The sequence below is a fragment of the Podarcis gaigeae genome, assembly GCF_964106915.1.
Source record: "Podarcis gaigeae genome assembly, chromosome: 1".
Lineage (NCBI taxonomy): Eukaryota > Metazoa > Chordata > Lepidosauria > Squamata > Lacertidae > Podarcis > Podarcis gaigeae.
Window position 1 is genome coordinate 67147669 of NC_139678.1, and position 144179 is coordinate 67291847.

At 42.0% G+C, this 144179-nt stretch overlaps 3 protein-coding genes and 2 long non-coding RNA genes across 18 annotated transcripts; 4 read left to right on the top strand and 1 right to left on the bottom strand.

Annotated features, from left to right (window-relative positions):
• The first annotated feature begins 637 nt into the window (after window positions 1–637).
• On the top strand, window positions 638–2246 carry PTH (parathyroid hormone). The gene is made up of 2 exons (XM_083726180.1): window positions 638–724; window positions 1882–2246. Exons 1-2 carry the CDS (start codon window positions 639–641, stop codon window positions 2147–2149), a joined length of 354 nt encoding a protein of 117 aa, XP_083582306.1. The 5' UTR covers window position 638; the 3' UTR covers window positions 2150–2246.
• Window positions 2247–8486: 6240 nt separating this feature from the next.
• BTBD10 (BTB domain containing 10) lies at window positions 8487–42599 on the top strand. Of its 11 annotated transcripts, XM_083725273.1 has the most exons (11): window positions 8637–8710; window positions 10863–10918; window positions 23086–23244; window positions 25945–26088; window positions 33132–33322; window positions 35151–35433; window positions 37015–37117; window positions 38881–39001; window positions 39452–39649; window positions 40773–40883; window positions 41445–42599. In XM_083725273.1, the coding sequence occupies exons 3-11, from the start codon at window positions 23144–23146 to the stop codon at window positions 41753–41755; spliced, it is 1563 nt and encodes a 520-aa protein (XP_083581399.1). In that variant the 5' UTR covers window positions 8637–8710; window positions 10863–10918; window positions 23086–23143; the 3' UTR covers window positions 41756–42599. The 11 variants fall into 11 exon arrangements, with proteins under 11 accessions (XP_083581406.1, XP_083581396.1, XP_083581405.1 ...); XM_083725270.1 differs by lacking the exon at window positions 10863–10918 and having other exon boundaries at window positions 8592–8710; XM_083725279.1 differs by lacking the exons at window positions 10863–10918; window positions 25945–26088 and adding an exon at window positions 25505–25650 and having other exon boundaries at window positions 8593–8710.
• A 900-nt stretch (window positions 42600–43499) lies between these two features.
• BMAL1 (basic helix-loop-helix ARNT like 1) lies at window positions 43500–95652 on the bottom strand. 4 transcript variants are annotated; one of them, XM_083725182.1, is made up of 19 exons: window positions 91142–91304; window positions 70363–70496; window positions 68981–69128; window positions 68104–68124; window positions 66705–66743; window positions 66253–66294; window positions 63426–63583; window positions 62795–62874; window positions 60717–60809; window positions 60324–60441; window positions 59748–59897; window positions 57231–57477; window positions 54218–54324; window positions 53198–53348; window positions 51740–51828; window positions 50308–50416; window positions 49359–49452; window positions 45085–45187; window positions 43500–44181 (listed from the first exon to the last, which is right to left on the bottom strand). In XM_083725182.1, exons 3-19 carry the CDS (start codon window positions 69118–69120, stop codon window positions 44021–44023), a joined length of 1902 nt encoding a protein of 633 aa, XP_083581308.1. In that variant the 5' UTR covers window positions 69121–69128; window positions 70363–70496; window positions 91142–91304; the 3' UTR covers window positions 43500–44020. The 4 variants fall into 4 exon arrangements, with proteins under 4 accessions (XP_083581308.1, XP_083581309.1, XP_083581310.1 ...); XM_083725183.1 differs by lacking the exon at window positions 68104–68124 and having other exon boundaries at window positions 68962–69128; window positions 91142–95652; XM_083725184.1 differs by lacking the exon at window positions 68104–68124 and having other exon boundaries at window positions 68962–69128; window positions 90958–91147.
• LOC310838760 lies at window positions 91476–100680 on the top strand. Its single transcript, XR_014561152.1, has 3 exons — window positions 91476–96402; window positions 98883–100361; window positions 100537–100680. It is a non-coding gene; the product is annotated as an uncharacterized lncRNA (long non-coding RNA).
• Window positions 100681–117660: 16980 nt separating this feature from the next.
• On the top strand, window positions 117661–121206 carry LOC310838754. Its single transcript, XR_014561150.1, has 2 exons — window positions 117661–117744; window positions 118118–121206. It is a non-coding gene; the product is annotated as an uncharacterized lncRNA (long non-coding RNA).
• The last annotated feature ends 22973 nt before the right edge of the window (window positions 121207–144179 follow it).

Genomic DNA, 144179 nt, shown 5'->3' on the forward strand with positions numbered 1-144179 from the left:
TTCCTGTGTAAAAATATCACTGTAACAAAATATTATTTGAGTTGGGGTACAATTCCACTGCATTCAGTCCCTGCTTGTGGGCTTCCTATTGGCTCCTGGTTGGCCACTGTGAGAATGCTGGACTAGATGGGCCATTGGTCTGATCCAGCAGGCTCTTGTTATGTTTGTATGTTCATTGCCCATGCAGTATTTTTCATTTTATAGAGGGTGGCTAATGAAGCAAAGGGCACTCCCCTTATATGGCTGACATATGAATATGATGGAGAATTATTTTCACTGGACAAATCTCGTAATGGCTGGTTGCAATACCTCAAGTGGCTGTATGGAATAGACAAATCACATTTATTTTAATAAACACCAATGTTATGTACTGTTCTCTTCAGTCTAATCTGGGGAAACTATAAGGGAGAGAAACTAATAGGCTTAGCCAAGGTGTTACAAAGTGTGGGGAAGTGAAGTTGTTCCCCAGTTTGCTTCTTTGTTCAAATAAGAAAAATACACTACCATTACACAGTCTTTTGCCTGAACATCGCCTTCTTGAATGCTTTGATATTTATGTATAGTATTCTATTTAATATCTCATATTGTCTAACTCAATCCAACCATGTGATAACTTTCTTTCATCTCTTATAGTTATCATGACTTCAATCAGAGACATGGCTAAAAGTGCAATCATTTTATGGGCAGTCTGTTTCTTTGCCAACTCCGATGGGAAAGCTGTGGTGTAAGTACAGTATATTGCTGAATTTGTTTAGAAAGTGAAAGGAGTTAATGAGCAACATATTCTAGACATGATGGGGTGGCAGCTGACTGCTGCTGCTTCTTGCTCTGATCACCTCGGTAAATTGCATGAATATTTTTTTGTGAGTAAAAATCCATCATGGGGACCACTAGATGGACTGGAATCCTGATGAGGCCCCATTTGGTTCCAAGGAAGAGTTCCTCTTGATACAAATATAAAGGTGTAGAGGGGCCTATCAGAATTGGGGACACAGTAGGGAGAAAAGAGTTGAAGTCCTGAAACATCCTACCAGAGTGATAATCAGGAACCACCTCCCACCTGGATGCCTTTTAACTCCAAAAAAATAAAAATAAAAGTCAAGGAATTGCTAATTATGTGAACTCATGTCTACTTTGGCCCATAGGTGCAGTTAAAGGTGTTAGCAAACTTTGCAGCCTGGGTGAATTAGATTCAACTTAAAGTTTCTAGAGTTCAAAAACTTTATCCATGCAGGAACTATTCACAGGATGAGTAGAGATGAGAGGGGGGGAACCAGACATCCTGTCCCAACAAAGCTGGGGAAGCAGGGGCGTCTTACCCATAGAGGCTAGTGGTGCGGGGCACCTACTACGCCAAGTTCAGGAGGGCACCAGGGAAGAGGTGGAGGCTGGATGTGGCACCTCCTGGCATCAGCTCGCCACCCTAGCCCACCTCCGCCTCGCCCAGAGCCTCCGTCTGCCGTGGCCACCGCGGCACAAAGTGGCCACCTGAGCCAGGAGGTGCCACGTCCAGGCCTCCGCCTCTTCCCTGCCAGAGGACCTGACCTCCAGCCGCTGCCTGCCTCCTCCAGCCCCACCGGCAGCGCTGTCCTCCCGGAGGGAGCTTTGCACCACTGCGCCAAATATGCTTAAGATGTCCCTGTGGGGAAGGACAAACAAAATGGCTAGGCTTTTAGGGATGGAATTCACTTAGACAAAGAGGCTTACAAGCAAGTACTGGTTAGATTGCTACACAAACAGTGGCATTGTGTGGTTTGAGGTAACAGATGCATTAATTACAAACTGAAGTGAAGGAAATTTATTTGCTTTTCTCCATCCAAAGGTTGGGCTGTTAATGCTATGTGCTTGTTTTAAATCCCACCTTATTTATCTGTATTACAGGAAGAGGTCAGTGAGTGAAATGCAAATGATGCATAATTTGGGGGAACACCTGCATTCGGCAAACAGGCAAAACTGGCTCCTTGAGAAACTGCAGACCGTGCACCATGACCCCCAGGCTGATGAAGCTGCAGGAGCAGTGGATGTTAAGGCCCGTGAGGTCCGAAGCTGGAGGTTGCTCCCTGATGACCTGCAGGCAAAGCTTCAAAAGAAAGCAGTGGATTCTAACAAAAATTATAGAGATGCCACCTTCAAAACAAGACTCCAGTGAGAGGGTCCATAGTGTTGTCTTTCCAGCTAAGTGCATAGAGTAGTGAGCAATTAGGGCATTTTGTTATTTATTGTTTATAAAATGATGTTTAAGGGCATGTCTGCATGATGCTACTTCTTGGGGATTAGGTGTGCTTCTGCTGTACATCTCATTTCTCCTAGTGTACATGTCAGTGGGGGTTCACACACTACTTCTTCAGCTCTTCATATGGCTTACCAGGGGAATTGCAAGGCAGGTGCAAACTGAGCAGTCTGCATTATTATCTTCCATTATTGGGGTAGGTGGCATGAGAGGGACCCTTACCTCCCCAAGGATATCTCCTACACTTCTTGAGTGCTCTACTACTGAGCCTGACACATTGGTCTGCTGCTGTAAGGACATGTCCAAATGAATGAAGAGCATGTATTGCCCAGGTCACTCATTTGGATCTCCAGATGGAGGCAACACAGACAAGCCAGTTGGATCCATTAATCCTCTGGCAGGGTAAGCTGGTGCCGGCACCCACCCGTTACCATCTTCTATCCAGCTTGTTGAAATAATGCAGTTTGTTGCCTTCTCCTGGCAGTTAGGAAAGGGAGTGGCATGGAGAAGTCCAGGCATCAATTTGGGATGTTACAGTCCCTGTCTTAGTTTCTGGGAGATGGTAGCCTCCTGTATCCAGGCAGGCAGTACAGTAGCTGTGGAGATCTGGTTTCACTCCCATCTCTCATGGAGACAATAATGTGAATCAGCAGTGTGTGTGTGTGTGTGTGTGTGTGTGTGTGTGTGTGTGTGTGTGTGTGGAAGATGGCACAAAAACATTGATTTGGAATTGTCCCCATTCTTAATACACGGTCACTGGTAAAATTTGAATAGCTAAATAAATTGACAATGGTTTTTATCCAGAAACGAGTAGCCGTCCTGCAAAGGTACCATAGATTTCAGTAAGTCTCCAAATGTGCTAAACTAAGGTCTCGTCCCACCACTTTCCCATGGGACAAACAGCTGTTGAATCAGAAGAAACGTCCCTTGGTTTTTCTGTGGATTGACGTTTGTTCTGATTCAGTGGTAAACAATGGGTTTTCCCAGAGAAAGGAACGGAGACCTGAGTGGCTTTTGGATTGGCACCAATGCAAACTGACGAAGGGCTTTTGGGGAGACATGGGAGATTCAGCGAACTCGGATTGTTAGATAAATGTGCACAGCAGAACCAAATCGGAAGGGACGTGTGTTCTGATACCTGTAGAGTACGCTAGCTTGTAAAATATTTAAGCTCATAGGCTCAAGTTATCAGCACTTTATTTCATAAAGCCATATGGAACGAAGGAGCACGCTCATGAAGCAGACTAAATCTAGTTTAACTGTCATTGCCTCTCCCCAGGGAACTCTGAGAACAGTAGTTCTGGCGGAGAGTCTAGAGCTCTCTTGTAGAGACTTCTCTCGGTGCCACACCAAACTACACTTCCCAGGATTCTTTAGGTCAAACCATGGCAGTTAGGCTGGCATAAAACACACATTAGTGTAGATAGAACTTGAGACTTGGACAGTATGAGGATGTGCTGCCACATTCATTGCAAGCCCCGAGCACATTTCCTACCACACGTACAAAGGCTTCTCCAACACCAGGGCGGATGTTTGTAGCCCTTGCCTACCCAGAGCCCAAAATGCGCCTCTGAGCACCTTACCTGCAAGTAAGTGTGCTTTGAATCAGAGCCCGGCAACCAGATCTGAAATGTATTTCCCTGGGAGCCCCATTCAAGTCAAAGGAAGTACATCTACATAAATTTGTGAGGCTACAATCCTATGAATTCTTGCTTAGTGGAGACTTGCTCTGAGTAAAAATGCACACAATCCTACGCTATAAGGGGAAAACATCAGGGACACATCATGGGGCACATAGAGTCAACTGCCCAAATTGATCCAGGACTGGAGATGCAGATGGTGCAAGATTTGAGACGGAGGCCATAATCTTGCATTCTCAGCAGCCACAAACTTCCAGTTGAAGATGTTTCTTTTTCATGTGAGACCTAAGGAAGATCAGACGCTGCTACTCTGCACTGGCCTAATCCGGTATGGTTGCTTTTATGTCTGTCTCACCTGTTTGTACGTGTGGCACCTCATGCATTTTGCAAGAGTTGGTGAATAAATAATAAATGTGAAAACACATCTGCCATTTTTAGACTAGAAGTGTATTTGCAAATAGCGAGCTGACATTCATTATATCTAGACAGCAAGGAAAATTCTGGCTCCCTTTAAATCAGTGGCAAAGCTTCGATTCAGGGTCAGAATATTATCTTGGACCCCTACTAAAGACATGTTTCTGCAACAGCCAATACATTACCACAGACGCTTGAACCTGCAGAGAACTGCATTCAAATGGCATTCCATGTGGGAGCAAGGTTCTGACATGAGATAGGGTATGTTTGTGGGACTAAGACCTTAATATGCACTTTCTATTTATTATTTTGCTGTATGTTCATGTCTAACTTACACAAATGTATCTTTATTCCTTTATATCTGTATCTTGCTAATGAATTGTCAAATAAAATGGACCAAAAGCTCTTGGACAGTAGTAGTTGAAAAGCATAAACCTTTGGTCTTTTTGTCATTATTTATACATGCGCTTTCTCATAATTTCGGAAAATAAAACTATTCAGCTTAGTTGAACCAAGTTGTCATTGAGATCAGTATACTATCATGGCAGGGGGAGAGATCAGTATGAAAAATTAGTTTTGACTAAGTTCCTATTCAACTCAGTGGGGATAGGTTCAAGTAACTTACGGATGACTTCATCATTGTGCTAATGTCTTAATTGGAGCAGGGCAAGCATTTTGGCTTGCCAGATGAAACCATCTTCCCTCTCCACCCCCTGTAAGCCGTTCTGAAGATTCTCCTGCCCCCCTCCCCAAGTCAATTTGGGTGGACATGGAAGGAGAGGAAAGGGGTGAAGCCTCATTGTGCAAGTGGAAGTCCACTGATGGGAGTCACTAGTTGAATCCCACCTTTTATTCTGGATCCATCCTACTGTATTTAGTCAGTAAAGCATGAGACTCTTAATCTCAAGGTCTCTGGTTCAAGCCCCACGTTGAGCAAGATGCCTGCATTGCAGGGGGTTGCACTAAATGATCCTTGTGGTCCCTTCCAATTCTACGATTCTGTGATTCTAACAAAGTATTTATGTTAACCTGGAAACACGAGAAAAAACATGGCGGGGGGAGCAGGGATAACTCTGGGAGGACAAGCTCCCCCTGTAACATGTTCAAATGCTGGGAAGAAAACACCAAGTGCATGGTTTTCCATTTGACAGTTGCAGCTCAAGCTGTGGCCCCCTACCAGGGGTGAAAATTGTGCTCTGCAAGTCACAATGACAAATATGCATCTGTTTGTGACCAGTCCAGTCTCAGCTGTTTAAGTTTATTGCAATGACACCATGAGAAGAACTAAGAGACAACAATGGAAATTTTTTACTGAGCACCACAATGTCTGTAATTACTTGCAATACATAACAGCATGCTCTAGCATTATATTTTGATGAGTTAACTGTGGGGTTTTGCGTAGGCAGAGAGAGGCAGTCTATCTGCAGTGTCTATCCTACTCCCTCCTTATTGACCTAGCCATATTTCGATTTGGTATCAAGATAAGAGTTTGGCCCAAACCATGCCACTTTTTTGGCCCAAACAAAACAAGATATAATGGATAAGAATAAGAAACATCTCAACAGTCCTGCCATTAGAGGTCATTATTGGAGCTGAAAAAAATAAACGTAATCATTCAAGGACTTTGCTCCCATAGTGATATTATCTTCAGGCAGAACAGACAGATGATTAAGCTTTTCAAACAAAGCAGGAGCCCTAAAGACAAAGTCACAAGACCCATTTTTAGCTGGCTTAGTCTGCTAGCGTGTGGACCAGCAGTGCTAGCATGTGGAGAAAACTTTTAAGAGTTTCACAGATGAAACTCTTTCGGATGAGAGCTCATTGTAGGATCAGTGTTACTTATGCACACAAGTTATTCACAGCATCCATACAAGATAAATAAAAATGCCAGCTAGTATTCCCCCCACCCCAATTTAGTTTCCTCTTGCCATGGAAAATTGGATAACTAAAAATAACCTCTTTTACATCTGCAGTCACTGCTGATGTGGCTTCTTAGCATATTATTTTTGTTGAGCAGTTTGCTACCAGTGTGGTGACGTTTCAGTGGGAGGCCTCCATTGCTGCGCTCCAAATTCCATTTGCTTCTCAGCTGAGCACAACCTACCCATTTTGTTTCTGGTGACACAAGCAGGCTACCTAAAGTTGCTGGTGGTTGAACCTTTGACCTTTTGCATACAAAGCATGCATTGTACCACTAAGGTAAGTTCCCTACCAGATATATGCTCTGCCCTTCCAGGTAACCATGCATTGAAGGTAAAGGTAAAGGTACCCCTGCCCGTACGGGCCAGTCTTGACAGACTCTGGGGTTGTGTGCCCATCTCACTTAAGAGGCCAGGGGCCAGCGCTGTCCGGAGACACTTCCGGGTCACGTGGCCAGCATGACAAAGCTGCATCTGGCGAGCCAGAGCCGCACACGGAAACGCCGTTTACCTTCCCGCTGGTAAGCGGTCCCTATTTATCTACTTGCACCCGGAGGTGCTTTTGAACTGCTAGGTTGGCAGGCGCTGGGACCGAGCAGCGGGAGCGCACCCCGCTGCAGGGATTCGAACCGCCGACCTTTCGATCGGCAAGTCCTAGGCGCTGAGGCTTTAACCCACAGCGCCACCTGCGTCCCAGTAACCATGCATTGAACTGGACTACAAATCAGAAATCAATTATGGCAGGAGTAGGAGTGGCGGTTATGTGGAACTAAGCTTTGACCTAAGGGTCCCCAGATGTTGCTGGACTACAAGTTCCATCAGCACTGATCCTTGGCAGTGCTGGCTGAGGTTGATGGGAAATGGAGTCCAACACCTGTAGGTTCACAACTTGCAAAACCCCTGACATAAGGCGTTAAGGACTTGCCCAAGAAGAGCAACTTGCTGAGCTCACACCCAGGGCTGATATTATTAAGGCCAACTAGATAGCCACCTAGGGCACAGACCTCAGAAGGAGCACAGTACTAACCTTTGATGGGCACAGTTTTTGTTAGATCTTATAAATTTCTGATTTTTTTAATTTTTAATTTTGAAGAATTTTATCATTTATGAAGTACCAGTAATTAGTAGATTAGAATTAACTTGTGGGCTGCAGAAGTGATGAGGGTTTTCAACAAGTTTTGATAGATGCTACTGAGATTGCAAAGGAACTAGAAATACTACCAAACTTTTGAGTAAGAACAAGTTAGAAAAAGGAGAAAGAAACAGCAGTTTAAATTTGTGGCCCAAGAAAAGGCACTGCAAGATCCGAAGCAGATATCCAAAGTTAGGTTTCTGCTATGCTGTCTCACAACACGACCATAACAGCCTGTTGAAAACAGATTCCAACAGCCACCACACTTTAATTCCCTATTTGGCTTTCTCTGTGATATATACAGTATCAACAACAAAAAAACCAAGATGTACTGAAGGCCTGCAAGAATTTGGAGAAATCACTGATGCTCAATGGAAACAAAGTTATAGATCCCGAAGATCTGTGCTGTGGACCTATACAGCAATAGCTCGAAAACTTTCAGAGTCTATGCTTCTTTTCTTCATACTACAACAAAAACTCCTGGATAATGTGCTCAACGTTTCTAAACAGTTTTGGATTTGAGAAAGATAATCAAAGTTTGCTGTTTCACCGATTCTTGCAATTTAAAATAAACTTAGCAGCTTCAACGGTTGTGCTTCTCATTTCTTTTTCCTGCAAGACATCTGTTTCTGAAAACTGAAGTTAGCAAATATGTTTTTTGGGTTGTGGAGGAGATGTGCCAGTATTTAGCCTTGCCGAGGGCGCCAAATAGCCAGGCCCCGGTCATGCTTACGGTCCCAGCGTGCTTTTAAAAAAAAAAATTATTATTATTATTATTATTATTATTATTATTATTATTATTATTACCCCGCCCATCTGGTTGGGTTTCCCCAGCCACTCTGGGCGGCTTCCAGCAAAATATTAAAATACAATAAAGTGAAATAAATGAAAGAAGCGCCGTCACAATCCTCCACTGATGCCCAATTCTCGGGGGACGACCGTCCACTTGAGCAGATTCGGGAAAAGCACGGGAGGAAGGAGCAGACGTCGCTGCTACCAGAGGAGCGGGGCTAGAGAAGAGAGCGCCGAGGGGCGACGATGCCGCCGCTGCAGCCACCGCTTCCTTCGAACGCGGCAGGCGCCTGCAGGAAGAGCCGTTGGCCGCGGAGCAGCCAACCCGCGCCCACCTTCCCCCGCCTCGGAGGCAAGCCGCCCGCAGCAGCCCTCGCGCGGTAAGCGAGCTTCGCGCTCTCCACCCGCTTCTCCTCCCTCCCTGCTGCCAGGCGACGCCTCGCGAGCTTTCCGCGCCTACCTCTCGCGAGAGCAGGGGCAGACGGCCGGCCGGGGCCTAGTAGCAGCAACAGTTGCCGGCGAGAGGCGGCGGTGAGGGGGAAGCTCGGCGAGGCTGGAGCCCCGGCATCGTGGGGCGCAGCAGGTGAGGAAAGTGGGAGGGCGGCGGGAGGCCCTTTAAGCTTCCCCCCCGGGGGTTGGTTAGGGCAGAATGGGAGGGTCGGGGAGACGGTGGTCGGCAGGCAGAGGCAGGGCGGCGGCGGCGGCCACCGGTTGTTTTCTTCCACGGAAGCGAGTCTGAGCCGGAGATCCGAAGCGTCGCGGTGGCGGCCAGGTTGGGGCAGGTGGGCGCTGCTCGTCTGTGCTGGCGACGGGTGGGTGGCCGTTACCAGGGAGGTCTATAAAATGAGTTGGGTCAGCGGTTGTTGGGAAGCCGGGTACGTGTGGTGGCGAGTGCCGCGTGGTATTAAGGTACGTTTGTGTGTGTACACGCGCATACCTGACTGTGTGAGTGTATGCGTGACGCGCGTCAGATGCGCGTGTATCTGCGTCTACCTGACAAGTGCGGCAAGACAGGTTTCTCTAGGAGGGGGGTATCTGTTTTAAAACCCATGTGGACCACAAAGAGTTGCGAGGAAGGAAGGGCGGGATGGTGGTGGTGGTGGTTGTTATTATTATAAATTTATTTATAGGCTGTTTACGGCGTCGTTCATGGTGATTCCCGGTTCCCTCCTCCCTCTCCTGGTGCTCTTAGCGTTTTCACCGACGGGCTTGTTGGGCGTATGGCTGCTCCCACAGAAGTGCCTTGTCACGGGTAGCTCACCTTTGCCCCCTTCTTTGCCACATCCTGCCCTGCCCTGCCCTTCTGGAAAGGTGTTGGGGGGCATATTGGGGAAAGCCCGCGATGAGGAGGTGGAGAGGTTGTGTGTGTGTGTGGGGGGGAGAGTTTTAAGAATACAATACTGTACTCAAAAAAGTTGGACTGTTTTGAATTTTTTAACGGAAAGCATAGATTTATGGGAAAAGTTGCCTTGTAATTTTCCCAATATATGTGCTGCTCTTTCTGTAGTTTATTCTGACTTTGGTGTTCTAAAGAGAGCAGGCTTAAAATATTTCTAATGTTTACTTGCGAAGATAAGGGATGTTGTTTGTGCCACAAATCATTTACAGTGTCGTTTGTAGTTTTTTTTATTACTATTATTAGAGTTGGCTACCAGTACAGGAGAATGCAGTTGGGTCCAGTAATTCCAGTATCCCCATATCTGTCACATCACTCGTTCCAGACTTATCATTTATTCTTTTATCCTTGTGTCATTCATGTAACTCAGTTGGTGCCACTGTTTTTGTTTAGTATTGTATTTCATTATTTCAAAAAATATTTTCTAACAATACTTTTGATGTCATGCCACATACCTTCTTTATAAATTGTTGTTGTTGGCATCCGTCATCTGACAAAAATTAAATTCCAACAGATGATACTTAGCCAGTTTCTTTTGGAAAGGAGTTATTGGTTCACATAACATGGTAAACCAAACCTTGGCTTAGCTGACACACTGCACTGACTTTAGGACTAGGAAGGAACAAAGTGGTTACAGTACAATTTCCTCTCCTCTCCAGTAGCCTACACATTTCTGCTAAGCTGCGGTTTGGATTGTGTGTGAATGTGGCCATTTTGTCAGTCATTTTATTCTTGCAGTGTTAAAAGTTTTAAACCATAGATACTTAAGACATGTAAAATGTTTGAGTACTTTTCTTATATTTCAAAACAATTTGGGTGTATTAATGGGCTTGTTCAAATATATACATACTTAACTTAGATTTGTGTTTAGGCTATACACTTCATGGAAAATAATAGAAAGCGTCTCAGACTAATCTACTGGATTGTAACATGACAGTAGATTATGGATGACATCCAACCCTACTCATATTTTGATTTCAGTGGGTCTGCTCTGAGTACAACTAATATTAGATATCGCCATTATTATTTTTAAAAATGTTATTCTTGCCTAAATAGAGATTTTAAGCCTCATTAAATCTGTGTGGTGCTTCAGTGAGACACCATGTATCTTTTGGAGTATAAACATCCCGTTTTATTGTAAAACAGTTAGCACTTATGATCCTGGAATTTTACACAACAGGCCTTTATGTTTTCTTCATCTGCTCTGCTTCTTCAAAACCTACAACTTCATTATTTTACTTTCACAGAATATTTGCAACTACTAAACTAGTATGCTTTTTTTTCTTTTGCCTTACTTTGGGAGATGCTCCATCACAATTTTTCATTAATTTCTCTCCAGCCTCCTCCAACAATGCCCCCTTTATCATAGTAATGTAGAACAGTATTCTGGCTTTGGTAAGTAAAAGGAGAGACTTAAATCCGGACAGAAACAGGAATATATTTATGAGAGCATTTTAATTATGTAAATATCAGTAGGAAGAATGTGATTCCTAGAGGCATTGGGCATAAAGGCAAAATGTCCATAATTCTTAAAAATAACTACATGCTGCTGTGAATTATTATTATTATTTATTAAATTTGTTAGTCACTTTATGTTGCCTAGAGCAACCCAAAGCAACTTACAGACAAACAAGCAAGACAATAAACCCCACAGAGATACAATAAAACCAAGAGGAAAATTAAATGCTGTACATTAAAAAATCCCACCCACTCCTAAAAGGCCACAAATAGTTAAAGTCCTGGTTACAGAGGAAAGTTTTTGCTTGGTGCCAAAAGATATGTAGTGAAGGTGCCAGGTGAGCCTCACTGGGGAGAACATTCCATAAACAAGGGAGCCGCCGCAAAAAAAGCCCACAGAACAGTTGCCCCCCTCCAGACGTCTTGTAGAGGGGGCACATGAAGAAGGGCCTTAGATTATGATTGCAGGGTCTGGGACAGTTCATATGAGGAGAGGCAGTCCTTGAGGTATTGCCAGCAGTTTGAATTTGGCTCAATCGCTAACTGACAACCAGTGTCACTATATGCTAAACCGTCTTGCCCTGGTGAGCATCCTGGCTGCTGAAGTTTCTGAACCATCTTCAGAGGCAGCCCCATGTATAATGTATTGCAGTAATCTAACCTAGAGGTTACCAGAGCATAGCTGAAAGGTGCAGCTATGGCCACCAGCCACAACTGATGGAAGGCGCTTTGTTGCCACCAAGGCCACCTGAGCCTCAAGTGACAGCTATGGATCCAGAAGTACCCCCAATAATCTCAGCAGGTGCCACAATATTGGTAATGCAACACATTTTGGCTGCTCAGATCTTTAAAGAATGCCTGTAATTAATTATGTATTTATAACCTGCTTTTCAATAACCATCATAAAGTGACTTACAAAATGCAACCAACACAATATAGTTTAAAACATTTAAAACGTCTTCATCATAACATAAAAAGATATTTGAAAATTAGCTGTCCCAGGAACACAACAGTTAAAGATGTGATATTATAGTTTTAACAATGGTTGTTCAGTTCTTTATTATTGTGGAATGTTTTAAATGGCATTTTAATTAAGTTGTAAGCTGCTCTGTGCTTCTGTTTGTGAGGAAGGTTGGGATAGATAAAAAAGTAAATAAACATTACTAAAAGCCAGCACATAACCTCAACAAATACCGAAATACACAAAACCAAACCACAGTATCATGTCATGCTGTTAAACATGACGAAAACTTTCATTAAAATAGAAAACCAGCTATTAAAATTTTTACTTTGTGAAGGTCCAAATGGATATTTGGTAGAACTTTAGACAATGACTTAAACTGGAAAAGAAAATAAGGTGCTGTTTCCTAAAACTTCAACATTACACTAATGTACCTTAACTGGTGTAAGCTCCTCATTATTCTGAAGCAGCAGAATGCTTACCACCCCTCCTTCTCATTCCATCAGTTGTCTTAAGAGGCTGGTTCCCTATATATCACAGTGGAACAAATAAACTGCTAATTGATAAAAGTTCTCCAGAGGAAGTTTCTTGACATAATGTAATTTCATGTGCAAAACTATGTCATAAAGTGTCAGTTATCTTGTATGAAAGCCATGACTTGAACCTAGAGAAGTTTACTCCATCAGACAAGCCTATCTGGCCCCAATCATCTATTTAGTACCGTGGGACAGGGAGGGTGATGACATGTAAGAAGAAACAAGGAAGAGAGAATGTGAGGGTAAATGGGGAAGAGATGTTTGAAGATGAGGACAGATGAAAAGGAAAGGGGAAGAAGAGTCGGGTAACTAACCCAAGATTTGCTGGGATACGAGAGTTTGGATTTGGCAGATCTTAGTCTTTCCCAGTTGAGTCAGGTAGATTTTTAATTTTTATTTATTAAATGGTTATATCTTCTTCCAAAGATCTCAGGGCACTTCACAGCATAAAATACAAGATAAAAACACAAAATATATAATAAGGACAAGAAAAACAAACAAACCAATAACCCACAAACACATTTGAAAGGATAATCAGCCAAAGGCTTTGTTGAAGAGGAAATTTCACCTGGTGCCTAAAGGTGTATAATGAAGGTGCCAGCCAAGCCTCCTTCGGGGAGCCACAGCAAAAAAGGCCCGTTCTTGTGTTGTGGTAGAGGCACACAAAGATGGGCTCCCAATGGTGATTGCAGGGTCCATGTCAGTTCATATGGGGAGGGGTGGTCCTTGAGGTATTTTGGTCCTGAGGCATTTAAGGCTTTATAGGTCAAAACTGGCACTTTGAATTTGGCCTGGAAACTAGTTGACAGCCTGTGCAATTGGGCCAGGATCAGTGTAATGTGTTCATACCATCTTGCCCTGGCAAGTAGCCTGGCCATCAAATTCTTCACCTGCTGAAGTTTCTGAACCATTTTCAGAGGCAGCCCTATGTAAAATGAATTGCAGTAATCTAACATAGAGGTTACCAGCAAATAGACAACAGTAGTAAGGCTGATCTCACCCTGGCTTAGTCTGTGGCTCGGGCAGTGCAATTTATGCTGATGTAAGACCCCAAAAGGGGCATTCCAGAGTGTGGTAGAATGAGGCAAGGAGAAACTTATACCTATTCTAAACTTTTAGCTTGGTCATATTGTGGGACTTTGGGCTAAGTGCTCAGAACTGACCCACACACTTTCCTGCCAGTTCAGGTGACAGTAGCCCCCCCCCAGCCTCCTGAATGGAATTTGGAATAGCAGCAAGTTCTGACATCACTGATTATGCTAGTTCAGATTACACCACCTTTCTACAATTAGGAGGAGGAGGATTATATTTATATCCTGCCTTTTCATACTGGGACTCAAGGCTGCTTACAAATTAGAACAAGACAGATAAAATTCAAAAAGCTAAGAACATATAAAAATAAGCATTAAAAATAATTAAACTCAAGTAGAATGAAAGAAAAAAAAGCTATGGTTTTCCCAGTAGTGATGTATGGAAGTGAGAGCTGGACCATAAAGAAGGCTGATCGCCGAAGAATTGATGCTTTTGAATTATGGTGCTGGAGGAGACTCTTGAGAGTCCCATGGACTGCAAGAAGATCAAACCTCTCCATACTGAAGGAAATCAACCCTGAGTGCTCACTGGAAGGACAGATTGTGAAGCTGAGGCTCCAGTACTTTGGCCACCTCATGAGAAGAGAAGACTCCCTGGAGAAGACCCTGATGTTGGGAAAGATGGAGGGCACAAGGAGAAGGGGACGGCAGAGGACGAGATGGTTGGATAGTGTTTTCGAGGTTACCAGCATGAGTTTGAGCAAACTGCGGGAGGCAGTGGAGGACAGAGGTGCCTGGCATTCTCTGGTCCATGGGGTCACGAAGAGTCGGACACGACTAAACGACTAAACAACAACAACAACAAAGAATGAAAACAATATAAAAACCAAATCTGTTAAATTACAAGTGATAAAACCAATAAAAACAGCACAGCGCTATTAAAGCCCTTTCCTTAAAAAAGATACAGTAAAATGGAATAAAGCATTGTTGCTTTGTTAATGCCCCATATCTTTCAGGTATTGTCCCTTCACTTGTTACATAGAAAGAGCCCAGAGTTTAGTGGTTAGCACACCATCTAATTCAAAATTCATTTATTTATCTACACAGTGGTGCTATCCATGCCTGTGATGGTGCACTTTACAGAGTTTTATAATGAAAATACAAGCCACTACCTGTTTCTTGGGGGAAATATAAATGTAGCCCTTGGGAAGATAAAGACAAGAGTGTGTGTGTTGATAATAAGAATCCAGGCAGGGAGGGAGAAGACTGAGGAGGAGCTTCCTCCATTGGAAAAGTTGTACAAAGATCTACCTGTTGTGTATTGAGTCAAAGGATTTTATATCTGTATTATTATTGTCTGTATTGCATTAGGGTAAAGTAGCTGCCTTTTGGTTCCAGAGGGTACAGCTACTATTGGTTCATTTAAGCTGCTGTATTTGGATCCTCTGTCTTATTGGTTTCCTCCAAAAGGCAGGACTGATTGCCTGATATTGTTCCCTCCAAAATGTATCCTTTCTAGCTTGTTCCCTGTCCCTATAAATGTAGCTCTCCCCTCCTCAAGTCTCAGTCTTGTTTGCTTTAATAAAGAAGTGTTACTAGAGAACTGTCTCCAGCATATTATGTCAAGAGAGCTGAAATCACAAACCCCACGTCACAACAACTGGCGACGAAGGTGTGATCCGGAATGCTGAGGAGCGGTTAACGCAGCCCTGCTTCAGAGTCCGGATTGAAGCTAAAACAAGACTCACTGGCCAGCTGAGAAGACGACCCTGCCCACAGGACAATGGAGAGTCCAAGGGTATTGGAGCCCTTCCAGCCATCAGAGCCCCACACGTGGCAAGACTACGTCGAACGCTTCGAGTTCTTCACGGTGGCTCAAGGGATCACCGATGCCAGCAAAAGAAGGGCCACATTCCTGGGCTACTGTGGGCCTGAGATCTTCACGCTGGCCAAGGCATTGCTTGCTCCAGCGAAGCTAAGTGAGACATCTCTCAAAGATATTCTTGCCGGCCTAACAAGCCATTTGGCGCCTACTGAGACCAAGATGGCCCGGCGGATGGAGTTTCATAAGAGGCAGCAGCGTGCTGGGGAGTCTGTATCTGCATTTCTAGCTGAACTGCGGAAGCTCGCTCAGCACTGCGACTTCCAAGATCTGGAAGAGACTCTCCTGGATCGTTTTATCGGTGGTCTGAGCAGCAAGAAAGCCATCGTGGCTAAAGAAGAGGTTACCTAGGTTCAGCCTTGAAGGAGGCCACCACCACGGAGAATTATGAAAGAGAGGAGCTTGATGCCAGTCGCAGGGCCCCTAAGCCACAGATAGAAGTTGTGCATGCCATAGACGAGCTAGAGGCTACTTCGAGCCAGAGCCCAGTCCGTGGGGTCGAGTCAGTGCGTCAGGCCTGCACAGTGCACAAAGATCACCGAGGCAGGTGCCCTGGTTGTGGCGGAAACCATGAGCGGAAGAGTTGTCGTTTCCGGGATGCTATGTGCCGGACGTGCGGGAAGACAGGTCACATCGCCAGGGTCTGTAGATCGGCGGCGTTGGGAGCGACAGGAGCACCTAGACTGGAGCATCGCAGACCGCCCACAGCAACCCACGTTCTACAGGACTGCCACTATGTAACGGAGATCAACGGGAGGGTCGTGCAGTTTCCAGCGCAAGGCAAGGCACACGTCAAGGTGAAGATTGAGGGTCAGCTGTGCGACATGGAGGTGGACTCCGGATCTGGATTCACTATCGTGTTGGACCAGACCGCGAGGACATTCTTCCCCAGGGGTAAGTTGCCCCCTCTGGAGCCCTTCCCGGCAACTTTGCAGTCATACTCAGCGGGTCGCATCCATGTCATGGGAATGTGTGCCGTGAGAGTACAGTTCCGGGACAAACAGGCGGTACTCAAACTGGTGATTGCGAAGGGCAGTCGCCCCAGTCTCCTGGGCACTGACTGGTTTCCCGCCCTGGGACTGAGTATATCAGGGCTTAATTCAATCCAAACCTGCCCTGAGATGAGCGAGGCATTATGCAAAGAATTTGCTGGTCTCTTTAATGGAAAACTGGGTTGTTATAAAGGGCCCCCAGTTGACTTCGAATTGGACCCTGGGGTGGCCCCAATCCGACTCAAACCAAGGCGAGTGCCATTTGCACTGCAACCCAAGATCGAAGCAGAGCTGGATAAATTGGTCGAGCAGGGAGTTCTCTCACCCGTGGACTCCGCTAAGTGGGAGACTTCAATCGTCACGCCCCTTAAAGCAAATGGGGAAGTCAGGATCTGTGCTGATTACAAATGTACTATCAATAAGGCACTCAGGGGAAACTCATACCCCATTCCAGTCGTATCACATCTGTTGGCTAAACTGGCTGGGGGCAAGGTGTTCGCCAAAATTGACCTGGCACAAGCTTACCAACAGCTGCCAGTAACCCCACAATCAGTGGAAGCACAGACTATTGTCACACATAAAGGGGCGTTCAGAGTTAACAGATTACAATTTGGAGTTTGTGTGGCCCCAGGGATTTTTCAAGGGCTCATGGAACGCCTGTTAAGAGGTCTGCCGGGGGTCTTGCCATTTTTTGATGACGTTTTGATTGCTGGAAAAGACCCACAGGAACTGGTTGCGCGTGTCCGTGCAGTGTTGCTCAAGTTCAAGGAGGTGGGATTGCAACTAAAAAAGGAAAAATGCAGTTTTGGAGTGCCAACTGTGGATTTCTTGGGGTTTAAAATTGATGCATCAGGCATCCACCCCACAGATGCTAAGGTTAAGGCCATCATCGAGGCACCACGACCACAGAACAAGACAGAGTTGCAGTCATTCCTGGGACTTATTAACTTTTATCATTCGTTCTTACTCCAGAAAGCTTCGGTAGCTGAACCATTACATAGACTGTTGCAGAAAAAGAATGTGTGGCGATGGGGGCAGGAGCAGCAGAAGGCTTTTGACTCCTTGCGAGGAATGCTGAGTAGCAGGAGCGTTCTTGCTCATTATGATGAGTCGAAGCCACTGGTCCTGGCATGTGATGCCTCTCAATACGGTCTGGGGGCAGTGCTGAGTCATAGGGAACCGGATGGGTAGGAAAAGCCCATCTCTTTCTATTCCCGTACGTTGTCGGCCACGGAGCGCAACTATGCTCAAATTGACAAAGAGGCACTTGCAATTGTGGCAGGAATCAGAAAGTTCCATGATTATGTGTACGGTCGCCATTTCTCCATTGAAACGGACCACAAACCACTGTTAGGGTTGTTCAACCCGAACAAACAAACGCCACAAATTCTCTCCCCCAGAATGTTGCGTTGGTCTATATTCCTGAACGGGTTCCAGTACACCTTGACCCATGTGCCGGGGAAGCAGTTGTGCCACACTGATGCGCTGAGTCGATTGCCCCTTCCTGGTGGGAGCAATGAGGATCCTGCTCCAGCGGAGCACATAATGATGCTGGAAACACTTCCGGGGGCTCCTGTAACGGCTACTGATATAGCTGAGAAAACGAGGAAAGATGCTGTTCTCTCCCGTGTGCTCACTTGGGTGGGGAGGGGGTGGCCAGGTGGTCCGCATGAAGACAAATTCAGGCCTTATGCGACAAGGCAGCACGAGTTGTCCATGCATAAGGGTTGTCTCCTGTGGGGAGATAGGGTGATCATCCCAGCACCACTGAGAAACAGGGTTCTTGAGACGCTTCACATGGGACACCCGGGAATGGTCAGGATGAAGTCGCTAGCTCGATGTTATGTGTGGTGGCCTGGAATGGACCAGAACATAGAACAATGGGTACGAACATGCAAGGCATGCCAAGAGGTGCGGCCAGAAGTGGCCAGAGCACCAGTTCACTGGTGGGAGCAGTCCAGATCTCCCTGGAGCCGGCTGCACTTAGATTTTGCTGGGCCATTCCAGGGGAAGGTCTTTTTGGTTATCGTCGATGCATATTCCAAATGGTTAGAAGTGGCGATGGTCCCTAGCATGGCATCAGCTGCAGTAATCAAGGTGTTGAGGCAGCTGTTTGCAACCCACGGGTTACCTGAGACCATTGTATTAGATAATGGGGCAGCTTTTGTATCCCAAGAATTCAGGGCATTCTTGGCTGATAACTTCATAAGAGGGGTCACATCCGCGCCCTTTCACCCATCCTCCAATGGGCAGGCGGAGCGCATGGTAAGAACAGCCAAAGAATCCATTGCGCGCTTAATGGAGGGTAACTGGTCAGCTTGCATCGCGCAAATGTTATTTTTGCAGCATGCGACGCCGTGTACTGCAACGGGCAAGTCGCCAGCTGAGCTGCTCTTGGGTAGAAGACTGGTAACGGTGCTGGATTATGTCCACCCGGATAAAATGCCAAACCGTAATGCAAGAGCAACCCCCCAGGCTGAGACTGACACAACAAGGTATCTCGCCCCTGAAGATCTGGTCTGGGTGAGGAACTATTCACGAGGTTCGCGGTGGGTGGGTGGTGTGGTCACCCGGGCTAGTGGACCTGTGTCCTATTATGTGACCTTGGAAAATGGGCAAGTTTGGAAGAGACATATAGATCAGCTGAGGCGCCGGGCGCTCAGCAGAGAGGAGTCTGATAATTCATCCCTGGCTAACGACGCAGAGCTACAAGGCCAGGGTGAAAATGGCCCAGAGGTGCAGTCACCAGGGGCCTCAGCAAATGAACCAGGATCTGCTGGTCCTCAGGATGACGAGGTACAGGTAGGGGACCCTGAGATGTCTGGGACTCCATCTGTTCCTGACGAAACCCCTATAGCAGCCCCCCTACCACAGGTGACACCCAATCCAGAACCGGCAACACCTGTTGTCAGGAGATCAAGTAGAAGTTGTAGGACCCCACAGTACCTGAGAGATTACGTCTGCTGTGCTCACTAGGGGGGGAGGGGTGTTGTGTATTGAGTCAAAGGATTTTATATCTGTATTATTATTGTCTGTATTGCATTAGGGTAAAGTAGCTGCCTTTTGGTTCCAGAGGGTACAGCTACTATTGGTTCATTTAAGCTGCTGTATTTGGATCCTCTGTCTTATTGGTTTCCTCCAAAAGGCAGGACTGTGATTGCCTGATATTGTTCCCTCCAAAATGTATCCTTTCTAGCTTGTTCCCTGTCCCTATAAATGTAGCTCTCCCCTCCTCAAGTCTCAGTCTTGTTTGCTTTAATAAAGAAGTATTACTAGAGAACTGTCTCCAGCATATTATGTCAAGAGAGCTGAAATCACAAACCCCACGTCACAACACTACCTATAAGAGCATTGACTTAGAAAAGTGTTGCAGAAACCTAAGGCATAGAAGGAGTCCAGGGGGAGGATTGTCCCAGTTCTCAATGTCGCTGATGCTGTCCTTGATAAAGCAGACAGGCACCTTTATCCCATGACATGAGAATTGCAAAACCAATTTCAGGAAAACTCAAATTGTATAGGGAAGTTGTAAGTTTAAAGCAGTTTCAGTTCCTTGCATATTGTTTATTTGTAAGGTTCAACACAGTCAGCAAAATGGACCAACTAAAGTGGAGTGACCAGGAATAAACAGTCAGCTTCAATAGCCTGGAAGCAAGGGAAATGAAAGCCTTGCTTGAAATGGCCCTGAAAACAGATATTAGATAATGTCAGAGATGGTTACAGTTTCTGAAAGCTGTGGCATTTGCTAGTATTTGGATTTACATCTGAGCTAATTAGAAATCTGATAAGGTGAAGCTATGAAATGAGATCATGTCAGTAGCCTAATCAGTAGTACCCATATTTAAATACAGTGCTCTTTGAGCCAGAAGCATAAGACCTTCTGCCTAAAAGTTACACCTCTGCTCCTTCACATGATCACACTTCTGATCCAGTTGATTGTCTCATTATTGGATTGATTTGATCTTAAATGTAACACATTGGTTCTTAGTCTAATACTGGTTCATTTAATATGATGGGTATGTAATATGACAAATATAACTTTTATGTACTTTTTAGATTATTCAAAGCACTTCACAGATTATTCAAATATACTTTACAATAACACTATAAAGTCAGTGAGTGTTATTGCCATATTGTAGAGATGGAACTGAAACTGTGAGAAGAGGAACTTGCCTTAGGCCACCTTGGGAATTCAGGCAAGTGAGGGTTGAACAATGGTCTTTCCAGTTCAGAGCTTCCATGTCTAATGATGATATTTGCTGAGTCTCTTCTTGTGGTTAGCATTTATTGAGATTAATTGTATAAATTACAAATTGAAATGAAAAGAATTAAGATTTTAATGAAGCCTTTATCATGACATTTCTCTCTAACCACTCTCATCTATTTAGAGTATAATAGCAGAGACCCAGTATGTGTATATTAACAAACTACATTCTTTTTTCAAGTCAAAGGGAAATCAGGGCTATATATTTGTGATTCAAATACAGTCTGACAGTTAGGCAGAAACAACAGTTATACTCCTGTATAAATCTGCCTTCTTACGGTAGCTTCAGCAGAGAGACCTTGCCAAAAATGGCTTTCAGTATTATTACATGTACTATGAATTTGAGTCCTGGTTTGAGGGCTAATGGGTTCACAATTCTAAAAGGACGGGACTGGCCTTCCCTCCCTCTTCAGATTTCTTTTCTCATAGGTAAATTCCTTCTCCCAGAGCAGCCTTTGAATGCCTTCATACCTTGAAGGCAAAGTATGGAAGTGGCATTTGACTGGTCAAAACAACAAAAAGTCGACCCTTGGTCACTTGAAGGGTCACATACTTAAGTACTTAAAATGGTAATTTATCAGTAACAAACTGAAGTCACTATGCTAATTATATAGTTTTGTTCTTCTTAGAAGCATAATGCATTTAGATTGGCAGATGCCTCTAAACTAGTACGTTATTGATTTCACATATTACCACAACGTAGTAAGCAGCTGACCGTCCAGATAACAATATTTTAGTGGTCAGTTGACAGCCTCTCCAAATCATGCAGGCTACCAGTTTTATTTCTTTCAAAGCCACACAGGACCTACTTGCTCTGTTTTTCTTACCTACCTTCATGTTCAGTCACAGCACTAAGATGTTTTCTTCCCTTGATCTTCTCCTGCCCTCTATAGTCTTGATTCTTTTAAGTCTTGGATAATTTTGCGTTGCTCGGAGCTTCATTGTATATATTCTCTTGTAGACCAAAGAAGCAGATTGTTGGTGAATTCAGTAACTACTTGTTACATCTGGTTTGGCTTTGAAATACTTCATATGGGTTTTTTTAAATAGCTCTGATGATTACACTGTCTAAAGAAACTTCATTCCCCTCCCCACCTCTGTTCACCTGTGCAAACAGATGATGATTTTTATGGGGATCGAAACTAGGACTATGCTGAGATTCAAAGTGTTTATGAGAATATACAGTGGTGCCCCGCAAGACGAACGCCTCGCAAGACGAAAAACCCGCTAGACGAAAGGGTTTTCCGTTTTTGGAGGCGCTTCGCTAAACGAATTTCTCTATGGGGTTGCTTCACAAGACGAAAAAATCTTGTGAGTTCCCGCGTTTTTTTCTCGCTTTTTTCTGCCCTTTCCCTAAGCGCTAAGCCGCTTATCAGCTGGTCCGCTGATAAGCCGCTTCTCAGCTGATCGCTAAAAGCTGCTAGACCGCTAATAGCGCTAATCCGCTAAGCTGTCAATGGGCTTGCTTCGCAAGACAAAAAAACCGCTAGACGAAGAGAATCACGGAACGGATTAATTTCGTCTTGCGAGGCACCACTGTATACTATTAGTGGGGAGTGCCCAGCACTGCCCAGATACAAACAAACAAACAAACAAATAAACAAGCACCTGCTTTTTAAATAGTGTAATTTGCAAGTTTTGGGGCTGTGTTTACACACATGTACACACGCACTGACCTGGCTGTGGAGCACCTGATCTAGTACCTAATTGTTTTTTTTGGGGGGGGGAGACGGGCAAGCATGATGTTGAGCCAGCAAGTCAATAAACCAGTTTAATCTAAGCAAGCCTGAACCAGGATATTATCTCCATGCATATGGACATCTAGGCTGTTGAAGAGAAATGCTGTGAATATTCAAAAGCTCTGTATACATGCTAATTATTGGCCAGTATTCAAAGAACTTGACCCTTATCAGATAAACTGAAGGGTGCTTTTGCCTTCTTTCAGACAATGAACTGAACAGGTTTCATGACAAAGCATAAATTCAAAACATACCTTGGATTAGGTGAGAGGAGGTACCAGCCATTCAGAGGAAATGGTGAAAACCTCCAGTGTTATAGCATAAATGTGAGGCTATGAGACCACATTTTGCTATCTGTCAAAGACAGATATTCCTATGACTCATGCATTAAAGAACCTAGAGTTTCTTGCTTAAACTGTTGGTGCATGTGCAGTTAAGCATTTCTGTATGTACTATTAAAAGGTAATTAAAGAGGCTGCTATCAATGTTCCATGTCGGCAAACATTCATGCATATAATTAAAACTGACTTCCCATAGTGGAAATGTCTCTGTACCATTGCCAAGTTCAGGTTTGTTTGTTTCTAAAAGTCTTGTTATGTTGACTGTGTGGGTGCATGTGAATAAATAGCAAAATGCTTCTAATTTTGCTTTTTTATTATTATAAATGGCATTTTAAAGGTCAATGCTGCTCTTTTAATGTAGGTTATGAGTGCTGGCTGTATGCTTTTCAGAGCAGTAGTGTGAGGAAGCTTGGAGTGGAATGGCAGGACGGCCTCATCCTTATGACAGTAACTCCAGTGATCCAGAGAATTGTGATCGAAAATTGCATAGTAGACCCCGTAAACTTTGTAAGCATTCAAGGTAGGTAGCACATATGCTGTATAGCATCTCAAAACTTTAATCCAAATTGATTCTGAAAAACTATTGAAAAGTTTGATACTCTCAGTAACAGATGATAAACATCATTCTGAGTTAATGTATCATTTTTTGTATCTTTATTGAGCTTGTTAATCACTTCTCACTTCTGCCAGCTGTAGCCATCTGAAAATGTGTAAATTACAGAATTCAGTTGACCAATTATTGATTATGTCCTCTAAAACTTAACAAAAACACCGACCTGGGTAGAAAGATGTTAAATGAAACAAGTACGCCACTAGGTATAAATTATACACATCTAAGGCAATATATATGGTCAAATGAATAATCTGAATAACCATTGTCCTGTCAACAACACTATTTGACATACTTGTCTAACTACATAATTTTTTTTCTTCTATAACTTGACTCTTACTGTGCTGAACCAATAGGTGAAGGCATTTGATAGCAGAAATAATTGCTTTGCAGCTTGCATTGCCATAATAAAAAATGTTAAGCAAATTAACACCTGGCATCTTTGCATGTAATAACTTTAAATTTAGAAGTTCATATACATTCATTGTACCTCAAAATGATCCTCTCTGCCTCGCTGGGTATTGAAGTATTCATTGCAGAGATGGAAAAAGAAGTCTAGAATATTACTGGTAGAAGGTATCATTGCTACTTTAGCACTAAAAACATGCTATTGGTTTAAGATTGTTAATAAGACACCTTAGAAGCCACTGTGCTTATATGCTGCCTTGATTAAGGTTACCAGACGTCCCCATTCCCCAGGACAGTCCCCGGATTACAAATCAGTCCCCATACAAAATCCATCAAAGTTGAAAAATATCCCTGGATTCATTGAAAAAAATCTGGTAACCTTAGCCTAGATGGCCTTAGTCAGCTGGTGTATATCGACAGAGCTGTCTGTGAATCATCTAAGAAAAGAATGGTGAGCAGGCATATTCTAGGAAGCCGCTTTCCAATTTGAAATTTGCTGTTTCTGGAAAAATCTACTTGGTCCTCAGCTCTGGGTGATTTCCAGAAGTGATAAAAAGCCCGATTTCAGCAGGCTTTCACTAGATGGGGATATGTTGGGTCAGCTGGAATAGCTTGTTTGCTTAATATGCATTGGCACTGCAAAAAAATGTTGTTACTTACCCTGAGCCTAGGACATCAGGCTTGGTTCAAAAAGCTGAACTGCAAGCAGCAAATTCTGTTGTAACAAATCATGCAAGTAATACAAATGAAAATAAAATTGTATTATATGAATAAAAGTAATTGGCAACAGGGATGCAGGTGGTGCTGTGGGTTAAACCACAGAGCCTAGGACTTGCTGATCAGAAGGTTGGCGGTTCGAATCCCTGCGACGGGGTGAGCTCCCATTGCTCGGTCCCTGCTCCTGCCAACCTAGCAGTTCGAAAGCATGTCAAAGTGCAAGTAGATAAATAGGTACTGCTCTGGCGGGAAGGTAAACGGTGTCTCCGTGTGCTGCTCTGGTTCGCCAGAAGTGGCTTAGTCATGCTGGCCACAGGACCCGGAAGCTGTACGCCGGCTCCCTCAGCCAATAAAGCGAGATGAGCCCCGCAACCCCAGAGTCAGTCACAACTGGACCTAATGGTCAGGGGTCCCTTTACCTTTACCTTTTAATTGGCAACTAGCTTTGTTTTCTGATTTCTATACCACCTTTTATCGAAGGATCACAGGGTGGTTTACAGTATAAAACACAAAAATGCATGACTTTAGTTTTAAAAGTGTACATTTGGAGATAACGTTTAGAACAGAGAACATGGGTCATTATGCTGTGTTTATTTTTTGGAATATTATGGAAAATCTCACAACAAAATTGTTTTCAAGCATTTTAAGATCTCAAAAAACAAACAAACAAACAAACAAACATTTGTTACCAAAGTTGGGTACAGGGCCATCAATAGCAAGTACTCTACTGCAAAACTATGGCATGCTCCCTTTCTAGACTCAGGGTGTGAGAACAATTGTTTGATTACACCAAAAGTCTTGAAAAAGGCACACAGATAAGCAGAGTGCAAAAACTGACTATGCCATGGCAGAAGAACATTTGTGGAAGCTGTTTGCTAGAGAATTAAATACTGGATCAATCTTGTATTATTTTTGCAACTCCCAAACAAAATAATAATCTAGCATTTGGGGTCATGTGACACTTTACAGATGAGCATAATTTATTATGAGGGGCTTCCGTCCTTTCTGGAGTTAGAAAGAGCTAAATATTTGTTTGCTTCAATAGTTTCTTGCATTTTTGAGTTAAGAAGAGCTCTGCTGAATCAGACCAAAGGCCCATCCACTTGAGCATTCTGTTCACAGTGGCCAACCAGATGTCTGTGGAAGCCCACAAGCAAGTCTTGTCCCCTCACATCAGCAGCCTAGATCTTGGTTTGTAATTGTATAACTGAGAAACATTGAAGTTGTGGAAGAAAGTCTGGTTAGAGCAGTTACAGTGGCTCCTGCTTATTCTGCACAGGCAGTTTCTTAACCTGAGTTATCTTGACTGTTGCCTTTCTCTCCTATTTCTCTAAACAGGGTGGCTTTTATTAAATATCCTTAAATATCCAAGCAAACCATATGATCCCAAATGAAGCTCTTTGATCGTTTGTGTTGCTTTGAATGACTACAAAATCAGGCATGAAAGATGTGTGATAGAATAAACCTTTTCCCTTGTTTTGTTAGTTTATTGAAATCTGACAAGCTGGCAGGACTAGAAATAGCTTCACAGATGGCATTTGGCAATATACCAAGCATCTCTTCTCTTATGCGTTCCTTACACTGTCCATCAACTCTGTTAGCCAATGGCTGCTCAGAGATGAGGAAATGGTAAGCATGAATTCAGCTTACAGGAGGCTGTGAGGTCAGACGTCAGTACTGCACTGTGCACGGCTGAGTCAGTGGCTGCGAGAAAATGAATTGAATTAATATGTAGGGGGCTTGCGTCTCTGAGCACTTAATGGACTGAATAGCTGTAACAGGATTGTTACCCTTGAGGGTGAGAGGAAAAGAGGATGCTAGAAAGTAAGGCAGGCTAATGGTGCAGAGGAGTACTGAGAGGAGGATGGAAATAGCAAATATGCTGAACTTAGCAAGTAATGCCAGAGGATGCTGAGCTGGCTTCCAAATCTACTGCCTGGAAGGGAGCGGATTTCCTTTGTACTTTGGTCTCGATATTTTCCCCATGTTTTTGTGTTTCTTCCTTGTTCTACGCCAAAAGCAGGTGCGTAACCATTAATAATCTGAACAGCATTTAGCAGGAGCTGGAATGCAAAGGAGACTAACTGTCCTTTGTGTAGTCTGATCTCTTTAAATGTCTGATATGACAAAGAGCAGATGTGTGTGTGCATGATCTTTTGTCTCAAGGAAAGACTGTAATATAAACAGAAATGTTATTGTTGGGTGTCAAGATGCATTTATTTAGCTTAATTTAAGAGGAGTTGGAAGTTTGTAGATCCACTCAAATGCAGTTTCTTAGAAGGGGCTATTTTTAAGTTTGGTTGACTAGCTTTTTTGGTGCAAGACAGAATATTCTTTTATTGTTGTTTGAAAGATTCATAGACAAAAGTTTTTGTAGGTGTAATATTTATTTGAAATGTACTCTATCACTTAATCAGGAAGATAAAAAGATGTGGTTAGTAAGTCTCTGAAAGTGTTGGCATTTTTTTTTTAAAGGTACTCTAAAATCTGAGTTTTCTCATTGTTAGTCCCTACACACTTCTTTAAACTATGAATATTGAACATGCTTCTTAAATCTGTAGTTTTAACATGTTGCTTTACCGCTCCTAGAGTTGTACTTTATATACTATAGATGCTTATGGCTGATAAAATAGTTGCTTTCATTTTAGTTGACTTGAATATTTTTTTGTATCTGCATCATTTATTGCATAATTTTATTTTTATTGCATTTTTAGTGCATTATTTTTGTAGTGTAGAGCATCATATGAAGTTGTTTAAAATATGAGAAAATTGATGGTTTTATACACAAAATAGCTGATAGAAATTAATGGGTTGTTTTTCTTAAGACTAGTTTGGATTAGTTCAAATCTAATACTGTACTATATAGAGGCTTCTTAAGGTTACATGTATGGTATGTGCTCTGTGCACATCAGTATGTTTGTGTGAAGTGACTTGCAACAAACAGTTGCTTTATGTCGTTTGCTGTTGTAGGAAGACAAATAGTGTGGAGTCATCCATTCATGTTGCAAGCTACTACATGGGAATGGCTGGGTGATTCTGTGTGATAATGTTTTGAGTTTCCAAAGAGGGTTTATGTCCCCTTCAAATTACCAGGTTTGGGCAGCAATCTGTATTCTAGGTGCACATGTGTTAAAGTACTATGGCTAACTTTTTTTTGGCCTGAGGGCCACATTCATTCTTGATCAACATCTGATTGCTGCATGCCAATGGTGGAGGTGCCCCCGCCCCATACATATATCAACAGACCCACAGCCCAAATGATCAGTCTGATGACTGGGAAGTGGGTGATTTGCATCTCCAGTAGGAAACTGGAAGCCCTTCCCCGGGTTGTGCGTATTCCAATTCCAATTTTTCTTTTGGCTACTGGCACTAAAATGGGTGGGGTTGTAGAAAGGGCAGAAAAACTGCTTGGGGAACTGAGTCACGCCCCCCTAACTGGGGGGTTAGCCCCCCCTACACTACAGTAAAAGGTAAAGAACCCCTGGATGGTTAAGTCCAGTCAAAGGCGACTATGGGGTTGTGGCGCTCATCTCGCTTTCAGGTTGAGGAAGCCGGCGTTTGTCCACAGATAGCTTTCTGGGTCATGTGGCCAGCATGACTAAACCGTTTCTGGCACAACAAAACACCGTGACGGAAACCAGAGTGCACGGAAATACTGTTTACCTTCCCACCACAGTGGTACCTAATTATCTTCTTCCACTGGTGTGCTTTCGAACTGCTAGGTATGCAGGAGCTGGGACAGAACAATGGGAGCTCACCCTATTGTGTGGATTCAAACCGCCAACCTTCTGATCGGCAAGCCCAAGAGGCTCAGTGTTTTAGACCACAGCGCCACCCACATCCCTTAAATTACATTACAAAGCATGTTTCCAAAGAACTGTGCTAGCTCCTCTAAGTAACTTTTAATTTGACTGATATTTAGCAAAGACTAAAATATGTCATGTTATTTTTTTTAAAGAATATTTTAATTTCTGTTTTTTTCATAATACAAGCAAACAGTAGCAAATAAGAATAACCCAAATGCAGGTATACAAAATCTCAAATACAAGTTATTCTGTTGATATAGCAGTTTTCGTTGGTTGAGTAATGAGTTGTCAGTGGTCTTGGAGTTGAGTGTGTGTTCACAAATGATAGGACGTTGAACCATGTGTCAGCAAAGTCACTTTTTTTGGTCCTCCATCGTAAGTTTTTCTGCTTGTGCAATTTACCAGACATTGCAATGCCAACAGCTAAGAGTTAAGCCAACTCCATTTTCCAGTGTCTACCTATTATTAATTTAAGTGTATAAATAAATACATCATTTTTCCAATAGCCAAAGGAAGCTGAACTGAAATATTTGATGTGGGGGTAAATAATCAATTAAGTGCACTTACTGAGTTTAAATATTAACATTCAACAAGTTCCAATGTTTCACCTGGAAATTTTTTATTAAAATGTTTTAAAACATTTGATTTCATTCTGAGTCATGGCAGTTGAATAACGTACTCAGAGGTTTTTTAGATTTTAAGAAAACAAATGAAGGCACAGAGACCTGTTAATACACTAATCAGCAACAGAAGCACAGTTTTTGGTGACATGAAAGAGAGACTTTTCCGTGGCTGCTCCTATATTGTGGAATTCCAAACAAAGTTTAGAATGGTTCCCTCTTTGTAATCTTTCCCATGGCAGCCTAAGACCTTCCTCTTCAGACAGGCCTTTGGAAACTAAGGTGCAGACAGTTCTGATCACTGGGTTGCTGTCAGGGCAAATTGTATCTTAATTGTTGGTTGTAAATATGTTGCAATGTATTTTATTTTTGCTTTTAACTAGTTTGCTTTTATTATTCTATATTTTATGATTAATGTTGTAAGCTGCCTTGAACCCCAACTTGGGAGAAAGGTAGGGTATAAATATATTGAATAACTCATTTTAATATCCCTGAATAGCTTCCTAGGAGTAGTCACCTGGAAAGCTAAGTACAACTTTGATTTTAGATTTTAATGATTCCGTGTCCGTTCCAGTTTGTCCAATTGGATTTGTCACAGATTAATTTTTAGAAATTCATTGTTTCATTAAATTAAACATCTTCCATTCTGAAGTCTCAGAATGGTTCCTCCTTTGGTACACAGGGATAGCCTTCGAAGTGGCAAGTATCTGCTCATCCCCAATACTCTCTTGGTCCTTGCTGCCAACACTCAGTGCATACAGACTTCTTTCATTTCTACTCTTCCCAGTGAAAATAACTTCTTGAAGCACTCAAGAGTAGAGTTGTTTCTTTAATTCTCCTGTACATAATTGAAGAGAATTGAAGGATATTCTCAGTTCAGCTTCACACTTCAATTTATGCTATTGTTTCGTTGTTGTTTGCCTATAATTTTTGGGGTATAAATTTCTGAAACAAACGTTTGCTGTGATTTTCATCTGGAAACATATGCCATATTCTTTGTAGAGGAAATAGAGAACATTAGCAATATAAAATGAGAGTAAAATATGTTTTAAAATTAGTTTAGATTTTCCTCCTCAAAATACACATCTCAGTAGCTTGACAAAGAGTTTAGGGATTTTAAAATATGTTTTTTTTACTGTGGTTCAGAATAAAATTCCAGTAGCATGATTATTCTCTATTCTAGAGTTTCAGGCTGCCTAAGGAAGTATATTATTGTGAGTCATCTGCAATACTTCCTGTTGCACCTGTTTACAGTAGATAATTTCCAGGTTTTAATATGCATGAGGTTGGCTTGTTTTTGAAAACAGCCAAAGAGAATTGTATTCTGTGGGTTGTGTAGACTTGCTCTGGGGCAGGACGGACCTTTAGGGGACAAAACAAAAACTTAAGCTTAAATGCAGATGCAAAATCATGACTTAGACTTTTATGAAATTTTACTTCCTTTAGCTAACGTATGTGTCATGTCGTGTTTCCTGCTTTCTTATTTCCCATTCTAGAGTTGGAGATCTCTATCTTTCACTAATGTTCACTCTTTGTCTTAAGCTGCTTATAGATTTGGAAAATGACTTTCAGAAAAGCAGCTTAGCATGCAGTGAAGGGATGGACAGTAATAATAAATACAGCACAGAGTAGTGCCAGCTTTTTTCTCCATCAGTAAACTACTTCGGGCAAACACTTGAATGATCTAGGTAACTGCACTTTCGGTCCCTCCCTCATATCTTGCAGAAGTTTTGAGAGGTTTGTCAATATGCGTAGGAGGGTGTTTCTCCCTCCTGCCTTTTCAACTGGGCATAGGGTGCATTCATCCTGTGGTGGTTTTGTGGGGGCCGTCTGTCACTCTGAGGCCTGCTTCACACTTTATGGAACAGGAGGGTTCTTGTATTTCTCCAGCTTGCTGATGTGTCTTCTTATTGGCAATGGTAAAGGGAACGGTGAGGATGCCGTCATATGGACGCCATGGTTCCTTTTGTTTCCTCCAGTGTGCAAACATATAAAACATTCCAGAAATAACCTGTTCCATAACAGTTGAAATATTGTGGCAATGTGGGAGCTTGTCTTTCCTGTAATATGAAAAGTGTCCCCTTGATGCCATGCATTAGTTACGTTCTGCTGAAGTCAAGAAGGGGTTTTCTCCCACCTAAGATCTTGAGGGTGTGTGTCCCTTCCCTTTTTGGCATAAAGGACCATCACAGTTAGAGAGGGGGTTTGCGATGTGTTAGTCATAACATGCAACTAATAAATATATAGGCTTTGCTTCATGCTTGAGCTCTGAAATGATAAGAAATTTCTCCTTCATCAGGTTAGCTAATTCCTCTTAGTTTTTGGGTTGGCTTCTTAGGTCTTTTGGATATGTGGGGTAGTATACCACCTTAGTGGGTAATCTGCTCGTTGTCTAGTTTCCGTCAGCCAGTGTGTGGAGGATCTAGTCTTAGAGGCTGGACTTTCTGACACTGCAGTTCCTCCTTGATAGATGAAGACATAATTCTGTGGAACGCAAATACTTTTTGCTTGTCACATTTAATCTTAGACCTGTTTCATCCATGCAGCAATCCATGTGAGGCAAAGGAGGCTATTTGTGTGAGTGGCTTACATTGAAGTTCAGGCACATTTTAACCACATCATTATTTCCTCCACACACACCTCTCCCTCCACCCAGTCATTTTTAATTGGGGTGGAATCCCCCATCATATCAGGCCTTTTCTGTGATCCAGTGCGATGGGACAGAATGTACATGAACTTCACCAACCAGTTTTCATTCCTCTTCTGCCTGTACCAGGACCTTGCTCCCAGAACTACACAGGTTTTGAGGCAATATAATGGGACAGTTGAAACGGTCAGTTAGCCACCTGTTGCTCATCTGTTGATAATTTGTATATAAAAACCAGGACCATTTATATTGCCCTTTTATCCTACTTGTGGATTTTTGTAGGCATCTAGTTGACAGCATGGGACTGTTGGATTGAAGAGGCCTTTGGTCTGCTCGGCTCTTCTTGTGATCTTATTGGGGGGAGGTGGTGATAAATCAAGGCAATTATATCTATTTAAAATGGCAACAAAAAGCTGATCTAAATAGTTGATTTAAAACAGGTTTCACATTTCTTAAGAGAGAGAAAGAGTGGTGCAAATCTGACCACTAAATTGCGTTATATTACAAATAAGATTATGTACCGTGTTTCATTCTTACAAGCAGACTTTGCACCAGGACAGTTTCTGTCCTGCTGTTTTGAACAAGCTTTACTACATTTGCCTACAGCTCTATTGTTCATCCAATTTAATATGCATTCTATTAAAAAGCAATTCCGCATTAGAAGTCGACTGGATTGGTGATTTTTAAATTTGACTGCTCAGATTTTAGAGGAGAGGCTAGGGTCAATCAGCGTGTATGATGTCAAATCACTGTTAATTTTCTTTAAAGGTAAGACACCACTTCTGCAAAAAGGAAGGAGCTATATTAGCTGTGTGAATATGTACAAGTTAGTGGTACCTGCTTTGAAGCTTTCGGAAATGGTCTAAGGCTCCAAGCATGCAAATAAGCAGGGAGAGATTGTTTGATCTGCTGCTGATGTCACAATTGCTTCAAGGGAGAATGGAGCCAAGGGCTGTGGCACACGGATGTGTCTTGGGAGTTACATAGACTTCCTTCCCCACTTGCATGTAGAAGAGGTTGTGGAACTAGAGTGCAGATGTGGCATTTCTCTGGTTCCCCTTGTAATTAATTTTTCAGCTGACCTTTAAAACTTATTAATTGTACTAATTATAAATATTAGTGTTGCGGTATCCTTTCTGTCAAACTATTTCAAAAAGTTTGAGGGTTTTTAAAAATAGGAATAATTCAAATAATATTTATCTCAATTTTGTTTTACTTCTGTGTCAGTATCTTAAATTTTGTTTCAAAAGCGTTTTACATATTCTTAGTATATTGCATGTTGTGAATATACTTTTCAGTGTGCTCCAATGAATGGTCCATAGGATCTTCTAGAGACAGGGTATTGCAAGCTGTAATAAAGAGGTGAGCAACATAATGATTCTGCCAGGATAGACTTAAACTTTCCCACAAGCAGTGTGCCTCTTCCTAAATTTTTCAGAAATAGAACTTGATGTTAGGATGCCACTGAGGTTAGGAAATAATTTCAGCTAACGAAAGATTGGAAATAGACCTGTTAATTATTGATATTCCAGTGTATAGATTGCTTTGTAAATCTTAATATGACAACTGTAAACTAAACATAAACATTTGTCTTTCTAGTTCTTATTCACGTGTTGCTAAAGGAGATTGTAGCAAAATGAGTCTCCATGGTGCTAGTGGTGGGCATGAAAGGTCACGAGACCGACGTAGATCAAGTGATAGATCACGTGACTCCTCCCATGAAAGGCTCGAGTCTCAGCTCACCCCGTGTATCAGAAATGTGACTTCACCAACAAGACAGCATCAAGGAGGTATGTAAGGAGAGAACAGCACCTAAAGTCTTTTTTTTAAGTGTACTTTTTAGTAACAATAGCCATCTTGACATTGCCATATGTATGAATGGATCCTTACATTTCCTGAAGACATGTGTGTTTGTCTTCTTAACTGAGGTTAAATCTAGGGTTATTTCACACATGTGATGCAAATGTAAAAACTGCATTGGCCAGTATGTTCATTGGCATTACAGATGTCCATCCTCCACTTTATTTTCACACCAGTAGTTAGCTGTGAACATAAATAGTGCAACAGAGGCCCGGAGGCTATTTATTTAAGCTTCATATATGAAAAATATCCTCACTAATTTGTTCTGTGTTCATATGCAAAACTTGGATCAAAAGTATGTGAAATCCCAACCCCAAATAGGTTATATTGTCAGAGCCTTCATTGAATCATATGATAATAGAAAGCACTAAAACAATTAAATAGATTTATTAACAGTTGTTTTATATTGTGAACTGTCCTGAGACCTGTGGGTGTAGGGTGTTATACAAAGAAGAAGAAGAAGAAGAAGAAGAAGAAGAAGAAGAAGAAGAAGAAGAATCAGGGGATAGTAATCAACCATTGTAGAGTTGGAAGCGATCCTGAGGATCATTTAGTCCAACTTCCTGCAATGCAGGAATCTCAACCAAAGTATCCATAACAGATGGCCATCCAACCTTTGCTTTAAAACCTCCAATGAAGGAGAGTCCACCACCTTCAGAGGGAGTCCGTTCCACTGTTGAACACTTCTTACTATCAGAATTTTTTTCTGATGTTTAGTTGGAATCTCCTTTCTTGTAACTTGAAGCGATTGGTTTGAGTCTTACCCTCCAGAGCGAGAGAAAACAAGCATGTTCCCTCTTCTATGTGACAGCCCTTAAGATGGCTATCCTACCTCCCCAGTCTCCCCTTATTCAGGCTAAACATACCCACCTCAAGTACTGCACACCCTTTGCACTTTTTAAGTGAACATACTTTTGATTTGCACTTTCGTAAAATGAGGTGATCTTATTTGCTTATCACAGTGAACCAGGGCTTCTGGCCTGTTGTGGTTCACCATGAGCAAGCAGCATGCTAGTGTGCACAGCCCAGTCTCTTCTCACTTCTTTCTTTGCCTGGCGGTACAAAAAGAAATCAACTTGAAAACTTGTCACAGTGTCTGAACCTGAGATCTTAGCTTGTTCCCTAACAGGCTAGGATTCATAAGCCAACAGCAAACCATGGTTGATTATCTCAAGTCTTGAATGTAAGATGTGACTATGCGTTCCTCCCCCGCATGTATAGGTTTGCACACTGATACCTAGGACTAGAGATAACTGAAGCTTGTTTGAGAAAAAGTTGTATGTGTGAAATACCACTCCATTCATACAACTTGTCCCCTCCCCAAGTGTTCTGTCCCAGCAGTCTGTGGGAAGGGAAACAGATCACCCACTTCCACTCTTAACCTCAGGAGTTCCTATACTGTGGCAGTGATAATGACTGCTGATCTTCACTTCCTATGTCCATGGACAAGTGCACAGAGAACCCTTCCACTGCCGCTCATAACAATAAGATTCCATTCTGTGCAGCTTTCACCCATGTAATGATAAGCAGAGGGAAGGTTAGGAGATTTCCCCCCTTTGTCGTCCTTCACACCACAAGGTCACACCCTGCTGCCACTGTACCTAAGTCTAAGATCCATGCGGTTTAATCAATACAGTGGCAGCTCTGCTTGTAGGGTCACAATAATAGCTGCCCCCTGTGAGAATGTACGTTCTGATAGTGTAGAATATTTGGACACTGCAACACCATTTACAATATTTTAATTTTTTTTTGTTGCAGAACGTGAGAAAGATCATAGCTCATCTCGTCCAAGCAGCCCTCGACTTCAGAAAACCTCTCCAAATGGTTCCAGTAGTAGTATTGGGAACAGTAGAAACAGCAGCCAGTCAAGTTCAGACGGAAATTGCAAGAATGCTGGCGAAATGGTATTTGTATACGAGAATGCAAAAGAGGGAGCTCGGAACATAAGGACTTCTGAGAGAGTAACGCTCATAGTGGACAACACTCGATTTGTTGTAGATCCTTCTGTTTTTACTGCACAGCCAAATACAATGTTGGGCAGGTCAGCCTTTCTTTTTTACTGCATACGCATAAACTGTACTCCCTGAATTGCTGCTCAGAACAAATGTTTGGCTTGTTCAATATTTTTATTTGTTTAAACATTTTTATTTATTTAAACAAGGATGTACACTTTGGTAACACAAAAGAACAGGAAAAACCAACAGAATGAATGAAAACTAAAATGAAACATACACAAAGTACAAATTTGAGTTGTTTCATTTACTTTCCCCAGAAAAAACAGTAATTATTTTGATGCTGGAGGGCAATAACGTTTTTTAAAAAGTTTTATTTATAAATATCAAGATACAGTCTTTGAGGTCTTATGATATTCTTAAAGCTAAAAGATTGTTAAGAATTCCAAATTGTAGCATATTTCATGGGAGTCATTTAAATATTTTTATCATGAAATAAATTGTTCAATTTTCTATACCTCAGTTTTACAGCTGTCTTGATTAAATATTTTTGTGCAACATTTCAGGTGAAATTAGCCTCTTTTAGAGTTGGTACCTTTTCTCTCATGAAATGCAACTTAGATATTGGGTGTTTTTATCCTTGGGTAAACCTGTCCATGGTGCAATTCATTTGGAGAGGAATATATCTTGCATGACTTTCTCTACAGTAGTTAATTACCTTATAATGAATTTCCTCATGGGATGTGACCCGTGGCGGTATTGTTCTGCAGTGAATTACCAGATTCATTTTTAGATAGTGTATAGTATTAGGGACACATCGAGGTCTGTTCTTCTAGAAACCAGTTAAGGTAACTTCTAATGGCCGTGCTGAGTAGAGTTGGCTCTTATCAAATTCAGCAAAGGAGGTAATAAACCTTTTATGGATTGATCATTGTCCATTTTAAACTGACATTTTACTTGAAAACATGTATTTGTCCCTGCTACTTAGGGATTAAAGGACACGTTGTAGATCAAAATGACAAGACCATGCAGGAGAGTGAACTAAACCTATATTACCATATTTTTCCATGTATAAGACAATGCTTTTTGCTAAAAAATAAATAAATTAGGCAAAATTGGGTGTCTTATACACGGATGGTGAATGCAGAGGGGGGATGTGCAATTAATAGCAGCAGCAAGCAGGAGATTGGCAGTGGCGATTGGGTGGGTGATGGGTGGCTGCAGCAAGGCCTGGTGATTGGCTGCGGCAGGTGGGCTGTTGGTGGCGGCGAGCAGACAGACAATTGGCTGCGGCGAGGTTTGCGATTGGCAGTGACGGGCAGGTGGGTGAGCAATTGGCGGAAATGACCCCCCCCCCAAAGCTAAACAACTTAATTTATTAATTTCGGGTTTTAAAAAATATGGGTTGTCTTATACATAGAAAAATACAATAATTAATATGGGTTAGTTCTCTCTCCTGAATAATCTCTTTGTATTTTATGTGTTCATATTTTATTTGAAGTAACAGGTCACACAAATATTATCTTAGAGAAGATGTAAGAGTTATTATTTTCTGTAGCTCTTAACTTGCAACTATTCTTTCTGCAGTTTCACCTTGCTAATTTGAACACTAATGAACGTTGTATATCTGAAATGACTTCTAAGCAAACCTTTTATATATATCTATCTAGGATGTTTGGATCAGGAAGAGAACATAATTTCACACGGCCCAATGAGAAAGGAGAGTATGAAGTGGCCGAGGGAATTGGCTCTACTGTGTTTCGTGCTATTCTGGTGAGATTACATTACTTGCTGCCCTTTCCACATTCATAAGTTTATGTACAAGAGGTACAGATTTTTTAAATGGTTTTGTAGACTTGAAAAAGAACACCTGAACATTCATCCTATTATATCCAGGGCCTGTGCGGGTTGTGATTGAGGGTGACTAAGGATTCCTGCTATTCCATTGTGTGTGGCATCTCTCTCTTTCATTCTCACATATATTGAATGACATTGTTTGAAAGAATAAATGTAATATGAAAATCCTTTACAATGCAGTTTTGTTTCCAGCTGTGTAATCAAAAGGCTTCAACTGAAATTGAGGGATATAAAAGGTGGTATCTATTTTTAGATATTTTATTGTCTCCAATGATAAAGAAGTTCTACATAAAAGCTTATTATTATGGACCTTTTGTATCACAGTATGGCAGTTGAGATAACTTATTTCAGTACTGTGAGAACTGTTCTAGTGCCAGACATTAATTTCTGCAGTGTTTGACTCTAGACCAGTGATTTTCATCTTTCCTTGTTCACAGAACTCTTTCCATGAAACTGCTGGGTATTTCAGAGTGTTTTTCAGTGCACACTTGGTTTGCTTGAGGTGCTGCCCATTCCTATTGAGTGTCACGTGAGCTCTGTAAGCTGAGTTATAGAACACAGCCAGCACCACTGTGTTGAAACATTGTGGGGGAATAGCAGGCAAGCTGTCTTTCAAGAACCACTGTTCAATATTACTGATATTCTCATTGAAGAATCTCCAGTAATCTTCCAAGGAACATCAGGATCCCCCCCCCCCCCACAGAGTTGTTTGTGGATGGCTAAGTGGGAGGGTGAATCCAATAGGAAAAGATAGAAAGAGGTGTCAGTTTGCATTTCTTAGTGCAGAAAGTATTGATTTGATGTGTAGAGACCTTTCCTAGTCTAATTAATTTGAGAGGGTTCTGGAAGCTTCTCTGTGTGAAAGAAACTAGCACTAGTTCATGATGTTCGGGTTATTCCTTCAGAGAAGCTGAGTACAGCTGGCTTAAACTGGTTCTGTTATCATTTTCTGTGAAGGTCATGCTGACTATAATAGTAAGGGCACAAGGAGCCTGGGTTTCACACTTTTCTATCTCTCTTTTTGTTCTGGTGTGGTGTTCTGTATATACTATGCTTAGTGTTAAGGTTTAGTTTTATTATAAGTTATTGTAAGTTTCAGTTAGGTCTGCTGCAACTGGATTTCTTATGGACAGTGCCAATCCTGAATGTATTGGATTTGTGACCATTATGCTCATTTGCCTTCAGTAGCAGTAAAGCTCTGCTGGATGAAATACAATTGCCTCTGGTCTATTTTTGGGGAATCCTGCAACATGTTTAGGTTTTTACTCTGATAGCTATACTTTGGAATCTGCTCTGGTTCAATATGAGTAGAATTCATGACAAGAGGAAGCTAAAATCTTTGGCCAATGTTGTAGGACAGGCAGGCATCCCCTGAGATGCACAAACCACAATAATGCAGGCCATTTGGGTTGTACCCAGAAGCTAATTGGCACCCAGTACAGTCATTGCAGGTTCAGCCTTCTATGTTCCTTTCATGCCACACCTGACAGAAGGTATGCTGCAACTTTCTGCATTAGCTCTATTTTCTGCTCTGTTACCATGTAAAGGTATAATAGTAAGCTAATTTTGTCTTAAGATGGTAAAGCAGAATTTTTGGAGAAGTGAAAAACTTTTCAGTAAGGAATTAGATGCTCCTTTCCAGTGTTTCATGGTAGTATAATTTTCCTTTTTCTTTTAAGGATTACTACAAGACTGGGGTGATCCGTTGTCCAGATGGAATATCTATTCCTGAACTTAGAGAAGCTTGCGACTATCTCTGTATTTCTTTTGATTATAGCACTATCAAATGTAGAGACCTCAGTAAGTACACAGTTGAAACTGGATTTATATGTATGTGTTTTCAAGATACCTTGTTCCAACTGCAAAATATTTTCCTGGAATACAGCTATCTCCTTAAAAAGAACCCCTCATTTCCAGATGACTCCATATGTATCATGGCATTATTTTCTTGTAGATAATTCCTTAACATCATGGAAATACATAGGAGAGGCTCCATGGGGAAATGAATCTTTAAACCTACATAGCCTGTTATCTGAAGCATTCCCAACAAATTCTTTCCCTACCACAAAAACCATATTGTTCAGTTTCCCTAGTCAGGGGAACAACAGCAGAAGCTTTCCCCTTTTTTTGGTCTTGAAAAACTGTACTGACTAAAGTGTATTTAGTTTCTAGCGTGTATTTAGTGTACTGACTAAAGTGTCTTTCTTAAATAAGTATTCAGTAATATTGATTTGGTGTTCTTGATTTCAGGTGCTCTTATGCATGAATTATCAAATGATGGCGCTCGGAAACAGTTTGAATTTTACCTTGAAGAAATGATACTGCCACTGATGGTAGCCAGTGCTCAAAGCGGGGAAAGAGAGTGCCACATTGTGGTGCTCACTGACGATGATGTGGTCGATTGGGATGAAGAATACCCTCCACAGATGGGGGAAGAATACTCACAAAGTAAGTCACTGAGGTTTTTTGAAAGTAAATTTGGCTCTGGGGTATTTCTCCAACAATACATGCACATATCCTCAGATAATTTTCATTAAACAAACAATACAAACATCACTAGAAAACACCTGATGGTGATCTCTAAGATTTTTTTTTTTAACTAAATAGGTAGTGGTGTTTATGAATTAGGTGCACATTGCAATACAGTTAAGGTTCTTGTTCAATGTGGGGAATTTATTTATCTATACAGAACATACTTAATTGACTAGTGCGTTCAAGCTGTTGCATTCAAGGAGCGACAGCATTCAAGTTCTGCATAGAACTTGTGCAAAGCCTAATTTTGCTTAACCACGATTACTGACCTATTGTTATTTCCAAATGCAGCCTTTGCATAAATCCCATCAGCAAACTGTGAACTACATCGCAGCAAATTTTGGTTAGTCCAGTTAAATTAGAAGTGAAGAAGGGAGCATTCACAAAATTTTGAAGTGGGGGCAGTGCTTAAAACCTATTCCAATTTCTATTAATTATCTCACATTGGATTAAAATCTTTTGCTATGCCAGTTTGCAAAAAGCACTCACTGGCCCGTCACGTTGTACATGCTTTTAAGAAAAACAAATCTGGGAAAAGAGTACATGCACTTTTTAAATAATAGAAAAGCTTTCAAGAAGGAGGCCCCAGGCACATCATCTGCTTTTTAAACCTTTGCATGATGAGTCTGAAGGCCTGAAGGGATTTTTAAAGGGTTTGAGTGAATGTTCTTACAGCTGCTGCTCACAAGAGGGTTTCTGTCTTATCAGGGTACCTCCTCACAAAGAGTTTCTAATTGTATTCAGTAGAACACACTTAAAAACCTCTTTAGAGCTTCATGTTAATTGTCCAAAGGTGTAAAGGGTAGCCCAAGTACCTGGAGACACTGGGAACAGGGCTTGCCCGCAGTTTTACAATGCTTGACCTCTGTTCTTTGTGTGGCAAAGTGGGTACAAAGGATTGTCTTCCAATTAAAGTTGCAAGCATTGTAACACTGGAGGAGAATGCTGCATCCGTTGCTTTATCGACCGTTGCTGCTGAACCAGGAGTAAACACTGTATAACATTTTATTCATCGGTGCATTGTGTTCCCTCCCCCCAGTTATTTATAGTACAAAGTTGTATCGATTCTTCAAGTACATTGAAAACAGAGATGTGGCCAAGTCAGTCCTGAAGGAAAGAGGCCTTAAGAAGATTCGATTAGGTATAGAAGGTAAGAGGTCTTGGAATTATTTCCTAAGCTACATCAACAACAGATCACTGTGTGTGCACTTCTGCATTTACACAAATGGAATAAGACATGGTAGTGCTGGAAGGCAGATAACTAGATTGAGAGAGAGCAACAGAGAGAGAGAGAGAGAGAGAATGAGGAAAAAAGAGAGAAGCCTTGAACAAGAATGTAGTTGATCATTCTGAATGTATGGACCATTTAATGATTCATGTGTACATGAGTAAATCTTCCTTCGTAAGTACCAGTGCAAAGCCTAACATGATAAATAAGCATAGCTTGAAATGTTAGTGTTTTACCTCTTGTGGTCTGTTAGCTTGTTATATATTATATGACCCTACACACAAATGACAAAAATATATTGCTTGAAGGCAGAGTGCCAATAATATCTTCAGTGGAGGGTGGAGGAGGTCCTTACATGGAGCAGTGCCTAAAGCTAAAACACCTGCCTGGTGTCTTAAAGTGTTATATTCTTTTAGCTGCCCTGGAAATGAAGTACTTCTGGTTGAAATGCGTGCAAATTTTGTTTGTCTTTTAATATTTCAGGTTACCCCACATACAAGGAAAAGGTTAAGAAGCGGCCTGGAGGACGGCCAGAAGTCATCTATAATTACGTCCAAAGACCTTTCATCAGGATGTCATGGGAGAAGGAAGAAGGGAAAAGTCGGCACGTTGATTTCCAGTGTGTAAAAAGTAAATCTATTACCAACCTGGCAGCAGCTGCAGCAGACATTCCCCAGGACCAGCTGGTGGTGATGCACCCCACTCCCCAAGTGGATGAGTTGGATATTCTTCCTGTCCCCCCTCAACCCAGCAACAGTGATGTGGATCCTGAGGGACAGAACTTGCCACTCTGATCTGAACTCTTGGTTAAACAAAAGCATGCTATTATAAAAATGAAGATGCTGTAATGAGCTCATACTGCACTACAATTCCAGCTTCTCTCCATTGTGTAATGAACATAAAATGTTTTACGATATTGCAGTATGGACTTACAAAAGACCAAAGTGGGATCTGATTATGGTTTGTGGGAGTACATGTGTAACAACATCCTGAGGTTCAGTTACATACCTGCATATGTTTACCAGTAGGTTTTGTGGTATTGGTTATTTGTATGGTGGACTGTCCTCATCCTAAGGCTCTTTGTCACAACAGGATTTGGAAGTTACAGTTTATTCAGTATTTTGGTACACGAGTGGGCAAAATGCAGACTTAAAATTGATAGTGGCACTTTATTAATGGTGGACAAAAAGAATTCTCAAAGCCATTTTTATAGTCATGATGCACAATGTTGAGTCTAACAGTGTGTTTCTTTCAGAGACTTTCTATTCAGCTAAATGTAAATAGTTTGTTCTGAATGGAGGTGATGAGCCTACTTTGTTCTCTTATGGACGAGCACAAAATTAATTCTTGCCACTGGGCTTTTGGATTGTGAGGTTGAGATCCAACAGCCTTCTTTTTCAGATTTATTCAGTGAAGGGTTTTTTCATGTTTGATGTGAGCCATGTTCAAGAGTCAGGAACATATGATACGGGCTTTATCTTAAAATTCTGCCTTACCTTAAATCTGTTCACAGAAATATTTATTTACTGAGTTTTTTCATAAGTGTCATGGAATAGGAAAATGCAAATTGTTCACTCTTCATTTATTAACTGATTGTAAACGAGTTTTTCATTCAAATAAAAATTTCCATTATTTTAATATTTGCTGTGACAGTAATTTATTACGTATTTTTGTAAAACTAGTAACAGAATTTAGTGCCAAAATCAATGCCCTTTCCCCCTCTCTTTTTAAAAATAAAATGCCCTGACAATCCACATCTGACAAAAGACTGGTCTTTTTTAGGGGAAAGCATTTAATGGTATGGAAGGGACCTATATCCTAGGTCCCAGTTGCAGTCATAGTATATGAGGACACAAAGACGCTGTTGTAAGGCAACTTCCTATATTTCTAAAAGTATAAGATTATATATGCAGCTCTGTAAAATCAAAAAAGACCAGTACAACAAATGGTATGTGGAAGTTATTCATTGTAATGAGGGTAGACTGGATGGAATGTGCATCTTTGTATTGGAAGGTGTTGCAGTAAAGTGCAGGAGGACATTTAGATTATGATCATGAGATGAAAATCCTCAAGAGTCAAGAATAAGTAGAAGCCAACAAGGCAAGTGCAGTGACCTGGTGGTTAGCAGCACCTAACACTGTACTTCCTCCCCTGTATGAAGGTTTTTGTATGTCGCTTTTAGGCAAAACTTCATCTCATAAGCCTGTATTTCTTCAGTCAAACCTTAACCACCTGCTTTTGTCCCCAGAGTATCTCCTATGGGCCACATCTTTTCCCATGCTTCAGAAGCTAGGCTGAAACTTGGAGGCGTTTGACTGAAGAAATACATTGTAGGAAGTCCTGGTTGTGTGTGATTTGAAAAATTGCAGACCTCCATTGATGCCAGGCAATTCAATGGATTCCCATAAGCATACTTGTTCAGGCAAGGCCATCACTTGCTCAGGGGGCCCCTTGCTTCAGAAATACATTTGTTGTTCCTTTCGCTGTCGTCATTATGCACTTCAACCAGAAGTGCTTTTTCAATCCAAATAAATGTAATTTAGAACAAGGGAAAACATTTTATTTTAAAAATATTTAACTGTCTAATACATTACACTTCAACAATATTTATAGTAAAGGATCTTACAAGAAACAGTTTTGATACATTAGTATAAGAAATATCCATTATCCACATGGGGGACCATTTTTGTAGTGTAAAAACACACCATACAGCTGAAATGACCATTTGCATATAAAAGCTACCAGTGATGCCAGTGCTTAGTTCGCACAGTGATCTTTTCCTTTTTTAAAAAAAATGTCAACACAAAAACAGAATCCAAAATATACAGTTAACGCAAGCTATACACAGCTAACCAAATCAAAGACTTAGGAGGAACACTGTAGCAGGTTGATCTCCACTTGGTGGTCTGAAATTACACATGGGAGAAGGATGACTGTTCTCTTGATATGGCTTTTTATGAAATTAAAACATCAAAGCAATTCAACAAGCTTCACAGATTGGAGAACTCCACCAATAATGCACTTTGATATATCCATATTTCAAAGCTATTGGGTAGCATTTACAAGGGCCATGGTAAGTCACTAAAATCGACAGGGCCCCCTAGCCCTGCGTCAGCTTCCAGAAGGCTCATGATTACAGCCATTGCTGCTTCATCATTGCTGGGGCTGCTGGATCCCTGGTCGTTGTCTATCATGTCAATCCCTATATGCGAGTTTTCCCCTGGAAATAAAGTGAAAAAAGTGAAAGCTATAGTATGATGAACTCTGCCCAAACAGTATACTTAAGACCCTGAGATCATCTCCTGAGACCCTCCTTCGTGTGCCCCCTCCTCAAGAGGTCCACAGGGGGGCAACACAAGAACGGGTCTTTTCTGCAGTGGCTTCCCATCTGTGGAATGCTCTCCCCAGGGAAGTTCGTTCATTGTACACCTTTAGGCGCCAGGCAAAAACGTTCCCTCTTTAACCAGACCTTTGGTTGATCCATTACATCCTATACCCTTTTAAAATGTGTTTTTTGTTATTGTTGTTGCGTTGCTGTTTTTATTAGGTATTTTGTGGTTTTATATCTTGATTTATGTCTTGATTTTATTCTGTGAACCGCCCTGAGACCCCAGGTATAGGGTGGTATATAAATTTAATAAATAAAAACAGCTGAGATAAAACAATGCCAAACTACAAAGAGACATTACTTTCCCCTTTGTTCTGTATACTGTACTTTGTTCTAAGAAATTTAATCAAGTTTTAAAGATGAAATATTCCTAGTTTTCTTACAAAAAATAATAATCTGATGCAGATAAACATGCAAATGAATCGGTGCTCTAGAAAAGTTGTAGAATATCTTTATAAGAGAAGAAGCAGAGGGTTAAATATTACTTGTTGGGAGGGACTCATCTGGAGAGAGTGTTTCCTGTATCAGTGACATCAGGCTGGTGACCCTGAAGTTTCCCCAGGATTCTATCAAGAGAAGTTTGCCCTCAAGGTTTAATTCACCAATATTTTTAAGTTAGAGGGATAGGACCCTAACCCTAAGGATTTTTACTACATAGTGACTGGGAGTGAGTAGTTCAATTCCCCATTCCTTCTTTTATTTGTCTTAGCTTGTCTTACATGGTTATATACTTACCAAGAATGGAAGAATTGTCAGAATACGGGTAGCCTGGATTGTCTTGGATCTGGCTAGATAGTAAACTAGCAGGAGGAATGTCTGGAGTTCCACCATTCAAAATCTAAAGAGAAACAGATAAAACATAACAGACTTTAGTCTCTAGCATGATCCGAGCGCTCTAATCATAGCATGTTTTGAACACATGACCCTGTTACAAACTGTTAACATTTACAGAGCTTATGTTCTGACATTACTTATTTATTCAACCATTAAGCTGCCCTTCACCTGGCTCAGGACAGAGTGACTTACAAAATACTAATGAAAGTTAAGCAAGTTAACAATAAACGGGCCAAATTTTTAAAAAACCAAAAAAATTGTACACCTTTTCATAATTTCTCCTGATTTCTACACGTTATTGTATCATGCTATGGTGAATCTTAGGAACTTTGTGGCTTTAACACTTGAATTTGAAGCAGAGGGAACCATTCGTCAACTTTCGGAGGATATTATTAACTTCAAATTTACATTATGACTCAGCAAGAATTTCCCTTTGGGCCTAGCAACAACCCATTCACAATGTAACAAGTCATCACATGGGGTTTTTCTTCCCACTGAAACCTGCCAGGCTGAGGAAATGAAAGGTGAGTCAACATGTGATGAAATCTTATTTTAGTGCTTATGTTAATAGCTCTGCTAGTCAAGCTATACTGTCATCGGAATGATTTAAATGTGCTGCAAGTGAACCAATAATAGATCGATACAAAATCTCTGAATAGCCAAATTATTTTTTTAGCACTATAATTAAAAAACATGGCGTCACAGGCAATTAATTTTTTATTTCTGGCAGTAAAATGACCTGGTAAGTCCCTGCCTTGCATTCCAAAGGCCCCAGGTTCAATTGTTGGCATCTCCAGGCAGGACTTGGAGATAGCCACTGCCGGTCAATGTAGGGCAGAGCTTTCCAGACTTGTCATGTTGGGGACACACTTTTTAGATATGCATCATTTTGCGACACAGTAATTCAGTTCCACTAGCAAACTGGAGGTTAAACTAACCCCTTTCTAGCTCCTGGAGGAGTGCGGGGAGCACGACACACCTACACACTGCAGCCGACACACTCATGTGTCACGACACAGTTTGGAAAGCTCTGGTGTAGGGAATACTGAGCTAGGTGGGCCATTGGTCTAACCTGGTAGAAAGACAGCTTCCTAATGTGGTTTGTCACCTGGTTTGCAGTCACATACCTATTTGGGGGTTGCAAACTTAAAAAAAGACTCAGTCCCTGTCTAAATAAGTTTTGTTCTCTTGCACTCTTATGCAGGCACTTGTGCCACCTCCAGGGGGCCCTAGGGGCCTGGGCACACACAGAATTTTTGCTGTGGGAGCCTAATTGAGGTTGAATCCTGACAAGACAGAAGTACTGTTTTTGGGGGACAGGAGGCAAGCAGGTGTGGAGGTTTCCCTGGTCCTGAATGGGGTAACTGTGCCCCTGAAGGACCAGGTGCGCAGCCTGGGAGTCATTTTGGACTCACAGCTGTCCATGGAGGCACAGGTCAAATCTGTATCCAGGGCAGCTGTTTACCAGCTCCATCTGGTACGCAGGCTGAGACCCTATCTGCCTGCAGACTGTCTTGCCAGAGTGGTGCATGCTCTGGTTATCTCCCGCTTGGACTACTGCAATGCGCTCTACGTGGGGCTACCTTTGAGGGTGACCCGGAAACTACAACTAATCCAGAATGCGGCAGCTAGACTGGTGACTGGGAGCGGCCACCGAGACCATATAACACCAGTCTTGAAAGACCTACATTGGCTCCCAGTACAATTCAAAGTGTTGGTGCTGACCTTTAAAGCCCTAAACGGCCTCGGTCCAGTATATCTGAAGGAGCGTCTCCTCCCCCATCGTTCTGCCCGGACACTGAGGTCCAGCTCTGAGGGCCTTCTGGCGGTTCCCTCACTGCGAGAGGCCAAGTTACAGGGAACCAGGCAGAGGGCCTTCTCGGTAGTGGCGTCCGCCCTGTGGAACGCCCTCCCATCAGATGTCAAAGCGATAAACATCTACCTGACATTCAGAAGACATCTGAAGGCAGCCCTGTTCAGGGAAGTTTTTAATATGTGACATTTTAGTGTATCTTTCATCTTTGTTGGAAGCCGCCCAGAGTGGCTGGGAAAACCCAGCCAGATGGGCGGGGTACAAATAATAAATTAGTAGTAGTAGTAGTAGTAGTAGTAGTAGTAACTATTACTGGCATGTTTTACTACCATTTCATATACAAACAAAGTTCAATTGAAATGTCGCTTAGGAAACTTTCAGCACCTACTCTGCATTTTTGAAATGAGGACAAGGGAGGAGAGGAGGGAACCTAAAACCTAAACAAAACCCAGCCGGGAAGATCATGCCAGTACTAAATGTTCACCAGGAGATGGCAGAAGCACATTTCAAAAAGGAGTCATCGCATCAGTAAGAATGTTTGAAAGGCTTGCTGTGTTAGGTGGATCTGTGTGCAGCATTATCAAAATCTGTTTCACAGGGAGGAAGGGTTGGGGTGTGCAAATCAGGAGGGTCATGGGCAGAAGAAGAGGAAGGAGGAGGAGGAGGAGGAGGTGGTGGTTTGGATTTGATATCCTGCTTTATCACTACCCTAAAGAGTCTCAAAGCGACTCACAATTTCCTTTCCCTTCCTCCCCCACAACAAACACTCTGTGAGGTGAGTGAGGCTGAGAGACTTCAGAGAAGCGTGACTAGCCCAAGGTCACCCAGCAGCTGCATGTGGAGGGGCGGGGAAGCGAACCCGGTTCATCAGATTACAAGTCCACCACTCTTAACCACTACACCACATTGGAAATATTGCAATGCGGGAGGGTGTGGCGAGATGAGCAAAAGAGCCAATTGGTACTTGCTGACTGTGGTCCCTTGTAGGCCACCAAATAACTGTCAGTCCTTGACAGCCATGCCCACTTACTTCCCTTGTGGAGCTGGTGAATGCCAGGTTGGCCGACAATAAAAAAATTATCATCCATGACAATAACCATGGCTCAGGGGACTGAGGTGGCAAATATTACAGAAACCTGGGAAGGTGGGTGAGCAGACTTGACCTGTTTCAGCTGAGCACACCTGGGTATTCAGTGCCGCACGAGCACTGGTTGGAGAACTCAGGGGTGGCCATTACTGTCATTCCTAAATTTATGTCTTTCAACAGGAAGTCAATGTGCCTGGTGTTGGGCCAGGGAAAGAGAATAGGAATGTTATTGGTGCACTGCCTGTCCCACCACCCTACCGTCTTCCTGTCCAATCTGGTTGCAGCAATAATGTTGGAGAACTCCAAAGGGTTTGTTCTGAGGGACCAGCAGTGACACCAAAGGCATGCTATCGGGCAACAGCCATGGGGCTGTCTCAGTACACCATGGGCTCAACACAGGTTGCAGGTTAATGCACTGCATCTGATGTATGCTACTGAGTAGACTGGATGTGACTCTGTGGCTGAAGGTGTCATGGACAAGCCACTTCCTGGTGGTTTGGACTAATGGTGGCAGTACCAACTCCAGTGATTGCTAAATGCTTTGGGTGAGCTTCCAGCTGGCCTATCTGACACTCCTGCAGAAGCCTTGGTCTTGCTACAGGGTGGCAAGAGTTGCATTGGGAGAGAGACAGGGAGAGTATAACCCTGTTGATTTTCCTCAGTATCTTAGCAGCTTTTGATACTGTCAACCATGATATCCTCTTGGAGTGCATCTGTGGTCTGGAGGCTACTGAGATAGAGTGGTTCTGCTGCTACCTGCAGAGTTGTTTCTAGGGTGTGGAACTGGCCAATTTCTGCTTGGCCCCATCGGAAGTTGAGCTGTGGAGTCCCACAAGGTCCCATCTTGTCCCAAGTGCCACTGCCATTGGATGTGGTCATCAGGTAGTTTGGAGCCCAGAGGCATCAATATGCTGATAGCATCCAGGTCTATCTCTCTAGACCATGAGATGGAGCTGTGCTAGTGCTGAATTGGTGCATGAAAGCAGCAGCGCATCGGGGTAAGGGCCAAGACGGCAAATCACATTGAAAATTGAAAACTTGCACATTTGCTGTAGAGAGATAACTTTCAGGCAATTTGAAAAGTAACTTTGTTGGCTGTACATGTTCCAAAAATATTCAGAATGGACCTTACTCTTCCCCTGAATTGAGCTGCTGAGAATTCAGCCCTACAGAATACTAATCTAGCAACAGGAAGTTCTCACAGGATGTCTGCGCATGCGCAGAATATGTGAGACTGCTGAGAGAAGGCTAGCAATTTTAAAGACCCCACCTCACCTTTTTGCCTCCTGGCGAAGAAGTGTCAGGGGGAGGTGTGCTGGTCATGTTTAATGGACTAGAGCCACAGCTTGAAGGCGAAGAGCCTCTTATCCTGTCAAAACAAAAGCAGTCAGATTAGAAAGGTTATGCTAAACAATGCAATTAATGTTTGACCAACTTATCGTATTCATGGCAACCTGTCCCCTACCCACTTTGGAACATTGTACCCAAGGAGGTCCTATCTCTCTCATTATCAGGTGTGAGAGAGATGATTTTCTGGTTAGGACTTAGCATTTTGAATTTTAACCTGCCAGATGTGTTAACCTGTTCTGGTTTACATTGCCTTGGTGTTCTCAACTGTGTACATTATTGGAAGTAGAAAACATAACATGAGGAATTTCCCACTGACTATAACCAGTGATATTTTTCTGGGGAAAAAGGTGCCGGAACTCACCATGAACACCTCCCTCATTCTCTTAGAATGGCAATGGTGCCCTCCTGAGAGGTGCCAGAACTGAGTTCTGGCAAATTCCAGCTGAAAAAAAGCCCTGACTATACCACTTATGGTTCTTTTCTCCCTCTCCCCTATCAGTGATCAACATAATTTTGAGGCAGTGGTTTTGACCATTTTGGCTCATTGCTCTCAACATAACCCAATGTATTGCCACACATTTTTCTCTCCACATTTCTACAGAAACAGCTACACCACTCACACAGACTACTGTAAATGCATCAAGAGAGAACACACTTGGTGATAAAAGTGAATGCATATTTGTTCTGGGCTTGTCAGGTTTGCCTCCTGCTCCTGCAACGACCAATAGTAACACTACAGCAGCTATTGATTTCTTGTAACCTGAAAGCAACTAAACAGGGATACTTGCTATTTACGGAAAGGAAGCAGCTGGTCACCTTTTTCTCTCGAGATATAGAGCTTGAGATGGAAGAACAGCACTGGGGCTTTCCTCACCTGTGAATCTCCATAATTTCTTCAGCAATCATTCTGCCAATTTTTCCGGCTCCTGCCCTTGTTCCACCTGGAATACCAGGGACTGTTGGAAGGGACCTTTTAGGACCACCTTTATAAAGGGGGGGAGGAGAGAACATAAACACACATGAAAATTTTAACACACATGAAAATTTTAGCAGAAAGCAGAAAATGTCCCTTGTCCAGCACTCTCTCTCCCATTTCCAATGTTAAATACTTTACTTCAGTAGTCATTGGGTTGTATCCAATGTGGCATCAAGTTAGGGTCCTGGCAGTGCAAGGATTTCTGCTTGCACAACAGGACTCCCCAACCCCCACCCCAATTCCTTTGTGCATCCTTTAAATCTGTTCTGGGATTCCCCCAACTGAGGTCTAGCTCTGAGGGCCTTCTGGTGGTTCCCTCACTGCAAGAAGTGAAGTTACAGGGAACCAGGCAGAGGGCCTTCTCGGTAGTGGTGCCCGCCCTTCAGATGTCAAGGAAATAAGCAACTATTTGACTTTTAGATGACATCTGAAGGCAGCCCTGTATCAGGAAGTTTTTATCTTTGATGTATTATCATGTTTTTAATATTCTGTTGGGAGCTGCCCAGAGTGGCTGGGGAAACCTAGCCAGATGGGCAGGGTATGTATGTATGTATGTATGTATGTATGTATGTATAAATAAATAAATATTATTATTATTATTAAAGAGGTGAGATTCTGTTCTGTAAATCCTTGCACCGTTGAGAAGAGTTTGTTGGATATAGCCCAATGATTCCAATCATTGCAGTAGAAGCTTGGAGGCCCCCTTCTGACATTACATTAAGTGCCATGTGTGTTTGCTTGAGCATTAAGATAGACCCCAATGTCATACACAAAAAATAATGCCCACAGATTTTGGAATCATGATGCAGATCCTAATTAGCTATGCTTTGATGTTATGAGATGCACCCCCCCCAAAGTTCAAACTAGCTGCTGCCACAACCAAGAGGAGCAACTTCTGTGAAATTGTCTGTGCTTTCCTTCCTTGGGCTACTTGTTCAAATGCCTCCCAAAGGAAGGCATATAGAATGACAGACAGGACACCTACATATTTTGACCAACAAGGGATATGTTATTAACAGCTAAAGTGAGCCAAGTTAGAGTTTGTTAGAGTAAGACTAGGAAGATCCAGCTTCAAATCTTCACTCAGTAATGAAGTAAAACTTAACTCCTATGTTACACTAACTTCACGTGTGTTCTTTGGCTCAGGGGCTCATTTGGACTCTGATATTTGGCACTTGAGGCTCATGAAATTTAGTGAGCTTCTTGGCTTCAAAAAGAGCCACTTAGAACATGGGCTTGACTGGCTGACTTAGCTTTGATGGTGAAACACCAAACTGGCTAAAGGGGCTAAAAGGCAGCTAGGAATGGCTTTGTTCAGTGCTCTAGTTACCTTCTCCAGCCTGGAGCACACTGTCCATGCTGTGCGGTGAAGCTGAAAGTTGTGGGAAAGTCGCGTCTCCCCCATCAAGTACATTGGCACTGCAGGGAGGGAGGTTTCAAAAGAAACAGAAAGACAAATGAGACCCTTGGCTTGAATGCAGCCAGTCACCGTGTTTTCTCTTTTCAGATCATAGCCACAAAGCCAAAGACACACAGAAGAAATTACAAGCTTTGCATTACAAACTGATCATCAAGAAACAGATCATATGTTGCACAAAAGACAAAAATGTAAATATCACGTTTCTGTCTTTCTGTTTGCAATACGTAAAGTAGAACTGGGATTTCCAGATCTCAGCAGCAGCAGGGGTGAGATCCACTACACATTACAGCAGAATCAAGGAAGGCGGAAAGGCCGTTTACATGCTTGGAGCATTAAGGAACATAGGAAGCTGCATTATGTGGAATCAAACCATCATGTTTGGTCATGTCTACACACACTCGCAGCATCTCTCCAGAGTTTCAGGCCAAAGTCTCTCCCACCCCTACTTGAAGATGCCAAGGATCAAACCAGGTCCCTTCTGTAAGACAGATGCTTCGCCACCAAGCTTTGCTGCTTCCCATTCTTGCTTCTGTTTTTCCTATTCATTTTTTGTCCCTTGAAGAAATTCTGAAATGATACCCCTAAATTATAGGCCAGAACCTACATTTCAATGGAGCATAGGAACAGAAATAGTTGCCTTCCATGACCCAAGGCAATCAACAAGGTGAAGACCCTTATTTTGCAGAAGGTTAAATATTTTATTGTCCTTCCGGCAACTTTCGGATAGGAAAACAATTACCGTATTTTTTGCTCTATAAGACTCACTTTTTCCCTCCTAAAAAGTAAAGGGAAATGTGTGTGCATCTTATGGAGCAAATGCAGGCTGTGCAGCTATCCCAGAAGCCAGAACAGCAAGAGGGATTGCTGCTTTCACTGCACAGCGATCCCGCTTGCTGTTCTGGCTTCTGAGATTCAGAATATTTTTTTTCTTGTTTTCCTCCTCCAAAAACTAGGTGCGTCTTGTGGTCTGGTGCGTCTTATACAGCGAAAAATACGGTAGTCTAAATTGGAGCATTCTGCTATATTTGAACATCAGGACTATTTGGCTGTTTCCAGTTCTGTCATTATTTGATTAAATATTTCTTGACATTGAAAAGCAGATCAAGTGGCTCAATGAAGTGGTATGGAGCTATGTACTGTCTTGTCGATATGTTGATGCCCCAAACCAGGCAGCATGTAGGGTCCAGTTTTGCAGGCCACTTGATACCACTGGACCTAACAAAACTGTGAAGTCAATGGGAATGTCTGTGTATGCTTTGTTACCAAGCAGATAACAATGTGCTGATTTTCTACGTCTGCTTATAACTCCTTTGAGACATAGAAAGGAGGATTAAGTGCCCAGCTTATCAGCTGAGGAAAAATACTTACGATACCACTGTGTTAGTTGAGACAATATATTCTACTTCTTTGGTCCACGGGTTCATGAAACTGAACCAACAACTCCTCAGTGTAATAAAAGATCCGTCTTTGACTTTAAACTTGTAACAATTAGTATTAATTTTCTCTCTCGACTGTAAAACTGAAAGAAGGGGGAAATGGGACAAAAGTTAATATAAATGCACATTGTGGTTCGAGAACCCGACCCCCGCAATGTGGAAAGAATACACACGGACACGTGATATAAGGTTAATGGGCAAGGAAAGGCCACAACTTTATTGATTACAGCAGTGAAAAGGTATTGGCTTAGGCATTGGATTTGAACAAGTGGGTTTATTCACCAGTAGGTGGAGCCAGTTGATGCCGATCCAACTATAGGCTCACCCCTAATGTCACCGAGGGTCGTGCCATGGCCTCCCGCCAAGCAGGCATCGGACAGAATACACGACCGCCAGATTCCTTTAACGGAATACCCCTAAAAATTGAAGGCATAGGCGATGGCCACACCTAGCTCTTCGACACAGCACAACACATTATTCCAATGCCTAACCGTGGTGAGAGGACGAAGAATGAGGCCGGGCGAAGGCTGCCGCCGCAGCAAAAGGCTGCTGAACACGCCCCCCTCAGGCACCTGGCTGGATGCCTGCTGAGGGGCGTGGGCGCCAGCCAGGTGAGGTGATGGCAGGGGGCTAACGCCCCCTGCTAGGGGCGGAGCTCGGGCTCCCGCCCACAACCACTCCCCTCTCTTGCAGGGAGGAGAGTCTTTCCCTAGATTGTCTTGTGTGTTCATCACTTCCCATTGTGTGCTCCTTCCCACTGTGGCAAATTTCCTACATATGCACTATTATAATTACAACATCAACTTAAAATTTTCCCATTATTCAATTTATCCAGGTTGTGTTTCCTAACCACTCTTTCTTAATAAAAAACAGAAATAAAGTCAGAAATAAAAAAAGTTTGGAATTAACTACCACCCCCTTGCATTTTTATTTTTTATTTTGCTTATTTTACCTTGTCGATGACATTCTGCAAGATGCCCTATATCATCTTGATGAAAATATTCATAACACGAAGTACCTAGAAGTTCCTGTGGTAAATATGCCAGAATTGCAGTTGCCCTAAAATATAAAAAGTTGTTTAGTTTAAAAAAATAATACTTAGGCGAAAACTACTATATAAAAAAGGAGTGCCAACAGACCAGAAACAGATTGGCATGGCCTGCTCCTTTGCCTTCAAGGAGAAACTTTTACTGACAGAGAGAAAGACTGCGAAAAACATGGGCCCTCACACTGAAGCTCTTTCCTCTCCCTTTTGTTGTCACAACCAATGCTAATTATTCAGTATATAACAGCTCAACGTGGGAACACGGTTTCAGAAAATATGGCAGAGGGGTGGAGCATAAGCATGCACTTAATGGATTTATTTAAATGGAATAATAATAATAATAATAATAATAATAATAATAATAATAATAATTTTTATTTATATCCCGCCCTCCCCAGCCGAAGCTGGGCTCAGGGTGGCTAACAACAATAAACTACTTGATATTTCAAAAATCTCCAAGCAGTGTCCCAAAAGAGATATGTTGACCACAAATGGACAGATGTACACAAGCACAATGCCACTGATTTCAATGGGCTTCAAATGCCTGTAACTGGATGTTGGATTTTGTGGTTACAGTCAAAACTCAGTCTATTAACAAATCAAGAAATTAAGTTCATGTATGTGCATACTTTTGGTACAGTGTTAAAAAAGGGGTGATAGCAAATGTGCATTGAGTGAGACCAAAGGTACAAAGAAATGTAAAATAAGAAGTGACAAAAATGTATATTATGTGAGAGATTATTCATGAAACCTTTTCTTTTCCACCTCTGCTCTGTAATCTGCATGTTATGATTTAGCTGCTAGTAATAGGATATTCCTTCCTGTTGCCAGGACAGTAGGTTGGCATGGAAATCTCTTGCATGCAAATATATTTCTTCTGGTATTCTATCAGTAGTTTTTCAGGTACCATCTGTTTTAGCATCTGTATTCCAGATAACTCTGGGGAGGCTTTGCCAAGTATTTTCAATTTAGCTATTGGCATAAAAGAGAAACTCACTTATGAAAGTACTCAAGGAAATAAATAAACATGATGAGCACCCCCAAGGTTAAAGATCCAAATAAATTTCTGTCTTCCACTAAATCCAGATTAGCTCTTCCAGCTGCCAACTGGCTGAATAGATTATAGTCCAGAAAGCTAAAGGTTTATTTTCATACTACAATAAGGGATATAACTTCCCATGGTAACTTATTAACATTGGAGAACATTTTCCAGTTATTAGCTTTTACCATTTAATATTTAACTGGCAAGGGTTAAAATGGAAACACTACCAAATGAACGAATGTATAGCAATTCTCCAATGTATTCATATATTTAGAAATCCAAAGTGATATAATCCCTCCTTGCACAAAACTGAAGACATGTGAGAGCAGTAGCTCCAATATAGAAATGGATTGCTGCTCACAATGACGTTGCTCACTTCAGTAGAAGGCTACAAAGGTGGCATTTTGCTGTAACATTACAGAAAGCTTTCAACCAACACTGAAATTGTAGTCGAGATTTTATTTTTGTGGCATGCCATGTTCTCTTTGGCATGCCAAAAATGAAGGGGGAAAGGGGTTGCACAGCAAATATGCCACACAGCCATGCTAATTATTCAGTTATGACTGTGCAAAGTTCCTTCACCCTCAAAACAACCTTCACTTGCACCAAACAAAGAGTGAAAGGCAGGTTGTGCATCTTTGCATAAAAGAATCACATTTTTTTCTTTTATATCCCTTTCTTAGCCTCCCTTCTAAATACTAAGCAGGGGCATAGTTTGGTTTAATAAATCAAGTGCAAATGAATGATAATGCAACAAAAGTGGAAGCTTCATGTATTTTCTCTTTATCAGCAACCCCTTCTATTCCTCACCTTTTAGAAAGTTGAAGTAAATTCAAAGGATTTAATTTGGGGAAGCCATGGGTGTATTTTTACAACCCAGTGGGGGTAACTAAGATCTTGTAAGGCTGAGAGCTCTTGCACCTACTCTGGCCAGTCTCATCATTTAATTTATCAGTTTCTTCCCACAAGGAGTCTCAGAACGATTTATAAAAATAACATTCCATAACACAAATAATCTTAAAATCAAAAAGCAACACTAAAAATAATCAAATTATAAACACAACACGAGCTCTCCCCCACAACGTAAGCATCCCTGCCAAAGACTAACCCTTTTAATTGTAATTTCTTTAAAACTGTTTTTAATGTTGCATTTTAAATGGTTGCTACCTGCTCTGGAGCCTTAGGATAAAAGGCAGGTAATAAGTTAACAATAACAACAAATGCAACAAGGGATAAATACACAATTGACTGGGAGAAATGTCTTTCCTGACACCAAAAAGATGCCAAGGCCTGGGGCTGGTGAACCTTCCTGAGAGCATTCCACAAATAGAGGGTCACCCCTGAAAAGGCCCTTTGGACTATTGGTGGAGGGGGCACACAGAGAAGGGCCTCCAATGTTTACCTCAAGCCCTAGATATAGGTAAAGTAGGTTCATAGTTTATTAATGTCTGGGCCATTGAAGACTTTGTGGGTTAAAATCAGCATTCTGAATTTGGTCCAGAAACAAATCAGTCAGATTGTGCTTTGTTTCCTGTGCTATGCTAGGAGGAAAGGAGATAATATGAGCACCATGGGGGGTTGTGGATTGCATCCCATTTTTCTAACCAAAAAGTTTAATTATTATTCATCAAACTAGGTGTCAATATTCTTGAGCAACAAATGATTACATTTATGCCACAGGAATTCTGCCTTTTAGGGTGAGAAGTAATTTAGAGTCACAAACTGTGGATACATAATTGCTCCAAAAGTACTTTGCAATTATTTATTTTCATAACTAATATTATTGCTGTTCTGAATAAAAACATTAGTAGGTAAAAGAATGAACTTAAGTCAACAGACCATTGTCCTGATAGCATAAATTAAAGATGTTGTTCTTACCTCTGGTCTACAAATACAAATTTCCCATCAATTGCATGCCGAGAAACATATTCTGTCGGTTTAACCCTGATCTCTCCATTTACTGGTTGAGGAACTACATGAGGATGTAACCGTCCAATTGCAACGAGACAGCTTAAATTACAGCCTTCATTATCAGGCTCATTGTCTTCGTCTAGTCCCATTTTTGTTGGTGGCCAGCTTTTTAAATATCCTGTGCTATGGATAGTGCAAAAGCTTTTCCGGTCTGCTACAAAAGAAAATAAGGTTTATGTCATCAGTACTGCATTGGTGGGAAAATGGCAGCTTGGGGTTCAGGCACATGAAACATCTGGCATCTTAAGCATTCAACTTCTGAAGAGCTGTACAATGTGCAACAGGCTGTATGTATGCAGACTTCCATGCATATGCTTGGTCCAGGACCAGGAGTTCTTGGTTTCTTCAGGGCTCCCATACTTTATGGGAGCCCTGAAGAAACCAAGAACTCCTGGGTTGGGCAGGGAGAGGATCAAGAAGGTGCTAAAGCAGTGCTGAACAAAGACATCTGTCAAAGTGGTATCAGGCAATTTTTGGATCATCATCTTGGTCAGCAGCTGGTAGTTTTAGCTGACCATACACCAGAGATCCATTAAGAGTCTGCAGGAAAAGCTCCTCATGGAGGGCTCCAGAAGGGTCATGCAGTGGGTTCCAAGAAGCCACTGCTGTTTTATGGCCCACCATAGGTAGCAATATCAGGTTCCCATTAGCAGAGTCCAGCTCTTGTACACCTACCTAGTTGTTATCATGGACCTTCAGAAGAGGACATGTGCTGCCTTGTTAATAAGAAAATCAGACTACACACCCCATTCTGACAGTATGTGTAATGCACACTGCTTCAGTAGAATTTATAGATATGTTGAGAAAATGGTCGTTTTAAAAAAGTAAGCTTTTTTTAAAAAAAAAAAGTTTCATGTGAATGAACTCCTCACTGGTTTGCATACTATCTAGATCTTCTTGAAAGATCAACTCATTTAATTATTAAATTATGCAATCCCCTCAGTATCCAGAGTTACCAACATTTCAAGTGTTTAGAACATAGGATCATTCTGATTATACGCTTCCAAAGTGCAGTTTTATTTTAAAGATATTGATTTTCGAGGCTGAGTCCATTATGATGAACTTGGCCGGTTCAATCTTTCTCCTTAAAAATATCCATTGCTGTTACACTTAAGATAGTCAAATAATTTTATTTCCAAGCAAGGGCAACATAATCTGATCAATACAGGAAAAGGAAGAGAAGGACTCCTGCTGGATATGTCAACTTTGCTACTTTGTAAGTCAGGTGGACAAGTTTGCCATAGAATCCTCAATACATCCAATTTAGACAGTTTACGTTGAATTTCCGGGGCATGGTTGTGATACTGGCTTTCTAACTGTAGTAGGTGAATCACAACCTTTCTGTCTTTGTAAAATGGTTAAGATATTAATGTCAATGGGCTGGACAGGGGTGGAGGAAGGGGGGTGTTGTGGGTGAGGACCGCCCCGGGTGTCACCACTGAGGGGGGTGACAAAGTGCTGGGTGGCACTCACCGTGGGGCCTGCAGTGCGCCTGAGCCACACAACTCTCCCGGGAGAGACGCAGTGGCTTGGGCACGTGCAGGCTCCGTGCTGCCCAAACGGTCTGCCTGCTGCCTCCCTCCAGCTGTAGGGCGGCTGAATAGGAGGAGGCAGGCAGACTCTGGGGGCCTCGAGGTGCGCCCCGCCCCTATGGGCTGTTCGCCCTACCCTCACGCTGCCCCTTTGTGCGGCTCCTGCCACCCCTTGGCATGCTGTCCCAGGGGCCTGAGCAACTTCCTCTGCCATTGGGGCTGGAGCCAGGGACTCCTTCCGAATTCATAGAGGGAACTGCTATCTTGCTGAAATTCTCCGGGGAGGGAAGACATATTTCCCTAATTTCCCTTTTCTCTGAAGCTCCCTGTATCTCTTCCCATCCGCCTTTGGAGGGCAACCAACACCCTAGAGCAGAATTTCAGGGGACACAGGGGGAAGGACGAATCAGATAAAATTACACGTTTTATCATCTTTGGCTCTGAAAGCAGTTTGCTATCAACAATTTAAATGTTATGTCTACAAACTATATTCTGACCTCACTAGCAACTTGACTTGCATCACCAAACATATACTATTTGAGAGCAAAAATCTTAGAAACTCTTAAGAGAATTGACTGTTTTTAGCAAAAGCATTATTACAATGTTATTATTTCAACCATTCATGGACTCAAAAGTCATGGAAGGACTGTAAGCTAAATTTCATTTTCCAAATGATGCTTTATGTAGCCAGTGCAAATCTGATCCCATATGCAAAACCTATGAATTGCTTCATAAGGTCAGAAACTGTAAGCCAGTGGGAGTCAGGTTTCTTCTTTATTTTTTCACATAGTTACAACTTTGCAGGGTCTTATTTGATCTCAGATAAACACCTTAATTGGTAGAAATGAACCAAAATTATTTTTCTAGATTAATCAAGGCATACTACTGGTACCTTTCTTTTTAGAACAGGTGGAAGGAAAGTCTTTATCTTCTACTTTCACGGATGGTCTGTTGCATTTCATCCTACAAAAGAACGAACGTCTTGCTCCAGAGCATAGTCGTGATGGTCCAGGCGTTATATCTGTTTTAACTGGAAGTCCAGCTGCAGTGGGGTGAAAAAACACCAATCCAAAATGGTGAATCTGGCTTGGCTTTAAATTTCTATTTTCAAATATACAGATCTGTAACTAGATAGTTCGTATCCATGAACATAACTCAACAGAATGATATTCAATGGAGACAAAAGCAAAGTTCTGCATTCAGGGAAAGCAATTACGGGACTGGAAATACTTGGCTTAGCAACAATACATATGAAAAGGATAGTGGAATTTCAGTCGATTACAAGCCAAACATGAGTCAGGAGTGTGAAACTGCTGTAAAAAGGGCCAGTGTGATTTCATGCTTCCTGAGTTGAACCACAGTTTCCAAGTAACAAAAGGTAATAGTTCCACTTTATTTTGTGCTAGCTTAAAATCATCAGGACCTGTGAACTAGCCTGTGGAGCTCAATGAACATTCCAGTCACTCACTTTTCGCATCTATGAGCCTTTCCCGTGGTGCAGTATCAGAAGAAGAAAGTTGCTCCTTAACTTTGGCAATATCTTTAGGATGAAGGTAGTCAAATAAACTCTGACCAATCAGATCATTCTGTCAATAAAGAATGTTAACAACCAATTAAATTATTACAGACATGCAAGAAAAACTGTTAAAGCATTTTTGTAACATTTCAATTGACTGATATTTTAAATGAATGAAAACAATACTGTTTTTGTAAACTGAAATATTTCACTTCAACCCATAAAATAAAACAGAGAACAATATTGATAGCTTAAGCACAGAGTCATCTACATCCACCACTGAGTTGAACAAAATATGTTACAAGGCTCTGTTCTTTTCTACATCATAAGAAAGACAAAATATACCTGACTGTAGTTGAGGATCTTGAAGACTGATTCTGACACAAACAGTATTTTGCCTCTGTCACAGCCCACAACGAAGAGAAAACCATCTGCAGCCTAATTGGGAAACACAAGATGGCCACTTTGTTATAGTGTGTTATTTACACATTGTTAAAGTTATTCACAACATGCAGTTGAATTTCGGTAACCAAACACTTTGCATTTAAATGTAACTAGATTAGCACACGGCAAAAAAATTCAGTGGAGACTTGAGTATGGCGACACTATTTTTTTAAAATAATGCTGCCAGAAAATGGCAAAGCAAAATGGCTGAATGTCACTGGTAAATGTCTATTTGTAAAGGGTAACATTCAGTCACACCTAAGCAATTATTTAAAAACCACCTTACTGCACTTGATCTTTTCTTTTTTTAAAACCTTTCTTTAGGGAAATTTCCAAAAACTGCAGGAGGTGATGTGGGGGGTGGGGTGGAGAGTAAGGGGTCATCTAATCTTCCTCTTCTCGCTCTAACGAAACCTTTGTCAGGATCTTAAGAGTCTGCCAGGAGCTGTTCATGTGTGTGGGTGGAAAAGGCCATAGAAGCAGGGAAGGCAAAAATGACTCACTTTCATTGGGCTGTTGCCAGCAATCTTTCCAAAGGGGCTTCTAGGAAACCAGGAGAAAAGGAATTGCTGGAAATAGGCTAGATTAATGCAAGGCAGACTCCAGAACATTATTCTTGTGGAGTATCTTACCAGACACTTGGAAAGGGGTCATATGCAGGCAAAACAAAGAATGAAAATACTGCTTGAAGATCTTGCTAGATCTTTTCACCACATTAAAGGGGGGGGAGAGGTTGTCTTACACCACAAGATGGCACCCCTTTATTGCTTGGTTTATACCTCTTATCTGACCATGATGAATCTCACCCAGGGTGGGAGAGAGTTGGGTTCCTTTTACTGATGCCTTTCTCTAAAGTTTCATAGGAGATGTTCTCTTCTGATCTTAAAAATAAGGTTATAAATCCTACTTAATTTCACTGGAGTGCTTGTCCATATGGAAGCATACAGAGCCAAGCCTGAATATTTGTATCAGTTGCACACCAAAGCTGCTTCGGCAGGGCAGAGACTCGGCATTCGTTTACGAGAGGGTAAAACCTGCAGGGCAGTCAGATCAAATTTGCAGAACGCAAATGAGATTTTGAAGATTTGTGGCAACCAATGAAAAGGAGCGTTTTTATGTTGTATAGGATACTACTAGATGCCATGTTTCTACCGACAGGTAAGCAGATGGGCTTTATTACTGTAATTCACTGAAACAGCATGGACACCCCAAATTTAATAAATATCAAGTCAGTTTCCACTAAGTTTTAAATATCACACGTTGCCATAAAAAACACCTTGAGCCTGACAAGAAATTATAGTCAGTGTCATCCTTCACATGCACTTCAAGCAAAATCAGAGGTTCCCTATTCAATACAGAATACATTGTTGCCTGGAGTGGGGTGAATAGACAGCGAAATCAAAGACCATTTTCTAGAAACCAAGGTGCTTCATCTCCCTTTAGCATTTCTGCTCAGGAAACACATTAGTCAACCTCAAAACAGTAGAGCATTATGAATTATATAATCACTTTTTGTAGTCCCTGGTAATTTATTATCAATTTTTTTGGTTTACTGGCTACTAATCCAGAATTTCATGTTACTGGGGAGCTTACTCAACACTATATTGGGGTTAGCACAGTGTGCTCATAACAGGCAGACAGCGACTTGCTGGTAAGTCCATTGGTTTAAAAAGGGCTGAAGCAGGGCTTTTTTTCTGGAAAAAGAGGTGCCAGAACTCACCATGAATGCCTCCCTTGCTCTCTTATAATGGCGCCCACCTGAGAGGTGCAGAAATTGAGTTCCAGTACGTTCCAGCTGAAGAAAGCCCTGGGCTGAAGCTTTTGCATATAGCACGCATCTCCTACACTGGAGGAATTTATGGTTGCAGGGTCTGGTATAAGAGAACTCCACCCTACATGAAAACGCCACCATACTTACAAGAATCTTCTCTTTCATTGCACACTATACATGCTTTCATGTATCTAAAGTTAACACATACCCTAAGAATAAGATGTTTTAGTTCATCGTCTGACAAAAAGGCAGGTTTGTAGTTTGCTTCTGTATATGGGTTTGTGGCACCTTAAAGGCAAAGGGAAGAAAAGTAATTATTCTTTGAGTAAATAAACCAGTTGTGCCAGGTGCAGAAGGGGTTACATTCTATTTGCACAACTATTTTCAGTGTCCCTAGTCTGTTTTCTAGTAATGCTTAGAATGATGCCTCAAATACTAAAAACCAAGTAGAAGCTGCTCCCAAAAGCTACTATGAGACAGCAGCAATTTCTTTCTATTCAGAAACTTACAAACCTTTTACCAATAAAGGTTGGCATGATAAAATATCTATTTTGTATCTTTTACTGGTATGAAAGCCCCTTTAACAAATCTGTAGATCACATGGTGCAAGCTAGTTCAAATCTCACTTCAGTCAAAATCTCACAAGGTGCCCTCAGGTAAACTGCTGCTCTTTCATTCTCCCATCTAAAATAATACTAATCTACTTAACCACAATGGTGTAAGCAATACTGAAATAATAAGTGCAAAGTGCTTTCACTGCTCCATCACACCAACATTTCCCCTGGTTTTTAAGTTCCACAAGTAACCTCTCTAACTACACAGGTTGTTTTAAAATTTACCTCTTAACGTCTTCATGTGCTGAACAGCCATTCTCAGTACCGTAAGTTTATCTAGTTTTCTGGACATAGCATTGCATGTTGGCACTAAAGAGGCCAATTCATCGATAAAACTGTTCATCTTATCACGACGTCTTTTTTCAATCTGACTGTGAGCCTCCCTAAGTGATAATGAAATAAGGATCATGACATTTCAGGTATCCAGAGTTACATCACAAATCTTAATTGCTTTTATGAAAAAAGAGACAGGATTGCTTACATTATCAGTTATCAGGAGATAAACCTTTATTTACTTTACATTGGCTACATAATGAAGAAATGAAACAAAGTAAACAGGAGGATGAAAGCTGATGAGTAAATTGAGGGAAACCAACTATAAATGAGGATATAAAGGTAAAGGTAAAGGTACCCCTGCCCGTACGGACCAGTCGTGTCCGACTCTAGGGTTGTGCGCCCATCTCACTTAAGAGGCTGGGGGCCAGCGCTGTCCGCAAACACTTCCGGGTCACGTGGCCAGCGTGACGAAGCTGCTCTGGGAGCCAGCACCAGTGCAGCGCATGGAAACGCTGTTTACCTCCCGCTATAAAGCGGTACCTATTTATCTACTTGCACTTAGGGGTGCTTTTGAACTGCTAGGTGGGCAGGAGCTGGGACTGAACGACGGGAGCTCACCCCACTGCAGGGATTTGAACCGCCGACCATATGATCGGCAAGTCCTAGGCACTGAGGTTTTACCCACAGCGTCACCCGCGTGGGTAAAATGAGGATACAGTGGTGCCTCGCAAGACGAAATTAATTCGTTCCGCAAGTCTTTTCGTCTTGCGAGTTTTTCGTCTTGCGAAGCACGGTTTCCCATAGGAATGCATTGAAAATCAATTAATGCGTTCCTAGGGAGACCGCCTTCAGACCTTCAGACCTTCAGACTGAAGGCTGGCGGCGGGAGAAGGGCTTTTCTCCTCACCGCCAGCCTTCAGAACAGCCTTCTGAAGGCTGGCGGTGGGAAGAAAAGCCCTTCTCCTGCCGCCAGCCTTCAGAAGAGTTCCTGCAGGGCTGCCTAGGCTGCGGATAGCAGCCTGCTGCCCGGTGCGAGGGACGCTCTGAAGCAGAGCGCCTCTCGTGCGGGGCAGACATCTGCAGCTTGGGGAGCCCTGCAGGACTTCCCCACAGGGCTCTCCAAGCTGCGGATAGCAGCCTGCTGCCCCGCACGAGGGGCGCTCTTAAGCAGAGCACCCCTCGCGCGGGGCAGACATTCGCAGCTTGCGGAGCCCTGCAGGACTTCCCCGCAGGGCTCTCCAAGCTGCGGATAGGGGCAGCAGGCTGCTATCCGCAATTTGGAGAGCCCTGCGGGGAACTCTTCTGAAGGCTGGCGGGGGAGAAGGGCTTTTCTTTCCACCGCCAGCCTTCAGAACAGCCTTCTGAATGTTGGCGGTGGGGAGGAAAACCTTCCTCCCTCCGCAAGCCTTCAGGACAGGTCCAGGAACAGAGGAGAAGGCGGCGCTTCGCTTCCCCGCTGTCCCCGGAGATTTCCCTATGGGCTTTCGTCTTGCGAAGCAAGCCCATAGGGAAATTCGTCTTGCGAAGCCGCTAAAAAATCGGAAAACCCTTTCGTCTTGCGGGTTTTTCGTTTAGCGAGGCATTCGTCTTGCGGGGCACCACTATATAGTCTTGGTCATGTAAAGGGGAAAAAAGAAGTCAAGAATCACTGCAATTATCTGAAATGAATTATTTTAGTTTAGACAACAACCCTAAGTCTCGGGTATGCCTGCCTGCAGGAAAACAGACAGACCATTTCAGAGCAGCTTTCAAGCCATTTCACATACAATATAGAACACTCAATTTGTCTGGCAATCAAATTCTAAATTGGACTTCCACACAGCATGAAGGCGAGGCTTCACCAGAAAGATGCTGAATGGGTAATGCTCAGTGATGATCATATAGGTGTTGCAGTGTATGTGATGCACAAGCACCCACAGATTCTAGGGACCCACCAAACTCAAAAACCTTAAATGATCATATAGGTCGGGTGCGTATTGCAAAATATTTTGATGAGTCTACTCATCAAATATTCAAAAATATGTAAAGTTAAAAATGTAATTGTTCTAATATAACTTTGCCATGCCAATAAATATCATGCATGAATATGTATTTATAATTTATATATATTCTGAAGATATGTACTTCATAGTTAATTAAATGTCCTTTTTGCATAAGAGTGTTTCATATCCTGTAAGAAAGGTACATCACTGTATTGAATCTTAGTGATGCTGATCTTGAAAAGTATGGGATGAACCTGAGCCTTCACTTCTAACTCAATTACCATATTGTTTAACATTTTTGGAATCTGAACCCAACATAAGGTCGTGGTCTCAAACTCTGAAGTGATTCTATGATTTGCTGTAGCAAACATTATTGTAAGATTATGTGTTTAATTCACATCTATTATACGTGGCACATTTATTACTTGTATAAATGTCTCTGTCACGTGATATATTTTAAATACTTCATAATTATCTAAATCTTTAACTTCATCCACAATCTATAAACTGGAAACACTAAGGAAGCACAAACTGCAGGGTTTGAAAAATATCCTTGTTAGTGGGAACTATATGGGATGTGCTGGCAGAAGAGAGAAATGTTGTAATCTCTGGATCAAAAAATGAAATGGCTTTTTAATATAACTTGGTACGCTCATTTCTCATGAGTGTAGGAGCATAATTTTCTATTAAAGAAATAAAAATCCATTATAGGAACACATCCAAAAGGCCTTTATGGATCACATCATAAGCTCACTCACTGTTCACGGAGTTAAAACAAAGACCCATTGTTTTACCTTGCATTTTTTATTCTGCCTTGCTGGTCTGTATATTCCAACCTAGTAGAGAACAAAAGTGATACAAATCAAGTCGAGACAGCAATATAATGTTTGCCATGAGACAAGGTGAGGAAGAAAGATGCTTTTCAAATAAATCTATACTCAAAGCCCACTTAAATATGTAGAACTAACTGCACGATGCTTTGGGTCACAGCCACTTACATTTCAGAAGGATCACAACTACGCATTTTCTCACCAAGGTGAGGATTTCTATTTCATCTAGGTGTTATATTAAGACTTGATCTTCCAGTAGGATTACCCCAGTCCTTGTATACTCTCCAGATTCTCACAGACCTCAATTACACTCCACATCTCCTTATCTCACTCTCTAGAATTATCAGAGCTTTACTTTGAATACACTTATTTTTCAAGATGCACAATCAATTCAGCAATGATGCACAAATAAATACCTTCCATGTTGATCATCTTTATCTGTGTCCATACCTTCGCTACAAAACCAGAACAAAAGAAAAATCAACAGGGTAAAAATGCAGCAGAATTTGCTTCAATGATCCTCACTCCCACACCTTGCTAAAACATAAGCATTTACACAAGTAAAAACAGATGGCGTGCTGCAGCAGCATTCATTGTATCTATATTTTCTGAAAATAACCAAGATAAAAAATGGGCTGTTGAATGGCCATGAGCAGACATTCACCTCCACCCCACATTTAAATGTATCCTTGGAACTTGGCCATCCTTTGTAATGCATTGATATATCCACCTAATTTAAAAGAAACAGCAGCTAACTTTAGAAGGTGGATACATTAAGGAAAATCTAGTTAAACACATGAGCCTGGTTCAGGCATTTCTCTCCACACAACTGATATAGTGCAGCAAGTGACAAGGGGCCATATGCCCCATCTCCCCATCATGCTTCACAATCCCCTCTTCTCAACATTGTACATGAGCTGTAGGAGCATCTACAGAATATGTATAGGCTATCGCCATGATACTGGAACCCTATATGCTCTCATGGGGGTGGCCTATGTGCATTTGGCGTAAGATACTGTCAGGGAACTGCCATCGGAGATTCAGGTGGTGGAGGGGCTCAAGGAGGCTAGGAGACCCCCGGATGTGGAGGAAGGAACCAGCAGGGGGAGAGAGAGAGTTCATGGAGAAACTCAGTCTGAGGGATGGCTCCCAGAGACTTCCAGTGAAAACAGAGGGGAGGTCTCAGGACCTCCTCTGGGTACACCTACTCCTCGCAGGAAACTGTCACGCCGAGAATCCCGAAGGAGAGTTTCCGTTAAGGAACTCTTATGTTGGCGCAAATTCCGGAAACGCCCACTGACAGATTCTGCCAGCGATTGAGGGAGTCATGCTTTGAGGGCTCCCGTAAAGGCAGAGCTTTGAGACCTACGCCAAAGCTCTGAGGGATTCAGCTTTTACGCACAAGCAGCTCATTGTCCCATCACAGATACCTACAGCCCCACTGTCTCTTCTCCACAAGATTTCTATCATCTGATGAGAAATGCCTGCACGAGACTGGCCTGCCACTGAAAATGGCGAGCCATTTCCCCCTCAGCTAGCCCTTTCTACATTTGAGGACAGAGCGTAGAGGGTGCAATGCTAATTATACAACAGGAATCCAAGTACCGTGATACACACACACACCTTCCCAAGAGCTTTTTTCTTTAAAAAGGCATTTTATCAGAATCATGAACTTTGCTTACTAGTGACTAGCCAGATAAACAACAGTTAATATAGACTGTGCTTGAAAACAATCATATTTTTTCTCTTGCAATTCTTTTACACAGTGAGCATTGTAACAAGGCCCTCCTTTCCCCATATGATATTTGTACTTACTCAAAAGAAAAGCCATCGAGTCTGAAAAGAGAGGAAAATATTGTTTAATGTATACTATATGATGAAAAGCGTTTTCTATCCACATTCAGTTTTCAGTGAATCTTAATTTCTACTATTTGATCATTGCAATTGTGTACCTTGAGAAGATTTTTATTAAAAATCTGAACCTCCTGTCTAATGTTTCAGTAGGATAATTGCATTTGCAAACATAGGTATAGGTCTGTTCTATTCACACACAACTTTTATTTATTTATATTTCTTTCACAAAATTTATATACTGCTTGATTGTGGGGAGGACACCTCAGAGTGGTATACAAAAAAACCCCAATAAAATTATCAATAAGAATTAACAACAATAAGTTAAGACTTTTGAAAAAGTTGAAATATTTTATTTATTTCATAATATTTTGTTTCAGGTGGACACTAAAGAAAGTAATGTGTGAACAATGTGCACTTTGGGCCTGACAAAACATCTCTGAACTTTTTCTGAAAGCAGAACTAGAATAATCAGCAAAGAATGGAATCATATGTTCAGCTTTAATTCAACTTACAAGTAAAGACTTGTTTATCAAATAATGCAACAAATAATACCCCCTATAAATGCAAATATTTGGGTTAAGAACTAATTGTGCCACGTTTACAAAGCAGTCATTATTTATGTAAATGAAAGTCCATTGTCCCCCAAAACTCAATTCTCTTCAAAAGAGTGTATTTGTGATTTCCCATGAATTAATAGATCACTGTAGGAATTTTTTTACAGGTTGAAAAACACCTCATCTATTTCCACTATTTCTGGAAGGAAAACAGACTCCAAATAAAAATGGAATTTGAACAACAGGCACAGCTGAAAGGTTATACTAATAGGAAATGCACTTACTGATAATCAGTAGAACTGCCTTTCCTTTTCCTATTACAATCCATTCCTGAAGAGTTAAGAGAACTAGAGATTAGGTCAGTGGGGCCTGGTGACATAAAATCACTGATTGTAGAAGAAATGTCCATCCTTTGGTCAGCCATTGGATTGTCTAGAATTACCACAAAAAGAAGAAGAAAAGAAGCACAGGAAATTGGTTTACCAAATGGCTACACCACAAGAATAGTTAATGGGTTCATATAGCCCCTGCTATCCCTAAGAGTTAACATCATTACAATAATTTCTCACAACAATGATATTAAGTATAATAAGAAATCTTTTCCCCTATTCTACTGGAAGGAATAGATAAGAAATGCCATTCAGTATCAGAAATAATGTCCCAGTGCTCCTGAAAAGCTCGCAAGAGAGGTAAGATGGAGCAGTGGCGTAGCGTGGGTTGTCAGCACCCGGGGCAAGGCAAGTAATTTGCACCCCCTAACCCGTGGATTTGCGCCCCCTAACCCTAACCCCCAGATGTTGCACCCGGTGCGGCCGGCCCCCCCTGCACCCCCCACGCTACGCCACTGAGATGGAGACAGCCATTTTGTTTGTTCCCATGAGGTGGCAGTCAAAAGTACATGGGGTTCTGAACCTGGGTGTTCTATGAAGACTAATCACCATAATCCTTTGAGATTTTTTACAGTCTGTTTTTAAAGTCATCATGCCAAGATCACCTAAGTAGTCTACTGCTGAACAGAGCCGTTATGCCCAGGTCCACGTCTTGCCACTGGGACCATGGCTGAAGCCTACAATTTCAATTCGAGTCAAGAGAAAGGTGACTCTGGTAACAGTTTTGCTATGCTTTTTTTAGTCTTCAAAGTGCTACAGTACTCTTTGTTAAACTAAAGCTGTAGCCAACAAGATTGCTCTGAAAAGCTAATTGTCATGTAATTTCCTGGTCATTTCTGAATGTATAGCAGCTGGCATTGCATCATGTGCTCATATTCCTAAAACACACCATGGATATCAAGTTCTTGAAATATTATATGAAGCCTAGAATTGATACATTTTAAAAAAGATAAAAAGTGATGGGAATTTATTTGAGAGGATGGCAAGACATCTGTAAAATACAGGCAAATGATAAAGAGTTGGGAAAAGAGAACGGTAGAAAGCAAACAAATTTCTCCATGGAAAAAGAGCTGCCTAAGGTTCAAGTAACTTAAAAGGGGAAAGAGGTGGGGCAATATAATTAGTTTTCAATTATGGTTTTGCGTAATAAGCATTTTTAGAGTTCTTAAGAGTTCAACAAACAAAGCAGTCCACTCTTATTTCCATCTTTGTGAAATATAGTAAGAGTATATACAAACGCAAGCCAAAAGCACCAAAACCCTGATGGCTGTTCCTACCTGTAGACTTGATTTCTGGAATCTCAGATCCACTCTGGAAGGATGTGCACTCCTGCTGCCAGTGCAAAAGCAGCCAATCACCTTAACCCTCCTTTCATTTCCTCCAGCCTTGTTTCTCAGCAGCTTCCAAATGCCTGGGTTGTAGGAAACAAATCACACTGTCAATTTCCTTTACTACATCACCAGATATATTCTTCTGATGCTTTAAAAAAAATGTTCAAGGTGACAACCAATTAACATTGTTCAGTTCAAAGGGTCCACACCTTAATCTGCTAGGAAACATTCCACTTCTTTATATCAGAATCAGGTGAGAGGGTGGCAGTGGTGAATTGATGCCTCGACTCAGTAATGGCCTGCATGAAGGCTAACATACTGAAGCTCAATCCAGACAAGAGAGAGGTGTGCATAGTTGGCCTTCAGTGGTGACATTCTGTCAACTTTGGATGGGGTTGTATTCCCCATGAAGAAGCAAGTTTGTAGTTTGGAAAAACATTTACGTCAAGCTGATACTGTGGGTGGTCAAAATACCATCCATGAGATATACCAGGTCTGGCACTTTCTAGGCAGATATAGTTACATCAGATTTATCAGAGGTGTCGTAACACCCAGGCTGTAATACTGTAATGCATTACACAGTACATGAGGCTAGCAAAGACAGCTCAGAAATTTCAGTTGGTTCACAGAAGGGGAGGAAATGGCCGTTCTGGACAATTAACAGCATCTTTTAAAAAATCTGCACTGCACTAATTTAAGGTGTTGAGTTTAACCTTTTAATCCCTAAATGGCTTGAGGCCCTTTTGTCCCATAGGAACCCACCCAAAATGACCCCTCCTGCAAATACCCCTTGCCAGAAAGGGGAAAAGGCTTTTTTGTTTGTATGTGATGTCAGCCTGGAATGCTCTTCCCACAATAGATGAGGGCAACGCTTACATCATTTGAACACAATCAAGCCCATTCTGTTCTTCAAGTCTTTGCCCACCTCCCCAAACCTGCTGCCCTCCAAACGTTTTGAACCACAACACTCATCACCCCCAACCACTGGTCATGCTGGCTAGAACTGATGGGAGCTGTAGCCCAGAACATCTGGAGTGCAATAGTGGTTTAAGTGTTTTTTAAAGATTTGAGAGAGCTTTCTGTTTATTGAGTATTGCTGCTGCAATAGATGAATTTTAAGTGAGTTTTATGGACTCTGTTTTAAGCTTTATAAACTTTGCTCATTTATTGGTTTTGCTTGCTGCCTGATATTATGTTTATCATAGTTCTGTTTCTGCTTATATATTGTTTCAACAGAAAAGCATATACAGTGGTACCTCAGGTTAAATACTTAATCCGTTCCAGAGGTCCGTTCTTAACCTGAAACTGTTCTTAACCTGAAGCACCACTTTAGGTAATGGGGCCTCCTGCTGCTGCTGCGCCGCCGGAACACAATTTCTGTTCTCATCCTAAAGCAAAGTTCTTAACCCGAGGTACTATTTCTGGGTTAGCGGAGTCTGTAACCTGAAGCGTATGTAACCTGAAGCGTATGTAACCTGAGATACCACTGTATTTTAAACAGATACAAACATACATAGTAGCCAGGAATACAGACACATAAGCATGTCTGTCATTACGCAGCCCCAAATGCTGCCTCTCTTTACACCAAATAAAGATGAATGAAATAATCAGTTAAACCAAGAGACCATAAACAAAATCCACCCCTCACATCCATGCTTCATAGCACTGGATGATGACTATTCATAGTTCAAGGCAAAATCAAACAAAATTAAATGTATCTTCAGGCTGGCGTCTGATTTTATGGCCCAGTCTGAAATTATGTACAAGGATGTGTGCTCAGATACACAAACTCCCCACCCCCATTAATTTCAACAAATGGAACAGCTCCATGCACACAAAGGAAGGCCATGCAGAGCTACTGTGAATGAGGAACTCACTCGTGCAGCCTTGCAACTATATTGGCAAAACCTTTTGCTAACTCACAAGTCTCAGCATGCCTGTGCCAGGCACTTTCAACAGCCTGAACAAGTACCAACCCTTTCCCAACTTAGAAAAGTTTCTCAGCCGGGTTACTTCCTTGGTGGAGACTCTTATAGATAGGTGACTGGGCAACTGCCAGGCCCCTAACCTATATATGTACAGAAGCTCTCCTGTGTGGACTGGAACATAATTGAGGGTCAATACTGAAATGAAGCCCCTGGAAATGGGGGGGAGGGCACACACACAGCCAAACATTAGATTGAGGCACTTTCCACGAATGGAAACCCTGCTTATAGAAGGCTTCTCAGCCCCATTTTGGGAACCTCCTTTTCCCTCAGCCCCTCATCCCATTCAACAACATTTCCTGACCTCCAGGAAAGATGGAGTTGGGAAGCTTAATTCCTTCAGCCCATCTCTGTGCACTTTACTCTGTATCCAACCCAACAAAGTGTACTATGCAAACCACCTGTGGTTCAATATTTACATGTTCACAAAACACAATTTTTTCAATAACTTCTAATTAAAATGTAATTTTACTACTTAGCCTCCTGCTCTCAGTGTTAGCATTGCTTTTTGTATGTTGCCTTACATAATTTCTAAAACTTTTTTAATTGTTAGATTTTCATATTCTAGAGTAAGACTGATATGCAGCCAAGAAAAACACATTGTATGCTTATTTGCACAAGAATGTATATCTCCACCCTTTTAATATTTACTCATAATTCAGGCTGGTTAAAAACCATTAAAATAGCTCCTTTGTAATAAAATATTAGAAGCAAACAGTTTAAGACACAATTTAACAGTTTAAGAACAGACAAGAATAATGAGGTAAAATGACATCTACTAATTAAGGTAAAAGTTTGCTGGAAGAAAAAAGCATTTACCAACCAGTGGAAAGTGGCAAAAGGCCCAAATGAGCTTCACAGGGCAAGGACTTCTATAATTTGGATGTGAAAAAGATTTCTCTTGTTGTAGCCAACTGTAGTATAGAAAAATTCATAAACCTACTTTCTGTAGCCCATCAGCTGGAGCGCTCCTTCCTGAGCCTTACTGAAACCTTTCTGAAATTATGTTGCTCCTGAGCAAGAAGAGTTGTCTCTGCAAGGCAAGGCAAGGTAGAGGTGCCTATATGTTTTGAAGAGTTGGTGGTCTCTCCAAAGCTGAGGGGACTTTCACTTCATTTAGTGTTAAAATGAACTAAAATAAAATGACTGCCAGGTCATTAGGAGTCTTGACAGCTGGTACAAAATAACCTCTTAGGTTAGCCACCTCTGGATTAAATTAACATGGCAGCCCTAATGATTTACAGGGCAATCCTGACCATGTCAACTTGGAAGTAAGTCCTATTGAATTCAGTGAGGCTTATGGCTGTACTCTTGGTATAAGTAAGAAACAGGAAGATGTTTACACTATCAAGATGAAAGGCTAGGAAGCCTAACATAACTAAAGTACGAGAATCATGTAAAATATTAAGTAGATATGCTACAGTTATCTCCCACTTGGACTACTATTTTAATTTTAATTAATTGTCCGTTTTTATGTTCTTATGTTCTTTGTATATTGCGTTAGTTTTATGATGTTAGCCATCCTGAGCCCGGCTCCGGCCAGGGAGGGCTGGGTACAAATAATTTATTATTATTATTATTATTATTATTATTATTATTATTATTATCATCATCATCATCATCATCATCATCATTACTGCAACATGCTCTATGCAGGGCTACCTTTGACGGTGACTCAGACATTACAACTAATCCAGAATGGGCTGCCAGACTGGTGACTGGGAGCAGGCTCCGGGACCATATAACACAAGTCCAGAAATATCTACATTGGCTCCCAGTACGTTTCTAAGCACAATTCAAAGTGTTGGTGCTGGCCTTTAAAGCCCTAAGTGGTCACAGCCCTGTATACCTGAAGAAGCATCTCTACCCCCATCGTTCAGCCCAGACACTGAGATCCAACTCCGAGGACCTTCTGGCAGTTACCTCATTGTGAGAAGTGAGGTTACAGGGAACCAGGCAGAGAATCTGTTTAGTGGTCACGTCCACCCTGTGGAACACCCTCCCGTCAGATGTCAAGGAAATAAACAACAATCTGACTTTTGGAAGACATCTGAAGGCAGCCTTGTATAGGGATTTTTTTAATGTGTGATGGTTTACTATGGTTTATTAATTTGCTGGGGTGGACTTATTAATGGGTCAGATGAGTGGCTTATTTGTAAATTTAACAACAATAACAAATTTCCAACAAAGCCAGCGGGACATGTATTGAAAGCCACTATATTTTTCAATACATATCTGGGATGTCTTCTAACTCTACTTTCTTTAACACCCCCTCTGCACTGCTTCCCTCACACTAGCCATGTGCTAAAATCAATAACCATTATAAAATCCACTACACTGAGGTTGCTTTTAAAAAAATACTCTGTCATTAGTAACCTCTGGTATAATACTTGTTAACTGCCAGGCAGCAGCTACTCATTTTATTGCAATGTAATGAGAGAGAACACTGACAATAGCTCTTTCCTCTTGTTTCTCAAGGCACTGCACAAAACAGCTCACAAACAAGGCAACCCTGCCCTGCTGTAACATACTCTGAACACCCACAGTCCCAAACACAGCCAAGTTCTTCATATTGTGACCCCAAGCCTGTTGCCAAGATACTTCAAGGATTTATTTGAAAGAATGCCATCTAGGCCACTTCCTGATTAGAGTCCTGGTAGAAGAGAACCAAGACATGCTCTCGATGGATCGCATTCTGCCGCTGCTGCAACTCTCCCTCTGTTATTTTATCTTAAAACATTTTCTCAGAGAGATACTGAATAGAAATCAGGGATCAAGTCACAGACTCTGCCTGCATTTGGATTCAGGGCTTCTGCCCATCGTCACATGATTGATTTAATCACGCAGCAAATCAGATCATGAGCACATAAACACCTCAATGAGCAAATCAAGGTCAGAGCAAAAAAAAAAAAAGTAGGTCAACTTAAAAAGTCTGCTGAGGCACCCATCTGGGAGGTGAGACCTCAGCACGCAAGCGCTGCCAGCTCCAACACTGCCTACAGGAAAAATTACTGTCACCATAAAACAATGCTTGTTTCTTTCCAACGAGACATCACTCCTCACTTGCTGAATCACAAGTGCACCACACCACGAAGGCATTCTTTTTCAATTACCAACAATGTCTGCACTGCACTTCTTTTAGCAAAAGAAATATGACGATGAAAGTTGTGCCTGCTTTCATTATGCACCCCAAAATGACAAAAGTATACAAGGCAGACTTCCCAACAAATAACTCTGCATGTGTTTTGTGAAAGGAAAATTATGGAAAATGTAAGAGTAGCCCTGCAGGATGAAAACAAAGGTACATCTAGACTGGCACTCTTTTTCCCAAAGGGGAGAAGCACATGCCTCCAGGAGCCTACAAGCAGGAATCTCACTCTCCAGAAACTAGCTTTCAGCTGCAAAAAGTCTCCGACCATGGATGTTTGATCCAAGGGGTCAGCAAACTTTTTCAGCAGGGGACCAGTCCACTGTCCCTCAGATCTTGTGGGGGGCTGGACTATATCGGGAGGGTGGATGAACGAATTCCTGTGCCCAACAAATAACCCAGAGATGCATTTTAAATAAAAGCACACATTCTACTCATGTAAAAACACTGGCAGGTCCCACAAATAACCCAGAGATGCATTTTAAATAAAAGGGCACATTCTACTCATGTAAAAACACGCAGATTCCCAGACCATCCGCGGGCCAGATTGAGAAGGCAATTGGGCCGCATCTGGCCCCCGGGCCTTAGTTTGCCTACCCATGCATTAAGGCATCATGACTAATAGCCATTTCATTACAGCCTCATATGCAAACCTGTTTTCAAAAACACTTCTCTGAAATGAATGCTTAAAGGGTTTTTCAAACAAACAGTAAAACTGAAGGGGGAAAGATTGAGGGAAGTGAGTACTTGGGCAAGTGAAAAGGCTAGGAAGAGGAAGTGAGAAAAGGAAGAGGTTGGTGGGAAGAGGAGGCAGAAGAGACAGAAGAAAACAGAGCAGTAATTCCCAACCTTTAGAATGAGAGCCCCCTTTTAACCTAAACTTTATTGCCACTAATGTAAAATATTCCTGCACACAGGACTATCAGTTGTATAGTTCAATGAAATCCGTAATCCCTGTAAGTAAAGCTATTTCAATATACAATTAATCTGATTCTATTGTATTTATATTTCATATCTGTATTTATATTTCCTTTTTTATAAGCCAGCAGGCATTGGCAGCAAATGCTACTTAGAACAACAGACCCAAAAAGTCTGCCTTCCCAAATATCTTAAACCAGAAAATGGCCAGAACTCACACCCCACACCCAAGAATTAGGCAACACCAATCCACATAATTTATCCCAATAAAGCACATGAAATAACGTCAAAACTAAGAAACCGTAATGTAATCAGAAATTAGGAAGCAAAAAGTCTGCCATTGGTCCATAATACAAATCCCATTAAAATTAAAAGGAGAGCACAGTGAGACTTGTAAAGGCTTTGATAAATTTCCCCCGCTCCCATTTGAACCTCCAGAGGCACAAACAGGAGACAAGGCTGTTTTAAAGCCCTTTGCAAAGGTGCTTTTTGAAGCAACTTCTCTCCCACTTTTAAACATACTGCAGCTTGTTCAAAGGAGAGAGGAGGCTGTTTCAATTAATGTTTTTGCTTTAAGTGAGCGGGCAAAGGGACAACACCTTTTCTGACGCCTTGGAATGGGATAGACCCCAAGTTGGCTCCACAAGTTAGTGTCTGTCAGCATCTATATTAAGTTGAAGACCATTATGGATGTTTCACCATGTATTTTGTCCAGATAGATATGTAGTTGATTTCATTATACAACCATATATGACCCTCTCATAGACTTCTCAATTAATCAATCAAGCTTGGACATGGATTTGTCCATCCATGGTGGGCTGCTAGGTGAGTAGGATCGAGCTGGCTTACAAGTTGGTGAATGTACCCTTATCACTGGAGGGTGGTACATATGATTCCTTCCCAATGCCTCCCAACATGTAATGGGTTTGGTTTTTTTAAAAAAAGGATGCTAAGACTGCCCCTCCCAGAATGAAGCATGTCTAAGCCCACCAAAAAGACATTATAAAATTCTGAGATACGGAATGTTAAAATGACTTCTCTCAGTAGGTAGCTAGAACTTGGCTCATGGCTCACCAAAATAATAAAGTATCCCCCCCCCCCAAATAAACAATAGGAAATGTTAATGAATGAAAGGCCTGCAATTACATAAAATATATACACATTGAGGTTGAATACACATTTTCATAGTGTACTGAACTTCACTCAAAGCTCTGACATCTTTCCATAGCAGCTGAGTTACCGCCTTGCATTCTGGCCATGTTAAACCTGACCTACCTATAGGTTTGGAAAGATATGAACAAGTCCAAGGGGATGGTTAAGAAACACAGTCAAGGAATTATAAACACAATAAAGGTTCAAAAAGGAGTAAGTGCTCTTTTTTATCCAACTGGCCACAAATCACAACCTCATACATTGTTGCAAGTAGTGGAAGCAAATCTTTAAGCAGCTACAGTATCAGATAATTCACAGTTCTAGACATCCATTCTGATTTTTAGTGCAGCTCTGAGCTTTGTGGCTAGCAACAATCTGTTTTAGTACTTCAAGAGCAATACTAGCACCTGCACTGCTTCTACCTTAGGCTACCAAATCAAAAGCTCGTAAAAGCCAAACAAACCTCCCAAGGCAAAGAGTTCCACATTCTTGATGGTATGACATAAGAGATTCTTGCACATCCCTGCCAATTGTACCTCAGCAGGTGATGGGACATGCAGAAAGACTTCACCAAATGTTCTTACTAACCAGCTCATTACATTTTTTTATTTGCCTGCATGCCTATACAAAGTTCCATTAGCCATTGGCATTAGCCATCGGCAACTATTTTCTATGTTTGTTTTCAGCCTCGCCCGCCCTCAAAATGGCATATTTCATCACACAGGGACACAAACATATGAACCACACACACTTCATGTAATTGTGAAAATACTTGTGGCAACTGTATCATATTAAAAGACCCAGATTTAATGGAGCAACAAAACAAATTTAGAGAACATAAACATCTGTGTTCTGATTTACAATATTTATTAGAGAATTTACTAGAAAATTGTTTTTTGCAAAGGTCCCAATTTACTATACATTTTTCCTTAATTGTAGTAAAAATCTATAACCCTACATTTCATGTTTGCTTATTCTGTATATTTGTTTCTCACGCTATCCAAAAACTGCAGGATTGATTATAAAAGAAACAAGATTCTATAAGACACTTAATCACATTGAGTTGTTACACTGAACCATGGTTCAGTGAGACATGATCAAAACTAGCCTCCTCCCAGACTCATTAAAAGGGGGAGGATTTTGAAAGCTTTTACTCCCACTTTCCCTTAACATGCACTGTATCCAAACCAGGGGAAGTGGTTCGAGTTTTACAGTTAAGTGTTCAACCAAACCAACCTCCTGGCCCATGGTTTGACATTAGCTTGTATAATGCCTTCCCATATCATTTATGCATTTTGGTAAGGATTATTCACAGAGGTACCCTGTGAGAAAAAGATGCACCTCAAGCTTTACAAAAACAGTATTTCAAGCTGCATAACAATCACTGTAAAGGCAGGACCGCCATGATGCTTTTGGTACATTTTAAAGGGATGCATGCAGTGTGATCCAGGCATGTATAATCAGAGGAAATTTTCATTTAGTCTTACTCACTAGCATAGGTGCTAAGGATTGCACTTTGACTTTTCCTGCGTATGTAAACAACACCCTAAGCCAAAAACCTTGGAAAAGGTCTCGTTCTAATCTACAGTTATAAATTATGGACCTTGTGAACATCAAATAGAGCTTCCTATTCACCTAGGGGAAGATATTCTGAAATCTAAGTTTTAAACATAAACCATTACTGTACATCTGGCCAGCCATCCTTCACCAACCTTGTGCCTTCCAGATGTCTAGAACTATAAGTTCCACCAGCGCCAGCCTGCTTGGCTCTACTGAATAGGTCTGATGGGAGCTGTAGTTCAAAACATCACATGGGGCACCAGGTTGGCAAAAGCAGCATTGACTCCCACAATTTTTTTTACACCACACATAATAACAGGATAGACATACACATATTTCTGTGTTCAGCATTTCACATTACTTGTCAGTTACCAAAACAAACTGCATTTCCTGAAGAATCTGAATTGGTGACCTGCCACAGTCACTTATCCTAAAACATGTGCTTTATGCACAACATTATTTAGAGAAATCACTGGAATAAAGAACATAAATCCTTGAACTAAGCCTGTCCACCATTGTTCAATTAATAGAATGTCCCCCAAGGGATCACGTATGCAACTTTATAGGACTATATTTACTATGTCTACTAGGAACAGAAACCACTGGTTCCAACAGGGCTTAATGCCAAGCAAGTATGCTTTGGATTACAACCATGCATCAGGTATAAAGCATGCTTAAGATTGCAGCCTTAGAATGACATGAGGCCTATGCCAGAAAAGAGACACTCTGGGCAAAAGCAGATAAGAGTTCAACAAATGCTGGATTTACTGCTGGGGTGGGAACCTTTTAGGACCAAAGGCTGCGTTCCCTTCTGGGCAATCTTCCAGGGTTGCATGCCAGTGGTGGACAGTGACAGAGTGGGTGGAGTAATTAATAGACATTTGACCTGTGTAAAATACACTGGTTTCTACACATACCTCTTTATACCCTCTACCCAGGCAAACAACAGTCTTTATAATGTTCCAAGTACACATTCCAGCCAGGCACCAACACTCCAGGAGGATGAAAATAATGCTGGAAATGGGGTGTAGCATGGGGAGAGTCCCAAAGGCTAGACAGAGAGCCTGAGGTTTCCCACCCTTCTGCAGGCACACACAATTACATGGGCAACCACCTACTGTAGTAGCTGTCTACAGCATAAGGTTCCTTAGATTCTAGATCCTATGCAGAAATGTGAGTAAAAGTCTCTTAATGTGAGCAGTTGCTGTCGGGACACTTCTAAACCTATTGTGGCAAGTCACCACTTGGCAGTGGATATTATTCATGCCATTGCGATGATAAAATAAAAAAAAACACCCTTCAACTTCAGGCAATACCAAAAACAAATTTTCAAGCTTGCTATCTAGATGACCCTACCTCGAATTACAGTGTGTGTTTTTGTTTTTTTTAAAAAATAAGCTATCCATTTTATACACCCTTTACCCAAATAGGTAATTATAATGGAAAATACTGCCCTATACCAAATCAGACAGTTGCATCACCTAATCCAATATGATCTGCTCTGATTGGAAACAGATCTCCAAAGGCAGAGGACTTCCCCTTCGCCTCACTTGCCCCCTTATCCTGGCGATCCCAGGAATTGTACTGTGCAAAGCCTGTGCTCTACCGCTGGCCCTTTCCAAACAGAGGAGTTTCAAACTTCAGGGGCTGCATACAGTATATGTTAATGTTGCAACTTGGCCTGGGTTTCTATGATTTGCAAAATGAAACCTGCACAGATCCATTGGTACTGCCTAAAAATACAGGCACTGTCTTATGGGATCAAGCCATCTAATCTAAAATTTCTTCATCAATGAGCCATCAGATGCCCGTAGGGCTCTCTACATGGGGAGACAGAAAAAGAGAAAGAGAGGGAAATGGGGGGGGGGGAGGAGAAGGACTGGAGCTGCCATCCTAGATCCCAACCTCTCCACTAAGCAAATTAACTAAGGCAAAGATGCACTAGACAATTCAGAAATCAGATTGACAGGCTGCAGCAGAGAATGAGGTTAAATGTAGTTTCCAGATTTTCTTTTTGAAACTAAAGTCTACCCCCGCCCTTATGAAGTTATTAACTACCCTTCACTTACTGAAACATGAGTGCTTACATGAACCAATTTAAAATGCACTATGCCAAGAACATATGGGAACTGACAGTGCTGCTTATGTGGAACAAATGTCACCAAATCAATTATGTGACAAGCAAAATAAAAAATATTACAGATGCGCGTTCTGTGCAAAACAAACAAAAAACTCTAAAAAGTTTAATTCTCCTAGCTGTATAAATTTAGGCTTCAATCCTAAACAGGCTTCCTATGCAGTAAACCCAACTGGATACAAATCAAAGCAACATCTAGATTAGTCCCGCTCAAATCAATGGGAGTAAATTGATTTAATTCCCAGGAGGAAGCAGTGTGTTGAATGTTGTTTTAGGACAACCCTTCAGATGTTTTGGACTACAACTGCCACCATCCCCAGCCAGCATGCCCAATGGTCAGGGACAATGGAAGCTGTAGGCCAACAGGCTGGGAAGGCTGCCTTCTGTTATCTCAAGTCAGTTTGTAACTCAGGCTGCAACCAGTCCATTACTTCAGTGTTTTTCAACCTTTTCTGGGCAAAGGCACACTTATTTCATGAAAAAAATCACGAGGCACACCATCATTAGAAAATGTTAAAAAAATTAATTCTGTGCCTATATTGACTATATATAAAGTAATTCTCTTGAATAGGAATCAAATAAACACAAAGAAAGTATTTTATAATTACTTTATTATGAAATAGTAAGTAAACAGAAATATGAAAAATTATAAAATACTTTATTTTTAAATCTTTCGAATTTTTCAATTTTTCCCACGGCACACCAGGCAACATCTCGCGGCACACTAGTGTGCCGTGGAACAGTGATTGAAAAACACTGCATTACTTGATGCCAAACTGGGTCTTCAGATTGTGAAGTACTTGATAACTTATGAATAACAATTTCTCAGGGATTCTGGACAGAGATCAACTTGCAATCCTTCACCAGAGGATCAGAAGGCAGCACATAACCCATACATATTCAGTGCTGTATCAGTTCCAGGCCATTATCTCAACCTTATTTTTCATGGGTACAAAAAGGAAAATAAAAGTTTGCTACAGACAGAGGGCACAATATGATTGTGTTTGCCAAAATGCAGAAGCAGCTATACCCAAGTCAAACTTGGGTTTATAAGAGTGGAGAGAATAATAAGGGTGATATGAAATATTGGCTGCCCACTTGTATTATGGATCTTCACTTGTGCAGATGAGACTGGCCCTTCTTCTCCTTCCCCCACCATGGATGCCCCTAAAATTTGCTTCAGGAGTTGTCAAAACCTCTGGAGCACATTGAAGGCATGGGGGAAGAAGAGGAAGGGGAAGGTCTGCTAGTGCAATGTTGGATCTTGCCCTAAGAATACAAGCAGGGCTGCAGGTTTAGTGGGCTTTTGTAAGAATCCATGTTTAAATGGTAAGCAATATAGGCTTACCTGCAAATATTAAAAGGAAAAATAATTGTAGACAGTGATATAGGCAGAGCAAACCCACTTTCAGAAACATCTCGGATAATGCCTGAAGATTCCAGAAGGCAAAAGCAAACCATTTTAATGCTAATGATTCAGAATTATTATCCAGCAATAACGATGTTTTTCAATAAAAAAAGGTCTAGCCTAGTATTACCATTAAGTAGAATAAATAACCGCTATGCTGCTGACATCCAGTTCTATTTCTCTGTTATATCTGAATCAGTAGAGGCTATACCTATCCACTGCCTGGATGCAGTGATGGGTTAAGTGAAGGCCAACTATCGAAGAATGAATCCTGGTAAGGTGGAGACTCTGTGGGTGAGCAGTTCCCACATCTGGGAGGTGAGGAGTTTACCAGCACTGAATGAAGTTGCTCTCTCCTGAAGAAACAGGTACATAGTTTGGAAGTGATCCTAGATTCATCTGTCCCTGGAGGCCCAGGTAACCCCTGTGGCAAGAGGAGCCTATTATTAACTTAGCTTGTGTCAGGGAACTGCCATCGGAAGGACAGGTGGTGGACAGGCTCCAGGAGAATAGGAGAGACTCTGCAGCAGAAGAAGGAACCAGCAGGGGGAGTGCAGGAGTTACAGCGGAGGGGAGGCTCTGGGATACTTCTAGTGAGAATAGTGAAGAGGGAACAAGACCCCCCTTAGGAACTCCCACCCTGCGCCGGAAAATGTCACGCAGAGAGTCACAAAGGCGCATGTCCGTCAAACAGCTTTTATGTTGGCGTAAGTTCCGTAGACGCCCACTGTCAGATTCTACCAGCGACTGACGGAGCCATGCTTTGGGGGCTCCGTTAGTGCCTCGGTTTGGATGACCAGCCAAACCCCAGAGGGATCAAGCTTTTACGCACAAGCAGCTCATTATCCCATCACAGCTTGGTATGCCAACTACGCCCTTTCCTGGAAAGGGAAAGCTAGACCACCATGATCCTTGCATTGATAACCTTGTGATGGGACTACTGAATTGTGCTCTGTGTGGGGCTTCCCTCAAGACTAGTTTAAAAGCTGCAGCCAGGTTGCTGAGTGGAGCACCTGGACACATAAATATTAAAGCTGCACTGAGGGATAGAACAGCTACTAGCCATGTTCCAAGATATTGCTACTAACATATAAAGCTCTAAACAGCTTGGGACCAAGTAACCTGACCGGCTGCCCTATATATAGACCTGTAATCACTTATATCACCTAGGGAAATTATACCCTACAGACTACCACAGGGCAGTGACCAGAAAATGGGCATTTTCTGCTCTTGCCCCTGAACTATGGAATGCTCTTCCCCCTGCCATATATTATTTACTTCAAATGTTTTGTGAAGGCATTTTTTTTGCCCAGGCCTTCATTTATACAAAAGGTTGAATTGTGCTATTAAATTCCTGTGTTTACCTGATTCAGTTTTATTATATTGGGGTTTTTTGTTTTGTTTTTATACTGTTTTCATATACCACTTAGGGAACTTTAAAAATATGATGCAGTCTAGAAATGCTTTTAAATCAATCAATCACATCAATATATTAAAAGTACCCAGGACTGGAACCTAAGACTGGTAACCTAAGCACTGATTAGAAAGCAAGTTCCAATGCTATCAATAATCCTCACCCTTCAAGTAAGACTGCAAAATTACTGTATTTTGTGCTCTATAAGACTCATTTTTTTCCTTCCTAAAAAGTAAGGGGAAATGTGTGTGCGTCTTATGGAGCGAATGCAGACTGCGCAGCTATCCCAGAAGCCAGAACAGCAAGAGGGATTGCTGCTTTCGCTGCGTAGCGATCCCTCTTGCTGTTCTGGCTTCTGGGATTCAGAATATTTTTTTTCTTGTTTTCCTCCTCCAAAAACTAGGTGCGTCTTATGGTCTGGTGCGTCTTATAGAGCGAAAAAATATGGTACCTGAGGCTATCACTGAAATCAATAGGATTTTCTTTTCAGTATTCACACACAGGATCAGGCTGTTAATGTGTATACTAGAGTGTGAATAAGCTTCAGTGAGTTGTGAATGGAGTTACAAGATCTTTAGACTAGTATATGCCATTCACAGGCAATATTGTTTGCTGTAGGAGCACCCCACTGGCACCATTCCTACTAGAAATTAACCCAACACACTACAGTGTGGCATCACACCAACATCACAAGCTGTTCCAGCTGACTTGGAAACATCTCTTGGCTGTTGAGTCTCTTAATACCAAACTTCTCAAATAGCAGGAGGCTGAAAAGGTTACCAAGTTCGTGGGTGCCAACTAATACTCATTGCCATCATAGGTGAGAAAAGATGACCTGGAAGTGTCTCCTTTTCCCCCTAAAATGATCTTTCCGGACACAATTAAATCGAATTACACACTGGCTTATTTATAAGAACAAAGCAGGAAGGAGGGATAATTTATCAACAAGTTTTACTGCTCTTCATGTTAGTTGCTTCATGTTTGGAGGACAGCCAAGAGTCTGACAGTGTTAAAAGAGTTCAAAGCTCATTTTAGGTATTACTCGTTGCCCAAAGCAGCGCAAAGGGGATGACGTTCTCCTTCAGGTTTACAGAAAAGGTCACAAACATTTTTGCTCGGCTTTTAGGGATCCAAGGTATCACGTTATTGAGACTCAATTATTGGATATCAAAGGGTTTTCCTTTTCCATTATAAACTGTTTAAGTATAACAAAGTTCCAAAGCGAAGAATACATATATTGAATATTTTTTATTACCAAGTGTATGCTACATTAGTAGTTGGAGAAAATAGAAAACAGGTTAGAAAAATGCAATAGGGACCATACAGAGATTCTCTCACTGAATAAATGAAGGTGCCTTACACCAAACATTTACCAATCCAAGTCCATGTGTCTATGCTGACTAGCTGAAAAGTCTTTAAGGTCTCAAGCACAAGTCTTTTCCATCCCTACAACCAGAGATAAATGCCAGAAATTGTCTCTGTGGTTTTCCACTTGCAACACATGTGCTCAGTCCTGTGCTATACATTCTCCCGTTGTTCTGTGTACACTTAGTAAGAGGTGAAAAATTACTAAGTCAACTCCACTGAACATTGACTTAAGTCAGTTCACAAGCAAGGCAAGTCTTTTTGTTTAACCAGGACACCTTCCCTCTCCAAACAAGTAACCCCAAAAGTGTATCTTAACCTTGAAGAATGATTTGGTAGCCAAACGGCATTTGCCATAACTTCTCTGCAAGTTCATGTGCACCAAGCTAATATGTTGCCAACCTGGGGTGGTCCCCCCCCCCACTTGGTGAGAATGAGATGAAACACAAGCCAGCATCAACTCACATCTTAAGAGAGCTGTGGGGAGAACTGCTGGAACTCATAACAATGTGTGTGTGGTGGGGATGATGAAAAAATGAGCTGCAGGCATTCTGCACAGAAAAAGAAGGTAAACATCAGTGGCAATATAACCACATTAAATATATACCCACACGAATCAATGGAAGGAAATGGAGGAAATTGCTGGATTTTTCCATTTATCTCAGTAGGAGGGTACTTTCCTACCCTTTTGCAGGAAAAAGGATCAAGTCATTGACCTAAGCTGGAAGATGCTTTAAATGTACCTTGTAAAACTATTATGCAGTAGGATAGGCTTACCAGTGACGTTCTGGTAAGGGGAACAAAGGTTGCATCCTTACAATAGCCAATGACATTGTGGTTGTTAGTGGAGCATGGCAGAAGCAGTATTTCCAATCTACATACGTACCCTGTAAAAAGGTAGAAGGTACCTTTCATACCCTCTAAATATCGTTACATAAATATAAGCTCTTAAATTTAATGTTCAATACCTTCCAGAATGTTTGACTCAAAAATTGATAATTTTACAGAACTTGTGGCCACCTAAATTATACAGAAGTAGGTCAAACTTTAAAATTTGAGTACAGAATAAATATTGCCCATATTCTCTATTCAAAGAATTTATTAGAATTACCACAGCATATCTTTATAGGCAATGGGCTTAATTTCTATCAAGTTAGTATGCACTACCAAAAATCTAGATAAGTGTATTCTATTGCTTTCTGCTTTCCAACAAAATCAAAAAGGCAAAAAAATGTAAACTTACTAAATGTGGCTTGTAACACTTTTTTATCACTTACAAGACACAATTGGTTATTTGTTTACCCTGGGAGTTGGTAAAATGCATTGTGAAGTAATATAAATACTATTCTAAAGCACTGACTGTTTCTTCCTCACCTTCTTGATTTGGCCCCTTATCCACATGAAAACTTTCTAGCTCTTTAAATACCGGAAATATACTTATGTACATTTGAGAGGTGCCTTGAATAACATTTCCCATGAAGTTATCAAGAGATCTGCTCCTCTCTGGGACCAAAGGGCCTCACATTCATGGCAATGGTTGGGTCTGTTGTAGAGCACATGGAGTTCAGTGAGGAGGAAGTGGATTGGAAGGCTCAATAAACTCCCTATGAGGATACCAACTCTGTCTCTCTCTGTCTCTGTCTCTCTCTCTCTGTGTGTGTGTATTCAACAACAACTTGTAAGGCACAAGGTCAATTTTACGGACACCTAGTGAAACACACCATTAGGCTTCCAATTCTGTACTTGGTTCAAATAAATATGAGTTTCATGCTTTGGTCTTTACATATCTGGCTCTTCTCACATGGTCTCGAAAGTTGAAAAAATACCATGCAAGGCAGTAACAGGATATATTCCAGTTCTAGAGTGCCCCACACTACAGAACTCTAAGCCTTCCCAAAGCCATTATTTCAAAAAAGACTGTGGCATTTTCTGTTTGGGTTGTCATCTAGAAACTGTGGTTAAGCATGCAGACAGCATGAAGAGTTTTATAAATGCAGCATTTTTAACTGCAGTATTTTTACCTTCTCTACTCTAATTTAAGGGCATCATTTATGGCTATCAATTTGGAGTTTACTACTGGGTAGGTTATCAAACCAAATAAAACAATTTATTTTTAGACTATTACAGCTACATCAAGTAACAGTTTATCTGAAGTATTAGAATTATCCTCTTTCATTGACAACCTAGTTCTGAACACACTTTCTTGGAAGTAATTTCTGTTGGTTTCAATGCATTCAGTAATCTCTTAGGTGATCAATTTACAGCAAAATGTATGTGTGACTAATTTGTTGCATGGGAACTATGCTCAAGGTAATATTTCTGTTTGTGATTTTTTTAGTACTCAAAATATTTTTGTTGCTGGGGAAGTGATCCTCCTCTAAGCAAACACACTCATTGCTACTGTTGAAACATGGTGTTAAAACATGGTGAGCACTCGCTGGACAGGGCCTGTGGCATTAAGTGACAAGACCATAGCTCCTGACCCATATCCATGCTATTTTTGGAAATGCAGACCCTTGGTGGTTGTGTGTTCCTTTCTATGCTGCTAAAGCACTAGGGGGCTGATGCAGCACTAGTTTGTTTCTTTTGTTTAAAGCAGTAACTCCTACCCCCTTTTCCCACCATGCATTTAAAAAATATTAACTCAAATTTGATTTTTACAACAGCCTACACATTTTTACTCATAAATTAAAGTCCCACAAAGTTCAATGGTGCAAGTAAGTGCACATAGAACTACAATTACAGTATTATGTGCATGCTTGATGTGGCCTTCCCATGGTGCAAAGCCAGAACTAGAGCTGTCATCTTGCCTTGTTTACAAATATAAATATTCTGAACAGCAGCAAGGGAATTCCACCAGCCCACATCTATTACATGAACTCAGGATGTCATATTAATGGCACTGCATTGGGACCAATGCAAGTACAACACTAAAGTGAACTTTATAAAATGCTTAGAAATCTCTTAATCCCAAGTGAGGCTACCATTCTAACCATACTTATTCAGATGTAATTACCACTGAAGAACTTCCTTGGACCTCAGTGTGGCTCAATTTAAGTATGGTTAGAATTGCAGCCTCAACAAGTTTCAATGTATCAAGCAGAACTACATATACCCTGTGGGCTTACACATGCATCATACTATATCCAGAACACATAAGCTTTCACAAGTGCATTTAATCTTGTAAGAAATTGATTCTTAGTCCATACATTGCCTCTCTGGTTCTCTTTCATCTAAGGACAAATGGACTGATAATATGCCTCATCTAGGGGTGGACTTTGGTCTTTTAAATTTCAGCAGTGCCCTGTGCATGGTCAAAATTCGGTACCACTCCTTCTCACCTTCCAGTCTGCTTAATTCACTATTTCATAGTAGTGACATCCTATGGCACCCCCTAGGCTTGGTACCCAATGTGGCAGAACCAGTTGTATTGCCCTAAATTCGCCTCTGCCTCATCTGAACAACTTGTAAGCACCTTCCATATCTCTTCTGATTGCTCTAATTGCTGGAATAAGCAATCAGCACAACACAAATGTTGATTCTGATCAAAGTCTGGAATCAAGGAGCTCACTTTGCTCAGGAAAACAGGGAAACTAAATTAACATAGCCACTGAAGGTTACGCAAATGGCCAATATATCCACTACTGACTCAGTTTAATAGGCACAGAATCCCCCAGCAGAGATAATGTGAACAATGCAACATACTCCTATTGCATGGTGGCGCATACACTAGATGGTTTTCAGTCAACAGGTTATCATACATGAATATATAGGCTGCAATCCTAAATACACTTTGAGTAAGCTCCACTGGACACAGTAGGACTTACAAATAATATGTAGAACAGGGGTAGAGAACCTTTGGACTACAACTTGATCAGCCTCAGCCAGCATGGCTGATGGTCAAGGACGATGGTAGTTACAGTCAAGCAACATCTGGAAGGCCACCAGTTATCCACCCCGATGAAGAGTGGATTATGCTCTTAAACATCACTCTTATCTAGGAAGCTGTCTTATACTGAATCAGATCATTGGTCAATCCAGCTCAGTATCCTCTATACTGACTGGGAGTGGGTTTCCAAGGTTTCAGACTGGTGACATTCCCAGCCCTCCATGGAGATTCTGCATGCCAAGCAAATGCCCTACAAGTGAGCTTTGGAAACTTCATTAATAACTACAAAGTTAACGCACCAAGCACTTACAAAACTATTTGCCTTTTTCCCATTCAAGCATTTTAATGTCCACTTTCGGTACTTTTTCTTGACAAAATTACAATACATCAGAGATTTTGCTATTTTACACCAGGGTCTATTCAAACTTTACTTAAGAGTGAGTTTGAGTAAATCCTCCTATGTTCAGGGGCCACCTGACAAATATATCACCATGCATTAAGATGGGCAGCAACATTGTAGCAAGAGAGCGATTTTTTTGTATTGGTTAAAATGATACAAAAGACAAGGTTTTTAAGAGTGTAATATGCTTGATGGATACAAACTCAATAAGAGCAAGAAAGAAGACACAAATGCTATCTTTATTGAACAATCATAGTATCTAGTTCAGATTTATGAGCAGGACAAATCATTTTACCCAACACATAATTATTTGCCTTGGTACTAAATCTGAACCAAAAAACAGTGTATTAAGAAATACAAATGACATCCCCACTAAAAGAACCAGAACCCAGGAAAAGGAAATAAGATCGTGATCTTATGTATAATTAGCAGGGAGTAAGTCCCACTGCAAGTCAGCTTTATCCTCCCAGAAACACAAGGCCCATTCATCTTTTGTCTCCCAAGTTTTGCCTCTTACTAAGTTTGCATAAGTTATATTTTAAAATTAAGGTCAGTTACTAAGGCCTTACTAGTTACTCAGTTGACCACAACTTTGTTTCTAAAACAATAATAAGAGAATGGGCTGTGGATTTACAATGCCAGTACCATTCCCACCCTGTCCACTGAATTTTTGTTTGAAAAAACCTCTGTCCAGAATACCACCCAAGTAACACTGCATGTATATAGGTTTTCTGTTGTTTTGTTAATAGGACAGCCCTAGGTAAACATACTCCGCTCCCTGTTCTCTGGTCCAGAGGAAGACAATCTAATCCCGTTTCCTTATCGCTCCTTAGCAAATATCCCAGAAATAAGCCCAAGAAACACAGGGAAAGGGGATAATTTCCCCGCGTGTGCATGCGAGCCCCCTTCTCCCTCTCCAGTGCACCGACCCGGAGGCCCCGAGGAGGAAAACTACCTCAAGTCCTCATCCAGAGTAGTAGATGCGTTTAATCTGTTGGGCAAGGCGCCCGCCCCCGGAAAAGTCTCGGGCATAAGCGCCCTGGGATGCGTGAGACAGATTTCACACATGCACCCAGACCCGCGCTTTCCGCGGACTCCCACCCACCCACGGGCAACACGCAGAAGGCAGCAGCGCAGCCCGAAGGAGAGCCACCTCTCCCCACACCTGTCAGGAGTCGAGAGGGGCTCCGCATTTCGCCGGCAGGGATCCCCCGCTTCCCCGCACTGAAGTCACCGAGCAGGAATCTCCTCCACCAGCTCTCCCGCTCCCCTCCCTCGCCACCTCCATCTCTGCCCTCCTCCCCAGCCTGACTGCGGAAGGGAAGCGCTCCCCCGGTCCCGTTCCTCACCGTTTCAGAAGGGCGGCGGCGGCGAGCGGGGGGGGGAGGTGCGTGGGGGTGACAGTGCGTGGCCCCCACAACGGCGCGCGGGATAGCAACACAAGCGACGCCCGGCGCGAGCAGCCCCCTATACCTGACCTACTTTCCGCCTGGCTTGCCACTGAACGTCGCACCACTAACCTACTTTCCAGCCAATGGCTTCTCCCCCCGCACCAAGCCCCGGCCCGCCTCCCGACCAATCGCGGGACAAAGCTACGCGGGCACGACGCCCAATGGGCAGCCGAGGAGAGGCTTCGCGGTCCCGCCCTCCACCCCGGCCGTCCAACCGGCGGCGTCGGCAGAAGAGAGAAACGCGACGGAACGGGGGATCAACGCTCTCGTTCCTCCCGCCTGTTTAAAGGGCTGTAACTTGTGAGGCGGCGGTGAAGCGGGGGGGGGGGGGGAGAGCGGAGGAGGAGGAGCAAGGCTCCCCCCCCCCGCGCGCTCTTTCCTGCCGGCCTGTTGTTGCTCCTCTTAACGGTTGCGTAAGTGACTGTTTGGGACGGGTGGGACCCGGATGTCTCCCTGCTGTATCGCCGAGCGCGGGCTTCAGCATTCCCTACGCGCGCGCGCGCCGCTGTCGTCAGAGCTGGGCGGAGACAGCGGAGTCTGTTTTTCTTCTGAGGGATTTCGCTGCCTCTGCGCGTTTTCGCTCCTCGCGGGGAGGCCCCCCTGCCCCGGGAATGGCGCGCGGCTTCCCGCTCTCGGCGCCCTCTCGCTCCTGTGCCAAACGGCGGACAAGGCTGCCCGTCAGTTCACCCGAGCAGCCTCCGCTCATCTCGGGCAGATGCTGCTTCTGGTGCTGAAGCGTTATTGGCTTCCCGCTCCGCCTGAGGGATCGCCGGCACAAGTTAATGTTATGAACACAGAATACCCCCGTGGAAAAAAATTATCTGCTGATCGCAAAAAAAGCCTCCTTTGCGCTGCCTTGTGCAACTCCGCATCCAGGACCCTTTGCCTCTCCCGACGTGCGCTGTGAAAACGTCCCCATCCATCGCCCTCTGTTTCCATCTCGACAAATTCCAGAGGACGGCTTATTGCGGCAAACGCCCACGCGGACTTCTTTGCGGTGCCATAAGAGACCGAACAGATGCATTGCGACTTCTGCCACAATGCATGCTCCTTAATTTAGTCATTTGTTTACATTCTTTGCATGGTTCCTTTTCTTTTTTCTTTCTTTTGCCCAGGGGACTTACAGTTGTGAAACACTAAAACTGAGGAATGGTGCAAATGTTCCCCCTTTAGGAGCTGGTGGCACAAGCTCTCTGGCCTGGGCTTCCTCCCCTCTTCTCCCTCCTCTCAGGGCAGATGGGTGTTGAACAGCTCCAGGGCGGTGGGAAAGGGACTAACCCATCAGTTCTCTTGGCCCTTGATTGTATTTTTTGATTATTTTTATAACTATTTTTATCTTCCTGTTAGCCAGAAGCAGCTTGCATGTCAGTGATATAAAAGGCAGTCGCTGCCATCAAGCTTACAAACTAAAGGTTCACTATTAGTAGGATTACATTTACAGCTGCTATACTGCTAACAGAAGCTGAGTTAAGGGATCATATATCTGATGAAATATCTCCACTGGTTCTCAGTTACTTTCTAAACTCAATTCCAAGTGTTTTTGCTTATTTTTAAAACCCCGCACAGATGCCTACTGTATACTTTCAATACCTTCATTCACTGAAATCTTTAGCTGAGGCCTTTCTCCAGGTGTCCCACTTTCTTAGTTTAATGTGTGACACCTTGAAATAGAGCCTTTCCAGTTGTGGCTTCCAGTGTTTGGATCATACTGTCCAGAGAAGTTCATCTGTTGCCCCCATTACTGCTATTACAGTGTCAGGAAAATACTCCCCCCCCCCCTTTCCCAAGCCTTTTACTTTTTTTCTACCATTTAAGCAGAGTGTAGTATCCTGTTCTTCAGTTTCTATCTGTCCTGCCATTTTTGTCCCCCACAATTCCACTGCAGCGTATCTCAGACTACATCACAACAATATGCTGCAAGATTCCCACAAAAATCATTGTGTGCTGCTACAATAGTAACTTCTCTCATCCCTACTGTGACCACCCCCTCATACTGCCACAGCTTCAACTCTGTAGTTGCCATGGCAACCTCAACCTCCGCAAAGTGCCATAGAAGCACTGCTGTAATGCCATAGCAATGACATCATGCTGCCAGGGATGCTGCCCATCCTCGCCATCTTCACATGCCGTAACATTAAACTGCCACTGAAGTATTTCAGAGTTTCACAAGGCACATAGGAACGTCAGCATAACAAACACATTACTGCCCTATGCACTTAAATTATCTGTGCATATTTTATACCAGTAGCTGCACCTCTATTTGCTCCACTTGCCCCCCTTTACCAAGCCTGGGGGGGGGGGGAGAGAAGGGTACACTTGCCCTGGGCCTCAGAGGGCTAAGCTGACCATAGGCGGTGGGCACCAGGGCCCTGCTGAACTTAGGCTGTCATGGCAAGAACAAGACTCCTTCCCCAGGCTTCAGACAAGCTCTGCATGGGCTATTTAGAGATTCCCCTTCCCACTCTGCGCAACTACTGAGATCAATTTTCAGCTTCCCAACCCCATTTATGAAGCCGCTTCTCTCTCTGCAGTCCCATTTTGCACTAATTTTCACTTTTGCCCCATGCCCATGCCCCCTCGTTCCCCTCCATTTGTGCAATCTGCTCCCCGAACCACCCCCATGTGTTTCCAGTGTTTTCCAAGCTCCCCTGCCTCCATGGACCACCTGAAAAATGCCTAGGGTCTTGGAGGACCAACTTAACGATTTTTCTATCTGTTGTAGTAATTGTAGCAGACTGCACCGGAGGCTGTATGCTTTTTAATTATGTTTTTATTTCTTCTATTTCTTACAATTCAAAGTGTAATACAATAAAATACAATATTAAAAAAGCAACAAAAATTCAAATTAAAACCATTTTATGTGATGGATGTTCTATCTCCCATATTCAACAACAAATCTACAGACATGCTGTGAACCATCTGAATGGAGCTAACGGACCACAGCTTGGGAAATAATGGTGTAGAGAACAGAAGCAACTAGCAATATGGATTCAGCGGAACGTAAGCACTTATAATGAAAGCGCTAACTATTAACACTCCTATTGAGAGTTGAGATGAATGGGATTTGAAATGGTTTAAAATGCTTGGATTGTGCCCTTGGTGTTCTAAACTGCACCCATGAAAACCTATATCATTCCACCCAAGGGTGTATGCCTGATAATTGGTAAATACACAACATGGGAGCACCCTATATTTATTGTGTTTTTATGAAGGAGGACAGGAAGTACTTAGGGAAACATTCCAGGAACATTATTCATCTGTATTTGTGAATCAGACTGTAGTCAAGAAGGGAGTTCCCTAAGAGTGCTGAACAATCCTTTTGAACTTGATCTTAACTGCACAAGCAGCACAGTCATTCATCCTGGAAAACCAGGAAAGCCGGATAATGTATTGTGGGCATGCTCAAGAAATAAACTACAGCCTTTTCAAAAGTTCTTTTACTATAAAACCTATTTTGCATAACACTAGTTACAACATTGCGGCTGACTCTCCCCATCTATCCATAATTCAGATGGTAGCCATTGTGGGCTCAACATAGGCCGAGCAGTAAACAATCAATGCAACTTAATCTTATCAGCCAATCTGCTGACTGGCATTTCAAGCTCCTGGTGATGTCTCCTTAAAACTGTAGTTTCCTTTTAGCATAGCAGCGGCAGAATCAAAGTGAATAACTTGCTTATGATGAATGCTGGCCATCTTTTAAACCTGGAGCCCACCAGCCATTTTGGACTACAACTCCCATCAGTCATGTGGGTGGGGGAGGGACTGATGGGAGTTGTAGCCCAAAATGGATGAAGGACAGAGATGTGAAAAACTGCTCTAAAGCGAAGAGAGAACATGAAGTTGGCAGTTTTGTGAGTCAAGTGCTGTAGTAAAATTCATCTAAGTGTTCCCTGTTGCATATTGCCCCCCAGAGTCGCATAAATCCAAAACTTTGCTTTAAACTTGTGTGAACTCACCTTTATAATTAAGGAACTGGACCTCTTGATTGAAATGTTGTTAAAGCCCTCAGTCACCAATGACAACACCATAAGAAGAGCCTGCTGGATCAGGCCAGGGGTCCATCAAGTCCAGCCCCCTGTATTCACAGTGGCCAACCAGATGCCTGCAGAAATCCTGCAAGCAGGACCTGAGCACAAGAGCCCTCTTCCCTCTTGTGGTTTCCAGCAATTTGTATTCAGAAGTATTTCTAATTGAGATGACCGGTACTGTACACTGCAAATGCAGTTGCACCATAGATAATGCACAATGGCATTACAATGTCGATAGTTTTATTTTAAATTCCTTTCCTAGTGATCCCTAGCATGGGATTTGTCTTCTTCACAGTTGCAAGCACACTGAATCGATGTCTTCATTGAGCTATCTACTACAACCCCAAATAATGATTATGCTCAATAAATTTGTTTTTAAACAAGGCTGTATAACTCTCGATAAGATTCTCAGATACTTCTATAAGGCATTAGTTCTCCATTAATTGTAATCAATGTCCCCAAGCATAATATTATATTTATACCACTGTCCTTTTTGTTTCACTATGTGTTCATGCACTCTTCTTTCTCCTGCCTTCCCAGACACAAGGACCAGGGTGGCCGCCTGCATTATGTTCTTCTGTTCTTACACCAAAGTACCTTCCAGTTTCACTCCAGCAAAGTCTGTTGCCTAATTTCATATTCAGTTCTCCTGGGCTGTGCTCCACCCAGGCTCTTGCCCATATCTTCCTGTCCACATTGTCTACCTTACGGTCTGACTTCATGGTTTGATCCCTTAGCTCCACTGGCTCTTCTTGCTTCACCACTCTGCCTTTCTTACTTGACTCATCTTGATTATCTTCTTAGAGTCTTCCTCCTAAAACACAATCCTGATAAATGCTTCTGACATCTTTCCCCTCCATGACCATTGACTTATGAGTGAACTTTGGGAATCCCATAAATTGCACAGTGCTCTTTAATGCACAGAATACCTGTTGCACATACACAACTTCTAAACATACTCCCACTCCTACATACTGCTGTTCTAATGGAACAGCCTTCTGTACTAACTTTCAAATGTTTAGTTAAAGCATTTTTATGCCACCCACCTTGTGCAGACAAGGAAGAAAGACTACTCTTCATGCCCAGTTCAGCTGGATCCCTAGGAAACAGGGTGTCTGAAGGGATGCAGTTATGGCAGTGGTTCCCCATTAGGGGCCCGGGGATCCCTGGGGGTCCATGGAATGCACCCGAGGGGACTCACTGATCTTTCTAATTGCACAGTGAAACCTTCCATGGATCATCCAGCCTCTGCTCACAACCAGCATCTGCTTGCTGGCAGGGGGAAAACTTGTGAAAGAGCTGCTGGATGGCAAGTGAGCTGGGATTGGGCACAAACCTCTGACACAGTTTCTTAGGGTTCTTGTGATTGGATGGGGCGAGTGGGGGGAAGAGAGGGCAAACAGCTCACAAGCTTATCATTTTTTTAAAAAAAATGTAAGGGATTCCTTTCCCTTGCTCTCTACTTTTTAACTGAAAAGAACCAATTGCTTTCAACAGCTATCAAGTTTAGAGGACTCTCACACTGCTTGTACTGTAGGTAGGGCTTTCAGTGAATCTTTCCTGATGAGTTTGGGATTCATGTCTCATCTTAGAAGTCCAACAGGGGAAATAGCTAAGCTAATTGCCACTATGATTAGCACAACAGCTCACCCTCTGATGATTTAGTTTAGTGCTAGGGCTGGGCGATATTTTCTTTTCAACTTTGTGGTATATCAGCAGCTAAACACCAGTATATGCTGATATATCATGATGGCTGGAATTTCTCTTGGCTGCTTTGTCCCATCTTCGGACAGTTCCAGGCCTGCACAGTGAGTGAGTCCTGATGCCTATCGGGCTCACGGGCGAACTGAGGAGCATCGGGTCTTTGCTTAACTGCTCAGCTGGGGGATGGAAGAGGCCTTCCATCCCATCCCACCCCACCCCAGCTGAACGAGCCAATGGTGGGCTGGGGCTCCATTAACTGTTTGACTGAGGGGAGCAGCAACCATAAACCCCTCAGTGAAACGGTTTCATGTGAGCCGGTGGCAGGACAGGTCTCCGTAAAACTGCTTGGCTTAGGCAAGGGTAGCTACACGCTCCTCAGCCAAGCAGTTTAAAGAAGCAGAGGGAGGGAGGAATAAGCTGTATTGTGCCTCACCAGTGCAGCTTGTTTCTCCCTCTGCCAGGATGAGGGCAGAGTGGGATGGCTTCACTCAGTGGTATATTGGTGAAACCGCCGCCACTCCTGAGTCCCTCTGCTACCAGCGCTGGCTGGAGGAAGTAAAAATCAGTGGTGTTTTCACTCGCCATCGCAGTCTGCCCCTCATACCAGTCATGCACGATGCATCAATACATCATCCAGGCCTATTTTGTGTGAAGGTAGTCTGCATGGATGTTGTTTTCTTGTTTTCTGTGGGAAGCAAAGTGGCTACATTTGGGGGTGGGAGGAAACAGATCCTAATAAATTAAAAAGTTGGTTGTTTCTATTGGGTAATCAGCAAGAATAAAAACCTCACTCCAAGTAAGTACTGTATTTAACTAATTAATCTCTTTAAACCAGGGATGAAACTTGGGCACAGGAGGGCTAAACAACAACAACAACAACAACAACAAATTACTACTACTATCACCAACATTACAAAATTCCAGCTGTTTTCTACTCCGTCTTCACCAATTCTTCATCAAGCCTCAACCAAGCCTTCACCTATGTCTTGAAGGTGCATGATCTCTCAGTTAGCAGAACCATATGCTGCAAAGTTTTTGCTAAGGTGTACCATCTCAGATTACAAGTAAGGAATAGCATGTCTGAATACCTTCTGATATAAAAAGACTTCTGCGTATAGAACCCTTGCAAGTTAAGGAAACAATTGCTTTTTAAAAATTCAGTTGTAGTGGAGCAATGGAGAGACGTTTTCCCTACTGTCTGGGGATAGGCAATTTGTGGTAATATCACAAATTTTATGGTCTGCTTTGTAGTATACCTTTGCTTATTAGGATTCACCCCACATTTTCTTCAAAAAAATTGCTTTGCACAGGTAACTACCATAGAGTTATCAAAATTTTCAAAAGTAGGGGGTCCATGGCTTGGCTTTCGAAAAATAGGGGTTCCTCAGTAATTAGCTAATCGAGAACGATTGAATTATGATATATAGCAATAGCACATGTCCCATTGCAAGCAATTATACAGACCCCAATTTGTTGTCTTAAGTGGTAATTTCAGTGGGCAGAATACAGACCTTGATGCTGGAGGAATGACACAAGCACCCCTCCACAAGCAGAAACTAGCAGAGTAGTGTTGGGCTAAGCCAAGAGATACTTCTGCCCCATCCACACATCCACACAGTCACTAAGCATGGTGGGTCAGGGGTTTGCTTTGCAGCCTTATTTAAAAAGGAAAATTATGCCCCACTTTTCTTTCTAGAATAAACTCAATAGCAACTTTCAAAATCACAAAGGGAAAAAACAAACCAGGACACAATGAAACCAGTTCAAATTACTAAAACCAATGCTTTAAAATCAAGAAGAGGTCAAAAGCATTCAGCATTATAGCAGGGAGACAGGATTGTAACCTATACTAAAAGCTTGGTGAAATAAAAAAGTCTCAGCCCCTTACCTTAAACCTTTAAAAGAGAGAGGGGTCCAAAAAACCTCGCCCTTACATGGCAATTGTTCCAAGCAGGCACTTCTTAAAAGGGTGAAATCCAATCAGATATCTCATTTCCTTACACCTTCACATTCACTAATAATTTTATTGTTTTCCCTCTTTGCATCCTTATTTTTATAGCTGCTGGGCTACTGTTAAGTTGTGCCATCTGCCAGCAGCAGATGGCATCCTAGCAAATAGAAACAATGAGAAGGAGCTCTATACACATCAGCAAATTTGCTTTGGGGGGCAATTGATTTATCTCCTCTTCCTTTTGAAAGCTAGTCTCCAGACTTTGGCTGTGTCTTGGACAGTTCCACTTAGCTTGCTAGATCAGACCCAAGCAAACCTTAGTCACGCCCCTCCCCCCAGAATTCTGTAAGCATTGCAGAGACAGGGCCGTCTTAAGCATATCCAGAGCTGTGGTCCAAAGATCCCTCCGGCGCCCCCCACCCTGGTTTGCCAGAGTTGTCAACCTTTTTTAAGGGGGGAACCCCAAAGTTTTTGACCTTTTTAAGGAAAGGTTCCCCAGAGTTGTTAACCTTTTTTGGGGGAGCTGACACCACGCTTACACATTATCTCTAACAAGCCCTTAGAACAAAATAAAATGAAAAGGTAGAAGAAAATCTAATTAAGTCCTCAATTCCAAAGCAAGACTCATTCAAGGCTCAGCAGTTCTTCTAATTCATTCTCATGATTCAAATAACCACATATCAAAAAGTTAAAGCAATCACGAGTTTGTTGTTGTTTAAATAAATTAATAAAGACACAGACAATGCAGTTCCCAGCCAATTTGTGTTTAAGTACAAAGCTGACGTTTTCAAATATTGTGGGGTAAAGCAGTGACATCCTGAACCTAACAAGGACCTGAAACATGGGTCACAAAGGCTGCAGCCCTAACTGCACTTACCTGAGAGTAAGCCCTGCTGAATCTAATAGGACCTTACTTCTGAGTAGACAGTAGGACTGCAGCAAGAAACACAGTTGGGAATTAGAGCTTTCTGTTTTAAGTCTCAACCAGAGGAAAATGTATATTGGAGATTAGGGAGAAAGGAATATGAATAGACTGGGGGGAGGGGGCTGACGAGAGACCAAAAACCACAGGTAGCAAGACAAGACACACTTTCTGGGGAGCAAGTCTCACAGTTGGGTTGTGCGTGTGTGTTTTTCAGAAAAACGTAGAATTGGAAGGGACCCTGCGGGTCATCTAGCCCAACCCCTGCAATGCTTTTTAGCTTGGATTGATCTCAAAAACCTTCAGTGCTTTTCTTTTCTTTTCATTGGATAGGCAATTAAAAGGCTTGTTTCACAATAAGGGAGAAGGAGGGTTGCTGGCCTGGTTTGGTTTGTCTTTGTTCTAGTTTTTAGCATGTGCTTAGTACCATAGTTTCAGGCTGTGAGCCGCCCTGATATCTATGGGTGGAGGGCAGCAGCAGCAGTAGTAGTAGTAGTAGTAGTAGTAGTAGTAGTAGTAGTTGCAGAGTGGTACCTCAGGTTAAGTACTTAATTCATTCCGGAGATCCGTTCTTAACCTGAAACTGTTCTTAACCTGAAGCACCACTTTAGCTAATAGGGCCTGCCGCCGCACGATTTCTGTCCTCATCCTGAAGCAAAGTTCTTAACCCGAGGTACCACTGTAGTAATAACAGTGATGATATTTTTCGCAGGGCTTGGAGTGGGTGATGGCCAGCTGCTGGAATGAATGGGGTTGGTGCTAAATGGTCTGGCTTGCTTTACAACCCCTAGGGACCTTGTTGGGGGGCAGTGGCAGAGAAGGAGCCCACCCTCCAAGAAGAAGAAGAAGAAGAAGAAGAAGAAGAAGAAGAAGAAGAGCAAAGGGAGGAGGCTTCCCTTTCCCGGGATAGAGTTGTCCATAACATTAAACACAGGGCATGATTCCAGGGAGAGAGAAAAACCAGGGCAGCAGCTACTGCTACTCACAGCTCAGGCTAGATGTAGCTGAATAGTACAGGCAAGGGGACCCTGCAAGCAGGGCTGCAAACCCAGTGTGGAGGCTCCATGGCTGGAGGAAGAAAGGGGGCAAGTCGGGGGTGCCTCTCTTCTTCTTCTTCTTCTTCTTCTTCTTCTTCTTCTTCTTCTTCTTCTTCTTCTTCCTTCTTCCTCGCACTCCGCTTCCCCCTTGCCATCACCTGCCTCCCTCTTCCCACAGGGCGGGCGGGTGAAAGAGAGAGAGAAAGAGAAAGAAAACGAGAGCGCTGCATGCCAGCCAGCCGTATAGTTGGTGGGGCGCAGCTTCCATCCTAAGCCTCTGCGGGGATCGTTCTCCTGCGGAGGCTTGGGAGGCAAGCTGCATGCCTGCCAGCCATATGGTTGGCAAGGTGCAGGTGGCGGGTGCAGGGAAAGGGGAGGCCTCTGGCAAAGCTGTGCAGCTCCCCCACTCGCTAGGGTGCCCCTGGGAGGCCAGCACCCTGGTGCAAAGCACCAATAAGCCCAATAGGAAAAACGCCTCTGTGCAGAGAGTTAAGCTAACTTTGCCAAAATGTAAATGCTGAACAGAACTAATACAGAATTAATGTCTTCCGAGATTTTCAGGATCTCGGCTATGGAGCTGCTCAACTTTAGCAGAATTTCTTCCTTCGCACTGAATTATCTTCCATGCCAGTGCAGGGCCGGTCTTGCCATGCAACTGGGTGGAGTGACCTACTTCAGAAGACACCTTGAGGGGGTTTAGAGATGAAGGTGCAAGAAGTCAAATGAGGTTATGCAGTGATGCTTCCGTGTTCAGGGGGAAAGCAGGATAATGAAACTGTTGGAAAATTGGAAAAGCTTGCTGGAAGAAGAGAGGGAGATAGTTAAACGTTTCTTCCCTAATGTTCTGGCAAAAGTACGGGAGGAGCAGGATTTATCCTTGGCATCAGGATAAATCCAAAAAAAAGGAGGTAGAAATAGCAGGCTTTCACCATCCATACCTTGCACAGACCACTGGATGTGGAAGTGCAAGAAAAGAAAAGAAAATATCACCTACAGCCAGGGGTGCAGAGTCAGGCTACAGTGATCTCTTCTGGAATTACCTACGGTTCAAATGTGCAGAAACGACACCTAAATCAGAAGCCAGCTAGATTGAGTTTACCCCAGCTTACAAAAAAGCCAGTCTTGCTTCCAGAATCTGAGGCCAGTGGCAGCCATAGAAAACAAAGAAATGCAAAAGAACAGGGTGGTTCTAGAATGGAGGATCCTCAGGTGCATAACAAACAAATACAAAATGAGGGAGTCTGGACTCTAGGTAGTGCTGTGGTCTAAACCACTGAGCCTCTTGGACAGGCACCCCCAAACTCGCCCCTCCAGATGTTTTGGGACGACAATTCCCATAATCCCTGACCACTGGTCCTGTTAGCTAGGGATGATGGGAGTTGTACCTTTACCTTACCTTATTACAGTACAACAACAGGGCTCTCCATGGCCACTTGAGCAGTGATACAAATGCGATTCAGAAGGCCACTCACACACTTTCCCACTGTGAGAATGGGACTACACTCCATAGCCCTGCCACCAGCATCATGCACGCCAGCTGCTCTGCTTCTAGCATCTTTAGGTACCACACAAACATCTACAGGAATGGGAGCCATTACACCAACTATGCTCCTGGCCTCTGTTTATCCAGCATGCCTGCAAGGATGGTGCTTCCAAACATACAGCTGTACACACAAAGGCTTCTGTCTGACCTGGAACCTCAATTGTGCAGGATTTAGATCATGTGGAGAGCAGGGATGGCTGCCCCCCCCATCTCAGGTGCACGATCTGACTTGTAAGCAAATTGTTCTCCCAAGATCCCTGCTGATTTTGGTGGTGGAAAAAGAATTTCAAAAAGGCTCCACCCAGCCCAGTGCCCTTCCCTAGTCATTTGATGAATGGGAAGGGCATGATAAACCCATCCCCAGTGAATGCATGGATCAGTTGGGGGTATGCGTGTCTTTGTGTCCCCTGTGGGTGGGTGAATCCTGCACATGTGTCTTTGTTCTGTATGCATGTGTGTGTGGTGGGGGTCCATGCAAGACAGTGAGGTGGTCACACTCCTCACTGGTATGGCATTCCCACCCCAGATGATCGCTCCAAAACAAATCCAGTAGTTGAACCAAAAAATATTAGCCACTCCTGGTACACAGGGTGAGACACTCCATTTTCCAAATTGGCAGAAGATGTTATTGGGAACTGCAAACACATTCTGTTCTGATTTGTTAGGTCTTGCCAGCTAATGTTTTCAAACAATGGAGACTTCTGAGCCAATTTGATTATGAGGAGACTCAAAATGAACCAACCTGGTGCTTTCTTTTAACAAGCCACTCTGTAGATTGTAGTCATATATAATGAGATGCCTGGTTAGCAACCTCACGGCTCAAGTGATGACTTTCAAGGTTTTTGTTTCTCTTAAATTCTCAGCAATGCATCGCCCATGGGATGTCATTTGGTGTAGGCCACTAGTTTCCTGGTTTCCATTTCAAGGAAGAACTCTCACCCACTGATGCTGTTATTTATTCCCCCCCCCCCCATTAATGCACATTGTCATCAATCCTATTTCAAAGCTAATTTGTGGTTTCTACCTCACGACTTCTGCATGCTGTAAATTCAAGGCAAATCTTCACTGTGCACACTCAGTTCTTGACATCAAAGGCATTTTCATTGTTAGCAATGGGAAATGATAATATATCCCGAATACCTTAGACCACTGAAAAGGCTCCATGGACTTCGGTTTCTTTGTCCTTCATATAATTGCCACTGACAAGAGTTTGCTTTGATGTGTACAAAATTAATCATGCTCCTATTTTCTGCTCTTTGAGGACGCCAGTGAGGTTTGCGCACTGGGCTCCATCCGCTATCTTTTCATTTCCATGGTTACTATTAGTCACCATCATTGTGTTAACACCCCTCAAATGGCACACTGATTATTTCTCCTTTCCTGAATGTAGTACAAAACTGGCCAATTAGGTTACATTCAAATGTCAGTCTGGCTCCCCATGTTGTGATCTGAGGTACAGATTAGCTCCTCATTGATTATTATTTTTTTAAAAAAGTTGGCTAACAACTGTTGATCACGATAGTATTTATTTAACAGAACTTCTTAAGGCCTTCCCCAGTGTTATAGTTGTTGGCCTCAGGATAGCTATCTCTCTTCATTTCTGTAAGAAAAATCAAAATGTAAGGGATGTATATATGAGCCTCAGTGCTAGCCCTACTATTAGGTAGGTTGAGGCAGCTGCCTTAGGCAGTTGATTTTGGGTGGCATGAAATGGCAGCAAATGGTGCATTATTTAATTTATTATTATTTATTGTGGGGTTATTTTCCCTCCCTGGGAAAGGGAGAATTACTTGCAAGGTTTTCTCCCTCAGATGCCAGAATAACTTGGCTGTCCTAGGGTACTATTGGGGTTGGGGACAAATTCAATTCATTTCATGTTTAAAGGTGAATCTGATTTATTTACACTTTTTGAAACAATATGTCGACTGAATTTTGCAATGCGGCTCTCCAGCCATGTAACTTGTGCCAACATGCATATGTGCATTTTAATGTGTGCATTAAAATGCACATATTAGTGAGAATAACATACAAAATGCATTGTATTAAGGGGAAATTGCTTTGCAGAAGTGTATGCAAAAAAAATAAAAATACAAATGTGCCTATAGAAGGAGAAAGTTGCACTAAAATGCTGATGATTTTTTGTGAGTGTTGGAAAAACAAGAAATGGATAGGAACTGAAACTGACATTCACCCGTCACTAGGGGAGCCGTTCACCATTCTGTGATAGGCTGGCCCTGGTGAGCCGCTTGCTAAAGCTATGCCAAAGAATATAAATGTACAGGATTAAAAAAAAAAATTGTACTATCAGGGCCAGCCCTATTGTTAGGTATATACAAGGAGGCAGCATGTGTTCCACCTGAGCCCCCTAGCTATATCTTACTGTTGGAAGACTGAACTGTCCATGCCACACAGTCTGTTCTGCACCTGCATAACTAGCCTCCTATCCTCAGATGCATTGAAGGAGGCTGTCCCATTGCCAGCAATGAAGTAATATTTAGCAGCCGCTCCGCTTGAGTTCTGTGTACAGAAGGGTGATGGTGGTCATCAAGCAGCAAAATGTATTGGGCTCACCCTGGGTACCATGGGAGGGGTTCTTGAGTCCTACCTTCTTTCTTTAGCTGAAATCTCCTCTCCCAGAATCAGAGCTTTTGGTTGCCCTTCCCTTCCTTTTTGAGGCACCGCACACAGAACTGTACTCAGTATTCCAACTGTGTTTGCATCATAGATTTGCATCCTCCCGACAGCGCCACATTTAATTACAGTGGGATCGTGCAAGTGAAATTTGTAACCAGAATTTTCCCAGGTCATATTCACAGTTATTTCCATTTAACAAACACTCCACGGTGTGCTTGCTCCTTTCCCACCAGTGCCTTATTCACACAGTTCATGCAAGGGCACATGGACTGCTTGGACACTGCTCATAGGGAGAAGAGAACAAGCCAAATATCACAAGCAAGCCCAAGTCAAGATGGGGTCATGCTTGACAAGTATTTGAGATTAACCAACTTCTTGTCCCAGCCCCCTCCATCAGAGCAAACTAATGGTAGTAGTAGATCCCTGCTTTATCTCCCTTTTCAGATTAGCTATTTACCTCCACCTGCTGTTCAAAGCGAGAGATGTCACAATTCCAAATTCTGTATAAGTTTACTCAGTGCTTTTTTTTCCTTAAAAAAATGTTTAGGGGTACTCTCATTTTCCTACTCATAATGAAATACTGCCCCTCAATGAGGCCAAATGTTTAGGGGTATGCGTACCCCTGCGTACCCCCCAGAACAAAAGCACTGAGTTTACTACCCTAGCAGCTGGGTCTGTTACAAGATACTGAATCGATATGGTTCTCTCTCTCTCTCTCTCTCTCTCTCTCTCTCTCTCTCTCTCACACACACACACACACACAGAGAGAGAGAGAGAAACCACATTGGATTACTTAGAACCAAACTCATCAGAATCTGCAGACTGAAGAAATTATTATGCTGTCTATCTCCTACTCCCCATTTTCCACAAAACCTTGCAGGCTCACATGTTCACATTCATCAGGCAATGTGGAACAATGGCATACATGTATCAAAACCACCAGAAAGCAAATGCCACAGACTCTTTCAATATTGAATCCAGGGATGTTTGCAGAATTTCATTTTTGCAAACCCAAGTACAAATGGACCTGCACCACCTGGACCAATGTGCAAATCAGAATATTGCCATTCTTTGGCTTTGGCACTTCTGTGGATTTTGTGCAGCAGTTCATGGCTGAAAAAAGTATCAAAATGCATTCTATAATGTGTATTTTGAAAGAGAACAGTTTAGAAATGTGCATTTTGAGAGAAGGAAATGTTTAGGAAAACCTTTTTTTAAAAGAAAGAAAGAAAGAAAATGTGTTCAAAATATGTATTGTGGAATAAAGAAAGATCTAGAGGTGTGGGGAAGAATGAAATTATCTTTTTGGGGTAGAATTTCTATGATAAAAATGAGTGTCCTTCCAAATATATTATTTTTGTTTCAAGCTATCCCCATATTAAAGGGGTAGTAATTTTCAAAGAGTGGCAAAGAGTGCTTTCAAGGTATATCTGGCAGGGCAAGAAGCCGAGAATTAAATTTAAGTTATTAACGGATGTAAAGGAAAGAGGAGGCTTCGCCCTGCCGGACTTGAAACTGTACTATGAAACAGCATGTCTTTGCTGGTTGAGAGAATGGATAAAATTTGAGAATAAAGAGTTATTAGATTTAGAAGGATTTGATAACAGATTTGGATGGCACGCGTATCTATGGTGTGAAAAGAAGAAAATCCATAAAGGCTTTGGGAACCACATATTCCGGAGCTCATTAATTGAAATATGGGATAGGTATAAAAATCTATTAGAACCAAAAGTTCCACACTGGTTATCTCCACTAGAGGTTATGAGTGTAAAGAAAATAAATATGAGAGGTAATTGGATTACATATGGTGAATTGATAACCAAAGAAGGAGGAAAATGGAAATTAAAGCCATATGAACAAGTCAAAGAACATGTATACAATTGGTTGCATTACTTTCAGGTTAATGAAATGTTTAAAAAAGACAATAAAGAAAGTGGTTATGCAGAAAAAGATTCAAAGTTCCAGACAGATGTGATAAATAATAATTGTAAAATTTTGTCAAAAATGTATAAAATATTGTTGGAATGGAATACCAAAGATGAAGAAGTCAAATCGGTAATGATACAATGGGCCAGAGATTTCGGTTATAATATTCAGTTTGAGGATTGGGGAAAACTGTGGAAAGAAAATTTAAGATTTACTGCTTGTACGGTACTTAAAGAAAATGTTATGAAAATGTTTTACAGATGGTATATTACACCGGTAAAGTTAGCAAAAATGTATAAGACATGTAATAAGTGTTGGAAATGTAAAGAAAAAGAAGGGACGTTTTATCACATGTGGTGGGAGTGTAAGAAAGTGAAGGGTTTCTGGGAGATGATCTACAATGAAATGAGAAAGATGTTAAAATATACATTTGTAAAGAAACCAGAGACCTTTCTTTTAGGAATTACAGGGAATGAAATAAGAAGAAAAGACTGTAAACTTTTTCAATATGCAGTCACAGCAGCAAGAATTCTACTGACCCAGAAATGGAAACAAGAGGAAATACCGACGATAGAAGAATGGAGACCGAAGCTGACAGACTATTCAGAACTGGACAGACTAACCAGAAAAATTAGATATCTTCGAGACCAAAAGTTCATCGAGGACTGGGGGAAATTTGCTGAATATCTGAAAAGAATATGTGATGTGCAAACAACGCTGGCGGGGTTTCAAGAAGCACTGTGAAAGTTGAGATATATTGTTAAAAAGAAACAGGAGTGGGAGGGAAGTTTAATGGCAATATAAACAGAGAAATGTGTAACTGAGAGGTAAATATGGATGATTGCCAGAGAAGCTGAAGGAAATCCAAAAAGAACTAAATTTGTGGAAATTTCGATAAAATTGTATATTTGTGTTGGAAAATTAATAAAAATTATTTATTAAAAAAACCAAAATATGTATTGTGATGCAAAATTCCATACATATATAGAGATATATAAAAAAAACCCTCTGCAGATTCTGGCTTAATGGCTGATCCAGTATACCGTACAATCTCATCTTCCACAGGAGGTTGGTTCCAAGGGTTCTGCATATACTTAAAAAAATGTATATCCAAACCGCTGGACTCACCCCATTGGGAAGCAGGGCACGGAACTTAAAAGCTCTTTTTATGACCAAATCCCCTGATGCAAACATTACTTTTTTAAGCTCTCTACCTTGCTTCCCCAAAAAATGGCCCTCTGCATGTGCCCGATCCACATTTAACTTGTGGGATTTCAACCAGCTGGCCTTCTACTGTGTATAATTGAAATTGCACAAGTTAAATGCATGTAAGACATGATTGTACTGTGCCTCAGCTTATGAGATATTGAATATCATACATAACATCAATAAATCAGTGTTTGACATGGACGGCGGCTAGTGTGGGCAGGTGCAAGAGAAGGGGGTGGTGGAACATGGGAGAAAAAGGAGACAGCCAAAGCACACAATGTTTTGGTGTCAAATGCATTTGGAAGTGTTTGTGCAGGTGGTGATGCTGTCATGATGCCTGAGGCGAAGGGTAAGATGGCAGGCGTCCCACCCTGTATTACTTCAGGAATGGTAATGGGACAGCATCCCCCAAAGGCGGCAGGTTCGCTTAAGAGATATAAAGCACGCTGCCTGGCACACGCTGATCTGTTGTTCAATGGGAGGATAGCTGGGAGCTCAGGAGGAATGGCTGAGGGGCTGCCCGTGCTGCTCTGGCACAGGTAGGTGGCTGCATAAAGCAGTCATCTTACTTTGCCTAATGCTAAGGCCAGCCCTGCAGGAACTGCTGCAGACTGTGGGCTTCTGGTCAGTGAGGCTTTGATAGAGGATTTCTAGGAAATTGGGGGGAGGTTAAGAACTAAAGCGGGGGGACGGACGGACAACCTTTCACTTGATTAGGTTCCTTTAGATGTTTGTACAGTCGTACTTTGGATCCCGAATGCCTTGCGACTCAAACATTTTGGCTCCCAAACACCGCGAACCCGGAAGTGAGTGTTCCAGTTTGCAAACGTTTTTTGGAAGCTGAATGTCTGACAGCGCTTCCACGGCTTCTGATTATGTGCAGGAAGCTCCTACAGCCAATTGGAAGCTGCAGCTTGGTTGTCAAATGTTTTTGAAAGTCGAACGGACTTCCAAAACATTCTGTATAAGAAAGTGAGTGCAAGTCAAGCAAGACAATATGTTTAATACATTATTGCATTTGCTGCATCTAGTTTCTTCCCCCCTCCGCCCCCCTCTGTGAAGGAACCAGGATCACGACTGCAGATGTGAGTGGAGGAGTGATTTTAACTCATACCCCTGACATGGTTCTGAGAAATACAGTATCATTGACCAATTTGTTCTTGTATATATCTATCAAAACACAAGGGGGCATAGTTGCATAGGTTTATAGCAATAGATGTAAGAACTGGGTAGAACTCTAAGAACTTCTGAAGTTGCAAACTTTCTTTTTGTGAAGACATAAACTTTACTTTGTAAAAGTACTTTTCTTTTTCTTTTTTACAGGTTCAACACATCTCAGGTCTATTAAAGGGAGGTGGGGGAAGGGTACAAAAACAGAGCCAGAAGCAATAATCAAATCCAATTGGAAAGTTACAGATAGGTAGCCGTGTTGGTCTGCCATAGTCAAAACAAAAAAAATTCCTTCCAGTAGCACCTTAAAGACCAACTAAGTTAGTTCTTGGTATAAGCTTTCGTGTGCATGCACACTTCTGAATCTGAAGAAGTGTGCATGCACTTCTGGTATCTGAAGAAGTGTGCATGCACACGAAAGCTCATACCAAGAACTAACTTAGTTGGTCTTTAAGGTGCTACTGGAAGGATTATTTTTTTTTGTTTTTCCAATTGGAAAATTAGAGATAGAAGAAGGAAGAAAGTACAGTGGTACCTCTGGTTACAAATGCTTTGGATAACAAGTTCCGCTAACCCGGAAGTAGCTGTTCCTGGTTGCGAACTTTGCCTCAGGATGTGAACAGAAATTGCGTGCTGGAGGTGCATGTGCAGCGGGAGGCCCCATTAGCTAAAGTGGTACTTCAGGATAAGAATGGTTTCAGCTTAAGAACGGACCTCCAGAACGAATTAAGTTCATAACCAGAGGTACCACTGTATAAAGGTTTACCCTTACATATTACAACTTATTCTGAATGGAATAAAAATTTAAATAGGATTATGATACATTTGAAAGTAAACCAGAAAAAGCAAACCTTCTGTTACAGCAAATCCTGTTAAATAATAAAACATTTGTAGTTTAATATTTAGTTGTGGAATACTTGGGAACCTTTTCCCCCATACCCATGGAAGATTCTGATGAGATTCCCAAATTGTTATAAACTTCCCAGGAATGTAAATTTGGATACTGTGAGCAACAAAAAATGCTGGCTTTGATGTGATGTTAGTCTGATTCAGTTCAACTGTGCTAAGCAAATTACAGACCTTGCATGGAGCTACTGTTATGATACTGAAATGCTTTTATAGCATCCAACAACCTCTCAGTTCAGCACCCTCAAATGCCTTTCTGTGTTTCTTTTGCAAATAACACATTACAAATTTAGCTCATCATGAGTCTTAAGAAGGCCCTCCACCTTTGATTTCTACCTGGCTGCAATTCCCTTTGCTCAGCTGATGCCAGCAGCCAGGATTCAATATGAGGCTGAGTATTGCTTTTTCAATATCACTAGTTTGTCCTGCGGCCACAAACTAAGTTTCCTTGGTAAAAAGCCCTGCTAATTTCAGTTGATCTTACTCCCAAGTCACTATGTTAAGGATGAATGCTGAATATTGTGACCAGGTTGTTGAGTGGAATATCTGGATGTGCAGATATTACACCTGAAGTGAGGGAACAGCATTGGCTTGCCAGTCAGCACCAGGCCACGTTCAAGGTTTTGTTGTTTTCTTCTATATTCTTTACTCACTAGTTTTATTGGTTTTAGGTTGTATTTTCAATTTTGTGAAAATTGTTTTCAAATCAACAATGCAATCCTATGCATGTCTAATGAAAGTAAGTCCTGCTGAGCCCAATGAGACTCATTCCAAATTAAAATTGATGATGAATCACTGAAATTATTTGGTGAAACAAAGGTTGGTGGGGCATTTCCTGAAACATTCTCCTCAAATTACAGGGTCAATTTTACGAACTTCTGGTTAAATCGCTATTTCTTACCAGCTGTAAAGGTAAAGGGACCCCTGACCGTTAAGTCCAGTCATGGATTACTCTGGGGTTGCGGCGCTCATCTCGCTTTACTGGCCGAGGGAGCCAGCGTTTGTCCACAGATAGCTTCCAGGTCTTGTCGCCAGCATGACTAAGCCGCTTCTGGCGAACCAGAGCAGCGCACGGAAACGCCGTTTACCTTCCTGCCAGAGCAGACCTATATATCTAATTTTACTTTGATGTGCTTTCAAACTGCAAGGAGGGCAGGAGCAGGGACCGAACAACGGGAGCTCACCCTGTTGCGGGGATTCGAACCGCCGACCTTCTGATCGGCAAGCCCTAAGGCTCTGTGGTTTAGACAACAGTGTAGTTTTCACTTACTTTGTTTTTAAGAATGAATTGAATCAGGGAGGGGGGGGAGTTCCTTAACAGAATTATGGAAACACTGGCTTATCACATTCCAGGTTCTTAGATAACTTCTAAGAAACAAAAGTATTTGATAGCAGTTTTACACAGTAATCTAAATAGAATTGCAACTAGCATGGGGGTGGGATGTAGGAATTCATTCCTCTTTTTGAAATGTACAACTTTGTTTCACGATAATCTAAAGTACATTTGAAAAGCTCCAGAATGTGCAAAGTGGGAATAGCTTTGCTACATATATCATCATATGAATGAGCTGCTGAAGAGTGTGTACCAGGGGAAAGATTTACTGGGAACAGTGCCCAGACCTGTGGCACGAAACAGTACATTTTTAAACACAAAAGGGGTGGGAATAGGGCTTGATGATTACTGTGTTAGTCTGCACTCAGACTGAACTGTACATAATCATAAGCTGGAATGAAATTCATGTTTACACACTTTCAGAACACACTGCCATTTAAAACTCTGAATATAGTGCACTTTCCCCCTTAAGGGAACCGTGCATATATTGTACACTTTTGTTTGCTTATACATATAACTCTTTTCTCACATTCATCATTCTAACTCCAAGTTCTCCCATTGATTTCAGAACCAGTATGACAGGCATTTGAGCATATACGTTTCGAGGCACCATTGCTTGCATTCCACACTTGTGGAGAAAGTGGATAGAGAATCTATTTCCTATCCGTCTCCTAACACAAGAACTTGTGGACATCCAGTGAAGCTGAACAAATATAGAAAGTACTACAGTGGTACCTTGCAAGACGAATGCCTCGCAAGACGAAAAACGCACAAGACGAAAGGGTTTTTCGTTTTTTGAGTTACTTCAGAAGACGATTTTCCCTATGGGCTTGCTTCGCAAGATGAAAACGTCTTGCGAGTTTGCTTCCTTTTTCTTAAAGCCTTTAATACCCAGGGAATCCGCGCTCTGCAAGACGAAAGAATCGCAATACGAAACAACTTGCGCATAACTAAACTTTGAAGTTCATAGCCACCAGAGGCAGTGATGGGCGCCAACTTAGATGGTTTGAAATGAGTCTACTGTCAGTGGCTATGTTCCACCTCTGCTGTCAGAAAGAGCTGGCTTCTGAATGTCAGCTTCTGGAAACTGCGGGAGGGGAGAGGGCTCTTTTGCTGAAGTCCTGCTTCCGGGTTTTCTGCAGGCATCAGGGCTGGCCACTGAGAAGAGGGTGCTGGACACAATGGGCTGTTGGTCTGACCCTACAGGCTCTTCTTATGTCCCTGTGAGGTGGTGTGGACACCATGCGTAATTGTATATACACTTTTATCATGTCACCTCTTAACTCACCTTTTCCCTAAACTAAGAAGACCCAAATGCCATTGCCTTTCCTCCCCTTTGTGGAGCAATACCCCTTTTCAAGTGCCAGGCAAAGAAGACAATACTGGGCCAGTTGGATCAATGCATTGATTCATAATAAGGCAGTGTCATATCGTCATGTGTTTGTATTATGATATTAATTAGGGTTAATTAAGGTTGCTCCTTAGTACCTGCCTGGACATGGGGCTACGCTTTGGAGTGGCCTGAGGCACTAAGAGAGTGTGCAGCTGCATTGCTTCCTTGCCCATTCTCTCTACCATTAAAAAAACCAAAACACTACTTTGATTTGGGTTCCCAGGTAGTACAATGTTTATTCTAGGTTGCTTGAAAAGGAGCTGTGGTGCAAAGTGTTTTGCATTGGATCTTGGAATGTTCAAATACCAGCAACATTGATTAGGAAATCCTGGAGAATGGAATAATTACCTTTAGGTGAGACCCAAAAAGAGAGTTCCAGGTTCCTTTTACTGGCCTACATACTGTGCTTTAAAGGCAGCATGATACATAGGCATTTAGCATAGGAGCAAGATGAGTAAAAAGAAGTTGGCAGCTCTATGGGTCATGACTGACAGGTGGAGGCCCTACCCACCTGTCAAAACGCCCCATTGGAAGGGGGAGTTGGGGGTGGTCCGGGTTCAGCTGTCTTGATCCTGCTCTCCACCCCTGATTCAGCAGATGAAGCTTTTCTCAATAATTTTGTCCTTATGCTGAGAAAGGCTTCCTTTACGTCTCACCTCACAGTTAAAAAGATAAAGGACCCCTGACAGTTAAGTCCAGTCACGAACGACTCTGGGGTTGCTGCGCTCATTTCGCTTTACTGGCCAAGGGTGCTGACATTTGTCCACAGACAGTCTTTCTGGGTCATGTGGCCAGCATGACTAAGCCGCTTCTGGCGAAACCAGAGCAGCGCACGGAAATGCACAAAAGCAGAGTGATAAGTCGGTTGACAACCACTGTCCTGAGATTTTAAAGCAGGGAGAGAAAAGAGTCAGCTTCTTGCATGAAAATGCTCAGATAAAACAAGAGAAGACGTAGCTGTTAGTATTTCACACCTCCAATGCTGCAGATACTGCAGATGAGCTGCACCTTTTCCAGCCTGCTTTTGCTGGGTCTTTTTCTCCATCCTTCTCTCTCACCTTAAGTAGTAGGAACTGGAAAGTCCCATTCAGCACTATTGGGGAAGAGAGGAGTACAGATGAACGAGGCAGGGATCTTCTGTGTCTCACCAATGTGATTAAAAATAGACACACACTCAACCAGTGTGAGAATTGGCACGTCTTTCTCGTTGGTCTTCAGCTTTTTCTTATGACTTCCCCTTTTATGGATTCTTTCATTTTTCCATTTCTTTTCATCAGGGCAATCACGCAAACCTACTTTCCTTCCCTCCTGCAGGTGCTAGAGTTGCCTTCTGCTTCACTCCTTCATTTGGAGCCCGTGGCAGTCAAGATTTTGATAAGACAGGTGAACAAGGAAGAAAAAGCAGCTGGAGGATGAGGCAGAGAGAGACGAAAGAGCTCTGAGTGGAGAGGGACCATTTCCCCATCCTTTGGAGCCCCTGGGAAACTCAGGAAACCTGCTGTACCTGGAACTGGGTGGGGAGAGTGCAGCTGGATGGGGCACCACCTGTGGGCAGCCTGAGGAATTACCATTCATCTTGGGTCTGCCCATTAAGGCAAGAATAGAGTGAGAAACTAGGGTGATGTCTGCTGTTCCCAGGAATTCTTCTCGTTGTGAGACTTTTGTGGATGAGCTGAGAGTTTGTTTGGACCCTGGGTGAGAATTCAGCAGCTGAGAGGGAGCATATGTCATAAGGAAAATGAATTGATATTGATGTACATATATATGAAACTTTGTGTGAATAGAACGTTTTCATATGTAGCTGTATTTCTGTAATATTTAATTTAAGTTGTGTGTTGTTGCTTCGGTTTTTTGCATACTGCTTAGAGATTTTTCAGAATATATTAAACGGTATAGAAATTAAATATTCAAATCATCAAATCATCGGTGCATCAAATCCACTTTGAACTGCCATGTATACACAGTTTGCATTTGTGAGTACCGTAAACTGCTGCCTCTGGATTTAAAAATGCTTCAGCTTGCAATGTGAGAGAGCAGGCAAAGAAAAATTGCCTAGCGCAGCTTGAATCGCTGCTTCTCTACAATTATGTTAATAACTGGAAATCAGATTTAATTGATATTTTAGGGTTTTCACATAGCAAATAGAAAGTTTTAAATTTCCTGACATAAGCAGATAAAACCTTCTCTCCCAAGAATCCCTAAGCATTTGATGAAAGCTTTGTGCCAAGCAGATGCAGTTCTTGCTGAGAAGGCTCTCTATTTTTGTCACAAACTTAAAGAAAGCAACTTTAATTTCAGGTTTGTTTAGCTGCAGCCTTAGAGAGAATGAAGCTTTGTTATTTGCCTTGTTTCACCAAAAGCAGGACATTACCTTGTTGGTTGTTATACAGTAAAATAAACAGGCCAGATTCAGCAGAATTGAGAGCGGTCCTAGTAGATTATCTGCTACCCCTTAGGGTTGTGGCATCTAAGGACTGAGGAGAAATTTTGTGAGGCAGTTCTCCAATAAAAATGTGTTCAAAATTGAATATACTAGGGGGAAGGTGTACATGTATGTTTATACTAGTTAAAATAGCATACAAAAAGTGTTATATATGAGGACATTGCTTGCTATATATCTATATCTAACGGCCCCATGACCTGGAAAGCTGTCTGTGGACAAACACTGGCTCCCTCGGCCTGAAGCGAGATGAGCGCCACACGCCACTCACCTTTGGTTGGACTTAACCGTTCAGGGATCCTTTACCTTATCTATGATCTATCTATCTATATCATCTATCTATCTATCTATCTATCTATCTATCTATCATCTATCTATCTATCTATCATCTATCTATATCTATCTATCTATCTATCTATCTATCTATCTATCTATCTATCTATCTGAAATATACTCAGAGTCGCAAAGTGATTTCATGCTCTTTATTCAGCTCATAGTGGTGAGGAGGAATGAATGAATGTCCCCTCAAAGTATCTGCTTTATATACATTATTTACACAATAGGCTGCACATGATTGGCTAATTCTGGAATTCTACTGTAATCCAATCAGGTTGTGGATTCACTGCTATCTGGAGCATGATTGGGTGGTTCCTGCTAACCAATCATACTGCTGCATTGTTCTAGGACCAATCGGACTGCTGCATTCTGAATCCTATTGTTCTAGGACCAATCAGACTGCTGCCTTTTGGAGCCTATTGTTCTAGGACCAATCAGACTGATGCAGTTTGGATCCTATTCAACTCAGTACATAACACTATCTATCATCTATCATCTATCTATCTATCATCTATCTATCTATCATCTATCTATCTATCTATCTATCATCTATCATCTATCTATCTATCTATCATCTATCTATCTATCTATCTATCTATCTATCTATCTATCTATCATCTATCTATCTATCTATCTATCTATCTATCTATCTATCTCTATCTATCATCTATCTATCATCATCTATCTACCATCTATATATCATCTATCTATCATCTATCTATCTATCTGTCATCTATCTATCTATCTATCTATCTATCTATCTATCTATCTATCTATCAATCATCTATCTATCTATCTATCTATCTAATCTATCTATCTATCTATCTATCTATCATCTATCTATCTATCTATCTATCTATCTATCTATCTATCTATATCTAATCTATCATCTATCTATCATCTATATATCATCTATATATCATCTATCTATATCTATCTATCTATCTATCTATCTATCTATCTATCTATCATCTATCTATCTATCTATCTATCTATCTATCTATCTATATCTATCTATCTATCATCTATCTATCATCTATATATCATCTATCTATCATCTACCTTTCTATCTATCTATCTATCTATCTATCTATCTATCTATCTATCTAATCTATCTATCTATCATCTATCTATCATCTATGGCTAAGTTGCATATAGAAATGTGTATAATTAAAGAAACGCTGATGACTTTTCATTAGTTATAAGCAATGTAGCAATGTGGGAATGTAGGAAACTGAACTTAAGACTGAAAAAAACCAAGAAACTGAAGTTGGCAGATTCACACATCCCTAGCAAAGTCAAAACTTTGGACCTGTACCTTTAAATCCCCTGAGGCTGTAGCCGGTCCACCCTGGCACAGGGTGAGGCAGCTGCCTCGGGCAGCAGAAATGGAAGAGGTGGTACTCCCCCAAGCGCCATATTTGCCTCACTATTGCCACAGAAGCAGCCCAGGTTAGGATTAGGGATGGAGAGGGACCAGCAGCAAAGCTCTGTGCAGTACCTCCCATCTCACAGAGCTGGCAAGAGGCAAGGTATCCTGCAGCCGGCTTTGCAGCTGGCAGGGAAGGGAGGTTTGGAAAGTGCTTCTCCTTACAGCGAATGGCTTTCTGGAGCTTTCAACCCCTCGGGCCCAGTGGGCTGCTGAGACTCGGCAAGGGCTTGGTGAAGGTTTATCCTTCCCCTGTCAGGAAGGAGAAGGACTGGCTGGGAGAATTTCACCTCATGTGCTGAAACGTCTATGGGTGCCTCTTCCCGAGACATTGAAACATAAGGAAGTGATGTCTTCTCTTGGCCATTCCCCCCATCCTCTCGTTTGCTCTTCTTGTGTTGTACAAAGAGCCAAACCTAAGCTAAGCCAAACCTTGGTTTAAGCTCAGCATCATCATACAGCAGTAAAAATGACCGAGGAGGAGCAAAACAGCTGTGAACTCCACTCCAGAAGCCTCCAGATTTGCAGTTGTGTTAGGTGAGCTGCGGGACGCGGGTGGCGCTGTGGGTAAAAGCCTCAGCACCTAGGGCTTGCCGATCGAAAGGTCGGCGGTTTGAATCCCTGCGGCGGGGTGCGCTCCCGCTGCTCGGTCCCAGCGCCTGCCAACCTAGCAGTTCGAAAGCACCTCCGGGTGCAAGTAGATAAATAGGGACCGCTTACCAGCGGGAAGGTAAACGGCGTTTCCGTGTGCAGCTCTGGCTCGCCAGAGCAGCAATGTCACACTGGCCATGTGACCCGGAAGTGTCTTCGGACAGCGCTGGCCCCTGGCCTCTTAAGTGAGATGGGCGCACAACCCCAGAGTCTGGCAAGACTGGCCCGTACGGGCAGGGGTACCTTTACCTTTACCTAGGTGAGCTGCAGTTTGCCTATGGTGACATGTGAATATGTGGCTCCTTCCAGCAGCGTCTGCAGCCAAGCTGGTGCCAAATGTATTGCACGGTTATCCTTTGGACCACGTCAGCAAGACCAAGGGGGCGGGGATGGGGCGTCTTATCATCTGGGCAGCCCAGGACCTCCATACACACTGCCCAGGCTTGCGCACCAGGGAGGTCACTTGGGTGTTGCTAACGCAGTGGCTTGTCTTCACCCCTGGAGGCACACTCCATTGTCTCTCAAGACGGTCGGATGCCAACAAGTAGAGTGCAATAGGACCAGTGGAGGAAAGCATTTCAGTTCAGCTTGCTTTCAGGCGTGTGTGGTTAGTGTTAATTAGGTCATTTGGGGAGCAAATCTGCATGTATGCCACATCCTTCGTGTGCCTCCTCCTCAAGAGATCCAGAGGGTGGCAATACAAGAAGGGGCCTTCTTTGCAGTGGCACCCTGCCTGTGGAATGCTCTCCCCAGAGAGGTTTGCCTGGTGCCTTCATTATACACCTTTAGGCGCCAGGCAAAAATGTTCCTTTTTAACCAGTCCTTTGGTTTATCTGATTTACATCCTACGCCCTTTTAAAATGTGTTTTTTTGTGGGGGGGGGGGGCAGGGCAGCCATTGGGTTGTTGTTTTAATTCTTATTATGTATTTTGTGGTTTTATGTTTTGATTTTATTCTGTGAACTGCCCTGGGACCCCCGGGTATAGGGTGGTATATAAATTCAATAAATAATAAAATTATAATAATGGGGATGGGGAATGGAATGGAGGCAGACTGTGGTTAAGAGGACTCTGGCTCAGAGTTTAAGAAGGCCCAGATGCCTGCTTCAAAAGCAGAAATGTCTCTGTTTGACTGGACTCTGCTGGTTCATGGGATACAGAAGGCTTAGCAATGCTTCAGTCAAGCTGAGATAGTATTCCTGTGCAAAGGAAGTGCAAAGTATGACACTCCCTCCAACCATGAGTGCCTGGTGACCCTGTGATGGACCATGAGATCAGAAAAACTGACAAGACTTTAATCTGGCTGAGATTATGTACCAGGATGAAGTAGGCACATAAGTGGTTCCAAATCACCTTCCCGGGGCTCCTTGTACCCTGCTAAGGCGTGAGAACACGTCACTCCTCAAAAACCATTAAAATTAAAATGGAATAAAATCAAACACCTGTTTCACAGGACTGCACTCCTGACATCATCTGCCAATACAGAATTGAATGGCCATGAGAAAAGGTGGGCTGAAAGGAAAAAGGTAAATCAAGACAACAAAATTGGGAGGTGTAGCGAAACCAAAAAGAAACTGGGCCCGAAGTGAATTTCTTATCTGCCTAATTTTAGTTTTGCTTAGCTCTGAGTTTTTCTAACAGATTTTGGCTTGTGCTGGGATCTTTGGAGACCAGACTGCTTTTTTGCCTTCTTTCTTTTCATGCTAAACTCAAGGTGGCGAGTTTAACAAACTTTGAGATGCAACATCTAGAACCATAAACTTTTTTTTCAGGCGGAAATATCTTCTTCTACCCATCTCTCATTGAGTCTTAACCACAATGGTCTGATTTTCTTTATTTTATGATGTTTAGTGATTGTACTTAATTGAACTCTTCACCTTAACGTTTTCTTCTTCAGGATTTGGGCAGCTGCAGGTGTCTCTGAATTCTTCATTGCTATTTTGGCTCTTTAGAAACTGTGTTACCCATTCTGTCGCATACTGAATTTGGCAGCAAAACACAGCTTTGTGAAGCCTTTACTCTGAAGTAAGCGCCTTTGATTTCAGCTATTTAGGACTGCATCCCTGATGCTCAAAAGTCACAGGTCAAAGGATTTGACTATTGTTTGAGTTGGCCCAAATTTAGAAGCTTGTGATTTCAATTAGCAGGTTGGAATGTCACCACGGGAAGAGTGTTCTTCCCTGTAGGTACTGTCCTATGTCTTAGCTAGCTTATAAAACCATTGTGTAAGATGGCCCCTTGGCTTTCACTTGTTAAAGCCTCATTCACCTTTTTGCTCTGCTGAGCACAACTTTGTGACTCTGTAGCTGAGGAATTAAGATGCAAGCACAATGGGGATTTACCAATAATTGTTTGAAGATTAAATTAAATGACTGTTCTGTATAATATTTCTGAGTGGATTGGGACGCATGGCTCTAATTGCCTGCTTGTCTCTTCTCGTTTGCTACATGCCATTGTCACTGCTGAGTTCTTTTGGAACATGACTTAGGGGTGGCATAGTTCTTACTGAGCATTAAGAACTACCATAGGTTTTTCCCCAAAATTGGCTTTGCCTTGTGTTGCAAACAGACTTTAGCATCTTTGTCGTTTGAGTTCATACCTGTATTTGAAATAAAAATCTGGTTTATAAATGTTCACACATAATTTGTTTACATATTTCCACAGATAATTATCCGGAGCTAAAACTTAAGACTTTGGTGGCTTAAATCTTTTGCAAACAAAATTCACTGACATACTTTAAAGTTGAATTTGCAGATGAGGAAATACAATACTTTTTAGTCTCTAGTATCTTACTGTTTTGGTTCTACACTGATAACACATTCAAACAAATCTTTGCCTGTTAGAATCATTCTAATACAAAGACAATTAGTAGTGAAAAAAGTGTCATGTTTGTGAGAAAGTATTATTTCAAATTAGGCCTTTAAGTGGCTAATTTATTTCCACTTACGGAGCATTAAGAACTTCATTAAATTTGTAATCTTATGATTATCATCCATACAATGGAGTTACGCAATGATTCCAGAATTTCATAGTGCTGCAGGTTATTTCTGCTTGCCAATATATCTTCTTAATTTAGACACATTTAAATAAGGCACATTATTGAATATATTGTTGAAGATATGACATTTTATTTTCCCCTTCTATATATTTTGAATCCTATGGATATGCCATTTTGCTGAAAGACCATGTATTCAAGTTATGTGTGGTGAGGTCTTTCGCATGTATAGATAAGTACTGTTGAAAAGCCTGTGTTGAAAAATAAGTTGGTGGTTTATATAAAGATACCTTTGATGCTGGATGTGTTTCTCTGCTTGCCTAGCAAATAAAATTTCATATACATGATCCTTCATTTATGCCTTTAGTGACGTGTTGGATTGTAGCTGTGTTAAATGTCAAGGATTGCTGCTTTGGAAAGAAAGAAACCCTCTTTGGTCATCAGCCAAATTGTCAGGATGAGCTGCTGCTTTGACATCAGAGACACAATTACTTTGAGGTTTGACAAATTCTTGGGAGACATAAATTGGTAGGATTAGACAAAGCCATCTTTAGAGCTAGTCAGGAAAAAGTACTTTTAAACAATTCACTGCTTATAGTTGGGGCAGAAAGATAGCTTTTTGGAAAGCTAAATGCACGTTAAGTTAACCATTGTACAAACCATTTCCTGATTCACATTCTCACCATATATTCCTGCACATTGCAAACATTATACTTTTCCTGATGTAGACATTAGTTTCTCTCTCTGAAATGATAACATGTAAGGCCTGAAATAATCTCTTGCCTAATTCTGTGTACTCCCACTCCTCCAAAAGAATGTCCTGTTAATTGCAGTTGTGGGTAGGAAGTTCCTGGTTCTGGGAATTGGGTAAACAGCCTGTTTTGGATGAGGTTGCACTCCCTCTGAAGGAACACCTTCACAACTTTGGAGTGCTCCTTGATTCTGAGATACCAAGTGGCCTGCGACAAGGGATGAGGTGAATGACAGATAAACTGTGTTACTGATTGTCTGTTGTTTTAGTAAAGGTATCTCTCTTTAGATGCTTGTGAGCAGTGAGACACTCATGAGAAATTCCTGTGCCATTTAATGACAGGGAATGTATCAAGCCTGCAAGAGCATTTTTTTTATTGTGCTTACGGAACATTATAACATGGAGAGGGAGGGAGGCTCATTCATGCACAAATCTCCTGGTGTGAATTGGATCCGTTGGATAATAGTCTAGGAATTTTAAAACTGTAGTACCAAAAAAGCAGCAGAAATAAATAGGCAACTGGAAGTATATGCGGCCAAAAACATCAATATAATGAAAACAGAACATTCAAATTAAGAGACATTCCCCATGAAAAAACAAAATATGCCTGTGTTAAAAGCTTTGGCGGTGGCAACATAAAAATCCAATTAAAACAATGAAAAGCTAAAGATTAGCCATCTGGGGAGCAAATCTAATGGTAATCACTTCATCTAAAAAAATAAATAAATCACATACTGTACACTGCAGGGAACAAATTAGAGGGACTTCTGAGCATGTTCTGCTATGGTGAAAGAGATTCTTCAGATCATTCCATCAGTGCAAGCTTTTCAGCTTGACAGATGGAACAACCCGCCCCCCTTCTCCCCCTGCATGTTGTTCTGAGGGTTCTCCTAGCCTGCCAAAGCCAATTTTGGGGAGTGTTGAAGGGGAGGGGGGAAGCCTCGTTGTACGAGTGAACATCCTTGTGTAGCCCATAATTTCTAGATTTTTTGGTGTAACGGGAAGCTAGGATTGAGAGCTGAATTCTAGCATGTGCAGCCATTTACACAAAGGGATGAGCAAAGTGGCTGCAAAGGAGCTCCATGTACTTACACATAGCTTGTGCATAACCTGAAAACCTGGCCACAGCTGGGGAGTTGATTCTTGTGGGGAAGTAATATGTTTTAAATGTCTGTTGGATGTGCTTTGTGCATCAGTCATATCCTTGAAGTTTTTGTGTTCCAGTTTAAATCAAGATAACAAGACAATGGGTTAGCAGTTACCACGTGGCAGCCTTTACCAAAGGTTTCATGGGATTTGAAGACGCTCTAATTCAGGAAGCAAGGGAGAAATGTGCTAAGAGGAAGGCACGCTTGGCAAATCCACACCATGAACAATTCCCACCTGGAAACCAATGTCCCCACTGTGGAAGGACGTGTGGATCCAGAATTGGCCTCCACAGTCACTTACGGATTAACTGTTAAAACCGTGTTTATGGAAGACAATCTTACTCAGCTACAAGTGATCGCCAAAGAAGAAGAACCACATGGCATTCATCTGGTGAGCCTTTCATCCCTGGGAATCGGAGGAAATCAGGAAAACTCAATACAGTGGTACCTCGGGTTAAGTACTTAATTCGTTTTGGAGGTCCATTCTTAACCTGAAACTGTTCTTAACCTGAAGTACCACTTTAGATAATGGGGCCTCCTGCTGCCGCCGGGCCGCCGGAGCACGATTTCTGTTCTCATCCTGAAGCAAAGTTATTAACCTGAAGCACTATTTCTGGGTTAGTGGAGTCTGTAACCTGAAGCGTATGTAACCTGAAGCATATGTAACCTGAGGTACCACTGTAAAGAGGGAGATTCTTTGGAATCTTGTTTTTATGTTGTATGTTGGATATGTGACTGTAAAACTTTAATTTGAAAAACCAAATACAGTGGTACCTTGGTTCTCAAACTTAATCCATTCCAGAAGTCTGTTCCAAAACCAAGGTGCACTTTCCCATAGAAAGTAATGCAAAATGGATTAATCCATTCCAGACTTTTAAAAACAACCCCTAAAACAGCAATTTAACATGATTTTTACTATCTAACAAGACCACTGATCCATAAAAGGTAAGCAATAATCAATGTACTACAGTCACACAATCAGTCAGTAGCTGAACTTGGTTCCACACAGTCACAAAAACAAAAAAGCCGCAAAAACAAAAATGCAAAATAAATAGCAAAAAGAGACAGACCTCAGCATAACACTCAAAACAGAAGTGTGGCACTCAAATTGGAAGCATAACACTCAAAACAGAGCATGTTCGGCTTCCGCAAAAAGTTTGCAAACTGGAACACTTACTTCCGGGTTTGCAGTGTTTGGGTTCCAAGTTGTTTGAGTACCAAGGCATTTGAGAACCAAGATATCACTGTAAATAAATTTATTTAAAAAGAAGGGAAGCTATGTTGGGAGCTTGGGAGACAATTTGTTCCCCTTTCCCCCTGTTGTCAAACAGAAACATTTCCAGAGCTGGCAAATTCAAAGGAGCTCTATGTCTGGATATGTCTGCATCTAGAAATGAGCAGATGGATTGAGACAAAGAACTTAATCAGCTTACTTCACAATGAAGACCTTTTTTTTTTCATCTGCTCTGTAAATGTTGAATTAGTTATGGATCTTGTCACAAGGGGTGGAACAATGCTTTCCCATCCTATCTACAAATTACAAATATTCTCCCCTTTTGGACGTACTGTAATAGGACAGCCTAGGTTATCCAGCTGTATCAATCTTTAAATGTTGGGAAATAGCACAGCTTTGCAGAGGCGATGATGTGCAGTAGAATGAAAAGACACCTACAAAATTAATTGTATCTTCAGTAGAGATGTCAGAGAATTCCATCAGAAAGAGGAGTGGAGATTGCAGCATTTTGCATGTTCGTTAGAGGGCAGGAAAGAAATCATCTCCTATAAGCATGTCTCATTGTGTAATCTACTATCTCCAACAAAAGAGCAGATGTGTCGTGTGGCTTATTTCCGCCTATATATGATTTACACACACGCACACACATCATTGCAGCGTGATATTCCTCACATAGGAAACATAGGAGCTGTTCTTCAGAAATGCCTTGAACCAGAGCACTATAATTGCTAATACGAAAGGTTCCAGAACAGGGGTTCTAAATGTCCCCCCCCCCCCAGGCCCCACTTGAAACGGCCAAAAATAATGGAGGCCCGTTACCTGGACGAAGCTATGGCACTTTAATTTATGGCAAGTGAAAAATTCTCCCGAACATTATTAACAAAGTATCTTTTTTAAAGTGGAAACACCTGACAACTTTAGATTACAAATTCTTATGAGCAAGGGCTTGTTTCAGCATATCACTGAAGTATAAACTAGGTTATGACTCTGAAAACGTAGAGAAATAAATACCGTATCTGACACTGTAAAGAATATATGGCACACAAGCAGCTTCTAAATTGCCTGTTTCAGGTGCCAAATTCCATGCAAAGCCTCAACAAACAACATATCCAGCAAACTGCTCTGTGCTCTTGATTGATGAAAAGCATCTCTGAGTGGCTATGGACTCAATGTAAATCTGAATTGAAGCAAGAATAGTTCATATATATATATATATATATATATATATATATATATATATATGCTTTCGTAGATTTTCACGGGTACAGGAATGCAGGTTTTGGTGTCCTCGGGTGTCTTCCCGTGTAAAAGTTGGGGTGTCTAGGCGACGTTTCGACGAGGTCTCACTCGTCATCTTCAGGCTGGTGCTTTCGGCTTCTTGTTACTGGAACAGAGCGGGATCTCAATGTTTGAGTTCCTATAAATACTGTAGAGGGGGTGTGGTGTCTAGCCTCCAATGTTCTGGGCAGAGAGGAAATTCCCAGGCTAGTGTGCCTTTTCTTCTTTTGTTCCTTAATTACTTGAGAGATACCTTGAGTGATTTCTTGAGTGATATCCTGAGTACCACTTAGGTGGGTCATTAGGTGTGGATTAGTTGCTAAAGTCTTTGTGTCTTAGTTGTGCTTTGGCTTGGCTTCGTGTATAGGGGCGAGCTGTGGTTTTGTGGCTTGTGTCTTTTCCAACACATGAAAGAAACAGGACACGAAATTAATTTTGCAGATTCCAAATTGCTCTTTAACACGGAACATCACCACAAGAGAATAATCATGGAAGCCATCGAGATAGAGAAACACCCTCACAACATGAACAAGCGTGACGACACATCCCGCTTGCCAGACATCTGGAAATTAGCCCTCCCCACAAAAACTGACACCAGATCCAGAGGCACACAGAACGCCAACACCAATCAACCACACCAGACCCAAACCCAGACCCTCTCCACAGATGAATTACTGACACCATCCAGTAGCCAATCCATGGTGGCACCTCCGGATGCTGCACCCCCCTGCAATCCCTACACAGATCTGGCTGACACAAGCCACAAAACCACAGCTCGCCCCTATACACGAAGCCAAGCCAAAGCACAACTAAGTGCAATACAGCCATCTTCTCAGGAAAACTCTTCACAAAGTTCAAGAGGTCAAGACACAAAGACTTTAGCAACTAATCCACACCTAATGACCCACCTAAGTGGTACTCAGGATATCACTCAAGAAATCACTCAAGGTATCTCTCAAGTAATTAAGGAACAAAAGAAGAAAAGGCACACTAGCCTGGGAATTTCCTCTCTGCCCAGAACATTGGAGGCTAGACACCACACCCCCTCTACAGTATTTATAGGAACTCAAACATTGAGATCCCGCTCTGTTCCAGTAACAAGAAGCCGAAAGCACCAGCCTGAAGATGACGAGTGAGACCTCGTCGAAACGTCGCCTAGACACCCCAACTTTTACACGGGAAGACACCCGAGGACACCAAAACCTGCATATATATATATATATATATATATACACAGTGGTACATACGCTTCAGGTTACAGACTCCGCTAACCCAGAAATAGTGCTTCAGGTTAAGAACTTTGCTTCAGGATGAGAACAGAAATTGTGCTCCAGCGGCAGCAGCAGGAGGCCCTATTAGGTAAAGTGGTGCTTCAGGTTAAGAACAGTTTCAGGTTAAGTACGGACCTCCAGAACGAATTAAGTACTTAACCCGAGGTACCACTGTATACACACACACACACACACACACACTGGCATTCTCTCTCTCTCTCTCTCTCTCTCTCTCTCTCTCTCTCCCACACACACACACACACACACAAAGTCAGGAAATAAAAATTTTCTAATAGATGTTTCAATTCATTATTATATACAACTAAGGGGGGGGAGATAACTTGTTTACTGGCATCCATTCACTAATTTCTGTGCAGATATATTTTTTTTCTTTTAAACTGGCATATAAGTGACAGCTTTGAGTATACACAATACTCTTTTGAACATTAGAATGACTGAAAAGCATAAACGACAAAAAATAATATATCATAATTTTAATTAAGCTGCCTTTGCTTTAGAGTCTCAGTCAGGATTACTTGTTTAATGGAGAGATATTACTTTTGCCCATGCAACATACACATTCATTCTCTGAAAGGCAATATTGCCTGTGCTTCAACACGAACTTTTCTGACTGTGTGCCAAAAGAGTGATCTACCAGAATATTTTAGCATTTCTAATGATAGGAACTACAGAGATAAACTTAATCTACATGCAGATGCACATAATAAATTTATATGATGCCTCCAGGAAATGTCTTTATGAGTTTTAACAATTTTACTTTGGGCTTAATGCAGTCTCAGTCTTCAGAATCCGCAGGTGGATGATTGGAAATAGCTAACAAGAAAGGGCACGATGCCTGAATCAATGCTTATCCATAAAACAGGAATTTTAGGGTTTTAAGCTCCAGTCCATGCTAAGTTTTTGCTAGCGCAGCCCGTACTGAAGCAGTCATGTGACCTGCAGCCATGTTCCAGGGGGGTGGCTGTATAAGGCAGCAATGGTGCTCCAAAAACCCATTCTCATCAATTAGGACTTAGCTAGGCTGGATCTAGACACATCAAAGAAGCATTTCAGAAGCTTTGTAAATTTCAACAGGGAAAACAAGTAGAGAAACACGGGGCTCCATGTCGCCATCTAGTGGCACAATGTTATATCGCACATAAAGGTAAAGGTAGAGGTACCCCTGACTATTAAGTCCAGTCATGACTGATTCTGGGGTTGCGGCGCTCATCTCGCTTTATTGGCCGCTTCCGGGTCATGTGGCCAGCATGACTAAGCCGCTTCCGGCGAACCAGAGCAGCGCATGGAAATGCTCTTTACCTTCCTGCCAGAGTGGTACCTATTTATCTACTTGCACATTGACGTGCTTTTGAACTGCTAGGTTGGCAGGAATATCGCATATACAAAGCATATAAATGGCTTTTTCTTTACCAGTCTAGCTAGCGATTTATATGCCTTGTATGTGCAATATAACATTGTGCCACCAGATGGTGACGTGGAGTTCCATTTTTCTCTACTTGTTCTCCCTGTTTAAATTTGTTGTTGTTGTTTAGTTGTTTAGTTGTGTCCGACTCTTCGTGACCCCATGGACCAGAGCATGCCAGGCACTCCTGTCTTCCACTGCCTCCCACAGTTTGGTTAAACTCATGCTGGTAGCTTCAAGAACACTATCCAACCATCTCATCCTCTGTCGTCCCCTTCTCCTTGTGCCTTCCATCTTTCCCAACATCAGGGTCTTTTCCAGGGAGTCTTCTCTTCTCATGAGGTGGCCAAAGTATTGGAGCCTCAGCTTCAGGATTTGTCCTTCCAGTGAGCACTAAGGGCTGATTTCCTTCAGAATGGATAGGTTTGATTTTCTTGCAGTCAATTTACAATACTTTAAACTGAAACACTTCTTTGATGTGTCTAGATCCAGTCATAGTTGCAAGTATACATAGAAGGTTCATCGCAGGCTGTGGTGTCTGCATCTGAGTAGGAATTATCCTTTCTACACAGCTGTCATGTGCTGAAATGGCCATGGGGGCGGAAAGCTATAGTTAGTGGCAGAGCACATGCAGAAAACCCCATCTTCAGTCCCTGGCAAGCCCAGGTAGGGTTAGGAATGTCCCTTGCCCGAAAGCCTGGAAAAATGCTGAGCTATAGCAGATAATGCTCAGCTAGATGGATCAATGATTTGACTTGGTATAAGGCATTTCCCCATGTTTCTATATTCCTCTCTTGACTGGTAGGGCTGGGAAGAAATCCACTATGAAATGTAACAGCCACTGCTAGCCAGCGTAGAGTATTCTGCGCCAGATGAACCAACAATCTTATTTAGTATAAGGCAACTTCCTGCACTCCTAAAATGCCCTTAGATTAATATAAATTAACATGCAGATTTTGCAATAGTGAAACATCTTGCTGAATGAAAATGTCAGCTGCCAATTTGGAAATAGAAAGTACCGTAAGCTGGGAAATAAAGTTCCAAGAAGGAAACAGGCTTTACATATGGGGTTACTCTGCTATAGAGAACTAACTTGACATTGCTCTTAGAGAGTCTCCATTTCTTCACATTTTGTATTTTTAACCGGGGATGTGAAATATACAAATAACTTCATAAGGCTGCCAGAAAAGCAACTATTCTAACCCAAAAGAACCAAAGGTGTTCCCTTTGGGGAACCCATGGTAGTTTTAAAGATTCACTGAATCCAGATCTGGAATACTGTCATATGATGATACCCTCAAATTTTGAAACCTCATGTAAACTTTTAGGGTAAATTTTACCTTCGAGGATTTTAAGGACAGGAAGAGCATGTTTCTGGCTTTAGGTTCTCAGTAATTTAATAACGTTTTGGACAGATTGTCTGGCTTTCATCCTAATAGCCTAAATAAATATTTCCCAACTGCCAAGTGCAGACAGCATTACCCTTTGGTTTCAGTTGGACTGGGCTTGTTCAACTGCATGGCTGCAAATGTACTGTGCATGAGAAGAGTACTTTCTACCCAAAAACCGCAACCCTTGTTTTATCATAATTGATATATCGTGTTGAGACTTACGAAAGTTTCCCGAAGCTGACAACAGATGCCTCAAGCTAATCTGTGTGTAGGAGAACAAGACCATATCACTAATGCATTTCAAGAGAGTTTGGGGCCTCTTTACCAGCTGGAGAACAGTGATAAAGCATGGCTTGATTTGTTTTAGTTTTTGAATGTTTAAGTGGGAACCGCCTAGGGTGTAAGACAAGCAGGTTAGTCAGAAATGCCTGCTTATTACTGGAGTTTGCCACATCACCTTATCTTTTTCTTTAGTATGGGCACATATTAGTGCATATTTGAAATCACTGAGAGTTAACTTTGGCTGCTTATACACCATATATTTAAAGCAACCACCCTCTCTGAATCATGGGAACTGTAGTTTAACCACCATAGTGCTACAATTCTGAGCACCCTTAATGAACCACAGTTCCTAGGAATCGGGGGGAGGGGGTAGTGAATGTGCTTTAAATGTATGGTGTTTATGAAGAGTTGTGTACATTCAAGTACTATCTCAAATAAGTTGTGTCTTGCACTAACAGAGCCCAGTGATTCAATTGTGCCGTGACTAGCAGCATGTAAACAAGCAGATGCAAGCGGAAATCCTCTCAATTGGATTAAAGGGCTGAGAGATGGGTGGATAAAGGGGTAGAGCTCATGTGGTTTTTCCGTATGTACACACACACACACAGAGCGGTGCATTTAGACTAATTGGAGAAACTTCCCCAAGTACTGTTATGTGTTTATGTGAGCATGTTTTTAAAGATGATTGCTGCCAACTGAGGCCATGTGCTCTGGTTCAACTCTACTTCTGCTTTCAAAAAGGCAGTCGTGCATGACAAGGTTAGCAGAATGTGGGCGGGGATACGGCGTTCAAATGTGCGCCCTACAGAAGGCTCAGTGTCTGCAGTCAGATGCCAAGTAGATTTATGCCCATGCTCCCTCATCCAGGAAGTGATTTGCATCAGAAGCACACCGATGCCCCACAGAAGCAGGCTTATGCACACCAACTGCTTGGATTCAAGTCAGCGGCGTACAAAATAGCAAACCATTTCATCTTAGTTCTATGAAATCCTCAAGGATGTATAGTTGCCTGATTAAAATTAAGGCTCCGGGACCCCAGCTGCATCACATTGTAAAGGCAGGGTGTGTACACTTCCATTCAGAGAGATCAGATTTATACTCCCTTTGACATTAGAGACTGAGGGAATGCAGATGGCAGCTGTAGCTTCCTTTGTCAGGTAATTCATGAAGAGGCTCTTCTGTTGCCATTTCATGGCATCTTTTCATGCTTTCTCTCAGCAGGAAGCACAGCTTTGGGGAAACGGATGCGTTGGAGAAAATCTGGGGAAACAACACTGAACTGCCCCAATAAGCCTGACTTTCAAAATTTGTCTATCCTGTATGCATGCTTAACTAAAGTCAAAGGAAAACGAGAGAGAAGCTAAAGTAAGTCTACATCTCGGCAGGATTGCTTGAGACTACCCTTATTTAGATGCTCCATTCTCAAGGAGAGAAATAAAAATATTCCATGTAAACTGAATGGGGACATACTTTAAGCCCTAAGAGGGAAGGCTTAACTTACTATGTCATTAACACTCTAACTTGCTACAGGATATCATTGGGGTCAAGGGCTTAAGAGGGTTCAAATGCCGATTAGACATCTTTAAAGATAATGAGAACTTCCACAGATGCATTAGATAGGATTTTTTTTAAAGAAGTGCTATAAACCGTCAGACTTCCAGAGCATAAACCAGCCGGGCTGCCTCTTGTAACCTTCTGTGTAGTCTGTTAATGTTGGTCTGGGTAGTTCAGGCCGCCAGGGCTTCATCCAGAGATGTTGCCTGTCTGAGGCGCTCAGGCAAAGTGGCCATGTGTCCTACAGGGAGCTCTTTGAGGGAAGGGCTGTTGCTCAGTGGCAGAGCGTCTGCTTTACATGCAGAAGATCCCTGGCTCAATCCACAGCATATCTAGACAGGGCGAGGAATGTCTTCTGTCTAAAACCATAGAGAGTCACTGTCAGTCTGTGTAGACAATAATGGACCAAATAGAAGGTGTTCTGAAGAGGTCCTCTATCTGAAGAGCAGCCTGGTTCAGGTCTGGTTGAATGATAAAGAACTATAAGGAGCGAGAGCAGTTGGAACTGGGACAGCATAGTCCAGATACATCCCCTGGCCACAGTCTTTCCCACTATTTCATTGTAGCTCGGTTTTTATGAAATATAACCCCAGCCTGATACATTAAAACCAACATAGCTTTAAAACAGGAAACATCATGACAGGAAGTTCCGTTTGGGCAGATACAGCATCTCACTATGGTGAGATGTATTGTATTTATATTAAAATTATGTTATTTTTTTCTCAGTTTCTATGGATAAAGTAGCATATACATGTTTTATGTGAATCTCTGTCCCTTTTTATCTATCTTTTGGGTGATGCAATCTGGCCACCTTACTTTCAGGACACTTGCACCTCACAGTCTGCCTCTCTTCGTGTCTTTTTGTCTCCTCTAGAGAAGACACATTGAGTCCTTAGGCACTTATTTCCTAATCAAATACACCTCTCTTTTATTGGGGCGGGGGAGAGAATATCTTCACCTTTCAGTATCATGAGCATGCTGCATTTTTTGTGGTGAGGTAGCAGGAATCTCCTACATTTTATTTAGCTTTGAGAATCAATTTACAACTTGCCCATATCCATATTACAGAAGCTCTGTAAATTGGGAAACCTGCCTCTGCAACTAGTAACTCTGCAGCTAGTGATAGTGAATTATTTCACAAATTCCCCCTCTTGTAGTATTCTCCTTCTTCTCAGTAAATTTTAAAAGGTGGTTTGATAATCTTATTTTTCGTGGCAGGGTGCTGGGAAGGGGGGGAAGGCACCCTGTAGAGCGTTGCTATAGATGCCTCCAATAACTTGTACGTATTCCAAGGCAAAATTACTTGGATAGTTTATTTGAGGACAAATTTGTCATCTTGTATAGTTAAGCTCAGTTGTTTATCTGTCAGAGAATCCTCCCTTGGGGCCATCTGAACAGACAATACTGATTTCTTTTTATGAGTAAAGGAGGAAAGCTGGCCTGGCCTTTATGGTGCATTTTTGTTTTAAGTGAGGAGATGTTTCATAAACAAAAAAGGCTCACTAGACACAGAATTGATGGACAATACCCAATAAAAGCCGATACAGTGGTACCTTAGAAGTCGAAACAAATCTGTTCCGGAAATCCATTTGACTTCCAAAATGTTTGGAAACCAAGGCACAGATTCCAATTGGCTGCAGGAGCAATTGGAAGCTGCAGAAGCCGGGTCGAACGTTCGGGTTCCAAAGAACGTTTGCAAACCGGAACACTCAATTCCGGGTTTGCGGTGTTCGAGAACCAAAATGTTCAAGTTGCAAGGCATTCGTCAACCAAGGTACGACTGCATTAAAAACAAGTCCAGACCTTTGTTTTCCAGTTGAAAGGCCAAAAGGGAACTGTGCTCCATATCTGGCAGAGATTTTACTTGATGAATATTTCCTTTTTTTATCTCCTCTTGGAGATAACAACTTAGAGAAACGGGCCTTTAGTATAAATTTGCTTCAGAGAATTCAGCTCTTAGCCATTCAGTTATTTGCTGCTGAAGGACCAACTTCAGTGATTCTGCCTGACACGGGATTTATGCCAGGAGTGCCTGGCTAATCCTCATGGAACACTGCAATTATCACCTACAGGATAGGTGTTAAGTGCTGCCTTCAGAAAGCAATTATCAGCTCTCCTCCTTTCCTGAGCAGGAACACAGAAAGTGCCATTCATTCTCAATTTGAAGTAGAGGATCAGAAAGGAATGCTTGCTCTGCATCTACAGCAAAGAGAGGCTAGAATGGCTCCTTTTCTTTTAATCTTGCTTCTATTCCCACACAACTAATGATAAGAGGGTGCTTGCAGTCCTTTGAAAGTGCAAGAAGAAGACAGAAGTCTATCCACCTGAGTGAAAAGTAGAGACCTTCCCCCAGGTATCCTGAAGTTAGTTAGAAGGTGCTTTCTTCTTCTTCTTCTTCTTCTTCTTCTTCTTCTTCTTCTTCTTCTTCTTCTTCTTCTTCTTCTTCTATGAGGGAGCCAAACTGTATGAAGCACCAGCTCCTTGGCTATTAAATATGAGGGTGCAGAATATGAAACTCAGTGCATTCTCTTGCCTTTGAAAGTCTGTCTCTGAGTGATTTATTTATATAAAAACCTTTGCAGAGGCACCATCCATCTTGGATTCTTTGTTATGAAGCCAAATCCCTCCAGGTGGCTCAACCAGATGCTAGCACCTTGACGACGCCCTAGTTTGTATACTATTTTAATAGATACTAATTACCCATTCAGTGTCATTACTGTGTCTTTCTGGCTCTGGCTCCAAAGTTACAGAGCAAGTTTCAACAGTCATGTAAATGGATCTCTCTCTCTCATATGCGAGACTAGAAAGTGGGTTAAGAGTTTGTGAGATGAGCTGGTCCTTGTCTGCGCTTAGTATCTGGAAGCCTTGTTAGCTTTCAGTTTTCTCAGTTCTTTGGCATTTCCTCTTCAGCTGAGATTATAAGGTAAAGGTAAAGGTACCCCTGCCCGTACGGGCCAGTCTTGACAGACTCTGGGGTTGTGCGCCCATCTCACTCAAGAGGCCAGGGGCCAGCGCTGTCCGGAGACACTTCCGGGTCACGTGGCCAGCGTGACAAAGCTGCATCTGGCGAGCCAGAGCCGCACACGGAAACGCCGTTTACCTTCCCGCTGGTAAGCGGTCCCTATTTATCTACTTGCACCCGGAGGTGCTTTCGAACTGCTAGGTTGGCAGGCGCTGGGACCGAGCAGCGGGAGCGCACCCCGCCGCAGGGATTCGAACCGCCGACCTTTCGATCAGCAAGTCCTAGGCGCTGAGGCTTTAACCCACAGCGCCACCTGCGTCCCCAGCTGAGATTATACTCGAGTCTAAATTTTCATGCTTTTGGAGAATAAGGATAAACCTCATGCCATTCCTTTGATCTTCTATGAAACAAAGTGAAATTTCTAACTGAAATGCAGTGCCCAGCTTTATTAAACCCAGTGGGGTGGGAAGCAGGAATCCTTTTTCCTCTTACAGTGGTACCTTGGTTCTCAGACGCCTTGGTACACAAACAACTTGGAACCCAAACACCACAAACCTGGAAGTAAGTCTTCAGGTTTGCAAACTTTTTTCGGAAGCCAAACACACACTGTTTTGAGTGTTATGCTTCCAATTTGAGTGCCACACTTCCATTTTGAGTGTTATGGTGAGGTCTGTCTGTTTTTCCTATTTATTTTGCATTTTTGTTTTTGCCGCTCTTTTTGTTTTGTTTTTGTAACTGTGAGGAACCCAGTTCAGCTACTGATTGATTTATTGCACTGCATTTATTGCAGTGCATTGCTTTCATTTTATGGATCATTGGTCTCGTTAGGTAGTAAAATTCATGTTAAATTGCTTTTTTCAGGGTTGTTTTTAAAAGTCTGGAACAAATTAATCCAATACTTTCTATAGGAAAGTGCGCCTTAGTTTTGGAACAGACTTCTGGAATGGATTAAGTTTGAGAACCAAGGTACCACTGTCCCTATATTCTGGTGAATTAGCCAGCCATCCTGGACTATCAACCAGTCATAATGTAACAAAAGAAATACAGTGGTACCTCAGGTTGCAGACACCTGAGGTTATGGACACTTCAGGTTACAGACTCCACTAACCCGGAAGCAGTAGTACCTGGGGTTAAGAACTTTATCTCAGGATGAGAACAGAAATCACACGGTGGCGGCACAGTGGTAGCAGGAGGCCCCATTAACTAAAGTGGTACCTGAGGTTAAGAACAGTTTCAGGTTAAGAATGGACCTCCAGAACGGACCTCCAGAAAATGTGGGGGACAGAGAAAACAAGAAAGGTCAGTACATCTGGATGTTGATCAGATTTGGACAAATCCCCAGACCCCAATTTGAAGCACTGTGCCTCAGAGGAATTATTCGCAAAACAACAACAGCAAACCTATGGTTACATGGAACATACACAAAAAACACACAAGACGTAACCGGCTGTAGTTTTGAATAAATAAGGTATACAAATTTTGTACCTGTGGACTGCTATTACATTAGATCTGAAAACTGATTACATTTATGTACGAGTTTACATGTATAACATCTAAGCATGGATTGCCTTACTTCTGTTGTGCCATATGGGTCACTTTAAGAAAGAAATTTTGTATCTGTGGATTGCCAACACCTGTTACTCAAACCAATATTGTGTTTGTCCATATAATCCTGCTTTGTAACAGTCGCTGCTTACTGCAGCCACTACTATGCTATAAGATCCACTATCCTGTAATATTGCATATGGTATATACAGTTGTTTATGGTTTTTAACATTAATTTTGCTGTAAAAATGTGTGAGATTACAATATTGTATTTATTTGCATTAGCTGGAGCCTGTTCTACTGATGAAGCCTAGGATGGCGAAACAAGGCTAATATTCCGGAAATCCTTGTCTTAGACTAGAAAGGATTCTGTGGAACTGTAACGATATACAATATCTTTATTGTCATTGTCCCATGCAGAACAATGAAATTGAAAAACTACATAAAACTACTACAAAACTACTTAAAACTACTACAAGACTACATAAAACTACTACAAAACTACATAAAACATTCAAAACCCCCTAAAAACTCTGAAACCCCATTTTAAAATACACTATACTATAGAGATCCCCTATGCTACGTTTAGAACCAGAATTGCATTTGCGTAGAAACTGTTTCTCAGGCGACTAGTCCTGGCCTTTATAACCCTATACCTTCTTCCAGAAGGCAGAAGCTGAAAGAGATCATTTCCGGGGTGCGTACTATCCTGCGCTATCTCTGCTGCTTTCTTATGGCACCTGGCAGCATAGATTTGATCTAAAGTGGGAAGAGTGCACCCAATTATTCTCTCTGTAGTCTTTACAACCCTGGATAGCATTGTTTTTCCCCTGGCCGTGCAGCTCCCAAACCACACACACAGACCATAAGTTAATACACTCTCCACAGTCCAATGGTAAAATGCCATCAACAGGTCCTTTGAGAGATTGTTTTTCCGTAGGATTCTCAGAAAATACAACCTCTGCTGTGCTCTCTTCACCAGGTCTTTGCTGTTTCCTCCCCAGGTTAGGTCGTCTCTCAACTCCATTCCCAGAAATCGAAACACCGAGACCTGTTCCACGCACTTCTCCTCAATAATAAGTGGCTGAATATTCAACTTACATTTCTTAAAGTCCACAATGATCTCTTTTGTTTTCTTTAAGTTAAAGAGTAAGTTGTTTTTCCTGCACCACTCCCCCAACTGCTCAACTTCCTTCCTATAGGCCACCTCCCCCTCTCCAGCCGTGATTAAAGCAGCCACCATTGTATCATCTGCAAACAACCCTTCATGTGGATTACTGGACTCTTTGAATAGACAGATGGAACAGATACTTATACATGTATGGACCTTATGCATGAACTGACTAGAGAATGAACTGATCCACTGGGTCTTCTGCTTTTTTCGTTGAACTTTATGAAACTTCTGTTGAAATCTACAAATTGATACAATGAATAGTATATCTTATTTATTGAAAAGCACAGCCTATCACAGAATAGAGCCAGTGTAGTGTAGTGGTTAAGAGCAGTGGACTCGTAATCCGGGGATCTGGGTCCACTTCCCCGCTCCTCCACCTGCAGCTGCTGGGTGACCTTGGGCTAGTCACACTTTGAAGTCTCTCAGCCCCACTCACCTCACAGAGTGTTTGTTGTGGGGGAGGAAGGGAAAGGAGAATGTTAGCCACTTTGAGACTCCTTAAAGAGAGTGAAATGCGGGATATCAAATCCAAACTCTTCTTCTTCTTCTTAATCAGAGGAATTATTGGCTTGCCTTAGATGAAATCTCCATGAGGCACCCCTAGTTGAAGCAGGACCTCCTGAAGTACTCTGGGGCACCTCTTCAGCTCAGAAGCCAAACTGAAGTATCTTGTGATTGTTAGGCTACATGCCTTTGACATACTCCGTTGACACTTTGCTCTTCTGTAGTCTGCAAACAGAAGCAGCTGTTCTGAATGCAGATCACAGGCCTCAGCCTCCTCTAGTGTTGCTAAGGCAACTAGACAAAGCAAGCTGCTAGCTTTCACATCATGCCTTTCCTTGTTAGCCAGTGCCCTCTGAAAAGAACTCCTTAACACTCTTTTTTTTTTTTTTTTTTTTGGTCTGGTAGAACCATCAAAACAAGGAATTATCTGAATTAAATAGAATTAGGTTTAATAAATTTGCAGAAATTTATTTGCTCAAATTAGAGTCTCAATTTCACACGTTCTGGGTAGACATGTTTTCTCTCCGCAGGCTTCTCTAAAATACAAGAAACGCAGGAAGTGGGAAAAGGAGGAGGAAGTGAATTTGAAAGAGGAGGATGTTTGAAGAAGGCAAAAGCAAAAGGGACCAAGCAGTAAAGTTTTGGGTGGAATAGATGTTAATAAGAAGAAGGATTGAAGAATGAAAAGAACAAGAGGTAACATACAGGTAGGGCAAAATAAGAAAGACAGAAAATGGCAAAGTGGTCATTTAAAGAAGAAAAAGGTAAAAGTTTAAACAAGAGTCTAGAAATGAGAATCCTATGAAATAAAGAACAAGGAGAACGAAGAAATCTGTTTTCATCTTACATTTGTGAAGAGGAGGCTTGTATGGTCAGAGCCAAAATTATGGCACCAGACGACAGAAAATTCCCAAAGCTGCTGTAGCCTACTTGCTTTAAGAAATGGCATGGGTTTTACCTCAAAAGAACTTTTTCAAATTGTGAGCCACTGTGATATAATATCATTTCTACTCAATTTTCTCTTGTGCTCTCCAATAAAATGCCAATCTTGTTATGCTTGCAGGGTTCCTGGATACTGGCCACCCACACAGAATTATTTAATCAGTCTTATCATGGAGATGTTCCTTGGCTCACTGTTGAACTTGTCAAGTCAAAGTTTGAAAGCAAGCCATCTTTAATTTTTTTTAATTTCAAGCACATCTTTCAGAGCTTTTGAAAGTGTGTCTGAGACAAGCAGCTCCTGAAAAGACCATCTTTAATACCTAATCAAGTCTTTCAGGAAACCCCCCACAAACATTTCTTTTTTTGAAGTTGAGCCAGTGCTGAGGTGACTTCCAGTTTATTGTGGTTTACTCTTAGGATGGAAGCTGCAGACTCCATTTGCAACTTCAAACAGTCTCAAAACGCCATAACATCTGTGGCTTCTAAATTAGCAATAAAAATCTCCCTTTACTTCCAAAGAAGACTGTCTTCTCCAATATATTTGCTTTGTTGCAGTGACAAATTTAGGATGGTTTTATAGTCCTGATTTCCTCCCCTCTCCATTAACATATATTCTGTGATTCTCAGCTCATTTTCATGTTGTCAGTAACTTCAGCTCCAGTAATTGACGGATTCACTTCTTCACCAATTTTGCAAGATTAAAGCGGCGCTACTCTGTCTTCCAAGTTTATTTCTTAATGTGATGATAGATTTCCATTTTAATGAGCCTAAATATCTGTCAGCATCTTTCCCATGCCCATCCCAGTGAAACTTTTATTCTTAAACTCTTCATGAAAACTACTTTATACAGCTTAAAAGAGGAAATACATCTCTATATGTTGATTTGTTATGTTTGTGTCCCACCCCCACCGTTCTTCAAAGGAGTTCTGAGTGGGATGCATAGTGTTTCCTCATGATCTCCCGTTCATATACTGGCTTACATTTTATTCATCAGTTGTGATTTAGTTATTAATATTAAGTAATGCCACTCTAAAGATAATCTACACTGATGGATTCATATGCACATCATCATATACACAATCTCAGATCCTTGAGAGTTGTTCTTTTTATATCCATGTGCACACTCCCTTCCACTTCAGGACAGGAGTATTTTGAATTATTTATTGTTAGGGTGGCCATGCGCCCTACTTTCCAGAGCAACTCTCCATTTGAAGCCCTATCAGAGGACAATCCTCTGCTTAAAAGTGTCCTCCCTTTCAAGGGCTACCCAGACTTCCTATCTGACTGCCATGGCAAACGGCTGTGTCCATTCCAGCAGAGCCTTTCTGTGCGGTTAATTGAGGATAATATGGGAATAATTATCCTCCCCAACCCCAGGGCCAGGGGGTTGCTCTACCCGCAGATCGTCCGATACCTGCCACCCGTCCTGATTGAATGCGGGGGGGGGGGGCAGGGGGTGCTGGCTGCAATGCACTACGTGTTTTGGCAGCTCTCCAAAGCTGTCGCTATGAGTGGAGAACACCTGTTATTTAAGATGAAATTGGGACTTAACTAACAGGCATACTCTGAACTAGGGGGGATAAAGTATTCTGCTAACTGAATCAGCTACTGAGCGCCAAGGTTTTGACCTGGAGAAGGGCTTTCATTATGATCGGATCGAGAGCATGGGAAGTCACCCAAAATATATATAATTTGGCACTGAATATTTGGCTTTTTTGATGTATTATCATTTGGAGTGTTTTAATGTGATTTTTATTGGATTGTTAAATGGAAAATTTAATAAATAGTGTGTGTGTGTGTGTGTGTGTGTGTGTGCGCGCGCGCTTCCCATTCCAAGCCCAGTTTGAATAACAGATTGTTTGTTATTATTGTGCAAGGTGCTGTATTTCTATTTAAGTTATATACAGCTACACATATAAATTGGCATATACAATTTGTGTGCAGATGCATGGCCTTTTTCTTTCTTTTTCTCTCTTTTTTTTAGTATCTGCATGTCTTGTTTTTCCTGAGAAATTATTTCATTTTGATGAGCTGGAAGATAACTGATTTAAAATAGGATTTTATCTATGAAGTAGATAATGTAATCCCTTCCTCAGCAGCTGGTTGCAAATATGAATGTAGGTAGAAAGAAAATATTCTCAAAAAGAAATATTATCTGAGCCAGCTCTACTAATTGTCTGCAAGTGAAGTCAATTTCCCATTAAACAATCTCTCATGAAATTATCATACTCAGAAATAGTTGCAAACACAATAATTTGGAGGAGAGGGTAGAATCCACACTGCAAATAGAGAAATTTGTTTTTTGCGGACTGTTAAGGCTAGATAAATGATATTAAATTTTCAAAGAAATTTAAAGCAACTTTTAGGTCTTGCGCACGCGCACAAATGTGCTGGTAATTAAATCTGTGAGTTCATTTGCTTAATTATTTTCCATGAGGAATTTACTATGGCCTTTCACACTCTAGCATAAATGAAACAAAAATTAGATTGAGATCTACAAGTTCAGATTAGAAAGCCAGGCAGCAGTTGATATCCTACACGGAAAATCAGCCTTTCTGCCTACAACTCAGTTATCCACCTCATTCATCAGTATTTAAGGCTGGTCTTCCTCAGGCTATTTTTAACTGCAAAGATCATCCTTTCTTCATCTTGATTAACTGCTGAAGTAGCCAGCTCTCTAAATTTGCACCCCACCTCATTTTGACCAAACATCTTGTTTCTATGAATCAGCTTGCTAACAATTGGGTGTATTGCACAACATAAGTCTGTATGCTGTACTTAGCAAGTGAGAATTCTTTGCCAGGCATTTGTGAAGCATGAAAAGAGGCCCTCCAACCATACCAATGCTTGTGTGTGGAACTTGTCAGCACAATGGGAAGATCCTAATTGGCCCAGGATTCCCCGACATGGGACAGTTTATACATATAGTTCTTGAGCCCCTTCACATACTTGCCCCTCCTCCTCTCAGTGTCTTTGGGGATGTTTATTTGAATTATATTAAGTTGCAGATAGCTCACTCCCCACTCCCCCATTTTTGGAGGTTTAATACAGCAATATTTGGCTTGTACATATACCGTAGTTGGTTCCTAGAGCTTTATTCATTTTCAGCGACATCCAAATGATCAGGCAATCCCACCTGGTGTACTGCTGCTGGCCATTCCTGTTTTTTTTGGTGGAGGTGTTCTCTGTCTGGGGAGGAAGCATCTTTGCAAGGTGGGTGGCGGTGGGGGAAGGAGATTTGAAGTAAAAATTACTGTATGTTGGTGTTAGACAAGTACCCGATACACACACAAACTAGGAATTTAGAGAAAATAGTCTTCAGAAGCATTTTCTCCACCTGTCTATTATTGCAGCATATTTAAGTAGAAGATTGCACAGGAGGGGGAAAAACCAGGCAAAGTACTTAACTCTAAATTCCCTTAAGCTAAACTGCTTTCTTTTGAAACTGCAAATCTTGGAGGAGTGGGGTGGAAGGAAGAATTATATAACTTCTGTTCTGAAGTTACTCCAGAAATTTGCACAAAGATGTAAAGAAATAGTAAAGACCTTCAGTGTGTGGACCTAGTCATTTGCAGTGGCTCATGTAAATTTTATGCAAATCTGTACTATCTTTTTTACACCTTTTAATGGTGCATAAGTAGCCTCCCTAGTGGTGAATCATATGGTTGAATGTTCCCTAAAATAAGAAGGTACCTGGATGTCAGGGAGAAAGTCCTAGCCTGGCCTCATCCCTGAAATGTTAATCTTGAATGTTCAGGGATTTTCTCCAACAACTCGGGCCACATCCACACTATACATTTAAAGCACTCTTTTGCCACTTTAACAGGCATGGCTTCTCCCAAATAATCATGGGAACTGTGGTTTGTTAAGAGTGCTGAGAGATGCTAGGAGGCCACTCACAGAGCTATAATCTCCAGAACCCTTAACTGTGTGACCAAAGTATAATCGACAAGTGTTGGGAGAACCACATTAAAAGACATGGGAAGATATGAGGGCAATATGGAACATGTAAATCTACATGGTATTGGATTCAAAGGTGCCACTCATGAAAGGTTCCCTTCCATTCACTGAAGTGGCTCGGCTCCAGGGAAGACTATGCCAATATTCACCACAGAGAACCTTTCTGATTCACCCCTCCCATAAATGGTTCCATAAAAGTAAATCCTATTAAACAAAGTAGGTCTTACTTTCAAGTAAGTGTTCATGGGATTGTTTGCATACACATTAAATAAAGAGCAATCCTAAAATGTAGAGGGGTTAACTTGACATTTCAGAGTTTATAACTTGATAGGATGAATGGACTCATTGAAGATGCTGTTCGGTGGTGGGCTGAGTTAAATAGTGTTTCATCTACTAATTTTGAAAATGTAATCTGAAAGGCCCCAAAGGCAAGAAGAAAATTCCCCCTTCACTTAAATAATAAAATCAGGAGCCTCAAAATGAAGCTGAAGCAGATTCTTGGAACAAATTCAACTGCTCTAGGCTCACAGGAACGAAAATACTGCATAAAATTCTTTTTGCAAGTCATCGCTCTGTCGGCAGATTCCGATGAGTGAAAATATTTGCAATTTGTTTAGCTGGAGTGATAGCAAATGATCATTTCATCAAAAAAATTGGCACACAGTATGGAGTGTTTGAGCGTAATTGGGCTGAGAAACAGCTGAAAAAGACCAGCAGGTGTCCTTTACCAGGGCTAGACCTGCCATTAGGGAGAGTGAGGTGGCCACCTCAGGCAGTGGGTGCTGGGCCTTGGTGAGTGGCTGCGAGGTACTGAAGGACAGTGGTGGGATGGTGGCTGGTCCATTAGGGCAAATGAGGCACTACCTCATCAACCTCAGTCTGTCCCCAGCCAGCCCCTGCCAGCCTGCCATCTCACTGACCACCAGTCCACAGGGTGGCTTTGCCTATCAGCTTCTTCCTCGCTTGTCTCAGTGTTAAGCTTGTAGAAGTGAGCAGGGAGGAGGATGGGAACAAAATTGCTTGGCTCTGTCTGTCTGCCTGGGCTTCTAGTATTCCACCCTACCCATCCCAATGGACACCAGCCACCACTTCAGAGATGTGTGCCACATGGCCTGCACACATACATACCCTACAAGCTCGCCTGCTGCCCTCTGGTGCACTGGAGGGCCCAATTGCCTCACCTGTGTTGAAGTAACATCCAGCTGTTAGGCTGGCCAACTTCTAAATATGAAACGGAGAGGTTGCTCTCTTGCTCTTTGCCCCAGGCAGCAAAATGTCTTGGGCCAGCTCTCTTCCTTATCAGCTCATATGATTTAAACAGTGGAAATGTTCAAGATTTTACGCAGTTATGTTGGAATCCAGCCCAATAATTTTTAATCAAGACGTCTTGCCAGTGTCAATATTTGAAGATACAATCTATGAAGCAGAGTTATGTGCAGTCTTTTCCTGGTGACATGCCAAATAGAGAACTTTTCCCTGCAATTAAATAATGCCTGTTGAGATCATTTGGCCCAGAAAGATGAAAGATGGCAATTTGATACAAATTTGTAGTAAAGACTAGTATTGTCAATTAAATGTACAGCTCTATTAAGATATAGAAAACAATCCAGCCAAAGCTAATACTTTTTGAATTCCATTCATTTCAACAGAGATATTTTGAGTATACAGTAGTACCTTGGGTTAAGAACTTAATTCATTCTGGAGGTCCGTCTTAACCTGAAACTGTTCTTAACCTGAGGTACCACTTTAGCTAATGGGCCTCCCACTGTTCTCATCCTATTTCTGGGTTAGCGGAGTCAGTAACCTGAAATGTCTGTAACTTGAAGCATCTGTAACCCGAGGTACCACTGTATGCTTAATTATTCCACTGAAAGTGGTGGAACTTTAAAATCCTTAACTTTGGCCATG

Bases quoted from the DNA above. Each gene is read 5' to 3' on its own strand.
- BMAL1 (XM_083725182.1), bottom strand. From the start codon at position 69,120: ATGGCTGACCAAAGGATGGACATTTCTTCTACAATCAGTGATTTTATG. The intron at 60,442-60,716 runs GTATATTTTGTC...CTTTATTGACAG, and splicing joins AGATCCTCAACTACAGTCAG to AATGATCTGATTGGTCAGAG. The intron at 54,325-57,230 runs GTAAGAACAACA...TTTATATTTTAG, and splicing joins TTTGTATTTGTAGACCAGAG to GGCAACTGCAATTCTGGCAT.
- BTBD10 (XM_083725270.1), top strand. From the start codon at position 23,144: ATGGCAGGACGGCCTCATCCTTATGACAGTAACTCCAGTGATCCAGAG. The intron at 26,089-33,131 runs GTAAGCATGAAT...TTGTCTTTCTAG, and splicing joins TGCTCAGAGATGAGGAAATG to TTCTTATTCACGTGTTGCTA. The intron at 39,002-39,451 runs GTAAGTACACAG...TCTTGATTTCAG, and splicing joins TATCAAATGTAGAGACCTCA to GTGCTCTTATGCATGAATTA.
- PTH (XM_083726180.1), top strand. From the start codon at position 639: ATGACTTCAATCAGAGACATGGCTAAAAGTGCAATCATTTTATGGGCA. The intron at 725-1,881 runs GTAAGTACAGTA...TCTGTATTACAG, and splicing joins TCCGATGGGAAAGCTGTGGT to GAAGAGGTCAGTGAGTGAAA.